Source organism: Crotalus tigris, unplaced genomic scaffold (assembly GCF_016545835.1).
Source record: "Crotalus tigris isolate CLP2741 ecotype Arizona unplaced genomic scaffold, ASM1654583v1 scf7180000024454.734221, whole genome shotgun sequence".
Taxonomy (NCBI): domain Eukaryota; kingdom Metazoa; phylum Chordata; class Lepidosauria; order Squamata; family Viperidae; genus Crotalus; species Crotalus tigris.
The window spans coordinates 8,628-152,806 of NW_024100623.1; the positions used below are offsets into that span (position 1 = coordinate 8,628).

The 144,179-nt window shown below is 38.5% G+C and overlaps 4 protein-coding genes across 14 annotated transcripts in view; 1 reads left to right on the plus strand and 3 right to left on the minus strand.

The window, feature by feature from the left end:
* Positions 1–1,002: 1,002 nt before the first annotated feature.
* On the plus strand, positions 1,003–33,938 carry CSRNP3 (cysteine and serine rich nuclear protein 3). Of its 3 annotated transcripts, none has more exons than XM_039332218.1 (5): positions 1,003–2,545; positions 4,933–5,103; positions 23,530–23,789; positions 25,608–25,904; positions 27,785–33,938. In XM_039332218.1, exons 2-5 carry the CDS (start codon positions 4,956–4,958, stop codon positions 28,877–28,879), a joined length of 1,800 nt encoding a protein of 599 aa, XP_039188152.1. In that variant the 5' UTR covers positions 1,003–2,545; positions 4,933–4,955; the 3' UTR covers positions 28,880–33,938. The 3 variants fall into 3 exon arrangements, 1 of the variants encoding a protein (XP_039188152.1); XR_005555340.1 differs by lacking the exon at positions 1,003–2,545 and having other exon boundaries at positions 4,773–5,103; positions 27,785–28,978; positions 32,993–33,938; XR_005555341.1 differs by lacking the exon at positions 1,003–2,545 and having other exon boundaries at positions 4,773–5,103; positions 27,785–28,978; positions 32,996–33,938.
* An 11,735-nt stretch (positions 33,939–45,673) lies between these two features.
* On the minus strand, positions 45,674–80,537 carry GALNT3 (polypeptide N-acetylgalactosaminyltransferase 3). Of its 2 annotated transcripts, none has more exons than XM_039332216.1 (11): positions 80,167–80,537; positions 71,265–71,849; positions 69,938–70,110; positions 67,301–67,450; positions 64,480–64,714; positions 61,264–61,381; positions 60,717–60,917; positions 54,693–54,824; positions 52,286–52,387; positions 49,503–49,655; positions 45,674–46,837 (listed from the first exon to the last, which is right to left on the minus strand). In XM_039332216.1, exons 2-11 carry the CDS (start codon positions 71,777–71,779, stop codon positions 46,715–46,717), a joined length of 1,902 nt encoding a protein of 633 aa, XP_039188150.1. In that variant the 5' UTR covers positions 71,780–71,849; positions 80,167–80,537; the 3' UTR covers positions 45,674–46,714. The 2 variants fall into 2 exon arrangements, with proteins under 2 accessions (XP_039188150.1, XP_039188151.1); XM_039332217.1 differs by having other exon boundaries at positions 80,136–80,537.
* Positions 80,538–88,317: 7,780 nt separating this feature from the next.
* TTC21B (tetratricopeptide repeat domain 21B) lies at positions 88,318–135,137 on the minus strand. Its single transcript, XM_039332215.1, has 29 exons — positions 135,117–135,137; positions 133,418–133,547; positions 131,606–131,716; positions 129,932–130,098; positions 128,374–128,496; positions 126,468–126,625; positions 124,916–125,000; positions 122,885–122,983; positions 121,447–121,639; positions 120,926–121,023; positions 116,298–116,498; positions 114,888–115,017; positions 113,123–113,280; positions 112,023–112,241; positions 108,417–108,655; positions 107,052–107,124; positions 104,591–104,701; positions 103,616–103,754; positions 103,077–103,183; positions 101,783–101,971; positions 101,564–101,674; positions 100,103–100,184; positions 98,746–98,896; positions 97,384–97,545; positions 96,432–96,627; positions 95,726–95,950; positions 93,584–93,704; positions 90,600–90,667; positions 88,318–90,415 (listed from the first exon to the last, which is right to left on the minus strand). The coding sequence occupies exons 1-29, from the start codon at positions 135,135–135,137 to the stop codon at positions 90,338–90,340; spliced, it is 3,945 nt and encodes a 1,314-aa protein (XP_039188149.1). The 3' UTR covers positions 88,318–90,337.
* A 4,200-nt stretch (positions 135,138–139,337) lies between these two features.
* Positions 139,338–144,179, minus strand: part of LOC120303067 (sodium channel protein type 1 subunit alpha) — a 103,843-nt gene continuing 99,001 nt past the window's right edge. For all 8 annotated transcript variants that reach the window (XM_039332213.1, XM_039332209.1, XM_039332206.1 and 5 more), the window contains one exon: positions 139,338–142,576. In XM_039332213.1, the coding sequence (XP_039188147.1) occupies positions 141,411–142,576 (1,166 nt within the window). In that variant the 3' untranslated portion in view covers positions 139,338–141,410. The remainder of the gene's footprint in view (positions 142,577–144,179) is intronic.

Below are 144,179 nucleotides of genomic sequence, written 5' to 3' on the forward strand. Positions count from 1 at the left end.
AGATACAATTTAAAATGCTTGAGGTTACCTTTAAAATCTATAAAAGGCAACCTATCTTGGTCAGGGGAAGGCCTTTGGCCTGATCCACTAGCATTTTGAACCTGAAAAGAATGAAAGAAAAGAAGAGGCTATCTAATGTGTGTAGTCCCAGAATTTGGAACTCTGGGTTCATCATCCAGTTTGTTTCTTTGTTACGGAGATTTTAGGGCTGGGATCCTTTAATTTTCAAGATGTTTCACCCATTCTCTACAGTTGATTGTTGTTGTTTTGGCTGTTCGGGAAGGAAAGACTTGTTTATAATCAAGGCAAAATGAATCCTTTTTTCTGGGCTTGTTCATGGACTGGCTGAATATAAAGTGAAGGATATCTCTACAGTAGGCTACCTGTCATGATGATGGCTTCTAAGGATGTTCTACTGCAGCGGTTCTCAACCTGTGGGTCGCAACCCCATTTAGGGTCGAACGACCATTTCACGGGGGTCGCCAAACAACGCAATCCGCCATTTCCCCCCCTTTTCCTTAGCTGTGCTACTCCCGTTTATTCTATTGGCTTTTGAAAGCCAATAGAATAGACTCTCTTGAATAGAATCTAATTCTATTGGTTTTCAAAAGCCAATAGGAATTGTCCAGGCTGTCTCTGCCCTGGTGAGCCCACCAAAAGTCCTATTCTGCAAACGGTGCTGCAAGTTGTCTGCAGCGAAGGTGAGCTGACTGGAAGTTTCCAACCCTCCCTGCTGAGCAACTACTAAAAATGTAAGTAAAAGAGGGCCAGGGGTGGGAGGTGGGAGGCCGGCGGGCGCAGGGAAGGTTGCTGGTGCGCATGGGGCCCAGCCGGTGCCTTACCTCCCTTGGGCTGGGCCAGCTGGTGACCCAGCCGGTAGTCGGCCTGCTCCGTCTCTGCCGCTTGCCAGTTACGCCTCGGCCGGCTCAGGGGGCAGCACCATGCATGTGCGGTGCTCCCGGGCAGGGAAAGTCCTTGACTTACAACCAGTTGGGTAGTCCTCGACTTACGACCGGTTGGGTAGTCCTCGACTTACGACCAGTTGGGGGTCACAGCATTAAAAAGGTTGAGAACCACTGTTCTACTGGGAGCTCACTAGTCCTTTCACAATTTCAAGATTCTCTACCTAAATAGCAGGCTCTCTGTAGGTATCATTAAAACAAACTACTAGCAAGCAGCTGGCCTATAGACTTATTTGGCTTCCTGAGAGCTTGTTGGCTAGCTAGTTCACAGTTTCTCTTCGCTCCTAAGTATAAAGAGGGGAGGGATGTAGGAAAAATTCACTTGGACGTAGCATAGCATTTTCTTGTAAGTTCATTTCTCCCCTGTCTACCCATAACAAATATATAGCAATTCCTGTATTCAACTCTGAAAATTAGGGAAATGCTACTATTTGCAGTTCTCACTTTTTGGAGACATGACATCTCCATGCATGCCCATTTTAAGCCACTATCATTTTATTTTAAACTAAAGAATTTAGATGTTACTTATTCTGTATGTTGTCTGTATGCTTCCTGTGCATCATCCCTAATTTACTTCTACTCTGCATGTTGCCCAGAACATTTTGATTATGAATTTTTGATGTGCAGAAAGTCTCCTGCTCTCATAACAAATGTGATCCAGTGAGCTCCAATTTTTTACTGTCTTTTCTGTGGTTTAATGCCTTTCAAATATGTATGGAATATGGGGTTTGAGGACTGATCATATCATATCAGTTGTGGTGGAATGTAGTTTTATTCCCAGGAAGGAGGGGCTGTATTCCAGACAGCGAAGAGGCAGCAAAGTTGAGATAGTTTGGCTGGAAAAAAGAGAATTAAGAGGTTCCTCTCTAACAATTCCCAGAGTATAACTATAGTTGTGCAAATAGTTGTGCAAATAGTTGCACAAATAGTTGCTTTAGCTTGGCAAGATTCTTTTCTACAGATAAGGAACAATAAAAGAAACTCCTCAGAAGTAATTCCTGATGTCTTGCTTGGCTCTTGGGGCCGGGCTGATCAACTTTCTATGTGAGTAAATGAAGAAATATCTTAGTTTTATTGGACATTATTATTTGTTCAAAATTGCAATCTTCACCATATAGCAGAGACTTTTTTCAGGAAAAATTCTACAAAGACAAGTAAAATGAAATCTGTGTGGCAGTGTATTTTTATCTGGCACGTCATCACTGCTTGTTTAAGCAACGTTCAAGCCATTTTAGATGAAGTCAAATTGCCATTGATTAAACCTAATCCAGGAAATAGACGCCTTAGCTTCCAAGTTTAGATGAGTCAAGGATGCTTCTCAGAAAAAAATTATGATTGCTTCGCTTTCATACTCACATTGTTTATAAATGGTTGAATAGAAATGGATGTCAGAATGGAAAAGCTCCTGCTTGAGAATAAATATACCCACCCAATTATGACCTGAGCCATCTTCTTGTGACATCATAATGTTGCTTGTACTGATGGGGCTCATTTTTCACTTTTGACTACAATCTTTGCGTGTGTGCAGTATAGTATTGAGCATACAGGAGCATCATGGGTAAGGCTACAATTGGACAAGCAAGGTAAGGAAATAGGGCAAGGGATTCCAAAAGCTGCCTGCTGGAAGGATTAAAAAGGGATTCATAGCAATGAAAATAAATTAATAAAGCAGAAGAGTTTTTTTATATATATAAAATGTGTTTCTATCAGAATCATCAAGGGCTGAATAAGAGGCATCCCCTTGCCAAAAATATTCATTTAATCCTATCTCAGTGTGGTTTTTTATTCCTGAAAATGGCTTGCCTTTGTACTGTAGAATTCTCTGTAACTCAAGTTTTTTCCCCAAGAGGCTATTTGATTATTTGCATTAAACGACGAGAGAGAGAGAGAGAGAGAGAGAGAGAGAGAGAGAGAGAGAGAGAGAGAGAGAGAGAGAGAGAGAGAGAGAATGTGCACTAGCCTCTGCCCTGTTCAACGTTTTGTTTTTATTGTTCCTTGCTCCCTCAGCAATTATTGAATTCAAATTTCTGCTCTGTCAGTGATTTGATTTGACCTTGGAAAACCCTGCAGTTGCCTTTTGAGACATGTTCGGTGGCTATGGCATGAACAGATTGATTTGATTCTTTCTCACTGGATTGGGGAAAAAAAGACAGTTTAATGAATATTTATAATTGTTTTACTTCTAAACATAGAGATATAACCCAACAACCTCCAGACCACAAGAACTGTAGTTTCATTCATCACAAGTAAAAGGTCAACTTCCCACAATGAACACAGTAATGTGTAAACACAGAGAAATGTGGGCTGGGGAATGTAGACCAGGGGAGCAAATTTACTGCTATAATTTTCCGCAGAGAGAGAAAAAAGGGGAGGAGAACATAGATAGAGTGCAGAAGGAGTGGAAAGGAATAAGCATTAAAATTGCCTGCCCTTTCTGATAATACATGCCTCTTCCAAAATTAAACACAAATGAAAACAAAGTCAAAACAGATGCTTAAGTAAGTGTATTTAATTTCTCTTAGAGAATATATACTGCTCAAAAAAATAAAGGGAACAAAAATGTATAGGGTCCTATACGTTTGTGTTCCCTTTATTTTTGTGAGCAGTATGTGTGTGTGTGTGTGTGTGTGTGTGTGCGCGCATACAGTCTTTTAACTACATGAGGGAAACAATTGGATCTGAATCAGTATGGGGAGGATTTTTTTTCTTTTTAAACACATTTTATTGGTTTTTTATTTCTTAGAACAAAGTGCTCGAGACACACTGTGATGCTGAGACAATCAAACATCCAACAATAAAGCCGTATATGAATAACTCAAATCAATGCATTAAATATTCCCTCTCTATTTCCCTCAAATAGCATAATATATTTAAAATAATCAATTTCTAAATTAAATTTCTATAAATTCTAAACCTGTTTTTAAGCTTTATAAATTTACACTTACCATAGTCAAATTTAACCTTAAATAAACACATTATCACTTCAGGTATCCTTTCCAGATATATTCTAGTTCTGATCTCTTAAATCCTTAATTTTATCACAAATCTTGTTTATTTCTTCTTCCACTACACACTACGTATCCTGATTAAAATAAAATATTAGTCTACCCTATACATATATAATCCATCCATCAATCAATCTCTTTAACCTAGCATGATGATATTTTGAAGTCTGAAAGAGATCTTGGAACTTAAGAGAGAAATCTGACATGACTGTTAACTACCTGGTTATGTTTCAGTTCCCAAAACTGAATCTTTCCAATATTGAGAATCTCTGAATATTTTAGAACCCTTGTGACAAAAGGTTAATTTAGCTTAACTATTAAACAGAATTAAATTAATTACCTCCCATTGTGACAGAATGTGTCTTTTTCTTTTATGCAAAACAAACCAGAGTACAAGAAGAACACGGCAGCTCTTTCTACGTTGCAATAGGCTGTTCTGATAATTCAGAAGTATTTCATTCCAGAACTCTTTGAAATAATCAATATAGCCTGTTTTGAACATGAAAAAAGATGATCTGAACTCAAAACTAGAGCATTTCAAATTTAAACTATTGGGACATACACACAAACATCAACACTGATTCAAGGATTAGTTTTGCATGAGGCTAAACCTTAGTGAACCACCATGTGACTGGCACTGGGTATTTTAATTCAGATATACAGTCTTTCTGTTTAAAATGTACCTTTTACAGGAATTATTTTAGCTGTCAGAGTTTACATTTTTTTTAATTAAAAGGAGGGGAAATTACAGCTAGTTTTCTTGGTCCAAATATCAGTGCTTGAAGCTTAGGTGTTTTAAATTAAAATAAAAGGTGGGGGGAGGGAAGCACAGTAAGTTTCCTTAGTCCACCTATTAATGCTATTGCTATTGACAATTAATTCATTGAGGATAAATCTAATGATCTTAATTGTTTAATCTGCAGCCAGACATTCCTTGGCTTCATTGTATCTGTTTCCCCTTGTAGGTACATGTGACAGTAGTGCAGCTATGAGTGGAATTTTAAAGAGGAAGTTTGAAGAAGTTGACGGCTCTTCACCCTGTTCCTCTGTGCGGGAATCAGATGATGACATCTCTAGCAGCGAAAGCGCTGAGAGTGGGGATAGTGTCAACCCTTCCACTTCAAATCATTTTACCCGTAAGTACTACAGTTACTTTGCAAGAGGCCTTTCCTCATTATAGACAATGAAAGTCCGTGCCTACGATTTCCTCTGTATTCACCAAATTTTCTACTCAATGGAAATAGAGTGTGAGTACCAGAGCTGGCGTCTCACCACTGGAGCAGTTGGGAGGTGTCCTCTGTGTGCTTCCCATCATATGAGCAGCTGGTTTGGAACCAAATGTATGAACTGGGTTTTAGATTGGAATTTTTAGATTGCAAGAGAGAGCCGTACATGTGAAGAAGTGAATTCATCAGATCATCAAGGAAGTATGATCTCTAATATCCATCACATTTGTGACAGGCAAACCTGAGCAACAGGGTTGTTTTATAATATTTAGACTGATGCATGTACCGTGTTTCCCCAAAAATAAGACCCAACCGGAAAATAAGCCCTAGCGTGATTTTTCAGGACCCCTGTAATATAAGCCCCATTCCAAAAATAAGCCCCAGTTAAGATTGTCAGCCAGATGACCGCATTTAGTATCGTATTTCCCCCAAAATAAAATCTAACCGAAAAATTAGCCTACTGCGTCTTTTGGAACAAAAATTAATATAAGACACGGTCTTATTTTCGGGAAAACACGATATTTGGAATTTTGAAACGATGTAATAGGTGCTCTTTAAATGTTTGCCATGGTGGATATAGTCAACCTCAAAACACCCATTCCCAGAAGGGAAACTGATAAGAGTGTTCCACAGAATTCATCTAACATCCTAGCATGTTTCCAAGACTTCAGCTGACTTTGCCTTTTTTCTGGGCAACTGGGCGCACCTTCAAATAAGATACAAGCCTCCATGCCTCCAACCATTTTTAGTTACGAAAAATGCTTCTAGGATCTGTGTGGCGCCAAAAGACATTGTTGGATATACAGTTTAGGTATTGAGGCTGTTGCTTTCATTTGCAACATGTTTACTTCCAATTTATTAAAAAAATAACTTGGTCAAGGATTCTGGCAGACACTAAGGAAGATGATGGCAGGCACATTGATGCCCACCGACGTCAAAACTGGTGAAACGAGGTCTAGAATATAAAGCACCCTCCAAGGGTGGTTTTTGTCAAGTTGTGTCAAAGCTTGCCTTTCAGATGATTGTTCAGCTGTTTCATTTGTCATTCAGTTGTCTGGTTCACAGAAAGCATGATCTGCAAAGAATATTGTGGGGTGCTCTTCTTAAAGGGTTATGTACGCTTTAATGTTAATCTCATGGACATTATTAGTTTAAGTCATTTGTATTTTAGGTTGTTCTGTCTCACTAGCTGATATGAATATTCTGTATAGAAAAACAGGGGCAGAATTCATGGAATTTTAAATAACTAAATAGGGTTAATAGAAGACCTTGGACCCAGATGCAGCAACCTAGCAATAATTTATCTATATTAGTTATGGTAAAGTGTTTAATTTGCTTATTCACTATTTTCATCAGTGTTTATAATTTAAATAATAACTTTAATAAGCCAGACCTATATTATTGTATAACAGTTTAATGGGAAGAGTGAGGGTGAAAGGTCTGTCCTTCTATAGCCTTTGCATTATAAATTGTAAGTAATCAAATGCTAAGCACAAAGTTTGTACAAATGAACTCGGCTCTGTAAAATCAAAGAAAGCCAACTTAGTCCAATCATCTGAATCCTATTCATGTGATCTCACCTCTGTAAATCATGTTTATGGTTTCTGTTTATGAGACTAATCAAATAATTAAAGATTGATTGAACCGGATACACTTAAGTATGAAAGTATTGAAGAACAAATATCAGTTCTGGTGGCTTCCTGGCAAGAAAAAAAAAAGATAAAATATTCTAGTGTGTGAATATAAATGAGAAAAGGATGAGAGGGAGACAATGGTAGAGCAGCTGTTTTGTGTGGAATTTCCTCTTACTTCCTGGCGAGGCAGGAATAGAGCCCTTCTGAAATTCTAGAGAGACACTACCAGTAGGGTAGAGTCTTTCTGGTCTTCCAAATAGTGTTACAATTTACATTCCATTGTCCTCTGCCATCTAATATGTTGAGTAAGGTGCTTAGGTTTGAGATACAGTGTGACTACCCCTTGCCTAAGCAGTACTGAAGAAGAGGAACCCATGGTCTGATTTGTTATATGATTGTATCCTCTGTTCTTTTTATTGGGGATAGAAAAGGAATGGCAAGAGAATAACCATCCACGTAAAGGTAGGGATAAGTGGGATATTTTTGGTAAGAAGCTGTACAGTGAAATATACTGGCAAAAACCACTGGGAAATAAGGAAGAACACAATGCGCTGCGATATACAAGGAGGAACAGAATTTATAAACATATTTAGCTATGTTCAACTATAGATTATAACATCAGTTGAACTGGGGCTGCAGGTGAGTTGTTGAGCTGAGTTGAGTTGAGCTGCAGATGAATCCTTAACTTGGCAACTACAATAGATAGCACTATTTGTAAGTTGCCACGTAAGGTTCCATTGAGATTTGTATTGAAATTACGGTATATTATAAATGGTGCCATCCCTGGTGTACATTGACAGTTGCTTGTTATCTTGCCAACTTTCCTCCTTGGGTCAGGAATAGTTCTCTCATTACCATGGTGATAAATTATGGCTGTAAAATGTTGTATCCCAGTAGCATGAAGGCCAGCTTTAAAGTGATTAATTTAATTGGCTGAAAAGTCTGTTTTATATTTTACAGTTACATGCATTGAATCTAATTGTTTTGACTCATACATAAATCGGTATTTCTCTGCCTTTCTTTCTCCCACAACACATGCAGCCAGACCTTTTTAAAAAACAAACCTTATACAATGTTCTTTCCCCCTTCCTCATGCCACAAGCATCTCATTAAGAGACCACTGTGGTAGAGTTACTAAGTTAGTTCCTAACTAATCAGGTCTAGCTGTTCATTAACCAGAAAAAAAAGACATTTTCCAAGTGGAAGTCATTTCTCTATTCTAGACTCTGCCTCATTTTCAGAGGTTAACCAATAAAGTTCCTTTTAGTCCATGCATATCTCAGTTATAGTTTACATCTCATTATAGATGTTTTTTCTTTATTATTATTGTTTTTGTCTGTCTAACAAGTAAATAAATAAGGTCGCTGATGCCCTTCAGAAGTAAAGTCCTTCATAAGTAAACCCCACTGAGTGTGACAGTTATGTGAACGTATAATTTCAGCTCTAAAAGATACGTCAGAAAGGAAGAAAGCCAAATACAGACATTTCTGCATGCTGTTATATGTAGCTAACTGTGACTGCTTTTCTAAATCTTTGTAAATATCACATGGATTTGCGAACAGCAAAAATACCGTATTTTCCGGCGTATAAGACGACTTTCTAAACCCTGAAAATCTTCTCAAAAGTCGGGGGTCATCTTATACGCCGGGTAACTGTTCTCTGAATTTAAAACCAATCTGCCCCCTAGTGGCCAGCCCTATTTTTTTTACAGAAATAAGCACTAACACAGTGTTTCTCAACCTTGACAATTTTAAGGCATGTGGACTTCAACTCCCAGAATTCCACAGCCAGCAGGACAAAACATTCAAAAATCCCATTTAAATTTTTAAATTTTTCTTTATAAATGTAAACCCAGCAAACACACTGTTTACCAACTATTAAGTGATTTATGTTTTTAAAAATCAATAAAATATATGGGGAAAAAAATACCAGCTGAGTTCAGGAAGCATTAGGGAAGCAGTGGTGGGCAACACTCGCTTTCTAGCAGCAAAGGAATGGAGCTCCTATTGTGCTCATCTATGAACAGAAATTCAATTGTACCGTATTTTCCAGCGTATAAGACGACTTTTTAAATCCTGGAAATCTTCTCAAAAGTTGGGGGTCGTCTTATATGCCCAGTCGTCTTATACACTGGAATATATATATGGTAGCTATTGATGGACATTGTGACACAGCAAATTTTTCCAGTCTGATCCCCTCTAGTAAGTGTTGAACTGTGAATGTTGTGATTCACATGGAATAAATGAAATGCTTTGTCCAAATTAATGTTGTCTCAAAAGCCACTTTACAATTTCTCAATTTTCTTCTCTGATAAAAGGAACCTTTTTTTCCTATCTTTGTTCTCCAGACAATTGAGAATTTCTTCTAATTTCTCTTGGTGATATTTTCAACATTATTGTTGAAGATGGTGGACATTGTGCCATTGGAATCTTGCTATTTTGTGACTCTGAAGCTTCCTTGACTGTCCAAACTTCTAACTCTGGGAGAAAAAAAATAAATCCAAACCAGGAGAGAATATCTTCCATTGATACTGACTTAAAATATGAGAATTTAAGAAGACAGCAGACCACTAACTATAGTCGAGGGGGAATTGGGTGCAAATAAAGAAATGTACATGTTGGTGTTAGCATACTAATGCTATGACATATGTACTTGGGTCAGGTATCTGGATGCAAGCACAGGTAGTCCTTGACTTACAACCACAATTAAGCCCAAAATGTATGTTGTTAAGTGGGACATTTATTAAGTGAGTTTTACCTCATTTTGTGACTTTTCTTGCCAGTGTTGTTAAGTGAATCGCTGCCGTTGTTAAGTTAGTAACCTGGTAGTTAAGTGAATTTGGCTTCCCCATTGACTTTTTTTGTCATAAAAAGTGATCACGTGACTCTAGGACACTGCCACTGTCATAAATATGAATCAGTTGCCAATCATTTGAATTTTGATCACTTGATCATGGGGATGCTGCAAAGCTCATAACTATGAAAAACAATCATTTTCCAGTGCTGTTGTAACTTGAAACGGTCAATAAACAAACTGTTTTATGTCAAGGACCACCGGTACTTAACTGCAGTATGTATGTGATATAGTACTGTATGTATTTTACCAGTTGAGAGTAACATATGTGTAAAATGTATCGCAGATTGCACTGCTTCTCTAGATTTTGTGTTTCTACTCATGCAACATGCTCTCATGAAGGCTTAAGCTAGGGAAAATACAGGTAATCCTTGACTTAAGACCACAAGGGAGCCCAACATTTCTGTCGCTAAATTCTTAAGTGAATTTTGCCTCCTTTCACAACCTTTCTTGTCACAGTTGTTAAGTGAAACCCCACAGTTGTTAAGTTAGTCGCAGGGCGGTTAAGTGAATCTGGCTTCCCCATTGACTCTCCTTGTCAGAAGTGGTCACTTTAAAAAAAAGTGGTAACATGAGCCCGGAACACTGTAACCGTCATAAATATGAGTCCGTTGCCAAGCATCTGAAATTTGATTACGTGACCATAGGGGTGCTGCAATGGTATATAAGTCATTTTTTTCTGTGCTTTATAACTTCAAATGGCCACTAAAGAAACTGTTGTAAGTTGAGAACTACCTGCTCCTCCTCCTTGAAAATAATGCCATATAAACTTGAGGCCAGAGATCTTTCTCACAGCAAGGTATAGTTACATAAAGGTGTGTGATGAACCCTTTTCGTCTGTCCACGGTTCTTACACAACTCTGCATCCATGCACGGGGACTCAGAGGGAACAAGAAGTGCTGGGCAGTGATATGTGCATCCAAATGGCATGACATGTTTGATGCGGCTTACATGCTTATATCAGAGAGAGAGAGAGACAGAGACAGAGACAGATAGAGAGACAGAGAGAAAGAGAGACAGATAGAGAGACAGAGAGAGAGAGAGACAGATAGAGAGACAGAGAGAGAGAGAGAGACGACAGACAGACAGAAGGGTGGGGAAAGGTGAAGTTTTATTGTTTCTTTCTCTTTCACTGGGGACAAACCAGAGGGAGAGAGGGTAGTTTGGGGAGTTTTAATTCCTTTCCCTCGTTGGAGTATGTTAGACAGAGGGAGAGTTAGGGAAGAGTTTGACATAAGTCTTTTAATGGGAGGTAGGGTTTTTTTTCTTTATAGGATCAGCTGTGGGAGATAAAAAGAGATTACATGGAGTGAGGTCAGAGAAGGGCGAAAGAGTGGACAAGGGAGACTGCTAGTGCCAGAGATTGTTTGCCATCGTTCCAGGGAAGTTGTTGTCATCAAAGACGGATTAATATTGTCCTGGGGACGTTGTTGCCACCAGAGACTGGCTGCCATTGTTTTAGGCAAGTTGCTGTCACCAGAGACTAACTGCCATCGTTCTGGGCAAGTTGTTGCTACCAGAGACTGGCTACCATTGCTTTAGGCAAGTTGCTGTCACCAGAGACTGACCGCCATTGTTCTAGGCAAGTTGCCACCTCCAGAGGCTGATTAACATCATTCTGGGCAAGTTGATGTCATTAAAGATTGACTACCATCTTCCCTGTAAGTTCTTATTGCCTGAGATCAACCACCATCATCCCATGTGAGTCACCGCAGAGAGATAGTGACCATCACTGCCCCATGTGCATGACTGCTGATTATGACTGAATACTACAATGTTACAAGCCCTGTTAGGCAGAGGCGCCAACGTGAGAGACCTCTTTGGGCTGGTGGCCCCTTGGAGGGGAAGTCGGGAGGGCCCGGACTTAAGCGGTCCCTATGGGGGTGGAGCTACGGAAGGGAGGGAGGGAAAGAACTTGGGCAATTAGGAGGCAAAATGACTACGTTAACCTCTGAATTTCACTGATTTTAAGTTTTAAATTTTCCTTCCAAATCTGATCCCTCCCAAAAAGGCTCTGTCGATTCTTTGATATCATAACACCACCAACTACATACCATGTTTCCCTGAAAATAAGACCGTATCTTATGTTACTTTTTGCTTCAAAAGACGCATTAGGTCTTATTTTCCAGTTAGGGTTTATATTTGGGGAAATACAGTACTAAATGCATCCGTCTGGCTGATGATCTTAACTGGGGCTTATTTTTGGGGTGGGGCTTATATTATAAGCATCCTGAAAAATCATGCTAGGGCTTAATTTCCGGTTAGGTCTTATTTTCAGGAAACATGGTATCCTGTAACCCTGAGATTGAACTAATTGAAATGTAACCCATTGCTACAAGTTACAAACTACTGCTCTCTGATTTACTCTGGATTTTATATGCGCAGGAATTTCTACTGTAAATTATTTATGACTAAAAGTAGCTTCTTCACCAGCCTAGGTGGATGAAGTGCATTTGCTGCCATATTTACCATCTGAGCATCTAGAACAGTGTTTCTCAACCTTGACAATTTTAAGGCATGTGGACTTCAACTCCCAGAATTCCTTGCTGGCTGTGGAATTCTGGGAGTTGAAGTCCACATGCCTTAAAATTGTCAAGGTTGAGAAACACTGATCTAGAATAAGATTTTGGTGGAATGGCAGTCTATCATGTTCGTTCAAGAGGAAACTAAATCATATTGAGATATCCCCAAACACTGAATTGCCAACTAATAAAAAGTGTCCTTTCTCTGAATGAAATTTGCCTCAAACCTCTTAGGGATTTCAGGCATCAGTTTGGGATTTATTTATTTCTTTATTTGATTTTAAGGCTGCCCATTTGTTGTCGCAGAGAAAAAGAGCTGGCTGTCATCAGAATTCTGATGCCTCTGTAGTTCAGCATTCTGAATGGCAGCTAATAATTTCATGCAGATATATAATAAGATAAGGGACAAACGCCTTCCTGTTTGAATGGATTTCCCTACACCATCAGCTGGAATCTGTCAACTAAGCAAGAATGTCACTGTTGTAAAAATTGGTCTTATATCCCTTGTCTGGATAGACAAACCTGCAGAATCCTGTAATCAGTGGTATTAGATGCCATTCAGAGAGTTGGACAGCCTTCTCCCCTTCTCTGCTTCTCCTTGATTTGCATTGCTTATTTACATAAGACCAGTACAATACGAATCCTATTTAAATCCAGTGTTGTTTATGAATCTTGCATGTTAACTGAGTCCAAAATGCACTTAATCTTAAGAAATGACCCTCTCTAGTACATGATATGAACACATTTATGGTAAGGGAATATGAAATTGATTGAGACCACAGATTATAAAGCTCACCACGGAGGAAATAATGTCTATACCAGTGGTTCTCAACCTATGGGTCGCGACCCCATTTGGGGTCGATCGACCATTTTACGGGGGTTGCGAAACAATGCGATCCGCCATCCCCCCCGGGGCCGCCGCCGCGCATGGGGGCGCCGCCATGCATGCGCACCGCACATGCGCGGCGCGGCCATGTGACGGGGTCACCGTCACACGAAGATTGAGAATCACTGGTCTATACAGAATTAAAATCAATCCAGCTAGGATTATTTTTGAGAATAAGCCTCTACGATGCCAGTACAGTTTTGAATAAAATATTAATCCTTGGGCATCCTCAGAAGCATAGATAAAGGCTACAATTGTGAAACAACTAGAATTAATTATGAGTATGGAGGCTACCACATCAGGGCTACAAAAATTAGGAGGATCTGGGTGGCAACAAATACTTTGGTCATATGCACCCTTTTTTTTCTTAATCCAATCTGTTTTGTCCTGCTCTCCTGCAAATATTTTGGGATTATGACGCTAAAACAGCGGTTCTCAACCTGTGGGTCGCGACCCCATTTGGGGTCGAACGACATTTTACGGGGGTCGCCAAACAATGCGATCTGCCATTTTGTTCCCTCAGGGGGCAGCGCCACGCATGTGCGCTGTGCATGGGGGCAGCGCTGCGCATGGGGCGGCGCTGCGCGTGTGCGCCGCGCATGTGCGGCGCGTCCTTATGACCGGGGTCGCCGTATAAAAAGGTTGAGAACCACTGTTCTAAAAATTCTTTGCTAATCTGTTGACTGGGAATTCTGAGAATTTATTATTTATTTGTGCACATGTTTAACATTTTGCTTCATTCTGAGTGGCTTGCAGATTACAAAGCTGTATAGATTAAAGTATGAAAAATTAATAACATAAACAACAACAGATAGATTCTGTTCCCAAATGCCTCTCCAGAGAACCATGTTTTTACAACATTTTGCAAATACAACATGGGATGTTCCAAATATATAAGTGTTTGCTGAAGTGGGTGTGGGGGGGGAGGTCATAATTGAGAACACTCAGTCACAAGATCCCTGTATGTGACCTTCATACAGATTTGGGACTCTTGTGGTGTCTAGTGGATGGGCGCATTCCCTATTAGTGTCTCTGGATGGGCATATTCAACTTGGAGAAAGACATCTTAGAGATATATCTAAGTCGTAAAGCATGCAGGTAGTCTTCAACTAACAAACATTTGTTTACTGACCATTTGAGATTACAATAGCATTGAAAAACGTGACTTACAACCAGTCCTCACATTTATCACATGATCACATCCCTGTGTGATCATGTGATCAAAATTCAGTTGCACGTATTTATATGGCAGTTGCAGCATCCTGGGGTCATTGCCATTTGAAACCTTCCCAGCTGGCTTCTGACTATCAAAGTCAATGGAGGAAGCTGGAATCACTTAATGGCCACAAGATTCACTTAACAACCACAGGGATTTTCTTAAAAACAGTGGCAAAAAGGTCATAAACATTCATTTAACAACCGCCTTGCTTAGTAATGGAAATTCTGATCCCAATTGTAGTCATGAGTGTATATTTCCTGTATAAGGGCTTTAAGCATAACCAGCATCTTGAATTGCACTGGAAGCTGACTGACAGCCAATGCAGCATCTGCATTAATAGTGTTATATAGACAGTTATAAGTACTCTGTAATAATTAAAAGTTAAGCCGGATGATGTATTCAAAAGATCTTCAAGGACTGGCCCATGTAGAGTTATAATAGTCTATCCAAGGGTGATAAGAGCATGTGTGACTGAAAGCAAAGCTTCCTGTTCCAGAACTGGCACACACGAAATAATGATGGAAAGCCCTTTATGGTGCAACTCTTCTGGACTGTACCAAGTTGAGGAAGTCTTGATTAAACTGTGTCATATACCTCCTATCCCAGGATCCTGGGAGTCCCTTTCATGAAATTGAGTCAAAAGAATTAATATTCATGGAATACAGGAACATATCTTTGCAAAAAGATAATGCTGCAATCAAGAGAATTTAAAATCCATTTAGATTTGAGTCTGCAGATATCAGCATAAAAGGTCTGCTGTCCACACACAGTTCAGTAATGTTGCCCTTTGTTATGCAAGCATAAAAACACACATTCAGCTCCTTGTGATTTTGAATTAGTGGTCTTGAGGGGGCCGGTTCCCCTTCCTGAGCTCTTACAGACTTCCCATCAATCATAGTTGTCTAATTGTATTAAAACATCTCTCACATAAAAAGAGCAAAACCATATTTGGAATAAGACTGAAGTCCAGGTCTGAATTTGATAGAAGTGTGCCATTGTTGGACTTGATATATACATATATGCATAAGGGTTTAAACTTTAAAGTTTAAACCCTTATGCATCTTTGAGTTAAGTTACACGAAAGACAAGATTCAATCAGTCTGGCCCTTAAGCTCTTTAATGGATCTATTTCCTCCTTGCTTGCCTTGTAGGGCAGGCAAATTAATGAGTGGAATAAAGGGGAAATTCTTTTAAGTAGCCTGAGAACACTTTCTTCGTGGAAGTTACCAAGTTTGTTTATTCGTTTATTTATCATTAGATATTTATCCCACCTTTATCACTTTATAAATAACTCAAGGCAATAAACATAGCTAATATTCCTTCCTCTTCCTATTTTTTCCCACAACAACAATCTTATGAGGTTGGGTGGGTTGAGAGAGACTAGTCAAAAGTCACCTCAGTCAAACTCACCTCCCAGGATTGTTGGGGAAAATACGAATCCGTGAGGAAAGCTTTCAAAATCTCTCCTTTTCCCAATGACCATGGTTTGAATTGTATTTTATGAGAGGGCAACTTTTTCCGACTTGAACTGAATGAAATGTCCATTTTGCACAGTTTTGTTCTTGTTCTTGGTCTTTTATTAATTTTATTGTCCCAAAGGTGGACTTCCTTGGTTTTCTTTGAAGATGTTTTGCTCATCCATGGATGAGAGGCGAAATGTCTTCAAGGAAAAGCAAAGAAAGTCCAGTCACCTACAGAAAAAGCAGCCATGACCTGGATGACTGAGAATCTCCCTAGATATTTTTTTTATGCTTTGTTTTTATTATTTTATTTGTGAATTACCTTCTTATGAGTTTGCACTTTGTGCATTAAAACAACCTAAATTATTTTAAATAGATATAAATTACAAAATACAGGTAGTCTTCGGCTTGCAACCGTTCATTTAGTGACTGTATGAAGTTAGAACAGCTCAGAAAAAAATGACTTATGACTGTTTTTCACACTTCAGATCTTCATATCTCTCTGTTCTTGTAAACATTCTTCTACCACATTCATAATTTGCTTTATGGTTGGTTATTTTTCTTTAGATTTGCCACTTCCCTCATTTTCAGAATTTCATCGAGCCATCTAAACACAATTTTCTTGGTTTTTCTCTTCACATTACAATGTATTATAGTTAGTACTCAACGTAACAACCATTTGTTCAATGACTGTCCCAAGTTACAATGACACTGAAAAAAAATGACTATTTTTCACACTTACGACCGGGGCAGCATCCCCATGGTCACTTTGCTTTGAATGGTCATTGAAGACCAATAGCACTTAGACCAGGGGTCTTCAAACTTGGCCCTTTCATGACTTGTGGACTTCAATTCCCAGAATTCCTCAGCCAGTGTGCCTGTCTGAGGAATTCTGGGAGTTGAAGTCCACAACGTGGCTCATGTTTATCACAGTTATAGTGTCCCAGGGTCATGTGATCCCCTTTTGCGACCTTCTGACAAGCAAAGGCAATGGGAAAGCCGGATTCATTTAACAACCTTATTACTAACTTAACAACTGCAGCGATTAACAGCTGTGGCAAGAAAGATCGTAAAATGGGGCAAAACTCACCTAACAATTGTCTCACTTAGCAACAGAAATTTTCGGCTCAGTTGTGGTTGTAAGTTGAGGAGTACCTGTATTCTACGTTTTCAGTCTTCTTAGCCTCAAGATTATGTTTCTTCTTAAATTGTTTTTGTGAGGGCAAATAAATGAGCTACAGTACATCGCCCTGAGGTTGAAAACCGGCCCTACTGTGTCGGGGAGCCATACCGTTTATATTTGTTATAATGTGCTTTTGACATAAAGTAAAATAGCTGGAATTGTGGAGGGAAGTGTTCACATTTTGGATCTCAGCCAGACAAACCTCAGTTTATTTATGCGTAGAAGCTCAAAAGGATTGACAGTCATTCACACTAAGATTTGCGCGAATGAGGCAATCCAGGCTTTCCCTTCCTACCACAGGTTTATTTTTAACTAGCCACACACACACACACCACATTTATTGCACCCTCCTTCCCACCCACTTTCCAGCATCCTCTCCTGACTCTGGAATTCCTTGGGCTATTTTTGAAACTCTTGATAGAATTTACCTGCTAATGGTGTATAAAGAACTTCTTTACCTAAGAGTTGCTGAAAGTCTGGCTGATTCCTGAAATGTCAAATACAACACAAGAACTACCCCTTGTGATCTTCTGAAAAGCCGTTAAGTTGGGTTTTTTCCCCAGTAAGCCTAGGGATCCCCTGTTAATGGGAAGCCCGGTGGCAGGCTGTATTATATAGGTAATCTTTGGCTTACAACAGTTCAAAGTTACAATGACACTGAAAAAAGTGATTTATGACCATTTTTCACACTTATGACCATTGCAGCATCCCCCCATGGTCACAATCAAAATTCAGGAGCTTGGCAACTGATTCATACTTACGACGGTTGCATTGTCCGGTGGTCATGCGATCCCCTTCTGCAACCCTCTGACAAGCAAAGTCAGTGGGGAAGCCAGATTTACTTAACAACCGTGTCACTAATTTAACAGTTGCAGTGATTCGCTTAACAACTCTGGCAAGAAAGGTTGTAAAATGGAGCAAAATTCACTTAACAAATGTCTTGCTTAGCAACAGATGTTTTGGGCTCAATTAAGGTTGTAAATCAAGGACTGCCTGCATGAGATTTATTTATTTTGTGGCATTTTTCAAACTTGGGAATCATGAAATTGGCTATCATATAACAGGTACAGCCCTCTCTAAGCAGTTTACAGAGTCAGCATATTGCCCCCCCCCCCAGCAATCTGGGTCCTCATTTTACCAACTTCGGAAGGATGGAAGGCTGAGTCAACCTTGAGCCGGTAAGACTCGAACTGCCAAACTGTGGGCAGCTGGGAGTCAGCAGAAGTAGCCTGCAGTGCTGCACTCTAACCTCTGCACCACCATATAAATTTGATGACTAAATAAATAACACAGTTGGATGCAGTGGACCTGCTAAAACTGCCAGGTGCTGAAACTAATCATGCATGAACCCACAAAGAAGTATTGATGGGAGACCACTGGGAGATCTCGATGAGTTCAAAATTAACATATCACGCATAAAACATATCTAGCCAGTCTCTGAGAACATGGATCGGCAATATTTTTTGAGGAGGCAAACTCTATTTTGCACTCACTCGTAGCCATTCCCTCATAAATAAATAAAAAAACTGCTAAAACAGAATCTATAAGAAAGGATAAATCTTTCATCATGTTTATACATTTGGTGCAATCTCAAAAAAATAGTCACACATCTTGCAAAATTTGTAATTTGGGGGCATTCTTAAAGTTTTTTTTTTCTTTTTGTTTAAAAAATTGAAAGCCGGTGGGCAGAGATCATCATCATATGCAGAGGCACTTCATTTTCAATGAATGAGATAGAAGTGTAGTTTCACACTTGTAAAGGGCACTTTTCATTAGCTTGCCCCCCCAAAAAAAGGAGAGGTCTAGATTTTTTTCTTGATGCAAAGCTAGGTTGTTGGCTCATCTGTGACAAATATAAAGTATGCAGTGACTTGGGAAGGAAATTTCATGAAGATCTTCATCTCTATTTTCTCCCTATATTTTTTTACCATAAACATTAACTGACCTCCATTTGCAGTCTCCATTTTCAGACTGACTCCTACATGCAATCTCTGGCTCCTTAGCTTAATGAATTGTTTCAGGGAAATTGAAAGCTGGCACATCTTTGGGTGTGTGTGTGTCTTTTTTGGCAAGTGTGCTCAGTGATGGATTTGGGTTCCATTGTCCAACTTTGCCAAGACAGAGAATGCTTCTTTTCAGTATTGTGCTTTTATGACCAAGTTTGCAAAGAGTGTTTGCAAAACAGGACAGAACTTCTGGGATTTTGATAGCTGTGTGAAAGAAGTTACAGCTGATGTTGCTTCCATGACAGGGAATATCTGTTACATTTCTTGCTGAGGCACAAATGTTAATGCTGCAGGAGTTGCATTCTCATTTGCATCTGGCTACTTGAAATTGGGACATTATTGTGATCCAACGTGTGCTATATGTCACTACGTGATTGTGTGAATCCTCTCCTTCCACCAAAGTTTTGTAATTTGCAAGAATTTCAAGCTGTGAATGTGTTTTAATACAGGGTTCCCCAACGCCTGGTCTGTGGACCAGCACCAATCAGTGGCATGACAGAAATCGGCCCACGCAAACAAGCAAAGCGCCATCCGCAGGATGCAGGCAGCATGCGAAACCATGTCCCCTCCTGTCCACGGAAAAACCTCTCTCCACGGAACCGGTCCCTGGTGCCCAAAACAGCGGTCCCTAGGGGCCACTGTTTTAGTACATACAAAGCCTTTATATTATAAAAGTCAGGGCTTGCAAAAAAAAAATAATGTTTTTTCATACTCTCATATTTCAAAGCAATGCAGATTGACATTGTATATACACAGAAGTGCACCTTTTCCCCATGACTGACCTTGCTGAATTGGGGTGAAAATGCCACACAGTGTTCAAGGTTACAGTTCAGAGCAGAAACATTGCAACAATAGTTATAAAATAATATAGAACTTCTGTGACATTGGACTGAATTATTTATGAAGCTAATAGAACGTGCTATTTGGAGATATAAATGAAGCCTATATATTGAAAACAAAAATCTATTTTCTGGAGTAGGAAAAGATTGTATTGTAAGAATTGTATGGCTTAGGAAAGTATTTTAGTTCACAAAAGACCAGAGCTTTAGCTTCAGTTAGATTAAAAAGTAATATGAGAGCTCCTTTTTCTTCACTGCTTTTCCTGTAGCAGGAAAAGATTATATTACATTAGAACGATGTCTCGGGAAAGTGTTTTGGGTTTCTTTAGAAAATTTCAGAGCTTTAGGTGCATTGAAAGTCTAAAAGTAATAGGGCAATCTCTCCTTTTTGATATTAATTTCTAGAGAATTTTCTAGATACTGTCAGCATCTTTCTTTGATCGATTTTACTGATCAAATCACTTGAAACTACTTCATCGTAGAGTCTAAACTAAGAGTAGATTCCAGGAAAAAAGTTTGCTTGGTTTTGATAGCTTAATTTCAACCTGATTAGCATGAATCTGTGGTCAAATGGATTGAAGAAGAAAAACGAATTTGTTATTTTTTCTGATTTGTAAAAAAAAACATGTTACAGATTTGTGTGCATGGTTTTGTCTCAGTCTTGATCCCTGGTGTTGCCTGGACTAGTCCCTGTAGTTTCCTTGGCATAGTTTTTAGAAGTGGTTTTCCACTGCCCTTCTTCCTTCCTTAGCTTGAGAAAGAATAACTGGGTGATGATCACCCAGCTGTGTTTTATGCTTAAGGTAGGACAAGAACGCACACTTTCCTGATTTCAAGCTTGGTACACCTAAGAGGTACACTACTGGATCTAAGAAATAGATTAATCAGCTGGGTAGTGGAAATTATGAATGCTTCTTGAAGAATGAAACCTTCACTAGAGCACAATTTGAAAAGTAATGTTGATGCATTGTTTTCTCTCATTTTTTTTAAAAAATAGAATTGGTTTCATTCTGGTTATGAAACTGTTCCTCCATTGACAATAAAGATCTAATAAGCATCTGAAACCTACCATAAGTTTAAAAGTCTTGTAGCATTCCTGATTGATGGAAGAACAGACTGCAAACCTAAAGGACTTAATTTCCTGAAGCTGTTTTAACTAGCTTCGTGCTTCTGGCTATGGTTATTAAAATATATAGCTTCATACTATAAAGGCTGCTAGCGTGTTTTACGATCCTTTTAGTTCCTCCCTCTTCACTATTACATTTTTCTCATCATACCTGTGCAACTGTCATGCCTGAATTACATAAATATGATTTATCATCTTACACCCCCAATGTTGTTTTGCCACCCCACCCCCCTGTGCATCAGGCAGAAGAGTCAAGCAGCTTTTGCAACAGCAGTTCATGTTTTTCATTATAGGCTAAATGCTGCTTATGTTTCTATGTAGATTTCTATAAGAGGCATAGCTAGGCAGTGGTATAAACAAATAAACTTTAAATGGAGATTTTTAAAAAGTAGGGGGCACTGTTTCAAAATTTATGCACATTACTTAGACTGCTTGTTAATTTCTTAAAGAAAGGAAGGACCACCCATTTGTAAGAGAAGTTTGGAAATATTGTAACCCTAACTGATTCATTTATTTCTGATATAACAATTGCACTGAATCTTCTCTTTGCAGTCTAATGAGAATGCCAAACTGTGATGCAGTAGAAAATCTAACAAGATGATTTAGTCATTCTCATATAAGATCTCGAAAGATCCAGAGATTAAATCGACAAAAACTTACAAGATTAAAGAAGTTCTGAGATTTTTGGATGAGGAGGAGGATATTAATGATTTATGCAGCCCTATCTTGAAAACGTTGCCAAATCAACAACATTATTCTTATTTCACAAATAAGCATAAAAGAGCTGGATTTGATGGTAAACATAAAAAAGTTGTTTATCCATGCCTCTGTTATAGTAACTTTATATGAAACATTGATCATGTGAAAATTTTATTAAGACCTGAGGCAACTGTGACACATTTGGTCATTCTTTTAGAAATATTTGCTTACCTAAATCAGAGTTTTTCTCAACCTTGACAATTTTAAGGCATGTGGACTTCAACTCCCAGAATTCCACAGCCAGCATTGCTGGCTGTGGAATTCTGGGAGTTGAAGTCCATATGCCTTAAAATTGTCAAGGTTGAGAAACACTGACCTAAATGGAGAAGCAGAATGACCCCGAGCAGACGAAAGAATCAAGGAGAGCAGGAACAGAGTTCCAACTTCCTGCAAGCTTCCCCCTTAATAAGGCTTGTGGGAAGGTGGCAGAGACGTTGGAAATCACTCCTCTTCCCTCAGCTGGACTGCAAAACTGTCTGCCATTTTTTTCTGAGGGGAGGGGGGGGACAAAAGGAGCTGCGGACCGAGAGGAAAACTACACCTCACCCCTCACCCCCCTCCTGACATGTCTCCATTTCACTTGATTCATTTGGTTAAGTCTGAGTATGTAAGAATACAGCAACTATTTCACCACTGTTTTAATCCGCTAACCCAGTGTTTCTCAACCTTGACAATTTTAAGGCATGTGGACTTCAACTCCCAGAATTCCACAGCCAGCATTGCTGGCTGTGGAATTCTGGGAGTTGAAGTCCACATGCCTTAAAATTGTCAAGGTTGAGAAACACTGCGCTAACCTAACCCGCTAATTGACGGACACTATCAGTAATGGTAGGTGGGAAAGATCTTGGAGAATGGACCAAGAAACTCTTAAGGGACGATCAGATAACACAGAGCATATCCCCCAGCTGGACTGCAGGCAGAGCAAGAGGCTCAGAAGGGACCCTTCCCTTGTTTCTTCAGCTGTAAAAGGGAACAGTGGCAGGTTTGTACTTTCAGGCTTGCCAGATTCTGCTTACGTAGCTTTACAATCAGGTAGAAATAAGATCATCTGGTTATGTTTCCTGTCTGGTCTACCTAGGAAGGCTGACATATTTTGACTCATAAAAATGAACACGGCATGCTGAATTAAGCTTGTATGCTGCTTTTAGGAGGAGGCACAGTAAGATAGCTGCAGCTCTGGACAAGTGGTTAAAGAAGGTAGCCATGCAAAGAGCTTCTCTGTCTGGCATTTTCCCTGAAACATTTAGACGCGCTTCCAGAGGCTTCTGGAGCAAGCCAGAGTTTCTGTGTCATGCTGTTACGACACAAGTTCCACCTCTTAAGTACTTAACATGCATGTTTGTGCCACAAGTACAAAAGGGGCAGGGTATTGTGTTGCAGTATCACTGCCCTCTTCTGTTGCACCTTCTTCCCACCCCATCCATTTTAGCCTAGGGTCATGGTGGCGGACCTAGAGCCCTCTCTGTTGGGCACGCACGCCGTCACCCCAGTCCCTAGGCCTTCAGCTGGGTTTTATAAAACCTTTTCACTTTAGGCCTCCGCCGCCGTGTGCAAAAAAAAAAAAAAGGTTCAATCAATCAATCCATCAATTTCAACTTCTCGTGGAAAAAAAAGATCTCGTAAAGTTGGAACTGATTGATTGAACTTTTTAGTCCCACCCAGTCTGCCGTTACCACTGCAGCCACGCCCACTCGGCACCCAATGATACATAAGTGGGTTTTGGGTTGCTGTCTGGGAACTCGGTCTCTAACAGGTTTACCATTACTGGCCTAGTGGATTGCAGCCTTCAGGGTTTTGCGACATGGATAAGCGTGGCTTGATTCAAACTTGTCATTTGTTTCCGTTCCAGCATCCTCAATTCTGAAGAGTGAGAAAAGGAAGAGGACAAAAAATGTTCATTTTAATTGTGTTACGGTATACTACTTTACCAGGAGGCAAGGTTTCACAAGTGTCCCCAGCCAAGGAGGCAGCACTTTGGGCATGTCCACTCGTCACAACAGTGTACGCCAATACACTCTTGGGGAGTTTGCAATGGAGCAAGAACGGCTTCATCGAGAGATGTTAAGAGAGCATCTCAGGGAGGAAAAGCTGAACTCCTTAAAACTCAAGGTAAAAAAAGAAAAAAGAAAAGGGATCCTTTCCTCCCCTCCACACACACACACACACACACACACACACACACATATGGAGCCAAAACATTAACAGTGGGATTGGCAGTTAATATCCTTGGCAAGGTTGCATCTTCACTTCTAAGATGGCTGCAGTTCAGTTGCTTCCAACAAGCTGGCATTGACCCTGTCTCTCATATTAACTCATCAGGTTTTAATAGGCTCCACCTGGGCTCTTTAAGATGATTGTTTTCTTCCTGCTATGCAGATACGATGACAATTTGTTCCACCCCATCAAAGTTCCGGCTTTGATCAGGATGCAAAATATAGTTAAGCCAGCTGCTAGGTGTGGATTGCTCTGCACAAAAGAGATTTTGAAATGATATTTGGGAAGGTGTTGTTGTTGTTTTTTTACCCCCTTTCTCTTTGAATCGTATCATGGGCTGCTGGGAAAATTACGACAGCCAACTGTGCTTACTCTGTGTGATATCCAGTTTCACAAAATGCTGAAACCCACATTTTTATACAGGAGCTTATTCTGCTTCTCTAGAAAGTAATTCTCTCTACTGAACACATCTGCCAGTGATAGGTCTGATATTGTTTACCTGGATATGTACCGTTGATTGCTGCATACAAGCTACTTGATATATTCTTCCCCCCTTTTTAAAGGATGTCCTATGCAAATAGCAACCGGGGCTGCGTAAAATATTTGTAAATATAACAAAACATATAAGAAAACATTTCTCTTTAAAGTATTAGAGCAGTGTTTCCTTGACAGCGGTGACATAGCTGCTTCCAAACTTTCCTTAGTAAGGGATGCACAAAGCTAGTTTCTCCTGGACTACCAGCAAAGAGAAATGGCTGGGCATTCACTCCCGGGCAGAGGGACATATTTCAAAGCAGCTACGTAAGCTTTGCAAAAAGGACAACTGCAAAAAGGCGTGCTTTGCCCATGCTAAGAGATTTTGCAGAGCCTCTTTCTGAACAGTTTCCTAATCCTGGAGGGTATTCCAGTGGTGCCTGCAAGGGATGGTCAAAATCAGCAAGATGGCAGGTGGAGCTTCACAGTGTAAGCTCTGAACCATTTGTACATGTACATTTAAAACATAGTGACATTCCCCAGAATAAGGTTGATGGGACACAGTAGTAGGAAGAGCACCATAAAAATAAAAGGTGATTATGTGTTATCCTAAACCAGTGTTTCTCAAACTTGGCAACTTTCAGATATGTAGATTTCAATCCGCAGAATTCCCCAGCCAGCATATTGGGCTGGGGAATTCTGAGAATTAAAGACCACATACCTTAGAAATTGCCAGGTTTGAGAAACATTGTCCTAAACCCTTGACTCAAAAGACTACTGGAAGGAAAATGCATACTTTAAGACAGAGTACTCATTCAATCCATGCCCACAGCGTTTTATACACTCTCTGCATATGTAACATAGGAATAGGATGTTACCCATATGTATTTTATGTATGTGCAATATGGCAAATAGGACTTTGCACAAACACAGGAGCATACAGTTCACAGAAAGATGTTATTCATTGCATCTGGGATCTGCAAAACAGAACTGTTACAATGAGGATTTCTTTTGGTTACCAAAGCTTGGTCTATGGTATAAGCTTATAAATGCTTCAAAGCAACTTCAGTTGTTCACTTAATAATAAGAGCCATGAAAATAAGCAGAGATATTTAAAGACAGTGTGGTCCTCATACATCAATTTCACACTCTTGCACAGGAAAGCTTATACTACTTAAATTGTTTCCTTTGAACATTCTGCTCAGTGGAGCTGTGACGCATCTTTTAATGTTACTATAGATGACTAATAATGGCACTGTGGAATCCGAGGAAGCGAACACTTTAACGCTGGATGACATTTCTGATGATGATATAGATCTGGACAACACTGAAGTAGACGAGTATTTCTTTCTACAACCTCTGCCGACAAAGAAACGAAGGGCACTCCTACGAGCCTCCGGAGTCAAGAAGATTGATGTAGAAGAAAAACATGAGCTGCGAGCCATCCGTCTTTCGAGAGAGGACTGTGGTTGCGATTGTCGGATCTTCTGTGACCCGGAAACTTGCACTTGCTGCCTTGCAGGCATAAAATGCCAGGTGAGAGGTATTTCTATACCAAAGGGAGGTTCCAAGTGTTTTATTTTCAAAAAAAGGGAAGGATATCCTGCCCATTCACATTCATTTACGTGTTCTAAAGAGAGGCACTGCCCTTCTTTCCCTGCTACAGGAAGCTTCATCTGTAGTTGAAGTATAAGGTGAGTCGTTTGCCCCTCCACATGTTGCTATAACACAGATCCCAACAGTTGCAAGCAAGCATGTTCACTTATTGAGGGATCCGAAGAGTAATTCAGCATAATCTGGAGAAATATGGATTCTGTGGGCAGCTATAAAATGCATTTCTTTAGGAGTACCGTATTTTCCGGCATATAAGATGACTTTCTAAAGCATGCAAATCGTCTCCGAAGTCGGGGGTTGTCTTATACGCCGAGTCGTCTTATACGCCGAGTCATACGCCGGAAAATACGGTACTTGGCAAAGTACAATAACGAAGATATAGCATAGCCATAAAAAACAGGTAGCCCAGGCTTTGGTTTTGGATCACCCTTCAGGGGTAGGCAACCTTGGCTCTTTTATGACTCGTGGACTTCAACTCCCAGAATTTCTGAGCCAGCCATGCTGAGGGGAAAGGGAGAGGTTTCCAAGCTGAGCCATGCTGGCTCAGGAATTCTGGGAGTCGAAGTCCACGAGTCATAAAAGAGCCAAGGTTGCCTACCCCTGCACAGCTGTTTTCTTCAACTGGGTAATCTTCTGGTATATTATGTCTAAAACTCTCAGAATTCCCGTAAGCACAGTAATGTGCCATCACAACTTAAGGGCAGCATGTTGGAGAAGGTTAACTTAAAGGTTTAGAGCCCCTTTTCTATTAGCATTAGGGTTAGGGTTTTCCTGTCATACTTTTCAGCTGTGCTGCGTCCTGGATTACCAGCGTGACTGGAAAGTGCTGTGATCACATGGGCAATCCAGGAAGTGCTGATGGAATAGTAGCTTTCTGGAGAAGAGTTCCATTATGTTTCCAGGTTTAAAAAAAGATTAAAGAGACAGCTTCCTTCCTGCCTTTATATTAATGCTAAAAAAAAAAAAGACAATGAGATTTCCTATGAGGCTGTTTATACCGCTTCAAGATCTGTTTGGAGTGGAATATTCAAATTCACCCCCGCTAATCAAATGTAAGAAAAGTGGAGAGCAGCAAGTGGTATTCCCACTTCCCTAACTTCTGGAGCGTAACCTCATCCCATCCACGAATGTATACATTTTTATACAGTTAACTGAAATGGCCCCATCAGCCTGAATATCTGGAGAAAAAAAAACCTTCTTCTGCAATTTAGCAGTCACCTGGATTAATCCTAAATATTGGCATAACTGTTAAGCCATTAAACCAGCAGAGTGAGGAGGGGGGGTAGTGAGGCTAGAGGAAAACAAAGGGACAGGAGGTCCCACGGCACATTTGTCATTCCTTAAACAGAGCAAGCTGTCATTCGTTTCACAGCCACCTTGTCTTCAGTAACTGGATTCACCGTCTGCAGGGAGCCATAATGTGGTTTGTGTGTTTTTGGCTTAGTGTGATGCGTGCAAGCCATTCTCATTTATAAATCATAATTTCTAATGGAAGTGTGAAATGTTGCGCCATTTAAAACAAAACAAACAAACCAGGGCTTAGTGCATTTTGCAAAGCCAGACAGGTCTCCCTTTCCAACATCTCTTATCTGGATTTCTTTCTGCCCGAAAGAAATTTTGCAAAAGCAGTTTTTATTTCAGGTAATTAATTTATTTCCTATACCAATCCTCAATGAGACTTCCGGGGCTATTTTCTTTGATGGAGTTTTTTGTTTGGTTAGAACAGTTTCTAGCATGTTAGCGTTGATAGCGCCCAATCAAACAGCTAATCCATCATTCTTTCTCCCCCCCCCTCCCATCAGGTGGATCGTATGTCTTTCCCGTGTGGTTGCACTAAAGAAGGATGCAGCAATACAGCTGGCAGAATTGAATTTAATCCCATCAGGGTTCGGACTCACTTTTTGCACACTATAATGAAACTTGAATTGGAGAAAAATAGAGAGCAGCAAGTCCCTGCGCTGAACGGCTGCCACGCTGAGCTAAACGCTCACAGCAGTGCGATGGGTCCCACCTCCCACCCCCTGGAATTTTCAGTCCCAGAGAACTTTGAATTAGAGGCTGAACCCAGGGCTGCAGTGATGCATTTGCAGTCGGCAGGTGACTTGGATTGCCCTGGAGAGGAAGAAGAGGAAGAGGATGAGGAAGAGGAGGAGGAGGAGGAAGACGCAAGTAGCTTTTGTAGTGGAGTTACAGATTCCAGCACACAGAGTTTAGCGCCCAGCGAAACAGATGAAGATGATGAGGAGGAGGAGGACGATGAGGAGGAGGAGGAAGAAGAGGAGGAGGAAGAAGAAGAAGAAAAATTAGATGAATGTCTGGAAGGCTTGGGTGCTCATGCTGATGCAGGTCAAGCCCTTCCTTCTGTCCTTTGCTATTCAGACAGCACTGCCATGCATGAAAATCAGCCAAAGGCACTTTCCTACTACCCAAGCTCCACTTCCTTGTATTACCAAATAGAGAATCACGGCCCTGGCACTCCTAACCAGATTCGGGAGCCTTACTCGGAAAGAGAGACTGTTAAGAACGGGAATCTTTCTCTGGTGCCTTACAACCCAACATCAGAACAGTTTGTGGAGTACGCGCGGCCCTCAGAGGAAAATTATGGCAGCTCCCTGTATCCTTCTTCAAACCCGTCGGTCATCGTTTGCTGCTCTTCATCAGAAAGCGATAACGTCGTCCCATGTAGCAGTTTATATGGGGAACATCGGCCAAGGCATCCCCAAGTGGATTTTCCTTCATACTTGAAAAGTCCTTCGCAAGATGGATTTGTATCTACTTTGAATGGTGGCACTCGCCTCCCAGAGTGTCCCACCGAGAATTCACTCGGCCTTTCAGAAAAGAGCAGACTACACGAAGAGTGTATTAAATCTCCCGTCATGGAAACAGTACCTGTTTAAATTTATTTTAGGACTGAATCGCTCTTGATTTCAAATGCATTCTATTTTAATTGGATTCCCTGGAAGCGTTCTTATTTTTTTTCTCTCTCAGCAGTGGAGGTAAGGGGGAAGACTGTGGTTAATGTTTTGATTTTTTTTTCCCCATTGGTGTTTTTCTGTAAAGCTCTCTTGGCTGTGGCCATTGCACAAAAACAGTTTGTGTAAAAAAGTAAACTTTTATAAAAAAAACAAAACAACAAAATGGTCCTTTGATAGAAAATACCCAGATTTTAAAATAATCCACACAGATATATATATATATATATCCACACCCACATGAATAAAGTACAAAGTACAAGCCCATGTCTTGATTTATGCTGGGCTCTCTAGCTTACAACTTCTTATTTTATTGTCGGGCTCGTGCAAGATAATAAAAATGTTACTTTGGGTTCTTTATATTTAGGATATTAAAATATCGCTCCTATTTGAGGGTGATGACTTTTTAAATATAAATGTGACTGCAAACAAAAAACAAACAAACCTGAATTATTCAGTAATGTATTTGTTTATTTATTGTAGCTTAGTACTCATAACTTGATAAAAATGAACTGCTTGCTCTTCGGAGCAGAACAGCACAATGAGATTTCATTAGGCAAATTGCTTTTGTGTGGGCAGTACATCTGACCACAAATCCTGTTCTCTGATCTGCACTAGGGACTATTCATATTTGCAATTTAGGAATGTAGAGAGGACATACCACTGAGTCGTTTTGTTGACACTGGTGTGGAGTTTTTCTTGCAATTGCTGCCCTGTCCCCATCTCAAGGAGAGGACAACGTATAAGACTTTTCTAAATTGCAGCTAGTGGCAGCTACATTTCTAAAAATGTGTAACGTCGGACAATCCTTAGATTTTCAGGGGTCGAGAGAAGCAGCGTTGGCATTATAAGGAAGTTGGGTTGTGTTTGTTACTCAGGTGTCTCTCTCTCTATTCTTTTCAATCCACAAACTATTCTGGATGAATGCATAATAGGGACACTATCCAGCCAGACTTCTTCAGATCTTGCCGTTATTTTTCCCACGTTCACTGGCCATTTTCCCTTCTACCAGTATACTTTTCCTTAATGGCAACCCTCACATTTGTGAAGAACTTTGCTTGTCAGAAAGTAGACAATGGTGGCTCTACAAGATGGCTTGGGCTCTCTATTAAATAAGAGCATTGCTGCAGTCTTTCCATGGTTATTTCTTCATGTAAAGTCGGAATGCTATATTTTTATTTATTAAAGTTATTGTGCCGATGTATAAAGTGCTCAGAGTGATCTTCACAATAGCTTAAGAAATAATCCAGAGTGAATGTCTGAACCAAGGTTATCTCTAGAGCTCTGTGATCAATATAGGATTCGATATGGTTTCTCCTTGTGGTATTTTCTCATCTCCTTCAAGCTCTAGAACTCACGGGCATTCTATCTCTCCACTAGCCCTGGAACCACTTCCTTTCCCCCTGTATAGAATAATAGTGTGTGAAGTGTCACAAGGGAACATTAAGCACAGTGCTAATGGAAACAATCCAGAGATATCAAAAGGAATTCCTTCAGTGGAATGTGACATTCCACTGCTTTTGGTAGGACTTCCTTGCATTTAACTTTTAATGGGCCATGTGCTTTGTGCTCACAGCCCTGGCAGCTTTTGTGTAAGTATCTTTTTGTTGTTCTAAAACTACCACACTTTTGTGTAGCAGCTATGAGAAATCTTAAAAGACACCACAGACGGTTGGTTCTTAAATGTTGCATCTTTTTAAAAAAATAATAATAATCCATGAATGAACCAGGCAAGAATTTTCAGCAACTCTCAAAAAGAACTTTACTTTGAATTTCTTTAGCCAAATAAAGTAATTAGGAAAAGAATGGCATTATGCTATTTGTGGAGAAATTCCCTGAGCTCTTAAAAAAAAAAAAAAAAGATACAGAACCCAGAATCTGTAGGGATGGAGTTTCTCATTTGAGTGCGATTTGACTCACAATAATCTCCAAATAGGAAAGGATTTAGGGTTGACTGGAATCAGTAGGTATATTTCAGCCATCGTTCTCTCTTGTTTTGGCAAATGTCTTGAGATTTGAAAGTGTGTATTCCTCCAGAGATTTTCTATCACTAGTGTATGCAATTCACAAGTGTTTCTTCATTGTAGTGAATTAGGGAACATTGTAGGCATGGGAACTCTGTGGAGCTATCAGAGTTCGGTGTTCCTGCCACCTCACCTCCTTAGACTTCTCTGAACTGGTTGTTCTAAATAGATCCAAATGGGAAATATCCACGTGTGGCTCTTTTGTAGATTTCAAGAACAATATTTATGAATGTAACCTGGATCACAAAAGCTTAGCTTCAACTTATTCAAAAGTGAATGAACTAGTAGTTATTCTTGTACCTGCCCATTCTTTAAAGTGGCAAAGTATGAGGTTTTAAATTTAGCTTTGTCCTCTGAAAATGGTGGCTTCAAGTACAGCATTCCATTTCTTCTTTGGATAATTTTGTTAAAAATAAATAAATAACTGCGGAGGAATGTGCCTTTGCATGCTTAGTTCAAGAAGATACCAACCATATCAAAATACATTTTTTAATCTCACTGCAGTCTTCAGTCAGACTTTGCCATTGATCTCGGCAGAAGTATCCTCAGCTTTATTTCTAGAAGTTTCCCATTTCTAGGAATGTTCCTAGAAAGGGCCAGCTGATTATTTATGCAAATGTGCTACATCCAAGCTACTTTGATGGGGGGGAGGGGAATAATCCTTGGTGGTTCTTTATTCTTCTGTTTCTTTACTTATTACAAAAACTAGGCTGTGTTCCATATTCCTGGCATGGGCTTACTGCAGGTGGTCCTTGGCCTTGAATGTTGATTCCTACCTTCTGTATTTTACTTTCTTGATCATATCTTTTCTCGTTATTTTTAAATATACCAGCCTGGTCAGCACTGGCTGCATTGCAACAGACAGATGACACTTGGATGTCCAAAAGGACTAGTTTTGCCGACTTCTTATCCATAAATCCTTTCCTATTTGAATCTTACTTTTGTATTCTTCCTCTTTGGCCGTACAGACTGTATAGAACAAGGGAACTGAAATAAACTACTAGTTTGGCACATTGTGCTTTAATTTTTGCAGTGGCTCTCTAAGTTTCCTCGATACTGAAAATAATTTTGAAGAATTTGCATAAGATAGTTGATGCTTGTCAGAAGCTAGTTGGAACACATCGTTTCTGCTGGAAATATGCCTTAATTCCACGTCATTGTAAATTACTTCATGGAATAAGGCTTACAAATCAGAAGGATGACAACTGAAAGCCCTGTCCTAACTAGTTAAATCTCACCTAGATGTCATGATGGGACCCAATCCAGATGATTATGATTCAAAAATAAAGCGTACTAGAATATACTATTTTTCCAGTTAATTCTCCCAGTTCAGGCCTTCCACACCAAATGTTCCAGCAAAAAGCATGCCTTTGTCACCCGCTTAATGCTGCAAGACTGTTTGGGACCCCTACAAGACCATGCTCCAGTCCTTCTCCCACCCCACCAGTGATCCAGCCTCAGGTGTTTTTTCTTTTCATCAGATAGTTCTCCAGGATAAGATCCCTACAAAATTGTGCCAGAATCCTACCAGATACACTTCCACATTGTCTGGGCAAGGCCAGTCAGAGTGGCCCCAGGTTTTAGCAGTGACCCACCTCTTCACGCTTAAGTCTGCAAAATGTGTAACTCCTTGATTTGCTTATGGCCACTCAATAGATCACAATCCACAGTCTGAGAAGCCTCACTGTGTACTATCTTGTCATGTTTATTCAGCAGGATCAGAGTCAAAGTTGAGTCAGTTCTCACGCCCTATATCATCTGCCAATTGTTTATATTTGTTTAAATGAGAAAATGCATAGATTTGTAAGTCACTGGGATATAAGAGAGTGAGTTGGATAAATGATTAGTTGGGGTACGCTTTGCTTACCTCCCAAGCATAACATCTATAAAACATCAGAGGTGGGTTGCAGTAGTTATAAATACTATTGGTGGCTTTGTTTTTAGTAACTAGGCATAGAATACAATGACTTTACTACCATAATAAATGATAAATATTTTCTGAACTCTGATCCAGTAGGACCCAGGACCTTCCACATCAGGCCCATTTACAAATGGATGAAGTGTAAGTGTGAAAACTGGGGATGGATTTGATTTTCCTCACAGTCATCCATCTGCCAGCAGGCCTCAAAATGAAAAGGAACCGTATGCAAATTGTTCTTTGTGGCTGAAACTGACTCAGTTCATCTGGAATCACACAAGGAAACTCTGCATGTTTGGAAAGTCCCACTATTTCTATTATGGGGATAAACCCATTTTGGGTGTATTTCATCACTGTGACTTTATCCACTGTTAATTTCCAAAGGAAACATTAGATGCTGAACGTGATGTAAAGAAACTACAAGCTTATTTGTAATCCGAACAGTGCTAAGGCAAAGTCTGATGGTACACAAACTTCGCTAGTGGTTTCTCACATGATTACTGCCAACACCCATATTTCATGAAGTTAAACAATATAGCTTCACTGAGTTATATTGGTACATGTCCATTACCTATATGAAGAATTAGACCAGAGTCAGGCAACATGATATACACAGGATCCACTGTACCCCCAAATACTTTCCTTGCTAACTTTGAGGCTACCGAACTGTTTTTTTATTTTCCCTGCATTGAAATAATTGTTACGTAAATGCACAGATAGCAAGATTGTATAGCACCTGTGCCTGACTTCATATTTTTTACAAAAATGTCTTTGTGTTTCATGGATGATGTAAGAGTTCTCTGGAAAACTTTGCTTTTTGATAAACAGGTTTTATGTGTCTAGTCAGGCCCACTTGTGAGTTGCTTGCCATATGATCTTAAACTTCCAGCCTAAAAAAGTTCCTGTTTTTCCGATTGGACCACACTGTGTGGGAAAAAAATAAGTGATCTTCTCAGTCTAGAGAATACTAGATTGAGGGAAGTTGCCCTTGAGGTTATAATGTTGTATAGAATCAGCTTGGTCTAATGCAGTGTTTTTCAACCTTGACAATTTTAAGGCATGTGGACTTCAACTCCCAGAATTCCACAGCCAGCATTGCTGGCTGTGGAATTCTGGGAGTTGAAGTCCACATGCCTTAAAATTGTCAAGGTTGAGAAACACTGGTCTAATGGTTAAGGCCTCGGGTTAGAAAGCGGGAGACTGTGATGAGTTCAAGTTCTGCCTTAGATATGAAAGCCAAATGGATGACTTTACCTAGTCACTTTCTCTCAGCCCAACCCACCTCGAAGGATTGTCGTTGGGAAAATAAGAGGAGGAAGGTGTGCTGGATATGTTCGCTGCCTTGAGTTAATTGTAAAAATAATAAAGGCGGAATATAGCAATAGCACTTAGACTTATATGCCATCCCATAGTGCTTTACAGCACTCTCTGAGCAGTTTATAGAGTCAACGTATTGCCCCCCCCCCCAAAAAAAATCTGTGTCCTCTTTTTACCAACCTTGAAAGGATGGAAGGCTGAGTCAACCTTGGGCTGATCAAAATCAAACTCCTGGCAGAGGGCAGAGTTGGTCACTGCACCACCAGGGTTAAAATATAAATATCAAGCAGAAAGTGCAAGGTGCAAGGTGCCAAATACAGATGTGTCCACAAGGGGCTTTTGAGAAAAGCCTTTGTTCCTGCAGCCATCTTTGAGCGAACATTTACATTTTTCTAAGATCTTTCCAAGCAGTCGCAAATTTACATTGCCATCTGTAGAAATAAGACAAATGAAGTTTCAAGAAAGTGGCAAAATATTTTCAATTTGTTGTCACGTAAACTGCTGGAGGTACCCCATGTAATTACCAAGAGTCAAGTGTGACTTAAGAGAGCCTGTTTTTTGTTTTTATATATATCCATAAAGCTTTATATATAGCACAAGGCTGGTGTCAGATAATAATTGAATAAAATAAAATAAAATTGAATAAAATAAAAGGTATGGAAAATTTTAATTACAATAGTGAAAGCAAATAGAAACTAAATTCTGAGAGATAGAATAAAAAGTGCAAAACAAGAAAAAGAAGTAAGATAATGAAAAAGGAAATTAAAGAAATGATTTCTGATCTTTATTGCAAGCATAAACAATCTTAAACAATTTTCAACCCCTAAAAATTACAAATTCTCTTCTTCCCATAATGCTTCCATATGCAAATCCTAGATCATCAATTTTTCAGTCTTAGTGTCAGCAAAAAGTCTGTAATGTTAGCAGAGCTTTATAAAAATGTCTCATTTTAACCTTGGTCAAACAAACCAACTTTATATTCCTTCCTTTTGCTTCTAAGAGTCTTGATGTTTAATTCATTCAGAGGTTTATATAGGATTTGATTTCATACCATTTTTCTTTTCTCCATCCAAAAGACTTCTTGAAGACTTTAACAAACATTTTGTAAATCTAATAAAAACTCATTATCAAGATTGTTCTCTTGATTTATCAACTGTGTTTCTACTTTAATTTTCAAAGCTTTAATACCCTTCTTTCCTATATCCAGTAAACATCTGGACCACTTTCTTGGCTCATCTTTTGTGTTTTTGCTTTAGTTACCTTTTCTGTCTTATAATCCACACTTCTAAAATTATCTAATATTTCTGGTTCTGATATTTCTACATTAGGGAAAATTTGTTCCAGTCCATCATTTCTTCATTAATAACTTTTTGATATAGTATATTCATAGAATCAGATACAATTGCTGATATTGTAGCTGCTAATTTCTGACCCCATTGTTCAAAAGTCTCATGAAGGTGTGTTATGTCATTTTGTAAATCCCCTTGCTAACAAAAAACAAAACAGGTTACCCTCCCCCCCTTTTGCTTTTCTGTCAGAGATCTGACAGAGATCTGACATCATAAATTCTCAAAAATCTCATATGACAGGATAGCCAAAACATTTTCTTCCCATGAAAGTCTATTTATTTATATAATTATTTCCAAAACTTTTGTTAAACGTTTTAACGTTCTAAATTCATCTGGATCCTTAACTCATTTATAACTTTCTTGGGTCAAAATCCTGTTTAGCTTTTTGCCATTTATTTCTAGCTCTTCAAATTCTTAAGCTTGTAGTTAATTTTTCTTTTGTTTAGGAATGACAATAAACTCACCAGGTGGCTTTTCAAGCTTGTCGTTCTGAAGCTCTAATAGCCTTAAGGTAATAAGGAAATTTCCGAAAGCTTAGTGAACCCAGTATCTTTTGAAAGGCTCTGCCACAGTTGTGAGAATGATGGCTGTTCCCTTCATTTCCTGGCACTCAAACCCATAGAAGACAACTGTCCTGTGGACTCCTCATGAGGACCAGCCATCCGGAGCACATGTGGGCAATCTCCCCTCCCCTCCTTATCTGGAGAAGTTCTATAGAACCAGTGCACTTTCCACTTTTTTCAGTCTTTTCCACAGTTGCCTCTGCTCTCTTAGGGATGGCTAGTTCACCATGCTTCTCCATAAGTCTTAACAAGAATATATCTTCATGTTCCTATCAGAGGTTATATAATTTCAGCCTCATTTCTTGTAAGCTGCTATTATTATTATTATCATCAACCATCTTTGGGTCTCAAACAGAGACATGCAGGTAGATCTTGCATAGTTCTAATAAAACAGGTCCAGTTGAATCCTCCTCTTTCCATGTTTCATCTCCTGCAGTGAAAGCTATTTACCTGGCTCTGAGCAGGCAAAGAAAACCATAGAATTGGAAAAGAAGGTCAGTGGATTTAATTTAAGAGGTTAAAACTGAACATTCTGTTTGCTTGGTTTTTTTGCAGTTCTTTCTGAAAAAAATCTTTTTCCTCCCTGCAAATCCAGCATTCTCCGCACGTAGGTTTAATCAAGTGTTTTCAGCTTTTTCTCTAAAGGCAAGTTCCTAGGCAACACAGACTTCGCTTGTTCAAAGCCACAAGTCACAGTAACATAGGAACTTCCATTTAAATCTTTTATTATTTCAGACTATTTATTTCCCAGGACTGCCACATTAATTCACCTGTGCAGAGTAATTTCAGCTACATCTTAATTCAGTAGCTTAAATCACACATGCCTCTACAGCAGGGGTTCTCAACCTTGGCAACTTTAAGACTTGTGGACTTCAACTCCCAGAATTCCTCAGCCAGCTTTGCTGGCTGAGGAATTCTGGAAGTTGAAGTCCACAAGTCTTAAAGTTGCCAAGGTTAAGAACCCCTGCTCTACAGCCTCGTACATGGCATGCAGCTTGCAAAAATGCAAGTGAAGTATTTTACATTCTTTGCAGGAATTTTTATAATAATTGATGTTTTTTTTTAAAGTTTCGTTCAAGAGCCAGAGTTCACCATTGTGAAGTCAACCCGCTCCTCTTCTGCAATTTTTTTTTTTTTTGACATTGATGGCTGTTCAAACGAAGGCATTCTTAGGAGAATGGGTGCTATTAACCCATATATGTAACTAGGCACTTTGCAAGAATGACAGCTGATGCTGAATCACTCTAGTAGTCCTCAACTTGCAACCATAATTGAGCCTAAAATTTCTGTTGCGAAGTGAGGCAATTAAATGACTTTTACCCCATTTTATGACTTTTCTTGCCACCGTTAAGTGAATCGCTGCAGTTGTTAAGTTCGTTAACACAGTTGTTAAGTGAATCTGGCTTCCCCATTGACTTGGCTTGTCAAAAGGTTACAAAAAGTGATCACATGACCCTGGGACCGTCATAAATATGAACTAACTGCCAAGCATCCGAATTTTGATCATGTGACATGGAGATGCTGCAATGATTTTAAATGTGAAAAAACGGTAGTAAGTAACTTGTTTCAGTGCCGTTGTAACTTTGATCACCAAATGAACGGTTGTAAGCCAAGGACTATCTGTATATATATATATATATATATATATATATATATATATTAGCTAAGTAAAATGTTCATCTAAATCAGTGGTTCTCAACCTTTCTAATGCCGCGACCCCATAATACAGTTCCCCATGTTGTGGTGACCCCCAACCACTTATACATCACCGAGTGCCAGGGGCGTGGCCAAAGAAAAGGGGGGAAAAATGGCGGACAGCCTTGTTTGGCGACCCCCGTGAAATGGGGTCCCGACCCACAGGTTGAGAACCACTGATCTAAATCATATTGGTAATAAAAATAACTTGATCTATTATTGGCAACCTATGATACGGATTATTTGCTTTAGGACCTTTTTCATTCAGATGCATGGCAGATAACATAGAATTCATCTCATTTGAAATGCTTTCAGTATAAAGAAAGATAGTAGCAGGTCCAATGGCACTGTGGATCTAACAGAGGTAGTCCTCATTTAGTGAGTGACTTGTTTAGCAATTGGTGATTTAAAAAAAAAAAAAAAGTAATTTTGTGACCAGGCCTTACATTTAAGATCTTTGCAGGTCTGTAAAACGAAGGAAAGCTAAAGTAAGATCATAAGCTAATTGCAGTTCCAATGAGTGTCTGCTTGTTTAATAACCAAATTGCGGGGCCCAGTTGTGGTAGTTGAGGACTATCTGTAGAACTAGTTTGTTCATTTTTTTTTCCAGGAAAGAAAAAGAATTGAAATTTTAAGACAGAGGTGCAACTTACTTGAAAATTGAAAATAAAGTTAGTAGTTTTCAATTAATAAATTTCACAGCAGATCAGAATGATTTTCAGAGCTTCACCTCCTGCCAAAGGTACCGTCCAAAATTCCTCCCCCTCCCAAAGACATGGATCGCATGACACTAAAACATGAACACAAAACGTACATACAAGCTATAATTGACGTTATAGTGCAACTCCCACAGGTCGATTTAATTTGCATTATCATTTGCAACTTCACAGATACCAAAAGGGTTAGTGTGGGTGGCAAACCCCCCTAAACTATACCTTGTGCTACAAACTTTATTTTATGCTGTATTCCTTCTGTATTTATATTTTTGGTATTTATGATGAATGATCTGTAATTTGATGTATTTATTGTGGCTTATTCTGCAATGTATATACTAAAAATAAGCATTTATAAGTCTTAAAATTAGGTTATTTTTTTTCTTAGTGGCATTCGTACTATGCTGTATTTTTATTATATATTGTACAATATATATATTTATTGTCCATTTGTTTGCAACAAAGTAAATCAGGTTTCTACGTTACATCAGCTATGTCTCTTTTGTACTAGAAGGGTGTTGTAAGCCTTTTCTAAATTTAAATTATTTATGTGTTTTGAGAGTGTGGAAAACTAGTGTTCATCTAGATATAGAGCCTTGAAATCTAGAAAATGTTTTTATCCTGACTGGAGTAGCCTCCTTTGTAAAGCTGTAAAACCATGAAAGGGAAAAGGTAGTTGGGCATTGTGTGATGTTGCATTTTTGTTTTATTAGACTGCATATAGTCTACCAATTAGTTTTAAATTTGCAAGCATGCCTAGTCAGGATCCCTGACATGTACAACATAAGTTATTGTGGTTCTGGTAAGTATTTTACTCTTAAATACATCTACATAAGATGCTCTTCGTTGGACAAATCCGTGGCCAAGTAGACCATACTGTTAGCAAGAAAGTCACAACTGTCACGGAATCATACAAGATAAGAATTGGGAAGCAACCTTAGAGTACCTCTCCTCTGTCCCAGCCTGCCCCAGGGCAGACATCTGCTACTACAGCTTCCCTGTCCTGAAAAATGACCGTCTCCAATAAAGAAGTTCACAGTCAGCCTCAGCCATTCTGTTCCATTATTGACTAGCTCTTAACCTTTCAGAAATGTTTCCTGATGTCCACCCGAAATCAATTTTCTTCTAATTTAATTCTATAATTTCATGCCCTCCTAGAACAATTCTGAACTGCTATGAAGAGAAATGAAAAAAAGCGGGCATATTTTGCCTTCAGAAAAGTCACATGAAGCCTTGACGTCTGCAAGGGAATGGAAGACGGGCAAATGACAACACTTGCAAGGTGATGTCATTCTGTCATCACACATGTGTCCCTTTCGCAGCCCTGCGGTGTGCTGTGGATGCTGCTGGACCGAGGAAAGATTGGATGGCAATCTCAAACACCTGGTCTCTTTTGCTCCAGGGGATAGGACATGGAATAATAGAGTTAAATTCCAGGAAGCGGTCAAAAAGGGAAAAATAACTTTTCTAACTAGGATCAGTTGACCAATGGAAGCAATTAACCATGGCTGAAAATGTTTAAGCCAAGGCTGGAGAGCCATTTGTCTAGAATGCTTTCATTTGGATTCTTGTAGTGAACAGGAATTTGGACTCAGTGGTCCAAATGCTCCTTTCCATCTCTGATTTTGGGACTGCTGCTTATCCTTAATGTGGGATGGCATGAATCCCTCTTTACAATTAGCTAAATACAGCTAAAAAAATTTTCTGTCGTATTAAAACTTACAGTTCATTGTCAACTGCTGGAATAATCAGGGAGCGGTCTTCCTACCATATGGGAAGGCAATGTCTTAGAGATAATTTTTAAAAGCATGTGATTATAATAAGAAAACATTAAACTATATGACCTAAAACAGTGGTGGCGAACCTATGGCACGGGTGCAAGAGCTGGCACTCAGAGCCCTCTCTGTGGGCACGCGCACCGTTGCCCCAGTCCTAGGCCTTCAGCTGGGTTTTATAAAACCTTTTTACTTTAGGCCTCTGCCGCCATGTGCAAAAAAAAAAAAGGGGGGGGGTTCAATTAGTCAATTTCAACTTCTCGCAGGACTAAAAAAGATCTTGCAAAGTTGGAATTGATTGAACTTTTTAGTCCCACCCAGTCTGCCGTTACCACTGCAGCCATGCCCACCCAATTGGCCATGCCCACCCAATTGGCCACACCCAGCCAATGGGCCACACCCATCCGGTACTCGCCGATGCGTAAGTGGGTTTGGGGTTGCAGTTTGGGCACTCAGTCTCTAAAAGGTTCGCCATCACTGACCTAAAAGGTACTCTTTCTAAAATCCATTTCTCAAAGTGAGAAAAAATATCCAAGGTGGATGGCGGAAATAAGATGAAATCGAAGGACTATAGATAAGTTCAGCAGTCCATGATTATTTTTGCCTCAAGAAGAATCAAACTACTAAATGGGTTGCAACAGGAGACAAATCAAAATAAGGAAACTCCTTCTAAAGCTCCTGAGTCTGCAGGCACCAACTATTGCGCTACATTTTCTTCCTTGGCCAGAAAATGCCTAGCTACACCTATCTATGCCTCTGAAGTGCTTTGGAAATTGCCATAGTGCCGCGGAACCTCCAACTTCATGGTTCTGAAGCAGCTTCCTGCTTTGATTTTTGAATCTTTGATGGACGTGATGCAATCAAAACTCTGTTCAGTCAAATCATCCCTTTAAAGTTTCACACATCGGCAGTTGCTTCTTCCCTCATCTCGTCTCCCTCTTTCCTTCCCGCTCCAAATTACTCACTTCTTCATTTTCTACCATCATGCTTCAAAAGACTCCCCATTACCTCAGTTGTTGAAGATGATACAAAAAAATGGTACTTGGCATTTCTTCCAGTGTTTCTCAACCTTGACCATTTTAAGGCATGTGGACTTCAACTCCCAGAATTCCACAGCCAGCAATGCTGGCTGTGGAATTCTGGGAGTTGAAGTCCACATGCCTTAAAATGGTCAAGGTTGAGAAACACTGGCCTTAAACTAATAGATATTCCAGCACTGCCTGAGAGAAACTAAAAAAGGTTCCTTGCCTCTTTTCTTTCACAAACGTCTTTGGGGAGAAGGAAGGAGATAATTGAAATGGGATAAAGGACTGACGCTTTATCTCTGCAGAACTTTTTGGCATAGAGGTAGATAGAAACTAGTTATATTTGTTTTATTGATTCTTTTTACCTCTGCAGTTTTAGGACTCAGAGAGCTTTATTATGAAGCCATGTTAGAAACAGGAAGCCTGAGTGCGTTCATTCAGGCATCCCAGGAACATGCCTTGGAAATTGAGGTTAGAAACTGTAGTACTTAGGGTATTCCAAAAATAAATTCCAGTTATTTTCCACTTTGTCTTGTTCAAACTGTGGTTCCACATTTCCATCAAGAAAGATAACTAGGGCCCATTTTACAAAAGGGGAAAACTGTTTTTGCATCAGTATAAACATCAGATCCTAATCAGAATGTTATTAGGCAACATGCATACATTAGAAGCAGTGGACAGGCACTGCTGGAAATAATTCTGCAACAGCATCCTCTGCTGGCTAATTAATTGAATAAACATTTAGAATAACTCCTTTTTAGAAAAGTAAACAGTAATCTTGCTAAGCAGCTGCTTAATACTGAATAATTTGAAAACTTTGATGCTGTCTTCCAAGAACTAGTTTATAAATTATAAACTGTAATCCGTGTTTTTCTTGCAAGTTGATTGAATTTGAAATAGTACTAACCAAAATAAAAGTTTGTGGATGAGAAACTATAATGAACAAAATGGTATATTTAATATTTAATCAGCTCATGTCTGATAGACTTTTCTCAAAATTATGCAAATGAAAGGAACATACAACTGCTAAAAGAGTTCTAGGTTTCCTTTAGTGAATTAGATATACTGTTCTATTTGAATTAAAGGAAATAATCTTTATTGAACACAGAATAACTTACTTCCCATTTGTTCAGACCATGTAGAAAGTCAGTCCATTTTGGTTTCTGGATGCTAAAAAATATCTGTGTCATGTTCAGGATAATTTTAAGAACGGGGGTCCCCAATTTCTGGGTTGCAGATCGGGAACCAGGCCACACAAGCAGCGGGTGAGTGAATGAAGCTTCATTTGCACAAGCGTGGGATCAAGGTTGTGTGCATGAAACCATCCCCCCCCCGCTGCCACTGCTGTCGGTCCATGGAGCCAGAAAGATTGGGGGTTTCTGCTTAAAGAGGGTCTCCCCAATCACCACTGAACCACTGTACCGGGAAAATCAAGGAACTTTAGTCCCAACCCATCTACTTTTCAACAGGGAGGGGAAAACTCTCCTAGAACTCTGCATGCAACAATAAATTGCTGCATGGCAAATTTAGGTAATCAGAAACATTGGTTCATCCAAGGCCTAGTCTTGATCCATAAGTATCATCCTATCTCTAACCATCCCTTCCAGGGGAAGGTTATTGAGGAAGTGGTGGGGCTGCCAGTAGAGAAGATTCTGGAGGATGCAGATTATCTAGACCAGCCTTTCTCAATTTTTCATCCTGCAGGTAAACCTAATCCTTGAAATAATTTCAGGTCTCAAGGATCCCCCCCCCACATAAATAAAATCTCACAATACAATTCACTTCTTTCCTACACAATCCACTTACATTTATTTTCCTCTTTTCAGTCATGTCTGACTCTCTGAGACTGCCTTGACATGTCCCTGCAGTTTTACTTGGCAAGGTTTTCCAGAAGTGGTTTCCCATTGCCTCCTTCTGAAGCCCGAGATAAAAGTGATTGGTCCAAGATTACCCAGCCAGCTGGCTTTGTACTTAAGGCAAGGCTAGAACTCACAACCCGTTGGTTTCTAACCTAATGCTTTAACCACTGCGTATGGATCAGAAATTGCTCTAATAAAGGACCTGTGATAGGATTTGATTGGGGGAACCATACTTGTCTTCCTAGAACAGAAAGAACAGGCTTGCAACTTTGAAGTCCACTTGGACTTATAGTTCCTGCTTGAACAGTGGGTGGAGACAGCAGCCAGGAGGGCTGGAACTGGGTGTACTGATAACGGTACCCATCACCTTGTCATCACTAGGTTAGACCACGGTAGTTTAGTCTACATGGCACTTGACTTGAAGACCACCTGGGACATTCAGGTGGCACAGAATGCAGCATTCTTAATGATCTATTGCGATATTGCCTAGTTCAGGGGTAGGCAACCCTGGCTCTTTTTTGACCTGGCTCAGGAATTCTGGGAGTTGAAGTCCACAAGTCATAAAACAGCCAAGGTTGCCTACCCCTGGCCTAATTACGTCTCTATTGCAGAAGCAGCACCACTAATCAGTAGGGTTCCAAGTATAATTCAAAATGGTTTACGGTACTTATGAAGCCCTATATAGTTCAGGGCTTGGCTGCTTTAATGACTGCCCAATAACGCCTCCCTATCCTACCCAAATAACTAAACTGCTCCTGTTAAGGCTCCCCAGGAGATACAAAAGGGTGTCTGACAGGAAGCATATTCTCCTCCTCTGAAAGAGCCTGCTGCTGGACAGGCAAGGATGGGTCTCCACTCTAATTGGCCTTCTGGAAGCAGGTAATATTTTTTAAACATCTCAACCTTTGAGAGGTAATTATAACGAGAGATGCTGTGCTCAATAAAAGTTAGCATTACCTTTGGTACAGAATTGGAAAAATCTGATTTGGATTCATTGTACAGTATTAATATATTTAGCACTGTGTTTTAATTCCTATTCCAGTGGTGGTGAACCTATGGCACGGGTGCCAGAGGCGGCACTCGGAGCCCTCTTTGTGGGCACACCTGCTGTTGCCCCAGCCTCACCTCCCCCCAGGATCCCCTCCTCTCCAGCAGCCCCCCTGAAGGAGAGTCGCCCCTGAGCATGGCCCACATGGAGCAGCGCAGCCAAGGACATGGCCAGGCAGCATAGACAAGACTCTGCCCTCACACCCCATCATACACAGTTGATGCTGCAGGGCAAGGGCAGAGGGCGTGACTGCCATAGCACTGCTGGGCTACCTGGGCGATCTGTGGTGGGCCCTGGAGGTGGTGAGTGGCCCTGCAGGCAGGTGGGGCGGGGTATGGGGGGCGGAGTGGATGTGGGGAGGGGGGGGTGGAGCGGGGGCAGGGCCAATTTTTGGGCACTTGGTCTCTAAAAGGTTCACCATCACTGTCCTATTCTATTCACAGGAGCCTCCTTGCTCCTTATCTAGGACAAGTAGTTAAATGTTTTGCCATTTGATTTTGTCTTTTCACGTTCCTTGAATGCTATATTTGGGGATGTTCTGATTAAAGACACAAATACAAGAAACCATGATTCCAAATTTAGTTGACATTCAAATTGTTTTTATTATTGTTATAAAACAGAATTACAGAAGCACAATATATTACATAGAAGTGAAAATTGTTAGGAATACAAACAAACAAAAAAAAAGAATTAACACCCTAACCTGGAACTAAATTCACTTTCAGACAGATACAAGACCACTCAGAAGGCAGGAGCGAAAGAATATGCCTGTGCTGGTTCTAGTGATTAAAAACGCCACAATGAAATACTATGAAGGCTAAGGATAGCCTCAGTTTATGGTTTTGGTTGAAAAAATCTAGAATTTCAAATATGGAAGAAGAGAAAGTAGTAGTTAACTTTCTGACTTAAACACTGAAAAAAAGAAGGAAAGTTATATAAATAGAAAACCATAAAACACACTTTTAAATAAAAATAGTCCTCTCATTTACACATCTGTCAAACTGTAAAATTTATTTCTGCAAACTACATCTCAACAGTAAATTTCTTTACTGTACTTGCAGAGTTGTAATAGCCACTTTTTGTTGAAATATACACGTATCTATTTAAAAATATAATTTTTTTAAAAAAATTTAAACTGCAAATATAACAGTGTTTTGGCTGAGATATAAACACATTATTTGCTTGCACACAAACACAAGGTTGGCAATGACCAACTATGAATCTGATTACAGGTAATTTTATGTCCATAGTGAGCATCTGTGACTCATCCTAAACAACTATTAGGACAATGAGAATGGCAGACAAAGCTGCATTTCTTGGGAAAAACATTTCTTAAGGAAAATTCCCACTTTTATAATTGGGATAGGGGCAAACTTAAAATTTATCCTTTTTTCAATACACTTTTGATATTCACAAACAAGTGTTTTTTTTAATTTTGGTATAACTCATTTGAATGATACCTTTTCTCAGCAATTTGCCTCTAACAATATAGCAGAACAATTGAGCAGCTGTATATGTTAGCTATAATTTAGCTATAATTTCCTGCATGTTGAAATAACTGTATATTGTGCGGCTCAAATAAGATAAAAAGTGCTCCATTCTTCTGATGAAAGAAACTATTTGACTTGCAATGCTCTTATATTAGCCCTTTATCATATAAAGTTAATATTTGATTCAGTATACCACAAGAGAATTAAAGAGGTAGGAATAGAAACTACAAATACAGAAACCTAATTTGTACATAATACAAAAAGAATATATTTCAATATAATTATCAAACTGGTAGTGTATAATTTCAAAAGATATGTCAGACACTTTTTTCAGCAATGCAAGCCTTTTATAATCAGTTTGAGAATCTTAAAGAGACAAAATTAACCCTTACAAACATAGTGAACAAAGACACAGTGAAATGGCAACAGAGAAGTTCAGAACTTGTTTCATTCTCACACTCCAAAAATAACTTAATCCTTTCAGAGGAAGTGATGTTTTAAACAGATATATCATAGATTGCAGATTATAGACATGCTAAATAGTTAAAGCAGTGAACAGGAAAAGTAAAAGGAAATAATCACAGTTTAAAATTATAAACAACTTCTATCAGGCACTCTTTACTAACTACTACATAAAAAAATATTTTAACCTTCATTGATAATTATGTTTAGTTACTAACAAAAAGAATCTGTGTGGCTTTTGCCATGTAAAATATATGATAGACACATTGATCATCAAAACATAAGAAATTACATTTTGAAGACAGACATTTCATTAAAATGTATACTGAAAATGCAATCTCCAGTATTCTGTAAACATATTTAACAGTTAAGAAACTAACACGTTCTTCAAATTTATGCCAGTGGGGAAAAAACCCTTGGAAATATTTTATAATTCAGTTGATTCAACATAAGGTAAATTGGTTAAGTCTTGGAAGAACTACTGTAATTCTAATTTGTTCGTTTCATTGGCACTAGGAGCACCTAGTTGTTATGGGCAAAAATCCATTTCTGAAATAAGTCTGAGGGATTGCATGATACCATACTTGGATGTTCTCTGTTTCCCGTAAGGCACATATTGAATGCTGCATTGTACAACAACTGGTCCTAGAATATAAAAACATATCAATTTTAATCTGTTTTCTCGAAAGAGATTAAAGAAGCACCGATGGTTTTTACCACAATTCACTCTTATATCAAGTAAATGTCTTGGGAAATTAAATAGTTAAATAGAAATTTGAACTTTATTGCCATTCCTATACTGGTAGTCCTGGGCTTATGACCATTAGTTCAGCAACTCTTGGAAGTTACAATGGTACTGAACTAAGAGACTTATAGCGGGTCCCCGAAGTTACATAGGTTGCACTGCCCTGCAGTCATGTGATCAAAATTCAGGCTCTTGGTAGCTCGCCTGCACTTACAACTGCGGGGGGGGGCCTTCAACACCCCCATCTATGCTCTTTTGGTCCCTCTACAGTCTGCAGCCCCTGCCCTCCCCCAGCTGACATTTGTGGACTTCTTGCTCTGGCTGCTGACCAAGCATGCTCCTGCTGCTGGCCACCTAAGGCTTTCTTCCCCAGATTGTGGATGGCAATTTCTTCATGTGACCTGGGGAAGATGGCCTCACAAAGTGTCATGCCTCGTTGGAAGGAGGAGCAAGAAGACAGTGAGTATCAGTTGGGGTAGTAGTGCATGGGGTAACGGGGGCCTCAGAGCACAGGGCGATCAGGGCGACTGTGGCAGGTACAGCTTCGAAGGATGACAAGAAGCCCTTTTGTGTTGCTGATCCAGACTGGGCCGGCCTTGTGCTGTGGCTAAGGGGCTTCTTGCAGCCCCAGAGCCACAGCAAACCGAGAAGCCCCAGAGCTGCACCCTATTCTTTCCACAGTCTCCACGGATTAGCAGACATGCACTCTCTCTCCCTGGCTTCCTTGAACAAGTACCACACTGCACCGACACCCAACTCATGTGCAGCCTGCGCCAAATTCCCCAGGGCACCTCCAACCTCCCTTCCACATCTGGGAATCCCTCCGCTTCCCGCTTAATGACCTGGGCATCTGGAGTTATGACAGCAACCGGGACCATTGTCACTATGTAGTGCATTGCAGTCACATGATGTCAGGCTTACTATTTCATTGCTTAGCGATGGAAATTCATTTCCAACAGGGACCGTAAGTTGAGGACTACCTGTAATGTGCTTCCCCGATTCTCTCTGCTCAAGGTTTTGTAGCCTTTGTGCTTGTTTGAGTGCCAAAGGACCACCAAGATTGACAAAGATAACGCCTCTCAGACTCTGAGAGCCAGTCTAGTGTAGTGGTTAAGGTTACAGGCTAGAAACCGGGAGACTGTGAATTCTAGTTCTGTCTTAGGCACAAAGGCATTTGGGTGATCTTGGGCAGTCAATCTCTCTCTGCTCTAGCAAAAAAAAATCACAACCACTTCTGAAAATGCGACCAAGAAAACTGCAGATAGTAGTCCACGCAGTTGTCAAGAGTCAATACTCACTAAAAGGCACTCCCCACACACAGACTCTAATACTGAAAGCAACTTAACGCTTATTCGTGTGATTTAGAGCCCTAGAAATTCAGTGTAGGTAACAGCCTATGTACTTGAAATAAAATGTGGCCTTATAATTTAAGAAAGCTACTGAATACCTACAAATACTTAAACATTTATACCTAAGATATCTAAAAATTTGAATTTAAAATACTGTATGTCACAACTTGCCAAAAATAAGAATAAGAAGACTTCACGTATTTCAGAATGAAAATAGTATTTATTGTGTCTGTTTTGTTTAAGACAGAGGTAGGCAACCTTGGCTCTTTTATGACTCATGGACTTCAACTCCCAGAATTCCTGAGCCACGGTGGCTCAGGAATTCTGGGAGTTGAAGTCCACGAGTCATAAAACAGCCAAGGTTGCCTACCTACCCCTGGTTTAAGACAATGAAAACAGCTGTCATTATGAAATACTCAAGACATATTTGGGCAAACTACTGTCGCATACAGTCCCAGAAGCTTCCATGCAATCTGTGAGCAACCTTTCATGGCATCACTGCTGCCTAGCTTTTTGGGAAACAGCTGAAGAGTAGACCAACTGTAGAATTCTCGGCTTGGACAAGGTTGGAGGGGGAAGGAGTACGCAAGCAAGAAGAAGAGATCCATATATATATTGTGAGTTTTTGCTTACAAGAATGAGAAAGTTAAGGATGTGAACCCTGAGGTAAAAAAGGATGCCCATCTCTGTAGTCTGTTGCGTCTGATTGCAGGGGACATACTAAAGCAGTGGTTCTCAACCTTTTTAATGCTGCGACCCCCAACCGGTTGTAAGTCGAGGACTACTCAACCGGTCGTAAGTCGAGGACTACTCAACTGGTACAGCACCGTTTGCAGAATGGGACTCTTGGTGGGCTCAGCAGGGCAGAGACAGCATGGACAATTCCTATTGGCTTTTGAAAGCCAATAGAATTAGACTCTATTCAAGAGAGTCTATTCTATTGGCTTTCAAAAGCCAATAGAATAAAAGGGAGTAGCACAGCTGAGGAAAAGGGAGGAAAAATGGCGGACTGCGTTGTTTGGCAACCCCCGTGAAATGGTCGTTTGACCCCAAATGGGGTCCCGACCCACAGGTTGAGAACCACTGGACTAAAGCAAGCCTGTACTATTTAATCCTCATTTAAATCATCTCTACATTTTGGGCAGCCACCTCGAGAATATTTTTATGAGGAAAGTTTTACATTAAATAAACATATTATTTTGTGGAAAAAAAATACCTTTCGAAGCTCCCATTTCTCTTCTTCAGGAGTCCTGCTGTTCTTTCCTTTGAAACCGCACTCATGAAGTTGTACTACTCCTTGAGAACTATGTAGGCATAGCTCCTTCTGAATATTGTGTCTAATTTCATGGTGTGCAGTATACTCAAAATACTGTATAAACAAATGTCAATCATCAGAATAGTGATACCTATTCATTGCTCTAATTACTAAAGAAATGTTAATCAAAATCCAAAAATGCATTTATGTCACCAAACAGTAATGGTAAGTAGAAAGGGTAACTGCCTATAAAACATAATCCAGCCTTTCTCAATCTTTTTACCCTGGTGGAGCCCTTGAAATAATTTTCAGGTCTCCGGGAAGCCTTGCATAAAGATTGCCAAAATACAATTTCCTTCGAAATACAATTCACTTCTAACGTCTATAATCCATGTTTCACAACTTTTATAACAAAAGGGTGGCAGACTGGCAGCTCAGTTGCTGCATGTAAAAATTTGCACCACTGTAAGCACTAGAACTGAGCATACAGTAGTGTTTAAAAATATAAGGGGTAATATTTTTCAATCTTGTGGAATCCCAGTCGAGAAAAGCTGACATCATCTATTAAAAAGATTCTGTTAATATAATTTCCTTCAAGATATGCAAAGCAGAGAACTATGGAGAAGTATGTATGTATCTATGACATATTCCCAAGAAACTAATTTGTAGAGAACAGAGTTAGCCCGAAAGCCAGTGGAATATCTAATGATTCTATAATTAACAACCTTTAAAATGATAAACTCCAGCAATTTCAGAAGGAAATATAAGATTTACTTACTGCTACTGAATTCTGAAAAAAGGACTTAGTTTTGCCCAAACCATGCTGAAAGTATCTATCAACAGCAAAGCTAGAAGAGTGTTTTTTTCCCTTTGATATTTAGCAAATGCTTTAATAGTGTAATAAGGAATATTCTCATCAGAGGTCCAGTAGTGGAACATTTCTTTCATTAGTGCAGCGTATTGATACATGCATTTTAACATATTACACTGCTTTTCAGCTTTTAACAAAGCTGGCTGTGTGTCCAGGAATGCTCATTAGACATTTACCCATCTAGAAATGCAAAATACTCAAAATAGTAGGTGGTTTTTACTACAAGGAAGAGCTCTCTGACCTCCCAGCATGAGGTTTTAAGTATGACAGGACAGATGATTCGGGCCTGGTTGCTCAATCACACAGTGGCTCTCTCCTTGACAGCAAAAAACTTCTAGAGGAAAGGAAAAAAGCAGGGAAGGAAGAGTCAAGGTTATCAGGTTTACAGGACAGGAAAGATAGAATAAATGAAGGCCAGAGAGCTGAAGCAGAGACAGAAGCACAAAAGGAACTAGTGTAACATGGTCAAAAAGAAATTTAAAGAAATCAGAATCAAAGCTATTAGGCTACAGTTATTAGAGGATATGCATTTGCTCTGGAACTGCCCTGATTTTGGCAGCTGAGGGGAGTAGTATATTATATTAGACCAAGCTCTCTTAGAGACTGCCTTCTTTCAATATTTTCTACCTGTCTAATTTGGTTTAGATGCTGTGGGTCCCATCAACCAGGGAATGTTAGCTGGGAGGACCAGGAGGCAAGCCTTGTCATCAGTAGCTCCTGCCCTTTGGAACATTTTTCCTTTGAGCTCAGGATGACACCCACCCACCCACCCCCTTTTAGTCTTTTCCAGCTATGTGCCTGAGATTGAGGTCCTGAAAGTGTTAGTGGCCCTGTTACAGTTGCAGTGTTAATTGTTTCATAATTATGAAGCTAACTTTAAGCTGCCTATATGTATAATTTGTAACTTTTGGTGTGTTTTTACAATTTTAATTATTGTTGATATAGTTTACCGCCGAGAGTCAATTGGTTTGAAATGAGCAGCTACAGAAAGTGAATGAATGAACGAACAAACAAACAAACACTTTATATGTATGTAGGCGCGTATATGTGTATCTCTTGCTACCATTGTTTGGACAGGAGGAACACACAATCTCCTGGTCAATAAAAGACTGCACCTATCATATTAATTTGTTCTGGTGTATTTAATTTCTAAGGGTGTTCAGAACTCCCCAGGCAATAAACTCCCTTAACTTCTTTGCTAATCAAGAAAGAAAGGGGTGCTTCCCATATATTTCAGTATTAAGTTTTCATCTATAGCCATTAAAGCAAAATTCCTTGATACGTGTTCTTATTTTAAACATTTTTAAAGCATTATTGCGTTATTTAATTACCACATCTAAACAATGGTTTACCCATGGTTAAGTACTGCAACACAGCTAACCCAATGTTCTGCTTCACACGGAATCAGAAACTAACTATGTGGCCTGGAGTTAATGCAATACATTAGATTAGACTAAGATGTAGATGGCGACTTGGTAAGGGATGCAAATATGCTATTATGTAGGTAAAAACTTAACTGTATACCAATTAAGCATGCAAACTAATTTGACAATAATTCCCTATCCTTAGGGAATCCTTTTTCTGTATCAACTTTTATACTGTGTTCCAAAAGAGTCTAAGGGCATTAGGTAACAGATAGCTTGAAAGATCTTCTGGACCAAATAGTCATCCGACCTGAAAAAGCACTGAAGACCAATACTAGCATGTAGTTCTGTTTCAAAAGAAAATTAATAGTACTGGAAAATACTTGTTTTATAGATCTTGTCGTAACCAGACAGTGACAAATTCAGAAAAGTACAGGAAGAGCATTAAATCGTATGCTTATCGGGACCATATCCGTGTGCACATATACATATATATAAAGTAATTTTACCTGGTTTCCTCCAAGTCCATGACAACTGTACATAATCAGCGGCTTTCCGCCTAAATTATTTTCTCCAACATCCAAACAATCTCTTCTTCCGACATTCTTTAGCTAAACAAAGTCAAAATAGAATCATATGTCTATGCCTAACTACAACACAATACCATCTTTATCTGTGGGTGGTACGTTTCAGAGTAAAAGTACAAATAACAAAATCCCGAATGTATGGAAATTGGATTTCAGAACCTATAATCATCCTTTTCTTCCCATGAAAACTTTCTTCCTCTTCCTACCATAGAAAATATTTGCATAATGTACCCATGTTTGCTTTTTCTTCTTCTTGCGTCTCGGCTCAGTCACAAGGCTCTGTATGGTTTCTGCACAACAAATGATTGTCACTTATGGCAGGGCTTTTCAACCTTTTCACCCATTGTATCACTTTTAGGATATGGCAACATCCGAGTACCATCAGTCGCCTAGCAAGGTATCAACAACTTGATGACCCCCCCCCCAAAAAAGGAAAAAAGTGATGAAGTACAGGTAGTCCTCGACTTACAACAGTTCGCTTAGTGACTGTCCGAAGTTACAATGGCACTGAAAAAAGTGCTCTCCAAGCCACAGCCGAGCAAGACACCTGCCTGTCCACATGGCGGCGCTCTTCCTCCTGTCCGAGGTTTTCATTGCTGTGAGCATTTCTGTTGAGGATTGGCAGTGGGGGTGGGGTGGGGGGTGTTTGGTTTTTATTCCCCCGTCTGCTGGTTGGTTGCAGCAGGTTTTGGTCACTTAACATGACCCTGGGACACTGTGACTGTCATAAATATGTATCAGTTGCCAAGCATCTGATTGTTAATCACAAGACCCTGGAGATGCTGCAACATTCCAGCTGATTGGCGCTTCTTCTGGGCTCAGCAGAAGTGCCAGGATCAGCACTGAACTCCAGCTGGAGCCTGGCACTGATCTTGGTGCTTCCGCTGAGCCCTGAGAGCCCTGCAGCTCCAGCCATCTCTCGCTCAGGCTTGTGCAGTGCTAATATCGGTTCGGCTCATTCCCCTCTCCCACTACTTTTCTAGGATGGTCGCGTACCACCTGCCAGGTGCCAATGTACCACAGATGGTACCCGTACTACTGGTTGAAAAGCCCTGACTTATGGAACAATTTGCTCAACCGATGACTAAGAGAGTCTTCTCACATGGTTCATGTTAGTTTTTTATATTCTACATGGCTGGTGCTGCCTATAGCCCACGCATAGCTCTGCGACATGCAGCCATTTGGAGTGAGTTTGAGCCATACAGCTGTTCCACAATCTTGGTGGAGAAGCTTCTTGATAATGCTGCTAGATCAGAGGTCTTCAAACTTGGCCCTTTTATGACCTGTGGACTTCAACTCCCAGAATTCCTCAGCCAGCGTGCCTGGCTGAGGAATTCTGGGAGTTAAAGTCCACAGGTCATAAAAGGGCCAAGTTTGAAGACCCCTGGGCTAGATGTTAATATTATCTGCAAACTACCTGTGATTCCCAGTTACACGATCAGTTTGTGCACAATTCTAGTATCCAGTGGCACAATCAAGAGGCACTTCTGTGAAGATTATGAAAGGGTTGTGAGAAGTGAAGAATCCAGCATGAGCTCTGTGGGCGAATTCTTCTATATCCAGAATGAATCATTTGAAGGTGGCCAGCTGCTGTGAGGAAGCTACATGACTAAGTTTATCCAGTGAGATTTGTGATGACAAGCCAAGGAGAGGCAAATATAGGTACTTCCTGCAAATTTATTAAAATATGTATGGATGGATGTGTGTGTGTGTGTGTGTGTATGTGTGTGTGTGTATGTGTGTGTACACATACATGTGTAGGTGTATATATGTGTATATATGCAGTGCTTTTTTTCTTTAAAAAAAAAAAAGTGCCGGAACGTCATACAACCCGCCTTGTCTACCTTACAAGGTTCCATCCCAAAAAGGTGCCGGAACTCCGTTCTGGGTGTTCTATGAGAAAAAACTCTCTCTCTCTCTCCCTCCCTCCCTCCCTCTCTCTCCCTCTCCCTCCCTCCCTCCCTTCCTCCCTCCCTTCCTCCCCAACAGAGTATCTTTAGCTCAGGGTTGAACTGTCAAATTCTTGGTGCTCTGTGAGTTGTTTGCTTGTAGACATGTCATTAACTATCATCAGTGCAAGGGAGTGATGATGTTACATTCACACTGATGTTACTTAGTTGAGGAATGAAATATCTGCAAGAAAACAACAAGCTCAGAGAGCATCAAGAACTCCACAGTTCCTGAGCTACAGATATTTTCCCTCACTCCCTCTATCGTCTCTCTCTGTCTGTCGTCTCTCTCTCACACACTCACACACACACGCACACACGCATCATTCTGTACTTTCTATATACAAAACAACAAAATATATGCATAAATAAATACTCACAAATCCATGTAACGTAGGATTCAAATCTGGTACATATGCTTCAGGGAAAACATTGCTTAGGTACCAGGTAAAATTTTTACACTGTAATTGCTGTTTTAACTCATGTCTTTTTGAGAGATTGCCAAATGATTTCTGTTGAAACAATGCTAAATAATTAGTATACAGAAAAAAATATATAATTAATTTCATTAGAAATACTCCCCCCCCCTTTTTTTTTTAAAAAAGAGATTTGTAAATTAATTTGGTTAAACAAATGTAAAAATACTTTCTAAGACCAAAATGGGAGGAAATGATATAAATGAAGAACACAACAGTCTATTACCATATTTTAAGGAAGAAGTGGTGGTCTCTACTGCCCGAGGTAAACCTGCTTTCTATGTATATCATATTTAACAACCCCGACAACAGCCAGTCATGTGAACTCCCTGAATTCTTACAATTGGCCATGCCAACTAGGGAATTCTGGGAACTGAGGTCCACATGTTGCAAGACTGGGAAACAGTCATTTCTAAAATAGACTTCATATCAATAAACCAGGGCCTTGCTCTTGCAGTTTGTTTTTTTAAAAGAATACATTTATTTGTTTGTTTCCTGCCTTTATTATTTTTTATAAATAACTCATGTCGGTGAACATACCTAATGCTGCTTCCTCTTTCTATTTTCCTGACAATAGCAACCCTTTGAGGTGAGTTGGATTGAAAGGAAGTGACTGGCACAAAGTCACCCCGTTGATAAAACTAGAACTCACGGTCTCCTGATTTCTAGCCTGGTGCCTTCACTAAAGAACATACGAGATTAAAAATCACATAGTTTAGCTGATATAAACATGTTCACAATAATAATAATACAACCATATTAGATAGGCCACATCAGAGGAGCTAGATGAAGAGTGTCTCTCCCATAAACAATGTGATGAGATGTGACTTACAGAAATCTATACCTGGGTCAACAAGGACTCCACTATGAGTTGGAGATCCCAGACATCTGGTGACAAATGGGCTACAGGACTCAGGACTTTGGCTGAGCAACAAGGGCCAGCAAGACAATTGGAAGAAAAATTGTCACAAATATATAAAGATTGAAAACAAAAAAGAGCCAGAGATAAAATTTTGGGAGGAGCTGGTCAAGTTTAAAACTGGGAAAGACATCCAGCAGATACAGGGAGGAGAGGGGAAAGGGTAAAGACCCCCCCTCCCCTGTTTCTATATACATCTGGGCAAGAAATGACGGAAAACAACATAGACACACACACACACACACCACCTCTTTGCTCATTGCTAATTGAGAAAAGGCGAGATAAACTTTTGGAACAGGGCAATGTAGCCTCATTCACTTTAAAATCAACTCTTTGATGCCTTGAGTGTCCCCAATGGGCCTTTAATTCAAATCCCTGGGTTGTGCTACTTGTGCAACAAGAGGGAGGGTGCACAGCAAGGGGTATTGGTGGGCAGGGTAAGTTGGATCAAGGAGTGGGGGAGGGAGGGAGAGACAAGGAGAGAGAAGGAGGGGAGGAGAAAAAGATTCTCTTCACTTCTGGCATTTAGTGAGTTATCCTGAGCAACTAGTTGTCCTGTGTGCTGAATCTATTTGGATGAGTTCTGCCCAAGCAAACTGCCCTTGGCAAATTGCTGGGGGGAGCAGCCAGTGAGGAGCGACTGGGGATGGTCACGGTGGGTCGGATGGGGCAGGGGTGAGGCAGCTGTGCCCAATTATATCATTCCATTCTCAGATATCCTGGACCTATGCCATAAAGTTTATCAACTAAGATAAAAGTTGTCTTATTGACATTATATTTAAAAGTTCTAGGAACTACAAAATATTAACGGCTTAGAGTTAAGATTTCAGAGGAATTTCCTTATATCAGAAAGATATTTTTGATTTACACTGAATCAGCACTAAGCCCACAGTTCCAGTAGTGGGATTTAGACGGTTCACACCACTTTGACAGAACTGGTAGCTAATTTTTTGTTGCCCAGCCCCAGAATGGACTTCCAGAAGTAGCATCCACACACATATTTGATTTCCATCACTAGTTCCCAATTTTGCTGATATCTTTTGTTTGTGGTATTGCTATTAACTATTGTAACTAATTAATAGATTTCTTTACGATAATTTATATCATTATTTGGAGAAGGGAAGTTATGGATTCATAATGAATACTAAAAATAGCTATTCCAACTTTTACAACTATCTTTTGGTTGAAGCAAACTGTTGCCTAATCACATTTTGATTAAAATCTCAAATTTACTCATTGTCTTTAGACAATCCTTACTTCTAACCTGGGGCAGAACAGAAATATGGAGGGATGGTAGTGAAATAAGATCTGAGGAAACTATAGCATCTAAAAATAACTATGCAACGAAAAGTAGCTGAGTCATGTAACATTGAAAAAAAGAAAAAAGACTACAGTGAAAAGCGTACTCTTTTCCTTACTCTCTTATATACCAAAAAAGCACTCCAATTTTGGGCTGACATTCAACTGTGACTTTTCAACCACATTTCTACTATCTAGGATTTTTATTTATTTTAGTTTTATCACTGCTGATCTCTAAACATCGTTTGTTACAACAGAAACAAAAGCACATAATGAAATTTGAAATTGAAATTTCTTTAGCAATGGGTATTTCAACAGATCCTTAAATATGAACTTTTACATAGTATCAACATCAGGAGAAATAGGCAGTGATCAATTGTCATTGAAAACAATTTGTAGCTTGAGATCAGGTCAAATGCAATTTAAAATCAACTAATGTTGCATATAGAGATAAATTTAGTTTATTTTCCCGCCAGATGGTTTGATATAAAGGCTGGGTGTAAAACAGAAAGCCAGGATGAAAGCCAAATTGTTGCTTTGCCAGGATATTTTCAGACTCCATCCAAACCACTAATCAACCGTACAGATGTCTGGCATACAACTTGCTAACTATACTCAGCAGGCTGATAGGCCTACAATTTAGAGATAAATTTTCCTCAACCTTATAAAATGTAGGGATTGTTACTGCCACTTCCCAATCTTTCAGGACACATGCAGTGCCGTCAATAAAAGAGAAAAAAGAAGCTAGAATTGAGACCCAGCATTGTTCATGTTGCTCTTGATTACTTTTGTTGTTGTGTGATTTTACTTGGTGGTTTTACCAGGCTTTAATTGCCTTACCAGCAAAACTATTTCCATACAGATTATTGTGTGTGTGTATGTCCATGTCCATAAATGGCTTCTTTGACCCTTTTGCACAGGGGCAATTTTTGGAGTGAGTGAGATACAACAACACTACAAAAGAGTGCTGAATTTTCAGATTGAGTTGCAGTAATCAGCTCTGGCTAAGCCATCTTTGTAGCTTCCCTCATTTCACCCTTGAGCAGGTTTTTGATATATAAAGTTCAGTGGAGGAAAGGACAATGGGTGATCTCTGTACATTTGATATGCATAACAGGAAGTCTCCAGTTTATGAACCTCTGGCTTATGAACAATTCCTAATTACAAACAGGCTGCTGACCAGCAATGAGATCTAACTCAAATGGTGGATGATGCTTCTGCCTTGCAAATCGAAGAGCCGCCAAACACAGTGCCTCCATGAGAATCATGAAGTAGTGAATGCATTTTTAGTGGTTCCTGAAAGCACGGTGCAGCTTCAGCAAATCTTCAGCTTGAGGCAGAACACCATCTGCTATATAAGCGAAGATTTCCCTGTATACCATTTATTTGCCTATCAACCTCCAATATCAGTGCTGAGCTGCTTTTTGCCTTTCTCACACCACTGCTTCCCATTGCAATCTTTCTCTGCCTTCTTCTATGAAATCAGTTTCTGCTATGACATTTGTTTGCAGCAGAAAATTAGATAGCAGAGGTTTTTAAAGAGCTTAGTTTTAAAATGTAAAGTAAATGTAAAGTATCTGTTCCTCTTACAGCTAAGCAGCATTGATTTAGGCCACATCTTGGGGCCATGTTGCTTGCAACACCATATTCTCACACAGCAGAGAGTAACTCTAGGATGTGAGTGGTCTCCACTCTGGGTTTCACGCTGGGTCCTCGGAAAATAGAAATATAATTTTTTTTCCTGGCTGATAGGTAAGGTGACCAACTTTTTTACAATGAAAAGGAGGACACAAATAAATTGAAGAAAAAAAATATCGTAAATAAAAGAAACATTTTATTCATTGCAACAATAATACAGACAACTTGCATGTGCAAAGTTTGCCAGCCGGGTGTTTTGGCACGCTCAGCAGCAATTCCTATTGGCTTTTGAAAGCCAATAGTGCGAGTAGCACAGCTCATGCAAAAGTTGAAAAAAAAAATCCATCAAAAAAAGGTGCCGGAACGCCGTTCTGAGCGTTCTGTGGGGGACAAAAAAGCCCTGCAGATTAGTCTTCAAATATTGAAAAGGAGGACATGAAGGAGGACACTTTTCAAGGGAGGACAGAACTTACAAAAGGAGGACTGTCCGCCCTAAAGGAGGACGGTTGGTCACCTTATGATAGGAGCTCGGAATACATAAAGCCTTTAAGTTTAAATAATTCACTTTGTGATGTTTACATTTCTTCTAAAAATTTCCTAAGTTGCTTAAGCCACAGCTTTCATAAGTAAGTACTCGAAACAATAAGATTTTTTTTTAAAAAGAAAACCTAAATAAGTTTATAGGTAGTCCTTGACTTACAACCACAATTGGGACCAGAATTAACATTGCTAAAGCAAGGCAGTTGTTAAATGAATCACCCCTGATTTTACTACCTTTTTTTGTCACGGTTGCTAGACCAATCACTACAGTTGTTAAGTGACTCATGCTGTCTTTAAGTGAATCTGGCTTCCTCCATTGACTTTGCTGATCTGAAGTCGGCTGGGAAGGTCGCTAATGGCGACCACATGATCCCGGATGCTGCAACTATCGTAAATATACTGTAAGCTGGTTGCCAAGTGTCAAAATTTTGATCACGTGACCGTGTGGATGCTGTGATGGCTGTAAATGTGAGAATTGGTTTAAGTCATTCTTTCAGTGCCTTTGTAATTTTGAACAGTCGCTAAACAAGATAGGTCGAGGACCTACCTGTATGCTAGAAAGGGCCCATAATAAATTCCTTCCAGGGAAGTAATAAATGATTGCCAACCCAATTTTATTTGTTTGAAAGATGTGATAAATTGTCAGTGCACCAATGTGTTAATGATACATTTTAAGTTTCTACAAAGTTCTTATACACAACTCAGAAGCTTGATTTCACTGGGAGAGGGACAGCAGACAGTATATTCTCCTATTGTTTGCCTTAAAACTGGATCTATCCCTTTCCACTTGACTCACTGTTGTCACATAAGTTTCCAGTAACTCAAATTAGCGATAATGCTTCCCCTTCTATAGAGTTCTCTGACAAATTCAAGCATATTTATCCTTCTTATCAAGTAAGCCAACATTCTTTATTGTACTTACCCAAAATGTTTATATACACATATACATAAACACACACACAGAGACACAGATGTGCACATGATATAAACTTAAAGGCACCGAGCTAGAAACCAGAAGACTATGAGTTCTAGTCCCATCTTAGGCATGAAAGTCAGCTGAGTGGATTTGCGCCAGCCACTCACTTGCCCATGGCATCAAGCTTGGGCGATAAGTTGATCAATTCCTGACACAACCAATGGATCAACACTCAGTTGATCCAAAAAAAAAAGCATACCTTGCACTGTGAGAAGAATGCTAGGAAGAAAAAAAAGCATAGTCCTAGAACTAGCTTTCTAATATTCATTCAATTGATTAACTCTAATTTATTTAAAGCACATTCAAGTTTTCTCAACTCTTTCATTTTAATAAAATTCTTCCAATTCTAATCTGATGAATAGACAGATGGACCTGACTCAATTACTCAAGTTCCGATATTGTAAAATATTAAATAAACTATAACTGGCTGTTATTCTATTCAATATTTTGCCAAGCAAAGCAAATCATACATAGTGCCTAAATAAATAATAATTTTTGCTCACCAAGAATTTCAATGAAGCAACTGATTTCTAATACCACCACCATCGCCACCTACTTGTTTAACAATTTTTGTTGCTTCTGTGTTTCTCCGATAAAATATATATTTATATTCATCCATCCACACTTCTGCAAGGCGAACTTGATTCCGGGTAATCACTTGAGTGCCTTTTGGAAAAGTATGGGGGCTCTTGCTGCGAAACACATGACCCACAACTGAGCAAGGTATAATTTCCAACTGCCCCCCACACTGCCACACCTGAAAAATACAGAACTGTACTCAGTAAAACCTTCAGTAGCTGCTATCAGATCAGAGTGCTACAGGAACATGCATGTACTGAAAAGATTTAAAGTATTTCATTGCCACACAGATAATACTAAAACAAAGAAGTTTTTTTTATTATGAATTAAGCATGAATTAATAAATAATGTGTTGACCAAGCCAAGGATACCACTCCTAGAATTTACACATCATTTTATTTTGTTATCATATGGTTAATTTATCTGCTCTGTCTGCAGAGTGGAGCTAAAGGTTTAAGAAGTTTTGTCCCCATGTAAATAGTCATTTTGCCAGTAAAAGATATGTGAATACTCTATTAACTTACGCGGAAAGACATTTCTAGATTTTCTCCTCCCCATATTTCCATTTCTTCATCATAGCTTCCAATTCTATAAAAATAGTCCTTTGATATTGAAAAAAGACCTCCTGCAAAAGTTGGTGTTCTGCGAGAGGGAGGGAGGAAGTTGGGGGGAGGGAGAGAAAGTAAGAGAGAGAAAGCTTTATGAAGCCAGGAACTTCTCTGTCTGACTGAAACCTATTATTGTGTTTATATATATATATATATATGACCTTAATCTTATCTTTCTTCAAATGAATCTGATCAACTGAACTAACACCACCAAGCAAATATATCCAATGTTATAAAAGTGTAAAACCCATCATACAATGAAATTTCTTACTAATTCTGTTCTTTTGCAATCATATCCCAGCTTCTTGAAGAACATTTGGAGTGTGTGTGAAAGAGCAGTTGGATTTATTCTATTCTAACAGAACAGTATGTCAGTGAAATGACATCACTAAATATAATTCTATATCAAGGACAGCGGAAGCAACACATCAACAGCAGTAGAACATACATTTATGAAAATGACTTGACTGCTGTCTGAACTTATACTGTAATCCATTTCTTTTTTTTTTAATAATTTTTTATTTTTCCAAACTCTCCTCCATACATATACCGTGATATTTATCAGATGTTAACATACATTCTTTTTACATTCATATATAAAATACTTTTAATAAAATGAAATAAATACACACACATGACTTTTGGTGTTGCTCGCCCATTTCCCCTTTCACTGTATCCACACTCCTTCTTCTCTACCTTCTTTCTCCCTTTCTTCTCTTCCCTACTTCCCTCTTCTTCCTCTCCTCTTCTCTTTCCTTCACCACTCTCCTCCCCTTTCTCCCCTTCTCCTCCAGCCTTCCTTCTTCCTTCTCCCCTCCTTTACTCTTTTCTCTCCTCTCCTTTCTTCCCTCTCATCCCTCTTCAGATATAATTCAGGGGTAATGTCTGAGCAACTCCTCTCTCCAAATTTCCCTATCTGTATTATATACAATAAGATTAATTTTCTCTTACATTAATACTTCTATTTATCTAAACTTCTCTGTATATACTTCTATAAATATTTATACAACCTCCAGTTATTCAATACTGTATCGCCTGGGTTTCCCTCCTTATCTGCTCCTTCTTCTTCCATCTAAATTGATGTTAACTATCTTTTAACCGTATTCTCTTTTCAGCCAATCATAAAAAGTTCCCTAGATTTCATAGTAGTCTGACTCTGTCTTATTTTTAATTGTCATTGTTAGTCTATTCATTTCTGCACATTCCAGTATTTTCCCAATCACCTCTCCCTCTGTGGGGGCTTTCAGTGCTTTCCAATTTTGTGCTAACACAATCCTGGCTGCCGTAATTATATGAATAATTAAATATGTTTTCTCTTTATTGTATTTCCCTGCTAGAATACCCAACAGGAATATTTCTGGTCTTAGTTCTATAAGTTGTTATATCATCTTTTCTATCCATGTTCTAATTATATTCCAATTATATTTCTATGGAGGCACTAATACACCCCAATATGTTTAACATGGGAAACATTATAAGATATAAAGACTTACTAACAGATATGGGGGAGTTGAAAACCAAATAACAATTAAAGGAACAAGGAATAAAGATGGATTGGTACATGAGAACGCAAATACAATCTAGATATGAAAAAGATGTTAAAATAGATGGTGTTAATTTGGGGACAACAGAGTTAGATGAAATACTCACAGGAACGGAAGAAAAATGGATTTAAAAAATGTACAGTTATCTACTACATATGGAGTTAGAGAAGGAACAAGTGAAAGAGACAATGATAAAATGGACAAGGAATTTTGGATACACAATTGAATTAGATAAATGGCAGCAACTATGGAAAGAAACTATAAATTGACAATGGCGACGGCGTATAAAGAAAATATGTACAAAATGTTTTACAGATGGTACATGTCTCCAGAAAGATTAGCTAAAATGTTTAAGGACAGGTCTATGAAATGTTGGAAATGTCATCAGATACCAGGTTCCTTCTACCATATGAGGTGGATGTGTGTAGAATACTGTAATCCATTTCAAAATCAGAAACAGAAAAGAGTTTTCCTGGGGTTAAAAGTGGGGGCTTTTGATATCTGAGGATAAATAATCTTATTTGATTTGACATTCTTCCAGCCTAATATAGTAATATTGCTACAGTAAAATTAAATCACTGAAAAGTCGACAAGTTCAATAACTTTTCAGAAGTCAGTCATTACGAAGAAATAAAGTAAAACCTAATGTAGATTTCAAGTGAATTATATCTAGGATCCAATCTGGGTCGGTCACTGGGACCAGAGGTTTAGTCTTCCAAGATTTTGGACTTGTGCTGGAGCACATCCTCAGGGAACTTCTCTCTCAAGAAAGAGAGAGAGAAAAGTTCCATGAGGATGGGCTCCAGCACAAGTCCGAAAGCTTGGAAGTTTAAACCTCTGGCTCCGGTGACTGACACAGATTGGATCCTGCAACCGTATCCTGGGACACATGTACTTATCTTCATTCATGAATTATATCTAGCCTGCATTCCATAATATTCTAAAAATTCTAAAATCAACTATTTCCCCATGTACAACCCATTTACACTTAATCAAACTATTGATCCTAAGTGTCAGCCTTTTGAGATAGGCCGATCTTTCAAGCAGTGTCAGGAAAGAGCTTTCCAGAGATTCCAGCATTCTATTTTATTGTTGTAGGATTTATCAATAGAAAGCCTTGTCCAAAACCTTCACCACTCCCCTTTAAAGACAAAAAGGTCATGGTGGGGCTGTTCTGAATTACTTTCTCATACTTCTTACTTTCTCAGGGCTGAATAAACATTACATCTCTGCCATCTCCTTCACAAAACCTGAGGAAAATTGCTCCACGCTTAGGAATATTAGCATGGAATTCTTTCAAAGTTTGCATTGCAGCTATTCAGTTATGTACCACTTTTAATTTATTTATTAAATTTATTTGCCACCCATCTCATTTTGATGCAACTTTTACACTGAGTGGATAGAACTTATTTTATATAAATTTTTGCACACATTAAGTGGACCAGGCTTTCTTTGGATGCAATAAATATATTTAAGAGATCAAAGCTGGATAGCCAGATACATAAAAACATAGAACTTTTTGTTCTTTTGTATTTCATTCACAAAAAAAGCATGACAAAAAGTGAATAACTCACGTTTCATTACTTACTTAATAGGATAGGTTTCATCTTTCCTTCTTCTGTTTTCATGTTCAGGAAGAGATTCCCAGCCAAAAGATAAACTCCAGTCAAAATTTCCTCTGTTGTGGTTTTGACCATAAGGAGAAGGTTTATTAAACTCAAAAGTATTGAGGTCAATAGAAGAAATATCAGGGCTTACAACACAAGTATCATTTTCAGCTATTCTGGCTAGTAAAGGTTCTAGCCATCCATAAAAACACTCACCTAAAATAAAGAAACGAGCCGTTTTTCCACCTGCACAAGAACATTTCAAATACACTTCAACTATAAATATAATTTTAGTCCCTGGAAATTATTTTTAAGAACTGTTCCACAGGACACTTTTTTATCAATTTCATAAAAACTTCTACAGTTTACAAACAATTATCATTAAATAACACTAAATATGTATTGTCAAGGTAAAATATAATTAATTTTAAATAGTTTTCTTAGTGTAATAGTTATTCAAAAGAAAAAAAAATTAAGTGTGTCTGAAGCCATATAGAAGAATATTGTAAAAAATCTTGAAAATTGTAATTAATCCTGTGAATAAGACAAATATTGTTTTATTATATTTTATATTAAATGTATTTTTCAGTTTTCAAACTTAATTCAATAGTTATTTTGGTAAATAACAGCCAACATATAAACAAAGGCACAAAGAAGGGCAAGAACAAAGATTTAAACAGATGTAGACAAATTCTAGATTCTTTTATATTGCTTTAATTTATGTAAGAAAATGCTCAACTAAATCTGTGAATAAACTTGGATGCTTCTCTGAAATCAGCGAAATCTAATTTCTTATTCAACTGCAGTTCTTTCAACAGCATATACATTCATCAATTGCAGAAAATTTTTCAGAATTTAAAAAGTTATTTCACAAAATAATTCTAAAGAAGCAGCTGCATTTTTTTAATCTTTCTTGCCTTATACATTTTATAAGTAGCTAAGTCTAAGTCCTGAGAAATGGAAATACAAAACCTCTGCTTACATAAAGGAAAGCAAAGTAATAATATTCAGTTATTAATTCTGTTTCCTCACACTCAACTCTCTTGTCAAAAGTCTAACTACTCAAAAGAAAACTTCCAAACAGGTTAGGTTTGTTTTTTATTTCTCCTGTTTACTGGAAGGAATTTTGAATTAGCTGAGAGGAACATTAAATTAAAAGTGCCTTTTCAAATATAATGTTTAAAATTTAGTGATCACACCTAGGAAAGAAGAAATAATAAAGAAAAACAGAACTTTATTCCTTTTTTGGTACTTAAGCCAATTAGGAATCAGTATTCGGCCTAGTTAAGATATCCTATTCTTTCCCACTTTTTTTAAAAAAATCAACTTAAATCTCAGTATATTCAGTATACTTCTAAGCGTGCCTTCAATTTGTTCTTTAACAAATTCTGGCAATATCACTAGTTGTTTTTGTTTAAATTCTGGCAATATTTACTTATTTTTGATACTATAACATTTTATTAGTTTAACCTTTCTTTTGAAAAGTCTAAGCTCTGCAGGTGCTTGGAAGCAAACTGTTCTTGAATTTTAAATGTGCAAGGAATTGGGAGCCTGTTGTTATTCAAGGAAATAAAAGTATTCCATGCAAGTTCAGAGATGTTTTTCTTTCCATATTTCTAGATCCTGAGACTGGAAATGTACTCCTGGTCAGAGTTCATAAAAGTTTTAGAAGACCTGATAGAACAATCACTTCTAACAAGTGAGCAGTCAGCAGCACTTGACATATTTAGGTCTTGTTAGATAAAGGGCAAAGGGTGGTTCTGAAAAAGGGCAGAGAACACTTTGCGTTTTCTAATCATGGAGATCCACAGTACCATTTACTGGGCACTGAATTTAGTTTTATTCTAATGGATAAAGACAGGGTGAAAGAAAAAATATACACATGCTCATAAGTATTTTTATCAAATCACTATTTCTATCTATTCTATCTGGCAAGAATTCACTTATTTGGAACTACTCAATTATTTCAAGTCTTGAACTGTAAGATAGGATCAATGTATGTGAATTGTTCTGGATTTTGGAGTTACTTAGAAATAATTGCTTGCCTTTACATTTAGTTCCCAATTTCGTTTGTGCTGCAACTAATTATGAATTATACTGTTATACAATAATATTCTTTTGAACACCAGACGTATCCTGCTGAGATATGCCTTCAACTCTCTTTACTAATTTTAAGAAATGTACTGTTTAAGTTCTGGACTTCTAAATAATAAGTTATGATGGCAATATCTCAATATTCTCAAGTTTGAAAAATAGCATATTAAATGATGCAGTGGGGGAATAGAATTCTAAAGCTTCTCTATTCTTTCAGTTCCTCTGTAACACTATAAAAATCCCAACCATTTTATGCATTTGCATGCCAGATTTTGTGATGTAACCCCATATATTTAAATAGCTACTTGAGAATCTATCTTTTAAGAAAAAAAACCTATTTCCTACTCTAACAAGATGAAACATGTCATCTGCAATGCTCCTATTAAATTAAAAATAATAATTCAAAAGAAAATCACACACATAGTATACATTTATTTTATTGTATTTTAGTATATTTTTCACATTATTATTCTTTTAGAGACATGCAACATGTTTTGCGGTTCAAACACCTTGACCTCAGAATATTGATTCCAATCTGGGAAAGAACTCACCAGAAGTAACCGGATCCTGAAATGAGCTACAGTAGCTTCCCTAAATCAGTGCATCCTAATTTTAGATTTGATAGAAATTCAGTGACAAAATAGGATAATATGTCTCAAGTTACTTAGTGCTCCTCTGGTGCTCAGTGAACTATCTAGACATACTTACAGTGTGCATCCAAAAAAGTCAGGGTTTCTCCGGTCGCTACTGAAGCACCTAACAACCGAGCAGTGATAAGCCCCTTTCTTTCCTTTTGTCGGACAACTTTAACTATTTGGAATTGTTTCACATACTCATCTAGTTTATCCTGCAAGTAGTCTGAAAAGAAAACAAGTTATTTTCTACACCTTCAACAAACATAATGTTAAATTTTATTTGTTAGGATCAGTTCTTCAGTGAAGAAAACCAAAAATAATGTAATTTTTCAATGATCATGGTTACAGTTCTAAAAGCTTCCTTACCATCTCATTATTAAAAGACGAACAAGTGACCAAACAAGTACCACCTTAATTCAGCAAAACTGTAATTGCTAATATCTACTAATAAAGTTAAGCTTTGGCAAATTTTTGTGCTTTTGGAAAAAGTGATCCATATATTTAGTTGGAATCAAATGAATGTTATTTTGTATCATTTAAACCAATTTGGCTTTACAATCAAGCACTTTATAACTGAATATTGTTATAGACAAGTGTTACATTTTAAAAGAAAAATTAAAGGTTAGCTCATCCTGATTTAAGAGACCGTGACCAATGCTTTAAAGAGAATAAGTTGTTGATGGAGAATATTGTTTAAAAAAATCTGTTCTCAATATGAATTACTCATATGAATTTCTTATAATGATCCAGTACCTCTGATAGGTAGCAGGAATCAGCCTTACAATCTACGTAAAAAATGTGTGTCACATTTATCATTCATCCAAGGCAATAACATTCCCAGAAGTCCTATATATACACAATCGAAAATGATAATTTTAGATCACAATGGACTACCCACGGGCACTTTTAGAATATTACTCAATTGCATGAATGGTTGTGGCAGTGTCATGCAATAGGAACAATCAGCAACAAGATGAGCTGTTCTAATCAGAATGAGGTTTTTAGAAGACAGAAGGAAAAGTTGAAAATGGACAACTGATATACTAGGAAAATACTTACTGATTAACAAGACAAAGGGGCACATTCTATGCCATATTCTACTACGTATATGATTAAGCATGTAATATCAGCTAGTTTTCCCCTTTGACAACAAAAAAGATATTGCTGGTTAGCTCAGAACCAAGATAAATAACTTGTTGCACACATATGCCCATCCTTCTCTTGTTTGTAGTACTGAGCCTCCCCACAATTGCTTGAATGGCTTCAGTTACTGGTTAGGTGAGGGTAGAAAGAATGTGTATCCTGTATTTCAACAATTTGTTAAGTCCTAAAACAGCCAGTAATGGCCACTGTAGGGGAAGAACTACCAGGATAAATTGATGCACCGTGTTCTTTTACAATGAATCTTAGTAAGTGTAGCAAGCAAAGAAAGTCCGTGACTTAATTCAGATTGATCCATCTTTAGACTTCTCAATGTAACGCTATCTACATATGATTTAGAATTCCATCTCCTTTATTTTCCATCACCAAGGAACTTCATTAGAAAAAGTGTTCCTGCTTTATAGTGTAACAACCCTTTAAGACAGCAATAGTTTGGCATTTATCAGGTTTAGCATCACATCAAGCATTGCATAAAACCAACTAGTCCAACTATACTGCTAAAATAATTTGGCACATTTCCAATTCTAGCTTGAGCAATTGAGATCTAGATGTAAAATAATCTTAACCATAATTTGACTTAGATTGAATTGAGCCAAAAAGAAAGTGCATGCAAACTAATTCAGCTTAAAAACATATATGGATGTATTTACATTGTACAGGTAGACTTCAACTTACAACCACAGTTTGGACTGGAACTTCAATCACTAAGCCAGTGGTTCTCAATCTTTTTAATGCCGCGACCCCCAACCGGTCGTAAGTCGAGGACTAAACCGGCCGTAGGTCGAGGACTAAACCGGTCATAAGTCGAGGACTACCCAACTGGTCGTAAGTCGAGGACTTTCCCTGTCCGGGAGTGCCGCACATGCGTAGTGCCGCCCCCTGCGCCGGCCGAGGCGTAGCTGGCAAGCGGCAGAGATGGAACAGGCCGACCACCGGCTGGGCCACCAGCTGGCCCAGCCCAAGGGAGGTAAGGCACCCGCCAGAAAAGGGGAAAAAAATGGCGGACAGCCTTGCTTGATGACCCCCGTGAAATGGTCGATCAATCCCAAATGGGATCGCGACCCATAGGTTGAGAACTGCTGCACTAAGCAAAGTGATCATTAAGTGAGTTCTGCCCAATTTTACCACCTCTTTTGCCAAGGTTGTTAAGTCAAAAACTACATTCATTAAGCAAATCACTAATGTTGATAAGCAAATCCCATTTCCCCCATTGACTTTGCTTATAAAAAGTTGCCTGGGAAGGTTACAAATGGTGATCATGTGACCTCAGGATCCTGCAAACCACAGGCTGCCAAGTGCTCCAATTTTGATCACATGACTGTGGGAATGCTGCAACAGTTGTGCTAAGACTAGTCTAACTCTCTTTTTTTCATCACTGTTGTAATTTCAATTAGTTGCTAAACAAATGGTCCTAAGTCAAGGACTATCTCTACTTGATTGTTGGTATAGTATATGGGAGGTGGATATTTCATCCCTTGAAACGGCTGTATATATTCATTAGTAAAAACCAAATCTGAAAGTAATCTATAGTTTAGAGACAGCATCTTACCGTCCACACTGGCATCATCTACCAAAATTATTTCCTTCAGTAATATTGCAGGGGAAGTATACATCACACTATAAACTGTTCTCAGAAGAGTTGACCATGCTTCATTGTGAAACACTATGATAACACTTGTAGTAGGCAGTGGAGGACAGCGCTTAAATTTCTGTTCAATACATCTGGAGGATAAAACCATAGTTTATAGGAAAAAATTGAATCAGAAATGTCAGATCTTGAAACTCATGGCATCGATAAAACACGATCAATGAGCTTTGCACGTATGGTAAAACTATTTAATCATTACTTTAAAAAAAACATGTAACAAAAGTAACATGGCACAGGTGTTTTCTAAGAATTTCATTTAAAACAATAAAATGATAATCTCTGTATCACATTGTGTGTAATGGTATGTGGAAATGACCTTGAGAGACTGGGCCCAGAGATGCTGTCTATGGAATACTCAGATAAGAGACAGCTTAGTCTACAGCTGAAAATTGGGTGGGATAAGAGATACAGAAGAAGCCTTTACTAATTTCTTGGGATGAGATCTATTCTTTCAGACTTGCAAGATTCTACTAATATAGGCTATAATAAAGTAGAATAAGCTCATCTGGTCAAATTTCCTATCTAATCCACTTTATAAGATTGACATTATGAGGGAATATAAAGATTTAGAATAATTGCCCACAAACCTGCATCATAATTAGCAAACTATTCAAATTTTAAATAAACAAGTTTAAAATAAAAAAAAAAAATTCTACTGCTGGAAAATTGCATTAAGAGTTTAATCCATGTATTGGAAGTGCTCCAGCCCCATATAAATTTTTCAAGATTTCTTAATATTTTTTTAGATGCATGATTTGCTATCATCAACTATTTCAAATGTAGGTATGTATCTGTATGCTATATCTACAGATGTAAGAATTAGCAATTATGTTATTTATTTATTATTAAGAAATTTGTATAGCCATCTTACTCATTCACAGTAACATCAGGCGACTTACAAAAATAAAATCCCAATACAAAATCTAATAAACCCACACCCTCCTGGCGACAACAATCAAACCAATCACTTGATGACCCCGTACCACCATGGGGGTCCCCAGGCCCACTGGCAAAATCATGTCTTCAGAAAGACGGAAGGAGTGTTAAGATGGGGGCCAATCTTATTTCCACAAGGATGATGTGGCTTGGGGGAAGCTATAATAACAGCAGTCACAGTTCACATCTTAATACAGAAATAGAAGCTCAAGATACCCCTTTTCAATATTTTACATATTTTTAATCAAAAACTAGAATATTTGTTCTTAGATCCAAATACATTTCAACGTACTCAGGAGGTCGTGTGTCTGGTCCTAGATCTCGATGTAAAGAAATCCTATCACTGGCAAATGCATTAAAACAATGCTTTTCTTCACCGTGCTCTTTCTCTTTCCGTTCATCTGGGCTTAAATTGATGATTTTGAATGCTTTACCAGAAGCCCCTGGAGTATTAGGGTCCTGAGGGGGACGCTCAAGGTAAGGAGTCAATTCAGCAGCTGTGTAATATCCTGGCAAACAGTGCTTCTGTTCAGCATTATGAGTCTGCCTAAGAGGTGCTTTAATTTGCATTTTTGGTTTTGCAGCTTTAATGTTGTTCACAGCGTTTAACACTAGATCTAATACAGTTTTCTTTTCATCATGAGATGGCACTCCAGGTTCCTCATTAAATTCTTGGACACCTACTTCTCGTTGTAACAAAACCAAAATTATTAAGAAGACAAAAATAACGAACGTAAACTTCCAAAGTTTCTTCTGGGAAAACTGTTTCATTATGAAGCGCCGTAGCATTCTCATATAAGTCATCATGGAGAGTAGACATATAGAACTGCTTCAAAAAATGTTCTTTTATACAAAGAAGTTCACAAAATGGGAAAACCTGCAAGATTTTTAAAAACATTAATCATACCAATGTATGTTTATTCATAAAAATAATTGCAACAATTTAAATTAATAATAAATTCACAAAGTCACTACCTTTCAGGGTTGCTGAAATAATGTTCATTTTCTAAACTTATTAGAGTATTTGAATCCTATAAGAACCCTCATTAGATATATCTGCCAGTTTATTTTATTGTACATAGATTATTCTTAGGTATATTCGTCGATATATTTTAGATCAGATCCTCTAAAAATTTTAATTGTAGACTAATGAATCTCAAGGAAGTTCACAATATTCTGTTATGTGTCCCTGAATTGTGCCCCTGAAATAGGCAGTTCAAACTTCGAAATGAGTCATTCTGTTTTGGAAGTGTTCCAACTTTGAAAAGGTACTTCTATTTTGTGTGCTTTGGATATGATCCAACCTTAAAATGGTCCTTTTCTGTTAATGCCCATTTTTCAGTTGATCACTTCTGGAACATTCAGATGGCCCATTTTGGGACTGAAAAGACAAAATGTTTTGCGCATCCCAAGATAAATCTCCACTTTCCCTTTCAGTATCCTATATGCATTTTCAGATATGTTTCCAAACCATTTTTACACCTTTGAATGGTTGAAGACTTTTACAACTAAGATTAGCAAAACCCATTTTTACAATCTCCCTATTGGCAGAGAATCATTTCTACTTGAAGAAACATCCGTATTAAAATAGCAGTAAAATGTATTAAAACAGCACTATCCAAATGATAAAAGTTATATTTTAATTAGAACCACTGCATTTTTCTTTTTTCAAATGAAACTTCTGGTTGTATTTTTTGATTGCCAGACAGTAAAAGAAAAACTTGTAGTTGCAGTATTAAGCAACAGATTATTTTTATCCAGTTCTATGTCATTTGAGAGGACAGAGAGGTTAAGCTGCATTATAATGTTATGCATTTATTTGACATGGTAGCCATTCTAATTTTACAGATGGATGGATACTTACCAGTATGTCTCTCACATTACTTTTGAATGTGTTGCTACCTGCTAGGCACTTTGCCTAAATCAGAATAGTATATGCTATTTATTATTTGATAAGCATCTTGCCCAGTCAGGTATTAGAGATAATCTCTCAAGTAGTACTGGAAAGAACGTTGCTCTAACCCAGGGGTAGGCAACCTTGGCTCTTTTATGACTCGTGGACTTCAATTCCCAGAATTCCTGAGTCAGCATGGCTCAGCTTAGAAACCTCTCCCTTTCCCCTCAGCATGGCTGGCTCAGGAATTCTGGGAGTTGACGTCCACGAGTCATAAAAGAGCCAAGATTGCCTACCCCTGCTATAACCAGATGTATGCTAGCCTTTCAGCCATATTGCCTTATGCAAGACTGGCAATCCTGTGTCTTAAAACTGTTTTGCATATTAGTTTTTGTACAGCAAAAAAAATCCCTCCAAACTGCACATACCATTTACTATAATCAAATTATTTGAAGAGTTTCCCAATAGGTATATGCACAAATAAAAGAAAATCTGTATCACCCTTCAGTATTACAATCCCTATTAAATCTCTTTAAAAATTATGAACATGTAGGAAAATTCTGGTTCAGAGTGGTAGAGCCATATCAGCAAAGTAAAATATTTTATATTCATTATTCAGATTTAGATTTAGATAAATTAAGACTCAGTAAGACAAACAAAGTTCCAGACTTTCTAGACCCCCTAACCACTAACCATTGGCTCAATGAAAGCCCACTGTGAATATGCTACTGCTCCTGGACAAAGAACCGCTAATGCCACCCTTATTTTTTTCTGATCCAAGAGAGAACATTGTTCCAGCCTCACTGAAGCTCTTTCAGGCTCAGCTTCTTTATGGGACTCTTTTGCATCTAATTCCGTAGGCTCGTGTTTCACCTCTCTAGAAAGGGTACAATCCAAATTCATAAGAGCAGCTCTCCAGATACCATGCTGTATCTCAAATGCACATCTACGAGTGGAGATACGTATGATAAAACTTGAGTCAACAGTGTGTCTAGGCTTCTATAACCCTTTCCTTAAAACTCAACTTCTATCCTCAAGGCTTAGCACCATTAATTCTTGAAGACAGTTTTCAGTCCCCCTGGATCAAGGCTGTTGAATCTAATCTTTGAAATCCAGGCTACTCTCCCCTTACAATTCTTAACATGGCTAATGATCAGACGAAACAAACCCTGAAGCAAAGATTAAAGGATGCAGAGAGGCAAGCAGATCTAGGGAAGGCTCCAACCTTCCTGTCACCAGTACGCAACAGATATACTGTCACCACTGCCAGCTATCTTACATAGTTAGAAACCATCAGAAAGCTTACACAGTTACCCAGCCACCAGAAAGTTTCTCAATTGATCAACAGCAAGTGTGATTACCTCTATAAAAGCTGAAGTTTTAGGACTTCACTGGTCTCCAGCATTGAGGTATATGTTAACACAGCATATACTATTCTGATTTAGGCAATGTCAAAGACACCAGCAATGATCTTAGAGAAGCAACTGTTGCTGCCCATCATTCTGGGAAGGGCTATAAGGCCATTTCCAAATAATTTAAAGTCCTTCATTCTACAGTGAGGAAGATTATTCACAAGTGGAAAACATTCAAGACAATTGCCAATCCTCCCTGCACTATATGTCTCAGCAAATTCACCCCACGGTCAGACCATGCAATGCTCAGAGAAACTATAAAAAATCCAAAGGATACATCTCAGACTCTACAGGTCTCGGTTAGCATATTAAATGTTGAACGTCTTAAATTTTATTTATTATTTATACTGGTCTATGACTGCAATAAACTGAACATTGATTAGATTGGAATGATGAAGTTTGGGAATTTGATTAAAGATAGAAAAAGAGATATAAACATAAAAGGAAGGGATTTAATCACTTTAATCAAGTTAAAAAAAGAATATATTGTTATTTCTGGTAACCATTACTGGACTTTTGCTAATTAGGATGGCTGATATTTTAAAGATTTACAGAGAATGTGATGAGATGCAGGATGAAGAGATTATTATACTTTAAGAGATGGTAATAAGTTGTTAAAGTTGTTTATACTTTATAAGGGGACATTATTTTGATTCTTTCTCTTTTTACTTCATTTTTTCTTTGCATGTTTATCTTTTCTTTTTTCCTTTTTATAGTTTGTATTAGTTTTATCCCTATAATGTAATTTTTAATATTTTTTTAAAAAAATATCAGTGTATAAATTCGGACTAAGAGAGACTGAGATAATCCATCTCAGCTAGGATACTCTATAGCCGGAACACAACTATCATTGCAACAACTTATTCAAAAGTAGCAGGTTGGAGACTGGCTAACAGTTCCCCAAGATGGATAGGTCAAAGATAAATTTTTAAGGGACATTTAACTACCTCCTTCAAGGCCATGTCTTTCCTCCAAAGACATATTTATTACCTCTTTGATCTTTGCCCTTTTGTGTCCTCTATGGCTGCTTGTATTATCCAAGAAGAGCAAGGCTCTAACTTGCAGGTAGCTGAGCTACAGAGGATACTGTCAACTTCCTCAGGTGTCATAGGCTTGAAAAGTCTCAAATTACTTGGCAAGACATTATTTCTATCATCTCATCAGTATCTACCCATCTACCATCCAACTCAGATCCAGTATAAGAGTATAGAGAAGGATGCAGATGATCTTGAAGAAAATATACTATATTATAAAAACATCAGCTTAGCCCAGTAAGATAGGAAAGGGCAAGGAAGAAATTCAGACTGATCCAGAGTATAAAAGGGAGAGAGAAAAGCTATCAAGCTTTCACAATTTAATATCAAGAGAATTCTAATATTTACTGGGTGGTCCCAGCTTAGTTTACTTCAAGAGATAATATCTTCAAAATGCTTAGCAAATTGCTCAGGCAGAAGTTCCTAAAGCCTCCAAAGGTCTCAGTCATGTAATTAATGCTGCTAGATGGTCCTCTGAGAATGTAGTAACCATGGAAAAGTACTAATATTTCACTGCTCTTAGTGTCACAGAATAGGCGCAAATGTGGGCTCATGCCTACGTCTGATCCTATTTTAGTCATCTTCTCTTCCAGTGCTCTCCCACATAAAGACCCCCGGTATTTGGAAAAGACCCTCTTGGATCAGCAACAGAGTCAGGCCACTTCAGAGCAACCCCATTAAAAGCCTTGCCTATCTTGATCCTCCAAAGTTCAGCCAATCTATCCAAGAGTTATCTGCATGGTTGCTGGGAAATTCCCTAAGTACCCATTGGAAATAAAGTGGAAAGTGCTTAAAGCAGACCAATCCCCCTATGGAGAGTGGTGCTGATTGTGAATTCCAGCAAATGAACCATGACAATAGACTGATATTGATGTCCTTTATCCTCAGATCATGAATTCCTCCAAGGTGAATACTAGTATCATGGCCCCACCACAGTAGTTTGTGTCATGGTAGCTTGAGACAAGTCCTTGATTGCCATGGATGTCACAAATTCCTGACAACTTCCCGTCTCCCATTCATGGAAGATGACATTTCCCAGTACATAAACTGCTAGGGAGCCAGCCACCAATGATTTTCAAATAGTTGCTCTTACTTACATTTAAAGTTGGAAAAAATATATGGTTGCTATTTTACTTAATAGAGGTGTTATTCTCACATGCATTATGCGGCATGCAGTGGTATCTTGCTTTTTGTTTTTCTGCTTAAAATGTGCTTAAGACTGAAATAAATTACATAACACCATTAAAATCTGCTTCATCAAAAGTCAGTCTAAATTTCAAGGCTTGTCTAATTAAATACATTAGCTTCTAGCAAAAAGATAACATATATGAAACTAGCGTGATCTTCCTAACAGGGACTTCTAAAACTTAGAGCAGATACCAAGAAGGCCATTCTCATAATTCTGCCAATAGTATGTTTCACAGTGGCTGAATAGAGAGAGCAACACCTCTCAAAGACCTTAAGACATGAATTTTATAAAGCTAACCAATTCAGTTAAACAAATCCTTGTGATTACATTACATTACACTAAGCTTGGTTAATTTCAATTATAGCTTTTTAATAGCCTACGATTTCATGCAAACATTAGTGCAATTGGTCAGTATGTGATTCAATGTATTGTGTGAACCAGGAAAATGGGATAAATGCAGTAGTAAACTGATTTGTTTTTAATAAGAACTTAACTGCTCAGTGATCCCAGAATACTGGATATTAAAAAGCAGGGAAATGTGTGGACAAAGCATAGATTAGCCATAATTCTGAGCACAGTATTCAATTTTGCAAATGTTATGTTGCAGGTTCTATTTTTATATTACCATATTAATAACCACAATTCTTAAATTGCTTGTTCTCTTTTAGTCAAACAGCACTTTACTATGCACACAAAAGAGGACACAAGAGACTTAAAGAAATCCCAAATTATAAAATTTCTTCAAAACAAAACAATAAAAACACAAAGCTGAAAGACTTCTAGATAGAAAGTCAGATGGGAGGAAGAATGTAATAGCACTGTGGAATGAAGTGTGACTGACTGGCTGGAGCTATGGACAGAAAACTTCAATAATTTGTTGAAAGCCTCATTTAACTTTTTAGAAAAGAGGATCTGTTCTGTATGAATGAAGATGTTCATTATTTGCATATTTTAAGGAGCTTGTTGTATAGCAGTGTTTCCCAAACTTGACAGTTTTAAGGCATGAGGACTTCAACTCCCAGAATTCCACAGCCAGCAACACTGGCTGTGGAATTCTGGGAGTTGAAGTCCTCATGCCTTAAAATTGTCAAGTTTGGGAAACACTGTTATATAGTGATAACTATACATCTTGATTTCTTATGATATCTCCTGTTAATACCATTATATTTACAATTAGAAGAACAATTTGTTAAAAACTTTACATTAAAAATGTCCGGGATCTTATGAGAGAACAGAAATCTTTCAAGAGTAGCTATGTTTAATTTTTTAAAATTAATTTGATGTAAATGGATGCCATCTACTGGCACAACACATGCCATAGCCTGCTGGTGTAGTATTACAATACCAATCCTCAGGATACAAATTAACAAAAATTCTTAATGCAATGAGCAGAAATACCAAATTACCTCAAACTCTGGATGTTTTGGAAGAAAGCATTTATATATTTATTTCAATGTAGGATATAGATATCCTATTGTTTGTAAATAAGCCAAAAATGGGGGACAAATTACTATGAATTCTAATGTCAATCTCATTTGTATAAACAGTAAATATAGTTGTCAAGGCAGGTGGCAAGCCCATATAAATGGTTGAGCAAGGAGCGTTGGTAAACACAATAAAAGTTTACATGCAGAGATCCTATATGTTGGCTATGAAACATTCATAGTTCTCTCAATTCAAAGCTGTTGTATTACCTCATACTGATATAATTTGTATCATGCAATAAGTAGCACTATTCTAAAAATTTAGGAAAAACTTTCTCCAATCACACTTCTGGTTAAATTTGGGAAAGAGAAGTGAGCGTTTTCAGTATAAGAATTACATGAAGTATAGCTTAAAACTGCTTTTCCAAGAAAAGCCTTCATTTACATTAGAAAACAAAAACATCATTTATTGTTTGAGTTCAACAGATGGCCAGAGAATCTTGTTAAGCCTGGTAGAGCATTCTCCAGTTAGCACAAAAAGAAAGAAAAGAAAAAAAAAAAAAGAAAAATAGAGCATCAAACCTATCTACATGGTAATATAGGTTATAGAATACTGATAGTTATATGCCATCATGTAACTCTTAGTGACCAAACAGATTTATGAATTCTGAGTGTTGCTCTAACACAGGGTAAACAATCTTCCAAAGGGCCATATGAGGGACGGTGGAGAGTTGCTGCCCCCACCGCCACCGCCACCCCCACCATGGACCAAACAGGGACGGAAGTGGCCGAGTTCTCTGACATTCAATTTAATGAAAGCAACAATAACCTAATTAGAATGATTTTAATAATTAATGATATATTATTTAGGATTTAAAATGGTCAGATTAGGATCCATACACATGGCAAAATATTTCAAATTATATGGTTTGGGATCTGGATCCATTCAGGTTAATTATGGACTGACAAGTACACTAGAAATGGTTTTCCAATGCTACTAGATATGTAGCAGTTCCTGTCAGAATTTTTCTTTAATAGCAAAACTGCCTTTACAGACTATGTATGGTACAAAAAATTGTGTTACTTATATACTTCCTGATTTCTGACAGAAGTATAGATAGCATAACACATATACATACTGTTCTCTGCATCTAATAACTCCTAACAATTATCAAAACCTCAATATATTTATTGATTATATACAAGGGAGACTTACTTTTCTGTGATTTATGAAATTAAATAGTTTCTTCTGAGTAAGCATTACCATGTATGTCAGAAAGATAGTTTTAGTTAGGCAACAAAAGGAAATATTTATAATAGTTTAATGCTAGCATCAAAAGTTTTCTTTATCACATCCCATACCCAGAATAGCTCAAGCCTGCTTCAGATTACATCCCACATATTCTTAAAATGTTCTTGCAAACTAAATCTAACAATTGCACCTCAGACTTAAGGGTTCTACTAAGTCACAGTGATCCCACGTACAATCTCACGCTACTCCTCTCTTTTAAGTCAGCATCTTCTGTTGGAAAATTACAACCTTCTACATCACTACCGGAAGCAGTTCCTGGAAATAAAATGCAGATTAGATCTGCCCCTGGCAACTTTTAATTTGCCTTAACTCAAAACCCAAACTTGCAGGGCAGCTCCAGACCACACGGGTTTTTCATATTAAAGATCCCCCCCATCCTTCTGTGCCCCCCCGTTTCTTTTATCATTCTAAAATCTATACAGTTCTATGATGGGGTTTTGACAGACAGTGCCCAAATTGTTCCTTAGGAAACAGCTATACCCACATTTTACCTCACAACCCAGGGCTACCATTAGCAGTAGCCCGAACTAACCGAATACACTTTCGCACTTTTTAAAAATAGTTTGGATGGCATGAAGAGATCGTTCTGACAGGATAGACAAGCGTCAAGGCACGACGCCCATCCAAACTCCCGTCCCTCAAAGCCTTGCATATAATGCAGCACCGCTATCAAATATTAACGACTAAATACTGCCCAATCGCTAGATGTAAAGCGGGGGGGGGGAGTCTTGCGAGGATGGGCGCCCGCTTGCTCTCCCTCCGGTCCTCCTTCTCAATAGAGGCGCCGCCGACGAAAACCACGAAAGGCTTTTTGACTTCGGGAGCGTTGCGGGAAGCGGGCGAGAGAGAGGAGGGGGAATACGCCGTTCTTCCGAAGACAGACCCTGCAGAGCCCTACCTTCTTTCCCCGGTTCAGATCCCTCGCCTACCTGTGGCCTCGACCAGCCAGCGGGAGAGGAAAGCAACCTTGGCCGCTCGCGCCTAGCTGTGTGGCTTTTTTTTCTCTCTCTCCCCTTTTCGTTTCCCCGCCTCCCGCGCGAGATCGGCGGTCAAGGAAAATTGTGATTGGCTAACAATGTGTCGCCCGCGGCGCCCAGGTGAGCGCTCAAGCCGAACGCGATTGCGCTCGGCTGGGTTTCTCTGGAAGCTCAGGTGAGGCGAGAGCTCCTCCTTCCGTTCTTTTAACGGAAGGCAAGAAGGCCACGTGCCACGGGAGTGGCGGTTGGGGAGAGAGAGAGAAAAGAGCGAGGAGCTTAAGAAAAAGTGGGAGCGCGCGCGCACCGGCGATGTTTTGCCGCCTCTGCAGCCCTTCGTTTCTGAATCAACAGAAGCCGGCCAACTAGATGAGGCTTGCTGTAGCAGCGTGTTTTTAATACTCTCCAATCGCAAGTGCACCCTTTAGGGTTTTTTTTTTCCTTCCAGCCGTGCAAAAAAAAAAAAAAAAAAGGCCTTGTTTGGTGCAATCTTTCGCTCCTACGGAGTTCTAGATTCCCCTGCAGGTTTGATTTTGGAAATTAGCCCAATTGGCCGTTTCGGTTAGTTTGCTCAATTCCCATCGAGGTAGGATCCCTCCAATTCAAAAGTGAAACCTATTGCTAAAGATGCCTTCAAAAAGGCTTGTTGGCTTGGAAAAAGTCAGGTATAAAATACCGGGGGTGTCATCAGTGCTTAATGGGAGATCGGGTTCTTTAATTAAAAAAAGGAAAAAGTGGTTGCTAGATGCTACATTTATATGCCAACCTACTCCTAGCGACTTTAGGGACTGTGTCAGTATAAAGATGTGAAAATCAGGTAAATTAAAGAACTCAGGCACATGTCTCCAAATTGTGGAGTCAAATCCAATTGTGGTCTCCAATTGTGGAGTCGAAAATGACTTGACGGTACATAATCAAAAATTAAACATCTTTAAACGGAAGTTGACATTTGGCACAAATTGTAATTGACAAATCGGCCTTATGTGTCCTACTGATCCTTATTGCCAGACAGAAAATAGGTATAACTGCATGCATTATCATGTGTGTGGGAAAAGTCTCTCTTATAGAAAGTGATCCAACATGCTGGTGACTCTGTCTTATCTTTTAAACCCACTGGTTACAAGCTGTCCACAGGCAGCTTGGCTAGGACTTAATTTTCTTGCACTTTCATCTTGCATCTGATAAAAATAGTGCTGCATTACCTTGTGGACATGCTGTATTGGGGAGTAGGGGTGCAATTTTCCTTGCTGTCCATGATTTTCTTTGTTCTCTCTCACCTCAGAAAAGTGGCAGATAGTTCTTTGAGACAGCCAAGGAGGAGAAAGAATAATTTCCAATGCTTGAAAGTCACTCCTGCTCCCACCCTTTGCCCACCTGTAATCATTCTGTTTTTCTGTTTAAGTAAGGAATTATTGAAAGTATGATCCAACAGGTTAAGGGTTGTCTAGTACTCTTTAACATTTGTGGGTTTGACTCCAGATGTACATGTTGTAGACATCTGCCTAAGTTCTTTAATTGACCTGATTTACAGATCTTTATACTGACCTAGCCCCCAGAGTTGAAGGAGTAGAGTGGCATATAAATTTAATATATACTAATAATCTTAAGCATCACTGGCTAGCATTTTTCTTTCAGGTGTTCTATTGATATAAGAGACACATTAAAATTAATTTACTTTTGCAATCATTTCTTGGATTTGCTTATTGAAGATTTTAATTTGCTGGAATTCTCTTTAATTTTCCTCATTTGAGTAGATTGGACAAGATTGTCCTGTTCTCCATTTTGTATCCTGATTATTTCCAATACACCAAATACCAAATTTAGTAAAAACTTATAGCATGGTTTTTTTCATTAGTCCCCATTCTATGATACTTTTTCTAAACCTCATCATTTGTTTAGTTATCATTTTTCTGCTGAAATTGACAGTTGAATGAGCCATTAGAATATTAATTTAATTTAATTTACATTCGAAGGAATGTAAAACATATTTCCCCATGATAAATTCTTACTAGTTTCAAATTACATACTCTTAACGATGTGAACAGGTTTGAAGCCTTTGCTATTACTAACTGAATTGTGACTATAGTGTCTGTGATTTCCTTAGTGTATTGTAAATACTGAAAATCAAAACACTGAAAAATAACAATAATATCAGTATAAATTTAAGGATTCCATGGTGCTCTCTAAGCTTCTTGCAGATGTTTCATTACCCAGACTAGGTAACATCATCAGTGCTAGACTACCAAGCTCAGAGAGCATCAAGGATCCTCATTTCAACCCTGAGCTACAAAAATTTATTAGTATAAATTTCCATGGTTTCTTGAATAAATTATTCCCTGGTTTCTTGAATAAATTATTTTACTGCAGTGTCAGTTCCTTGCCTTATAAGGAGTTTTTCCTTGGTATACAATATATGTGTACAGATTTATCATTTTAAAATGTCTTTATGTTTCTTAAGAACTCTGAAATCCATTCATTTGAATTCCAGACAGTAATTAAATTCAACAGTTTAATTGGGGTATAATTAGTTATAAATGTGAACGTTATTTCTCATACTGTTAAAAGTAATACTGTTATCAAAACAATAAACAGAAGCAGATTGTCCAGCTTTCACCAAAATAAAAGCCCACAAACCAGTATGCTCAAAGTGTTCCAAAATGTACAGGATTTACAACTTTAGATTGCCTATATATTGCTTTATCGTTTGAAAGTAAAATACTTGCTGGAATTTGTATAAGCTTGAATTTCTTTTAAATTAGTAATATTATTCAGAGCTCTTAGGTTTCTACTTGCTTGGGTTAACTTCTCAGAGGCTATGGAAGCTACTTGATGAAACAACAATGACAGATATGGATGGAGTCACACTAATTATGAAAAAAGTTCTTGGAATGATAAAGTGAAAGACTCAGAGGTGAAAAAGTCATGTGAGACAATGATTGCTGCAAACAATGGGACAAATCTATTTTATTATAGAGATATAGAGAAAAAGATAGTTGCAAAGAATGTCAAAGGCAGCAAGGGATTTAAGGTTGGACACAACAAGGAAAATGTAGAGTGATAATGATAAAAATAAAAATCTATTTTGGAAGCAGGTGAAGAGAGTCGAACAAGAAGCTTCCAACAGAGTGAGTATTATTACACAATGTATTTGTGTAAGGGAAATTTGTAATGACATTACAGGTGAATTGATTTAAAATGTGAGTATGCATGTTTGTACATAGTGAAGTTTTACTGAATAAAAGCCAAATGATTTTGCAGTAATATTAACTAGATTTATATGCAATTGACAAAAACCTATGTAAGTACTATAGCGGATCTTATGTATCTTAATGCAAGGTTTGTTACAAATAGGAAAATGGATAAAGAAATTTTAATATGTGGAAATCCTGATAGAAACTTAATAGGTACTATATTGTCTGTTGCAAGAAATCCTGTTGCAAGAAACCAAATGGCTGTGTGTAAGAGCATGTTTCTGCCCAATTTTTTGTTATACCGAAGCATGTGTATGTTAGGTGAAATGTTGAAGGTTGAATGCAATGGAATGGGGTAATTATATGCATATGGTAATACAAGAGATAGACTGAGAACAAATGAGAACTGAATATTTATTGAATACAAAAATGAGCAATCAATAAAGTAATATGGGTAGTCCTTATTTACGACCACAATTCAGCCCAAAATTTCTGTTGCTAAGTGAGGCAGTTAAGTGAGTTTTGCCCCATTTTACAACCTTTCTTGCCACAGTTGTTAAGTGAATCACTGCAGTTGTTAAGTAAGTGGCATGGTTGTAAAATGATCTGGCTTCTCCATTGACTTTCCTTGTCAGAAGTTTGCAAAAGATGATCACATGACCCCAGAACACTGCAACCATCATAAATGTGAGCCAGTGTCCAAATTTTGATCGCGTGGCCATGGGGATGTGGCAATATTTGTAAGCTGAAAAATGGTCATAAGTCCCTTTTTCTCAGTGCACTGTAACTTCAAACAATCACTAAACGAAAGATTGTAAGTCGAGGATTACCTGTGTAATATGTTGAAATGTGAAGGAAAAAACCCAAGAAAATTTATGAAATTCTCAAAATGAGGGAAGCGATAGACAAGTTTTAAAGAAAAATAACCAATCATAAAGCAAGTTATGAATGTGTTAAATGTTTGCAAGAACAGAACAATATGGAGACAGTGAACCGTGTTGATATGAATTAGTTTTCCTTATGTTTCCTTTACTTTTTGTTATCTCCTTTTAATTTCTACTCGTTTGCATCCAGATCACAGCTTATTAGTGAAATGTTTTTAAATTGAGTTTCTTATTTGAATAAAGTATATATTCAGTAAGCATCCATATTGTGGCACTTAATTAGCTGCTAACAATCTGATTTTTCTTTTTTGATGATGAAATGGAACACTTCAAGGATTTTTTTCTTGAAAATACAAAGCAGTGAGAGCACCATAGCTTTCCCAAAAAAAATATTGCCAGCATCCAAAGTATTAAAAAAATGGAAAGGCGTGTCCCTTGTTTTATGCTACTAGAGGTATGAAGAACTTAAATATTCTATGAAAACTGAGTGAAGGAATAGGAAATGGAAAACTGACTCCGCTCCCTACTCCAAAAACAGAGTAGAAGGTGAGTTGCTAGGCAACCCCATATGGAACACTGGTCTTTTTCATGAAGATAACTACACTTACCTCTCTGCCTCTCTCATGGGAGTTAATTCAAAGGCCATGTTTTAAAAAGAAGGCTTAGGATATGAAATACTATTAAAATATTGATAAAAGCTCTAATAGAGTCTTTCCACTTCACTGGGCAGAGAGTAAAATCAAGGAAGGAAGAAAGAGATCCACTGTTCCCTCATGGAGGCAGAATGGCTTAAAATGGCTTATCTGAATCCAACCACCAGGTGGAAATGTGGCTGAGAGGCAGGATATTAAAAGCTTGATTGGAATCAAAATTAGTGGCACAACAGTATCTTCCATAAATTTTCATGCAAATTGACACACTGATGAGTGGGATAAAGTGTGTAACGGGGTGCCCCAGGGTTCTGTTCTGGGCCCAGTGCTCTTCAACATCTTCATCAACGATTTGGACGAGGGGATAGATGGGGAAATCATCAAACTTGCAGAAGTAGCTGGCAGGAATAGTCAACACTCCAGAAGACAGGCTTAAGATACAGGAGGACCTGGACAGACTTGAATACTGAGCGCTATCTAACAAAATGAAATTCAATGATGAAAAAAGTAAGGTTCTACATTTAGGCAAGAAAAACCAAATGTACAGGTATAGTATAGGGGGTATCTTGCTCAATAGTAGTAACTGTGAGAGGGATCTCAGAGTCCTAGTGGACAATCACTTAAATATGAGCCAGCAGTGTGCTGCAGCTGCCAAAAAAGCCAACTCAGTGCTGGGCTGCATTAACAGAGGGATAGAATCAAGATCACGTGAAGTATTAATACCACTTTACAATGCCTTGGTAAGGCCACACTTGGAATACTGTATCCAGTTTTGGTCACCACGATGTAAAAAAGATGCTGAGACTCTGGAAAGAGTACAGAGAAGAGCAACAAAGATAATTAGGGGACTGGAGGCTAAAACATATAAGGAACAGTTGCTGGAATTGGGTATGTCTAGTTTAACGAAGAGAAGGACGAGGGGGGCCCTGATAGCAGTGTTCCAATATCTCAGGGGCTGCCACAAAGAAGAGGGAGTCAAACTATTCTCCAAGGCACCTGAGGGCAGGACAAGAAGCAACAGATGGAAACTAATCAAGGAGAGAAGCAACCTAGAACTAAGGAGAAACTTCCTGACAGTTAGAACAATTAACCAGTGGAACAACTTGCCTCCAGAAGCGTTGAATGCTCCAACACTGGAAGTTTTTAAGAAGAGACTGGACAGCCATCTGTCCGAAATGGTGTAGGGTTTCCTGCCTGAGCAGGGGGTTGGACTCGATGACCTCCAAGGTCTCTTCCAACTTATTATTATTATTATCGATCATCGCACAGTCAGCCAGATGTTCAGACTGGATTTGGCATTTTGTCTACCTATCGAGTCCTTACCCAGGACCTGGGATAGGCAGATGTGGATGTTTGATGGTATTACAGATATCGTCGCAGGATGGAAGCAGTTCCTAGTAAGGCCGCCTTTTGCAATTGACTAATAGCGAATTTGTCAATGCCAATGGTGTTCAAGTGGTGCTCCAGTTGTTTTGGGATTGCACCCAAGGAGCCTATGACTATTGGTACTACCCTTGCTTGCTTTTGCCACAGTCTTTCTATTTCTATTTGTAGGTCTTTGTATTTTGTTATCTTCTCCAGTTCTTTCTCTTCTATTCTGCTATCTCCAGGCACTGCCACATCCACTATCCAGACTTTTTTGGTCTTTCTTATCGACAATTGTTAAGTCTGGGGTGTTATGTTGCAGGTGCTTGTCTGTTTGAATTCTGAAGTCCCAGAGCAGTTTAATTTTATCATTTTCTATGACTTTCTCTATTTTATGATCCCACCAGTTTTTGCTTACAGGCAAATGATATTTTTTGCAGATCTTCCAATGCACCATTGTTGCTACTTTGTCATGCCGCTGCTTGTAATCAGTTTGTGCAATCTTCTTGCAACAGCTTACCAAGTGGTCCACTGTTTCTTCAGCTTCTTTGCATAGGCGGCACTTACTGTCTGTTGCTGTCTTCTCAATTTTGACTTTGTATGCATTTGTCCTTAAGGTTTGGTCTTGTGCAGCCAGAATTAGTCCCTCGGTCTCTTTCTTCAATTTTCGTGCTCTTAGCCATTGCCAGGTTTTATTATTATCTGCTTTCCCAGCTATTTTTTTCATGTATTGGCCATGTAGTGCTTTGTCTTCCCATGCCTCTATTCTGTTCTTCATTTGGTCTTTCTTGTAGGCCAGTTTGGTCTCTCCAGTAGTTAGTAAGCCTTCCTGATATACTAATTTCAGTGCATCTTCATCATTGTTCTTCAGATATTCTTCCAGAGCCATTTTTTCTTCTTCAACCATCTGATGTACTTGTAGCATTCCATGCCCACCTATTTGCCATGGTAGATAAAGTCTATCAATGTCACTGCATTATTATTATTATTATTATTATTATTATTATTATTATTATTATTATTATTATTATTATTATCATCCTTGGCTTTATTAGCTGTTAAACTGTTCTTCCTTCCTGTTTACATTTAGAGTGGCCGAAGAAAAGGATAGGAGCTGAATAATAGAGGAACTGAGAAGCCAGCCATGCTGCAATTTAGATCATTGTGAAACCTACAGGAAATGTTGGTATCCTCATGGAAATCTAACCATTCTATCTACTTTTATGATTATAAACCAATGTTACTTTTATCCAGTGCAATATCAGAAGACCAAAATTTTATTAGCAATATTATTGTACAGGTCTAGAATATTGTCCCTACTTTTCTTTCTGAAAACAGTCCACCCCTTTTTAGTGGTATTTGGATTATTTGCTATAGGAATAAGAAGGATCCCACCTAATAACTAGAATAAGCTTAGACTATTTTTATTTAGCAATTTATTCTTTAGTAGTTTTATTGTGCGATATCCCCTTAAACTCTTCTATAGGAAGTTTCTGGCAATTACAAATTTCAATCCACAAAAAAATAAAAAATGCCTATTGTAATAGTAGTGAGCAAAATATTGTACAGAACTGGCTATGCCGTAAATAACCAGACTTCAGTTCACTGGCAACTGAAGCAAAATTAAATGCCTAAAATAAGCGTGTATAAATGATTATGGTTACAAATCTTATCCTGTAGTGGTTACAGATAACATTCTAAAAAAAATTGAGAGAGAGTTTAAACTTCAACTAAAAATTCACTTCCTTTCCTGCTAAAATCCATTATGTATAGTTTGCATAAAGAGTTTTTGAAAAAGCAAAACCAGTAAAACTAAATAAAGACTGTTGGTGTACTGTAGCAACAATTGGTGCAGCAACAGGATGTGGATATGACACACACACACAAAATAGAACCAACACTCAACCACAAGGACGAAACCTTAACATCAGTCTTTGAAAATTGAAATTGGATTTAAGGATGCCAGGAAGTTGCAGGACCTAATCGCAGAATCCACACTGCTATAATAAGCAAAAATAGATTTGAGAATCTGTTTTTATATAATATACAGTAAACATTCACTCACTTTTCCAAAATAATATAACAACCTGTAACACGGATAGTTTTCCAGCTTCATAGATACCAAGGAGGTGATTATATAAAAAATATTTTACACAGGGCCTGAGAATTGGACGATGCAGATATAGGTACAGAGCTTTACATGGCATACAGTTTTAATTCTGCTGTTTCTCTTGTATTAATACCATACAAGATCGGCTTAAATCAAACCATTAAGGAAGTAACAGTGGAATTTTCTGCTTTGCCCTTCCCCTCCCAACTTCAGGTTGCCTCACCTACATACCTCCTTATATAGAACCACAGGCAGAACTGACAAGTAATAACTATGTCAGGCCTAGTGCTCACCTCCCCTGGAACAACATTTAAAATTCCAGCTATCACGCTCAAGTTCTAAAATGTTGAATCTAGGAAACTAATAGATGCCCTCAGCTGGCTCTTCCTGTGTTGGGGCAACAGGAAAACTAAACAGTGCTGGCTATAAAAACTGTTTGGTTTTAATATGTAAGTCTTTTAAAAAAATCCAAATGTGGTAAAAGGAAACACTGCAGTGTATACTACTTTTTTAAAAAAAGCAATCTTGCCCCACCCAAATTTTCCACAAAAAAGTAATAAAAACACTAGAAAAAATGCCTGGTGAAGGGGACTATCCCTTCCCTTTAACAAATTCTCCAGCTCCAACTGACTTAGCAAGTGGTTGGAAGAGAGCAGATTATGTGAACATCTTTTTGAGACAGAATAACAAAAGTGGTTATATGGTGCATACATCCATTTAGATTATAGTCAATTCAAGATAGCGTAGGCATTCATTGGATCACTAAAACCAAAGTTTCTCAGAAGTAGTCTTGTCTGGAAATTCTAAATAAATCACTCAATAGTTCTTTGCCACAATAACCCAAAGAATCAATTAAGAGCAAGTATGACAGACAATTGCATCTTTATCAGAAATGATAATAAAAAGATAGTATTACAGGGACCCAGAGATACAGGTAACAATTTGATTTTTAATTCTTGATTTAAATTTGAGCTTTAATGTAGGCAACGGAGGTTCAAATATCTCCTTAAATTTAAGAAGTCCATGGTAATCTTAGGAAAAGGCTTCATCTCTTAGTTCAGGGGTGTTAAACTGCCGGAGGCCGCGCCCATCCCAACTCAGACAATGTGAAAAAAGTCACAATATGTCACAACATGTCACGTGATGCGGCGAGTCTGACAGCCGTGTCTTAGTTTGATCCACTTGCAAAAGATACAGAGATTGAATATTGTGGATGGACAACAGAAAAGAATACAGCTGTTAACATGGAAAAAAGTTTTCAGGAAAACCCTGGAGCAGAGATCTTTCATTCTATATCATATTCTTCATACTGTTGCATATTTATATGCAATATTGCACACAAACATTATGCAATATGCAATAATGAGGTATTTATTGCTAGAGTAAAATAAATTTAAATAAGAATTAGGTTATTGCTTAAGGTTTCCAGCAAAGAAGAATATCTTACAAAAACAAAATAGTTAAAACTAGAGAGATACAAATATAACATTGTAGTATAGTACTTTCTTTTCCCCTTTCTTGGTATTCCTGGGGATTCAAAGTAGACCCTGTTTCAAAACATTGATTACACTCCAAATAAATCACCTCTACAATGTAGAAAGCGCAATGGACACAGCTGGAAGTTCTCTCTACAGAATTCTCTGCCACAGAGCAATCTTCAAAAGAAACTTCCAACTGTGCCTGTTGTTTCTTTTACTCAGTTTATTTGGATCACAGCCAGTATCTTCAAGAGGAAAGTTAGACACCAATGATCTTTTGTTTTTACTGAACCCTAAATACTAAAGCAGCATGTTTTTAAAATAAATCTACAAGTAGTCTCTGCTGTTTTTCACTGGGAACTAGTTGGATGTGCAGCATCTTCAATTTTACAGATGACTTTAAAGCTCCTTTTATCTTCCAAATCAACACAAATGCCTTCATCAATGCTCAAGTCCTTAAAGATGCACGTGCTTTATCAAGTATTTCTTTTCTTATCTTGGGGTAATTTGGATGTGCTTCTAAAACCTGTTGAATGAACAAAAAACTTGCACTGAGACTGCTTTTCAAGCTACAAGTTAACTTTAAAAGAGATGTAAATGTATTGTCTATATTTACTCCACCATAAGGTTATATATTTGCTTTATTCTGATTCTGATTCCTAATATGCAAAAAACTCCCCATTCATTATCAGATAATCAGTGGAGCTTACCTTATGACAAATAGTGATAGCATCAATATGTCTCTTGGCTTTCAGATAATTAAAAGCTAGCTTGAAACCTGAAAAAGCAGAATGATACAGATTTTGCTTTGGAGTTTTTTAAGAAAATAAAAACAAAGAACTAGGATGATATGTGCATGTTTGTCTCTCCAGTTTAAATTATGGTACAAATGGAAGATTTTAAAATAAGATAAGCTGCTGGTCTGTTATACATAATTTTCATATCAGTCAAAATTACTCTCAAGTTCAAAATCTTTTACAACAACAAAACAGGAAAAGAAAGGACAAACCATAGAGAAGTTTTTCCTTTAATTTCCCATCACACATCTCCTTTCATTCACATTTTCTGACTGGAAAAAGTTAATTTCGTAGTTGCTTACTACAACACTTTCCTTTCAGCTGGTTTGAAAAGAACATCCCAATCAATTTCCCAGCCTCTTCTGCATGAAATATCAAATCAAATATCTTTATTATGGTCTTTGACCAGCCTTTTACATAATAATAATAATAATAATAATAATAATAATAATAATAATAATAATAATAATAATAATACAGCGAAAGAAGGAACAGTTTAATACAACAATTAGTTAGGAAAGGGAAAAAATAATGGGACAATAAAACAGCATGTTTAATTTAAAAAAATGCACAGTTGTGGGACTTGGTTAAAAAAAATGGCCATCTGATGTGTAAGTGTAGGGTTAGTGTCCCTTAAAAGATAATGAACATAAAATTTATCTGCATGGCCCTTGTATTTGGAAATGATTGGTGAAATCAAAGCATGTCTTGGGGCATTGTAGACGGGGCATCTTATTCACAGAGACGTTGCCCCTGTGGTTCTAGGGAGGTAGAAACCCTCACCCAAGTTCTCATACCATGCATGAAATAATCCTCAACGGGTTCTATGGAACTGAGGAAATTTGAATTTAGCACAATTAGGTGTATTTATATTAACTTTGTTCAGCTTAGAAAGTGCTGAGCTATATTGTAAGTGATAACAAGCCAGCTTGTTATGGAGCTTGGGCTGGGACAATCTCAGTGTAGATTCTTTTTACGGAGTTCACTCTGGAATCGATTACATTTCAGTATTAGGTATACAGCATTCCTCAGTGGCTTCATGGAATGAAGAATGCATTGTAACAACATGGATTTGAGCTCCAAGGCCAAGCAGAAGAAAAGGGCTTGTGGATTTAAGAATTGAATACAGAAACCTACACTCATCTCCCAAATGCAAGTGAATTTACTCCTTTTCAGGTCCTACAAATACCAAAGAGGACTAGAGTAAACAAAAGGGGAGGGAGCTGAACCCCACCAAATTCTACAAATGTTGAAGCTGGTAGCATTTTTCTCCTCTCAAAATTTAAGAACTTTGGAAGGAATAAATGAGAGGATAGCTTGATTTCCTTGAAAGCAAGCTTGTTTCTGTCCACAAGGAAATTAAGTAACTTCCTTTCAACTAAATTCTACCTCAGCCAACCTGACAGTTCTTAGAACCACACTGCTCTCTGCTGCCAACAATCTCCAATAGCACAAAATCAGCTGTCATACATAGTACTTCACCTCATCAATTTGAAAAATGGAGGGGTCTTCTCCAGAAATCCAAGTGATGATGTATCCAAATATGTACTTTTTCCATCTGGATGCATGATGCCTGTTTATGAATGCCTATTATAAATTGTGTGTGTGTGTGCGCGCGTGCATGTGTGTGTGTGTGTATGCACGCATGCACAAAAAGCTCTTCTGAAAAGTATGCTATTCCAGGATGAAAACATGTACTCTCCATTAATTGCATTACTGGCTTTCCAAATATTTTTAAAAGAGACAGGTACCAATTTTAGAAAAAAACTAACAATTTTTCTATTACATAATGTTATTTCAATATGATTTACACTGCAATAAATACATGCATCATACTTATAAAAAGGAGGAATGGCCTTTTATGTTTTCTGAATTGCTATTTTTTTTTGTTCTGTTATGCTAATTTAACAGAGGACTGCTTCTTGATAAAATCAACCACAATTTGTTAGCCTGCAGCACAGTGCCTTATATACCTGCTCAAAAGTAGATTGCCAAGCAAACATATGTAGCATCAAGTTAGATGACAGCTGTGGGGTTGTTAATACATTTGGCTAATTTTAGATACATTCAAATAGATTTCTACTATTTGAAAGAACATATTTTCCAATTAAAAGTACTAAACTGAACACAGATCTTGACATCAAGGCTAAAATAGAAATGTTTAAAGAACAAATCATGCACATTTTATTGAAGCACTGGCAGTGGCTATCTCTCTCTTCAATATTTTGCTTTCAGTAGGCTGAGACCACAATTTACAATAGGTGTTCTAATACCAATTCCCTAATATTCTAATGCTAGGTATCATATTGACCCAGACTTAGGGGACAGTAGCAATTGTGAATACGTGCAGATGGCCCCACTATTTCTGACCACTTGCAGAACCATGAATGCAAGGTCATAACAGGACAGCAAAGGAAACACCCAATATCCTAACCCACCCGGGAACATATGGTGTCTTAGGGAAACACCCAAGCCACCCAAAAAGGAACATTTCTAGCTACTTCTGCTTTCTTTCTTCTTATTAGTCTTTATCTTATGTGTGTCAGCTTTGCTGGGTGAATTGCTTATGTAATCAAAGTAGGTATAAAAATAAGGTTTTTCTGATATTTGAGGCTTTTTCTCTCTTTTAGAGAAGCCCGTCTTTGTTCAGCTGAATAAAAACGTAAATCTTGGAGGCAACTTCTGGTTTCCTGTATTTTTTATCAAGCAAAATGAACCTGCATATCAATCAGAGCAGATGAAAAATGATCTGATAAAGAATAGGAGAACATATAATCTGACCTGATGATAAGTGCATGTTTCCCCTTTCCAAACTCTGCAAGATTCATAAATGATTTGTCTTGGCTGGTAATAATTATTGGAAAACCACAAAAAGCAAATGCCAAGAATAGACCTACCAATGGCTGGATTGGTTTGGTTCCCATATTTCCAGGCCATCTCATAGTTTATAGCTGCATCTCTGTAAGCTTGCTCTTTTTCCATAATGTATCCCATATATTCATAAGCTTTGCAACAGGACTAAAACAAAACAAAACAAGGATGTTATTTCTAAAGTTAGAATCCTGTTATTAAAATAATAAGCTAGTTCGGGGCTTTTTCTAAAAAGTATTGTGAGGATGTTAGACTAAACCAGAACTTTCCCTTTGTTTGCTAATACAGGTAGTCCTCGATTCACGACCTCAAATGAGCCCAACATTTCTGTTGGTAAGTGAGACATTTGGTAAGTGAGTTTTACCCCAGTTCACAATCTTTTTTCTTTTGCCACAGTTGTTAAATAAATCACTGCAATTGTTAAATTAGTAACATTTTTTGTTAAGTGTATCTGGCTACCCCATTGACTTTGCTTGTCAGGTGGTCACAAAAGGTGATCACATGACCTCGGGACATTGCAACCGTCATGAGTCAGTTGTTAAGCATCTGGATTCTGATCACATGACCATGGGAATGCTGCAATGGTTGTAAATGTGAAAAATGGTCATCAAGTCACTTTTTCCAATGACATAACTTTAAAAGGTCACCAAATGAACTGTTGTAAGTCAAGGACTACCTCTAAAGGAAATAACATGGAAGAATTCCTTGAACAGCCTGTTGTGATCCGTGCCAGCCAGTGGAGCCAGCAGCTGAGTCCGGGGATTCGGAGGAGGAGGAGGAGGGGCCTGGAGAGCCATCAGAGTAGGAGGAAGGCTCTGATGAGCTCCAGGACTTACAATCTGATGAACAGCCTGGCCCGTCCACTCGTGCTCAGGCTGAGACCCAGCTGTGCTGGGAAGCTGAGTCAGACTCTGAGGACTCACAGTTGGAAGACATAGACCAGTGGTGGCGAACCTATGGCACACGTGCCAGAGGCAGCACTCAGAGCCCTCTGTGGGCACACACGCCGTTGCCTCAGCAGAGTTCACCAGAGTAGCGAGCACATGGCGTTTGGAAGCGACGGAGCAGGAAGTGAATGAGCAAGCGGCGTTGGCTCCCCGGGGATGCTCTGGAGATGGTGAGGGACTGGCCCCGGCCACACTCACTCAGTCTGCCGTGACCACTGCAGCCATGCCCATCCAGTGGGCCATGCCCCCCACCCTCCCTGAGGGCACCACAGTGCTGATGCAGCCCTGGCACTTTGCGATAAATAAGTGGGTTTTGGGTTGCAGTTTGGACACTCGGTCTCTAAAAGGTTTGCCATCACTGTCATAGACAGTCACAAATGCAGACAGGCAACAAGAGCAGGACAGAGGGACACAATGGGGCGACTCCAAGGGAGGAGGAGATAGTATTGAGAAGCCACGCCTTGGGGCTGCATAATAAAAAGGGAAGGTGTGGGCGGTGCTGGTTGCTGAAGGCAACTATTTGCAAAGGACTTAAGTTTCATGGAATCATGTTCTGTTTGTCTTGCCTGTGAACAATTCTGTTTGAATCATGTTGTTTGCCTTGGGACAATTCTCCATTTGCATCGTGTTTTGTTTGCCTTTGCTTTTGGAACATTTTGCAGATCTGTACTTAATTGATAAAAGGGGTTTATTTTTCCTGCATTTCCAGTCTATTTGTTTTTTTTTTTATTAAGAATTTTTGAAAAGTTTTTACAAAAAACAAAAAGAACAACAACAAAACAATAAAACAACCCTCAACCCCTCCCAAACCACCCCCTCCATCCTCCCCGAGCTTCCCAAAGCTGAATATAGGCTTAACTACAATTATAAAAATCCTAAGAAAAATTAAACAACTTATAAGCTAATTAACAATAAAATATATATAACAAAAGAAACATAAACATTAAAAAGAAAAGATACTTGAAAAAGAAGAGGAAAAAAAAGGAGAAAAGAAATAAAAAAGAAGAAGAAAAGAGTCTATTTGTTAAAAGAGGGGTTTGCCCTTGTGCGTTAACAAGGACTCACATAGGCTGGGACAGAACACAGCCAAGGACGGCAAGGAAACCTATGATGAGCTATAACTGTAGCCATAAGCCTCTTCCTCTTAAGTGCTCCTTACAAATTTCAAGAGATAGATTAACCAATTAATAGTTTTAAAATGGTTTCTAGTTTATTAATTACCCTGTTGTGACGAAGGCACCGCTTTAGTAATTCGCTCGCCATGTCATATTTGGAAGACTGAATGTAAATATCTGCAAGCAAAAGCCAACTTTTTTCAAACTCTTCGGCATCAATGGGATTCCAGTTCATTTTTGAAATTCTCTTCAATTGGTTTCTGGCTCTTGGGGTTTGCTTTAAAATCATGTACGCTGTAGCCATTCCCAAAAGCGCCGGGACATGATCCTTCTGCAACAATAGATGGAACAGAGAAGATAAACTGAGAATGATGGTGAACCTTTTAGACACCGAGTGCCCCAAAACTGCCCCGCCTCGCCCGCTCCGCCTGCTCCTGCATTCCCCTCACCCGCAGGGCCACCTACCACCTCCACGGCCCACCGCAGATCGCCCAGGCAGCCCTGCAGTGCCATGGTGGCTATGCCCTCTGCCCATGCCCCACAGCATCACCTGCGCGCGACAGGGTGCAAGGGCGGAGTCTTGTCTCTGCTGCCCAGCTGCCATATCCTTGGCTGCGCTGCTTCATACGGGCCACGCCCGGGGGTAACACTCCAGGCGTCTGCTGGTGAGGGGGCTGCAGCGGGAGGCGGGGCTAGGGTGATGGTGCGTGTGCCCACAGAGATGGCTCTGAGTGTCACCTCTGGCACGCATGCTATAGGTTCGCCATCACTGCTCTAGATGTTCAACTGAACAAATGTTTTCAACAACTTACCTCATTAGTAACAATTTCTGTAAAGGCATGTAGTGCTCGCTCAACATTTGATTTTTGTTTAGTTGCCATTAAACAGTAATTTTCCATTATGCCAAGCTGAACATGACCTTGAGCAGTCTGAGGTTTCAATTCTTTTAGGAGTTTTTCTGCTGTTCTCACAGCCAGCTGGACTGATTCTTGCTTTTCTGTAGAACTGCTAGATATAAGAAAAAAACATTAAGGCTTTATTTTAGAATGCATTAGCAGCAGGTGGAAAAGAGACATTCTTTCATGTATTCAAGATAGAAATGCAAAAAGTATTTAACAGCACTTTTCAGTTTAATGCACAGAGAGAAGTGGTGCTTCTTCAATGCACCATAATGCTCATATTGTATCAGTCGCTTGGCTTAAGCCCTCTTTTGAAGGTTTATTGAAAATTGGCTTTGGAAGTAGAATTTGGTTTTATGATGTTAATGTCAATGCTTCATCAGCTATGAATCCATTTATAAGGCAAATCCATTCTGTAAAAAAGGGCAAGCCTACAACATGCCTCTTTCCTTTTGTTCTCTGAATGTTTGAAGATGGATTTCAGTCTTTCTTGTTGAGGGCGGAAAAGGAAAAAAAATGTTGACAAAAGAAGTAAACAACTGTACAGTTAGAGAAGTTGTTTTCCTGTTTTATTGAATTAGCTAGATAAGATTTGAAGGCTTTTACATGTCTTCAATGTAAGGTTGGGCTGAAATAGAAATCACCCTTTGAAAATTTAAACCACCAAACAAGTTTTTTTTTTTAAGCATCAGGTGCTTCTTAACACTGTTATCTAATAATGCACAGGATGAATTGACACAAATTTACTGCTTCATCCTATGCTGTTTGCACCCAAAAACAAATTGGAGGGGTTCTTCCAAACATGATTGACTGCATTCATTGAACAGGATACCATGTTAAAGTAGTAGGAGTCGTCATCACTTACTCTGTGTCACCATCCAGATGTTCAAATACCTCACCTCCAATCGTTTCATTGTCAGGGTTTAAGCAAATTTCAATCATATTATACACTGCATTTTGTCCCCAATCATTATCCTTTCTTGCTTTGTTAAAATGTCGAAGGGCATCATTTGGTTCACCAGTGTACCTAGCAAAAAAATTAAACTTAACGTCTTGTGCGAAAGGATTTTTTTTAAAAAAACAACCCTTTAGATTTACTGTAGTTACTGCGTTTACATATTACAACTTCAGACTTTAGTAAACATGAAGTTCTCAATTTATTGTGATTTCATAGAGGGAATGTAGGCCATAGGATCATACTAATAAAAGCTACTAGAGGAAATGAAATGCTAAAGAACAAAAAATGTTTCATTTCGTTCCCAGAAATTAAAAAGTAGCATGTTCAAACATAAGACAAGAATATAGTTGTAGCTAAGTGAAAAGTAGTCTTAGGGCATCAGACTAACAAAGCGTAATGCAGTAAGATTACAGTTGCTACTAAGGGAGATATCTTGACACACAGACTCAAGTCAGCTTTACACCAGGTTTATTTTTTAAATCACATTTAGCAAATTAACTAGCTTCTCTGTGTAAAACATGTGGCATCAAATCTCTCTGTCAAATATGATAATAGAATAAAAGTGCTAATTCTAAGATTGACAGGTAATCCTTTATAGGAGAAACATAATCTGTTCTACATCACGTCATTACAACCAAGAATCATCATCAAATAAAAATTCAATGTATGGGTCAACCATTCACTGTACATTTACACACTTATCTTCTATTAAAGTATATATCCAATTAGCATTTGATTACAGCACATCACCATTCGTCATTACCTTGATCTGCAGAACCGTGCAATATTTTTAACCTGTTGTACTAGCCTAATACGAGTAGAGGATGTGTACCTCTATATATTATATTATATTATATTATATTATATTAATTATATTTTATTATATTATATTATATTATTAATTATTGTACTGTAGAGGGACGCATCCTGCCACTGTATGTCTAAACTCAAAGTGGCTGAGTTTATACAATACATTAAGCTTAAACTAAAAGAGCCACACAAACACTTAGTGAAATGTATGAATCTATCTACAGAGACAAGAGGTTAAGGAGGAATAGCATCTTGTGGCTCAAGGATGTTGGGAGGGGGGAAAGAGGAAAATGCAGAAAAAAGCATATTTTTCTAGCATCAGGAATCAGTCGTGGTGCATGTATGATACAGATACACTAACTGAACTTGCTTGGCTAATATTTCATAAAGGCAAATAAAAAAGACTTGTTTTTCCAGCTTTCTTTTTTTTTTTCTTAGTACTCTTCTAGCTATACCTACCACAAATACAATCCTTTGCAATAATGAAAACCTGAATCAACTTTTGTCCTTGGGGAATGTTTCTCAGCCATTGCAAGGAATCTTGGAACTTCCTCTAATTTTCCAGCTCTTCTTAACAGATCAATTAAACGAGAGAGTGTAGTATAATTGTCTAAGCACATGATAATGAAGAGTAATTATGTGTTAATATATGTTCAGATCACATAAAGCAACTGTCTTTTTTTTAAAAGCATACATATGTAAACACACACATACACACCCAGAACAAACATGAACACCAAAGAAAATAAGAAAGCCAACCCTCCCAAGTCATACGTTCTTCACTCTGTAAAGAGACAAGCCTACAAGCATAGCCCTGGCCTCCTCCATCACACTCACACACCTTTACTTTTGCTGCAGGGGAAGGGCAGGTAGGGAGAGAAGATGAGACAATAGCTAAGCCTGGCCTGTGCAGCTAAGAACTCTGATACCGTAGCTGAAAACAAAAGAATTATAGGCACCATGTTATTCTTCCTTACTCTGTTCCTTTGTATTACAGGAACACCTAAGTAAAGCTCAAAATGTTTGGAGAATGCTCCTCTTGTTATACAATAATCACATCATCACTTCCAATCGACAAATATTAAATGTATCTCTTTTTGTTTTTTAGAACATGAACATTCTTATTTTTTAAAAAACAAATTCTCAGAACACTCCTTTTAGCTTTTTATCCCAATCACATTAAGGACTTCAAGAATTCATGGAAGACCAGATTGGTACAACCAATGCAGAAAGATAATTTATTTCCTTAAAAAAGTTACATAATATATTCTCTTTTCTTCCGTCTTCTTGTCCCCTGCCCCTGGAAACTCTTTACTGGGAGCACCCTTAACACCCTCGATTCAGCCAAATAGCTGACACTTCTCATCCGGACTGTGAAAGCTATTGCTACAAATAATTCTGTCAGCTTGCAAAGTGTCTAAATGTTCTTTGTTAAATTGACCTTAATATTTGAGTAGTACATAGCCTACTTCCTATTCTGACTGGAATTCTGTTTTCCTGTGGTAAAGCAAATACAGGTGCTTTAAACAATAAAGCCCATGGAGGCAAGACAAAACAGAATTATTGTATAATGGGCTCTGCAAATTATGTAAATATATTCTCCTTTCATCTACTTTTTTTAAAAGGCCATTATGGTTTAGAAAACTTTTTCTCATCTGATCTTGAACACAGCGGATTGTCCTGTCACACTTCTGGGTAATATTTCATTTCTAATCATTTGTGGGGGAAAATTGGTTCCTTTCAGCCCTTTCTCATGATTTGTTTGATTTTGAATGAGGCTTGTAAGAAAAGAACAACAAAAGGCTTCAATGCTCACCGGGATGGCGGTCCAAAAGCTGCTGGAAATGAAACACAGCCTGCTCATAGTCCTGTTTCTTGAACACGAGGTCAGCCATCATCTACAAGAATTAAAGCAGCCAGGCTCACTGATCAGAGGAAAGCGCACAGCCTGCTCTGCACTGAGGTAATCTTGCAAACATCGGCCTCTGGCAACACTGAATAAAAATTCAGTTGGGGGAAGACTTCTGAAGTCCTTTCCAGCTGTATAATTCTATAGGTTTGTTCTATATGGGCCAAATATTTCACCTAGCCAATGCTAGCGGTGTACCATAAATGTTTAAGGGAAAACAAATTACTCACTTTGATGGAGGATCGAATTTAAATGAGGCCAATGCTGCATTTTCTGTATTTTACTACACGCCAGAGGGAAGAAGCTTAGCATTCTTTTCCCATCAACGAATCCCATTAAAAATGACCTCCAGCGATGATATAAATGAAAGAGATTTGAAAATCTCAAAGCAATGGAAGGAATTTTCTTCTATTATTTATTTATTTATTATTTTATTTTTTATTTTTTTTCATTTCTATAGCTAGTCCATCTCAATAAATTGCTCTGGAGCCTACATCATAAAACAATTAAAACAACACAGAATAAATATATATGGTTGCTGAGTAAAACTACTGCCATAGCTGTTAAGATAGCCAAGAAATGGGGTCCTTAGCACACTCAGTGTCCCTGACCTAGGCGCCTAACCAGGTCTTCATGGACTTACAAAATACCAGAAGGGTCAGGGTCCTTCTTATCTCTGAAAGGAAAATATAGACAAGACAGAATATTCTTGTACAGACAGCATTCTGCATACCTCACGTTCCATGTTTTCAATTCCATTGACCAAATGACAAATTCCAACTTTCTTTTGGCCAGAAATGCTGGCAAATTCAAAACGCCATGCCCCTCGACACTCGCATTGTTAAATGAAGAGAAATTGCGGCCACTGATAGGTCACTCCTCTGTCCTAAACAACTGCATTGTTTTCAAGCCCCGAAGATAATTTACTATCCGGTGTGAATTATGATAATATTGTTGTGGGAATACTTCTGGACAAAACAGGCCTATTGTAACCTCCTTTCCAAATCACCCAAAGGACTAAGTTATGATCAGTGGTTGTATTTTTGATGTATAATTGTAAAAGAAATTAGAAGTAGATTGGGGATATACATAGGTTTATTAATACCCCTGAAAGTCTTTTTAGCATTTATTTTTCACTTAATTGCTACAGAGTTTTTTGGGGGAGAGGCGGCGGGGGGGAAGAGAGTGGCATTACATTTTAAAATGATTTTAAAACTCTTAATTTAGATTCCATTTTGACTACTATTTGTATCAGTGGTCGTCATTTTTGAGTATGTCTGAACGCAGGTTTGTTGCTGCGTTGGTAACAATGCAACAAACGTTTACACATTCCTTAAAAAAAAGAAAACAAGAATCATCCTAACTCACCATAGTGGCCGCTGCATTGTCTTGATCATTTTTTAGCAAGGCAGCACACTGGTGCTGGCATGCCTCCACTTCATCCAATGCAAGGTATAAACGGGAAAGTTCCAACATCACCTGAGAATCAAAGACAGGATCCTTACTGTTTTTCCAAATATGGCCACCTCCAAGCCTTTCCAAACAAACCTGAGGAAAAAAATTGGCTCAGCTTGGAGCTCAGCTGACCTTGTTGTCTGTCTCACAGTGCACAAGCGCTTCTTTGTAAAAAGTAATGGCTTTCTCATAGTTCCGCTGAGTTGCTGAATGCTTTGCTATCTCTGCACAAATTTCAGCTGCCAGTTGCTTCTGCAAAGGAACAGCATCCGGCTGCTCAATCTGAGTCCGCTTCAATACTTTGGCTTGCATCTCGCGAGCCTGATGAAAAAAAACAAACAACAAAAAAAAAAAAACCCAGCTTTTTTGGAAGTTTTTAAGAAGAGATTGGACAATCTTTTGTCTGAAATAGTCTAGGTGGGTTTTCTGCCTGAGCAGGGAGTTGAACTAGAAGACCTCCAAGGTCTCTTCCAATTATTCTATTCCATTCCATTCCATTCCATCCATTTCAGTAGGAGATTACAGGCAAGGAGATTGAGAGACAATTCTGAAGATGACTGAAGGTTTCTAAGACTCACAACTGTGCTCATTCTTGTTTTGATATGTTTCAGAGTAGGGGTTGTGTTGAACCAAGTTAGGCCAATGCTGTCTGTGGCTCTGTACTGCCTGCCGAAGGACACTCAAAGGTTGCAAGAAGGAGCCTTTCTATCCTCCATATGTCAGGGAGGGATTTTAGAACCTCAGGCACCCAGAGGACATTTGCTGCTTAGCTCTCACACGAGGACAAAGTGGCCAGATTGACTTTTGCTCTTAACTGGTGGAGAGATGCAGTAGAACGGTCCATCAGGGTGCTGTAGTGTGTCAACACTGAACATGGCACTTGGGGGACTCGGATTCTAGTCACCATCAGCCAAGTCCATCAAGCATTTCTCTCCTGACGCTCATTCCCCACCCCCAAAAAGGCTAAAGAGACAATATTGCATTGATTGACACCTTCTACATACAATCTGCATTTCCATCTTCTAATCACCTCAAGATTCTTCCCAAATCGCGACTTAACTGGAACTGCGATATATTGAAAAATGAGTGATCCAATTTTTCATTCAATTTTGGTGGAACATTAAACCATTACACTAAAACCACTGAGAGTCTTCACACATTTATAAACGCCTCTTTTTTTTTTACTGTATTATAAAAGTAAAAATCCTTCTTAAGACTGCTCCATAAAAGAGGTACTGTAGAGGAGAAAGAGAGTGAACATTCATCCTCTCCGGAGACATCATTATGGGCATCCTCAAAACACAGAACATATTACAGTTTGAAACAGAAAGAAAGAAAGACCTCGGATCATCATTAGAAGAAAAAAAAAACAAAACCCAAGGTCATTTCAATTATATATGCTTTAGCTGATTTAGGGTTTCTTTACTTGTTGCAAGGAAATAACAGCATCCACAGTTCTCTCCATTTTGCTGTAAACCTTTGCAAGAAGAACCAGGTACTGGATATCTTCCATCAGAGAAGACAAATCATTGCCTGTCGGAATACAAGGAGATGGAATTGGGAAACATGCATTACTACAGAGGGGGGCATTCAATGAAAATAAGGGCACTAAGGAAATTGAAGCAAGAGTTAGGAAAGAAATATAACCCCAAATAGCTCAATTAATTTGATCTGATTGAAAATGGGGCAACTGAGGTGGCATGGCAGAGAAAATTGCCAACATTCCCTCAGTATTTCTGTGAAACAGAAGGCTCTGTTCCATGAACAGTCCTTCCGGAGGCTCCCAGCACCCAAAAGTGTTTTTTTTTTAAATCTACTTAGCCTGTAACTATAAAGTGCTTGCATAAAATATGCAATTGAAGCAAGCTGACTAGTCAAATTTAAAATGCTTAAATAAGTTCTGGAAGTGTTTGCCTATTCCATGTATACAAACTTGGGAAATCTGAAACAAATGGGAGGTCTTACCAGGTTCATGATCTAAGACTTGCCGAAGAACCTTTTCTGCTTTGTCATGCTGGCTCAATTTTAGCAGTAGCTCAGCCAAGTCATAACAGAGGAAATTCTGCTGTCCAGTTTTCAGAGCAGCTTCATAGTAACTGATTGCCTAAAAACCAAAGATTCCTTCTGAAAATATGTTAAATGAAATTTCAAATGCATTTTTATAGGCTGATGCCTTTTCAAAACCTCTTAGATACTTAAGGAATAATGTTATCCAAAGACCCACATACAATCTACTTTTCAATGTATTCATATTTTGTTCCAGTTATAATTCCAGGCAATATGCATACAATAATTATGAAAAAAATAATATGCATATACAGAAAGCAAGGGCCTGCAACAAGAAACAAAAGTTTTGCTGTGAATTAGATCAGAGCTGGGAATGTCAGGCCCTTTCAGTATTGCAAAAGTACAACTACCAGCATTGTTTACTAATGGCTGGCTGGCTGGCTGGGTTTCTGGGAATGGCAATTCCCCTGGATGAGGAAAGCAAATGGCATTATGAACATCACCATGATTACAATCTTAAACTCCCCAACTAAGGATTTAAATTTTTGGATGCACTGTTCATCAATCTTGATGAATGCAGCTGGGGAAAAGGATATGTGCTTGATAGCATCCTAGTTTCTCCCACTTTTATATGTTAGGGAATCTGCTTACTTTGCAACTCTAAAAGTCCCTGGTGCTTGTGAAGACTATGCAAGTTACTATTTCTGTATGTTCTTCATACTATATTTTTTCTTTTCCCTTGCTTCGGGCTGGAGTTGGGATGACTGAGTGAATCTGAGCATTTACTGGCTGGATGCCCTTCCTGACGCCTATGCGGAGTTCACAGCAGATATTTTCTCTTTGTGCCCTCTTAGAAAAACATCTGCCTTTTGAGTGGGAGGCGAGCCTCTTCACCTCTAGGCCACCACGCCCCTCTTGTTTTTCATACTATACCTTTGAATAATTGTGAGTCTTGACTAGAGCATTCCCAATTTTACGAGCCAAGGCTCCATCTCTAGGATTTTTCTTTAAAGACTGTTCATAAGCCTCTATGGCTTTTTCAGGCTAGAATTGCAACAGATAAAAGTGAAGATTATATAGGACTGGACTTAAAATGCAATCCAGCACAACCCAACCCAACACAATGCAGTTTCACAAAATTGCTGTCGAACTCATCAGCCCACTCATTCCTAAAATAATTTTTCAAGAGAATCAAAAGCTCACGATCAACACATAATTAAAAGTTTCATTAATACAGGGCAGATGTAACTCTCCAAATATTGATGAGAACTGCACGCTGAGATCTTTCACTTTTGGCTTTGCTGTCTGTGTTGCTGGGGGCTGAAGCAACATCAGTTCAGTCATAGTTTTGCCTATCTCAGCGGTGGTAAACCTATGGCAAAGGTGCCAGAGGCGGCACTCAGAGCCCTATCTGTGGGCAAGCGTGCCGTTGCCCCAGTCCTAGGCCTTCAGCTGGGTTTTATAAAACCTCTTCGCTTTAGGCCTCCACCGTCGTGTGCAAAAAAAAAAAAAGTTCAATCAATCAGTCAATTTCAACTTCTTGTGGAAAAAAAAATCTTGCAAAGTTGGAATTGATTGATTGAACTTTTTAGTCCCACCCAGTCTGCTGTTACCATCGCAGCCATGCCCAGCCAATGTGCCATACCCACCCAATGGGCCACGCCCACCAGGCACCCGACTATGCATAAGTGGGTTTTGGGTTGCAGTTTGGGTACTCGGTCTCTAAAAGGTTCGCCATCACTGGCCTATCTCATGCTTGGAAAACTCTTAAGACAAGTAAGTAAGCAAAAAGCTCCCAAAGTCCACATTGACATTCTGGCAAAAATCCTTTGATCCTGACCAGCTCAAGGTTGACACAGCCTTCCATCCTTCCGAGTTGGTAAAATGAGGACCCAGATTGTTGGGGGCAATATGCTGACTCTGTAAACCGCTGAGAGAGGGTGATAAAGCACTGTGAAGCAATATATAAGTCTAAGTGCTATTGTCATTGCTAAAAAGGAGAGCAAATGCACAGGTCCTTTGAGAACATTTTTTAGGAACAATGCAACTCAGAAAGCCAGGAATGACAAAACAGCTCCACTTCACAGTAATACCCATTCATATACCTGTTTTTACTTTGATTAAAAAACAGACAACTCAGACTTTAGATCATACACCATTTTAGTGCATGCATAGAATCTACATATGAAGAGATACAATAACCAATCTAAACCACTTTTCTTGCTAGCCATTATGAACTCTATACTTGCCCCCCTTGCAAAAATTAGCATTTTTTTTTACCATTCTGGAGGCGTTTTGAGTTCTTACGTATAAGATTTTGACCTTAAACATGTTTCTAAAAAATTTCAAAATATCCAATATGGGGCTTAAAGTAAATGTCTCAACCTTCAAAGAGATGCCTTCAGTACTGTGCCTCCACAAGATTCAGAAGACATATATGTATCACCTGTATTCTTCATTTTACCTCCTAAAGCAGTGGTTCTCAACCTTTTTAATGCTGCGACCCCCAACCAGTCGTAAGTCGAGGACTACCCAGCCGGTCATAAGTCGAGGACTACCCAACTGGTCGTAAGTCGAGGACTTTCCCTGCCCGGGAGCACCGCGCATGCGTGGTGCCACCCCCTGCGCCGGCCGGGGTGTAGCTGGCAAGCGGCAGAGACGGCGCAGGCCGACCACCGGCTGGGCCACCAGCTGGCCCAGCCCAAGAGAGATAAGGCACCCGCCGGGCCCCACGCGCGCCAGCAACCCTCCCTGCGCCCGCCGGCCTCCCACCTCCCACCCCTGGCCCTCTTTTACTTAAATTTTTAGTAGTTGCTCAGCAGGGAGGGGTGGAAACTTCCAGACAGCTCGCCTTCGCTGCAGACAACTTGCAGCACCATTTGCAGAATGGGACTTTTGGCGGGCTCAGCAGGGCAGAGACAGCCTGGACAATTCCTATTGGCTTTTGAAAGCCAATAGAATTAGACTCTATTCAAGAGAGTCTATTCTATTGGCTTTCAAAAGCCAATAGAATAAAAGGGAGTAGCACAGCTAAGGAAAAGGGGGAAAAAATGGCGGACTACATTGTTTGGCGACCCCTGTGAAATGGTCATTCGACCCCAAATGGGGTCCCGACCCACAGGTTGAGAACCGCTGTCCTAAAGGGAGTGACTTTGTTTGGGAACAGGAAGCTTGAGTGAGAATAGTGGAGGAACTAAGGTCAACTCTTGTGTCCGTGCTGACGAGGAGAACAAGAATCTCTTCAACTTCATGCAGATATTTAGTGCAGTGGTATTGTGATAGAGTAGATGAACTTTTCACTTTCAGATTACAACTTTATCCTCCCCTCCTTTTTGTAAATGCCCAATATCTAGTTTCATTCTTGTATTCTTAGCGTAAAATTGGAGAAACCTACCTCCTGGATATTCATGTATGCATCACCAAGGAGAAGAAAGGTGTGGGGACTTGGCATTTTTTCCACCAGGTCTCTACAAAGAACAGTAAGAAACCTTATCGTAAATAAACACTGTGAGAAACAGAAGCTTTTACTGGCAGTTCAAATAAGATAGGTTTTCAAGAATCAAAAACGTCAGGGGCTGATCTTTAATAGTAAATATTAAATATCTGCTTCTTCCTTGGAAACGTCAGTTTAATAGGAATATAGAATACTTGTGTTCTAGAGAAAAACAACTGAAATCAGTTGATCTCCTGGAGACCTTAGCTTTAATTAGCATGCATGAATCTGTGGGCAAGTATTTTTCTGAGATTACAGTAATTCGGTGGAACACATTGAAATGGGATGAAAGGAACTCCAAATCATAATTCAGCCAGTGAAGATGAAGAGCAGTTTGGAAGTGTTCATCCCCAGTTTTGGTTAACCATGTTAACCATTCTTAAACTGAATTAAGCAAAATCAAACCATGTTTTAGACTCATTACTTTGAAGCGGGTCTCTTTTCACAAACCGTATAATTAGTTTAGGATAAAGTGCAAGTAATCTAAACTGAAATATGTAGAGGAAGGTAGTGGATGGGAACATGTGAAGCATAATTTTCATAACACTACTAGCTGTGGAGGCTTCCCCAGCTAACAATTTGACCCCTGAATTTTGAATCAGCAGGAGTTTCTAAGTTGTTTTTAAAGGCAAGTCTATGTAGAGTACACTGCAGTCATTCAATTGCACGGCGATCAAGGCATAACTTACACAAGATTCCTGGATGAATCCTAGCTAGGCAAAGACCCCCTGACCATGGCTTCCATGTGCTATTTCAGTAGGTACTGTAACTCCAGAACGAACCCCAAGTAATTGACCATCTTCTTCAAAGAGAAGCTGAAGCAACCAGCATGACTGATGTTTTTGGACAGGCCAGATTTTTTTTTTTGCACCTTCTTGGGAGGATTTAGTCTAAGCTTATTTTCCAAATCTAGTCCCTAACAGCCTCAAAACACAAGTTCAAGACATTCACAGCCAAAGGTTGTTGATATACTATAGAACTGGGTGTCAACAGCAGATTGATAATATCTCATTGGTGATCACATGCAGCAGTTTTGTATGGATCTTTGATAAAATAGATGCCAGGGGCTCAAACATTCATATCCCATGACTAATGCTTGGAATTACCCACTCAGATGGGCATGTAAAACAGTGCCCATGACTATGACTATGGTATCAGCAAAAAGCAGAGAATCGATATGTCAAAGTGGTTTCTTGGATATAAATTTACAATGCAATTTATTTTTTGTGTGGGGGGGGAAAGGATGTGTGCAATATAAGGTCTTACCTATAACAGCTTGCATACAGCTTCTTGTCTCTCCTGTACTTCAGGTAGATCTCTGCCATCTTTTCTTTGGCTTGAACAAAATAAGTCTGCTCTGGTGTTATATTTCTGAACATAGTTAAAGCTGCTTCAACATCTCCTTGCATAAGAACTAAGTCTGCATTAGTAATCATGACCCGCAGTTCTTCAGTTGTACCAGAAAATTCATTGATAGCATCTTGGAGGATTTTAACAGCTTCATGCTACAAACAAACAAATATTTTGTCAAAATGCCAGCCATCACATTCATGCAAAACTTCAGCTCTCAGATTAAACTCTTTCAGTTTGTCTGACAAATTAGTTAGTTGCTAACTAGTTAATTAGTTAGTTACTTAGAGCCATGGTGGTGCAGTAGTTACAATGCAGTACTGCAGGCTACTTCTGCTGACTGCCAGCTGCCAGTAGTTTGATTCTCACTGGCTCAAAGTTGACTCAGCCTTCCATCCTTCCAAGGTTGGTAAAATGAGGACCCAAACTGTTGGGGGCAATATGCTGACTCTGTAAACCGCTTAGAGAGAGCTGTAAAGCACTGTGAAGCAGTATATAAGTCTAAGTGCTACTGCTATTGCTAGTTCATTGGTACACTCCTTCCTTCCTTCCTTATGGCTGCCCATCTCACACAGAGATTCTGGGCAGCTTATAAAAGTTTCTGTCTGAATCTTGTACAGGATATTGTGGGAGGATTTTTAAGGTGCATAATTGGTTCACACAACAAATTAGTCAAAAGGTAATTTATCTCAATTTATACATGTATAATTTGAATCATATTGGTCATAATTATTAATTACTGTATACTAATTCAATTTTAATATTGACTTAGTTAATTATTAAATTTCTACACTGCCCATCTCATTTAAGTGACTGGATGGCTTACAACTCTGACTTGCTTTATACTGATTTTCACTGTTAAAACGTTTAAGATTTTCAGATTTAAATAACTGTTATTTTGAAATTTTATAACAAATTTTATGATGCTAGTAAATCTTTCTCTTTTTTTACCTTTTTTCTTTTTTTCCTTTTCTTTGACTGTATTTTTAAAATTAATATATTATAATAAAAAATAGAAAAACGGTTGAACTCACAGGGACCGCCAGCCAGATCTATTGGTCTTTCTAGTCCCCCCAAAGTTCTACGTTGCTACAAATATAGGAGTAAGCAAACCTACTAGCCCTAATGAGATTGTGATAGGAAAAACACATTATTCTGTTCCCCTCCTCTTTTTACTTTCCCAGTCACTCTCTGCAAACTATAGGGAGATTTTTTTTTCAAAATTTTATTTATAATACAATTAAAAAAACATTGAATATAACGTGACATTCCAGTATATACATTCTTATCAAATTATTCCTCATTTTACAATCGGTTCTTCATCTCTGAATATACATCTAAATTTTATATACAATACTTATTCTAAAATTACATATATTTCTATCTTAACACTAGCCTATAATCTCAACCGTCCTCCTCGAATCCTTCCAACGGTAAAATTTATCCCAGGTTTCGAAATAAACTGATCTACATTTGTCTTTCAATACCATTGTGAGCCTGTCCATTTCCGCACATTGTAATATTTTATATAGTGTCCCTTCCTCTATGGGAATTTCTTTGCTCTTCCATTCTTGCGCGAACGCAAGCCTAGCTGTAGTCAGGACATGTAACAGCAAATAGATTGTTCCCTTATTGTATTTCTCCGTGGTTATTCCCAACAGGAAAAGTTCAGGTTTTAACTCTAAGTCCAACATTAATATATCTTTCAGCCATCTTCATATCCTATTCCAATACTCACAAGCCTTTGGGCATTCCCACCACATATGGTAATATGATACTATAGGGCAGTGGTTCTCAACCTGTGGGTCGGGACCCCATTTGGGGTCGAATGACCATTTCACGGGGGTCGCCAAACAACGCAGTCCGCCATTTTTTTCCCCTTTTCCTTAGCTGTGCTACTCCCTTTTATTCTATTGGCTTTTGAAAGCCAATAGAATAGACTCTCTTGAATAGAGTCTAATTCTATTGGCTTTCAAAAGCCAATAGGAATTGTCCAGGCTGTCTCTGTCCTGCTGAGCCCGCCAAAAGTCCTATTCTGCAAACGATGCTGCACCAGTTGAGTAGTCCTCGACTTATGACCGGTTGGGGGTCGCGGCATTAAAAAGGTTGAGAACCACTGCTATAGGGAGATATTTTGAAGCAGGTTATCTTCCCCACTTGAGTTGCCTCCCTGTGCAATTTCTTCATCAGGTTCTAAATTAGAGGTGTTAGAGCTTTCAGAAGTAGAAAAGACCAGTCTTCTAACTCATAGAGGGTAATCTTGCTTTTCCCCCTTTATATATTTCAGGAATGTCAAATCAAAACTTGCAAAGAACCCTTTAGGATTCTTCTGAATGCAAGCTGAAGAGCGTTGTGCCATATAACTTGGCAGTATCTCTAGCATCCCAGGAGAGAATCAGAATCAATCTGTTGCCATATTTTATTCAAAATTCCTGAAAATGCACCTTTCGTTCTAAGGTAGATCCTGACTTGATTAGTTTTTCAGACCATTCCACAACATCTGCTGACAAAAAGTTTGCTATTATGTGGAAGGCAGTTTGAAAAGCTTCCAAATAACCTTCTTTATTCCAAATGAAGAGAAGGGGAAAATTTCTTTTAAATGGATGCAGTCATGGGCAATTCAAGAGGTAAATGTAGTCTATAGAGGTTTCTTAGCTGGGTGGCAATTTTTTTTTTTATTTCTACTCATGGCCTTTCAAATTCAAACTTTTTCCTACCACAACATTCTAAAAAGCACCTTTTGATTGCTGACTTTACTTTCTTGTTAGCTATAAAGCTTCTGACTACATGGAGAAAACTCAGACGTTCTTATTTCAGAAAAGAATGAGGAACTATCACTCCCAGCCTTTGCTTGGATTGGCTTGAACATTCTTTGCTCAAATTTTGCAGATCCTGCTGACTATTATGTGCATTGGGTTTTAAAGAAACTGCTTTCAAACTATAGTTTATGAAATTGACATCTTTGAAATTAGCCATGTTTTGTCAGAGTTAATTTTGCTTAAGCATGAATTCCCTCCTCCATGTGAGAAGGCAACAGACAAGCCTCTAAGAAAGCTAGGCTCATTCATGTTTCATCAAACCCCATTCAGGGCAGTGTCCATATGCATTCTGTTGGTCACTGCTATCATGGTATTGCAAATACTTTAAAGATTTTAAACTGTAAATGTAATAACGTCTCTCTGAAGTTCATAAACTGTGCTAAAGTGTTGAGTGCACTTATGCCAGCTCTCCCGGATAAATCAGATAGGAAACATAATAGATGAGCTAAATCTACTTTATTGCAAGGTTACATTAACAGAAGCTGGCAAATCTGAAGGTACAAACTTCCTGCCGCCATTTTAACCATCTGATCAATTAAGCTTCTTTCTCTGACTGTTAAATTCTTGGGGGCTTCTTCCCGTTGTCTGATTGTTTCCTGATTGTTTCCTGATTGCATCTCTTTCCCTCGTCCCCCAAGGTCATTCATTACAATTCATTAACACTGCCATATCATTTGATATAACAATAAATAAAAATAAGTACCTGTTCACCATTCAAACGATGAGCCTCTACCAGTTCCAGGTAGAGAGAGAGACGATCGCGCCCATCGATTTCAATTGCTTTTGATTTAGAGGACGGTGTACTTGTTCTCATCCCTGGCAAATTCATTGCCATCTGCAAGGTTTTAATGGCTTCTGCTATCTCACCCATCTTTATCTGGGCTTGAGCTTTTATTAAGTGGTACACAGGATGGTCCCTAATCTGGTGAAAAGTAATTTGATCAAATAATTGGTATCTGCATTCTCTACTGTCTTCCACAAAAAAAATATTTAAAAAGCATTGAAAATCAACTGTATATTATTCAGATATTTAAGAACGTTTTTGAGCAGTTATTGTACTCTATAGTTGCTAAGCTTTATCAAAGATCCCCAGAAGGAGTTCATACATACAAGGGGTAGTGGAATGTTTGATTATTTTGAAAATCGAGAGTACAGAGTACATTGAAAAGGAAAAATTCTATTAGTACAAAACAAAAATCAGGGTGACTTCTAAATGGTAGGCCAGTTATTAGGCCCACTGCTGGAAAATAAAGATGTATAGAACAAACTATGGCCTTCAAATATCTAGGAATTACATTACAATCCCCTGTAAGGCAACAAGTAACGACCAACACAGTTCTGCTATAAACTTCTGATGATCCTCCTGTGATCACCATTGCAGGCCTGTGTTTATCAAAACTTAAAATTTCCTGAAGTTTTTTGATCCAAACTTGTTACATCTATACTATGAGCTCCTCTGTGTGTACATCTGGTGCTTCGCTATACCTACAATCTGGGCTGGCTTCTCTTGTGTCCAAAATGAAGTTTTGTCAAATGTTGAACTGAACTGATCTCTAATTAGGACAGTTGGATAGTTGTAAATCAGCAAGAAGAAGGAAACTGAATTAGATCTTAGAAGTCTATCGGTCCTGTAGGCAAGGCAAGCAAGGAAACTACTTTAGGGCATTAAAGGGCTAATTAACAATTCTGACAATCTGCAATCACCTCAGCACTCTCAAATAATAAACATCAATATTAAAAATTCAGGGACCCAGTCAAGTATGCAATGAAAGTAGAGTTTTAGTACAAACTCATTCAACTTGCCTGAAAGTTGTAACTTAGACAGAGCTCCAGAGACTGGGCACAGAGTTGGAAGTTGTTTTGCAACAAATGAACTTGAGCCATGAGGAGATGAGCCTCTGCGTAGGAAGGATTCTGCTCCAGACAGTGTTGTAAGATCCTTTCAGAGGCTTCATAGTTGCCTGAGCAGATGAAATAAATGAAACACAGGAAAATAAACCCCTCCATCTTCAAAAGTTGTTTTATAGAAGCATCTGTAAAATAATGTCGCCCCTGACTCTATACAGTATGTTTCTTTGACCCCCTCATCCCCTACTGGCCAATAAAGGAATGTTTCAATTTAATTTAAGAATATTATCTTTGTTTTCAAAATTACAGAAGTAATAAAGTAATAAAATATGAGAAAGAGTTTGATACAAGCCACCTGTGTTGTTTCTTGGCTTATACATTCACAATCTGGCAACTACATTTTTTAATTTTATTTTTAAAATACCATGGGCTGCAATCGGCAGAGCAATAGGGAGAACTGGATAAAACTAGGTTACATTAATGGATAGGGCTAGGATATTTCCTGCAAAGAAGCTTCTTTTTCATTCAGAATAACAAAATAACAGAGTTGGAAGGGATCTTGGAGTTCTGGCAGGAAACCCTATATCATTTCAGACAAATGAGTGACCAGTCTCTACTTAAAAGCCTCCAGTGTTGGAGCACTCAAAACTTCTGGAGGCAAGTCGTTCCATTGATTTAATTGCTCTGTCAGGAAATTTCTCCTTAGTTCTAGGTTGCTTCTCTCTTTGGTTAGTTTCCATCCATTGCTTCTTGTCCTGCCTTCAGGACAATAAAGAATAGCTTGACTCCCTCTTCTTTGTGGCAACCCCTGAGATATTGGAACACTGCTATCATGTCACCCCTCATCCTTCTCTTCATTAAACTAGACATATCCAATTCCAGCAACCGTTCTTTATATGTTTTAGTCTCCAGTCCCCTGATCATCTTTGTTGCTCTTCTCTGCACTGTTTCTAGAGTCTCAACATCTTTTTTACATTGTGGTGACCCAAACTGGATGCATATTCCAATAGTAATCTTACGAAGGCATTATAAAGTGGTATTAACTATATATATATATATATTCTAATCAACAGAATATTGAAAAGAAACTGCATAAAGGAAATGAAGCCGCTGTCAGTAAAGAAACTTTCTGAGATTGGAACAGAGCAGAGCAGTTTGGTGAGTGTATGGGGAGCGAAGCCAGGAAAAAAAAAGACCAAGCTTGAAAGGGATTAAGATCTGGTGGGAAAGGTAGGGGTAGGTGGCTGCTGAGAAAAAAAAATCTGGAAAAATATTCTCTAGCAAGTTGGACAGTAGTCTGTACAGCCTAATTATAAATTTACACACACACTCTCAGAGCCAACACGTATGCACACATCCTAAATAATCTCTGAAAAGATAATGCATGCAATACACACACAAATGCAAACATTATTTTGTTGCACAAGAAAATGCCAACTTCTCCTTTGGCCCTTTTTGTTAACAGGGATGGAGAGAATCTCAGAAATCATATTCTTCATCCTTTCCTTACCTTGTTTCTTCTCCAGATGATTAAATATTCCAGGTCTACAGCAAAGTAGGTCTCCAGGTCTCATTTATACTGAATTTTAGCAATACATTCCTCAGAAAGTCTGTCTGTAGGGCAATGTAGCCTGCACTTTACCCGCTTCTCTGAAGCTACTTTCTGAAGCTGAGTGTATAATTTAAAAAAACAAAAATGTATCCTTAAAGAAATTATTACCTGATAAATATTTCACTTTTGCAACCAAGTAGGCAGCTTGTAAAAGACCAGGGACTGTTTTCATCACAGTTTCAAGGACTGATGCGCAAGGCCTCAGAAGTGGTGAAGGAGGCTGTCCTGCGCCTGCTGGCTAAAAGTTAACACAGACCTCATTAAACATTACTGTATTCCAACTATACAACAGAGACAGTTCAATACGATGAACACATTTATTTTAGTGAGAAGCAGTGGTGGGATTCAGCCGGTTCACACCACTTCGGCAGAACCGGTAGCTAATTTTTTGTTGCCCAGGCCCAGAATGGACTTCCGGAAGCGGCATCCACACACAGAGAACCAGTTGTTCACATATTTGAATCCCACCACTGGTGAGAAGTAAAATCTAATGTGCATTTTGCCCTGCCTTGTTCTCTGGATCTCTCAATGCATAACCTTGGCTGTGGATTAAAATAAGGGGTCCTTAGTGCTCTCTGTGCTTGTTTGTTTTCTTTTAGACATTTCATTATCCAACTAGGTAACATCATCGGTGCTCATCGTATTAACCAAAATAGTTAATTTTGGATAATGAAACGTCTGCAAGAAAACAAGCAAGCTCAGAGAGCACCAAGGATCCCTTATTTCAATCCTCAGCTACAAATATTCTCCTTTATTAGTTGGCATTTCTGAATCCATCTGTTTCTGATGTCCAGCTGTTGGGTACTAAGACAAAAAGGTAACACATGGACAGATCAGCTTCGTCATCCTAATTGCCTCCAAAGGAAGCACTCCACAGACAGAATCTTCCAAAGACAGTCTGACTCAAAACTTTAGTAAATAAATCTTCATGAATTAGGTTAGGATTAGGTTTCTTGCAAAATTGTTTTTTTTTATCTTATTTAATTGGCATCATTTAGGCTACACCAGCTTTCCCTCACCTCTAAATATGTTGGGATTATTGCTCTCAAGAATTACTAGGCAATAATGTTGCAAACAACTAATCTAAACTTCTGGTAAGAACTATAGAGGAAAGGGATATCAGAAAGAGGATTTCACAAAATAGAAAATAGGTGATCTATCTTACTTTTGCTTTGGTCCCAAGCAGAATAAATATGCTATCCATAGAATTTTATAACTAATTTGGGTCATAACAATTTCCTCATTTACATTTTTAATGAAGAGGGAGTTAAAAACCGTAAAAGTATTCTCCCAACTGAGCTTATATCTTGTTATTTTCATGATAACATAAAAGTATTAGCATTATCTTTTTGCCCTTTCAGAGATTAGTCCACTATAAATCAGTGTACTTCCCATACATGGCAGGCATATTGTAATAATTGTTCTTTCCATTGTAATAAATTTTTTTAAAGATGGAGTGAAAAACAAAACATTATGTATTTTGATTACTTTTAAAAGATAAGAATTTTAGTACCTTACCTGACTTGGGCAAAAATTAAGATATTCCTTAATAATTTCTATCAAAAAATCAGGATTTAATTTTTCAAAATATTCTATACCAAGAGGTAAACCCTGGAGAGAAGAAAAATGGGCATCGAGGACATCATTCAACAAAGTAATAACTTCTTCTTGTCTTTTATTTTTCTTCATAGCCAAAACCGCACGTAGATAAGACAGCTCCTACAAAACATTTTTTTAAAAAATGCATAAAAATGTTTTCTATTCCATCAGGTGTTAGGCATTGATACTGACTGTTGTAGCTAAAAAAAAAAAACCTGTTAAGGAATTCAAATTTGTAGAGCATTCTTCCATATCTGCCTAAGTCTTAAATTAAACAAATAAAAACTGAGCGTTCCATTCCAATTATCTACATACATACAGGTAGTTCAGGGGTAGGCAGCCTTGGCTCTTTTATGACTCGCGGACTTCAACTCCCAGAATTCCTAGAGCCAAGGTTGCCCACCCCTGAGGTAGTCCTTGACTTATGACCACAATTGAGATTAGAATTTTTGTTGCTAAGCAAGGCGGTTGTTAAGTTAGTTTTGTCCCATTTTACAAGCTTTATTGCCTTGTTTAAGTGAAGTAACTAAGAGGGGCGGATGCTCCCCTCACACTTAGGAGGTTGAGAGTTCAGTCCTAGGCAGCAGGAGATGTTTCTCTATCAGGTTGCAAAGAGAAAATATCTGCTGCAAACTTCACGTAGCGTCAGGAAGGGCATCCGGCCAGTAAACACTCAGCTCCATTTAGTTACCCTGACTCCACCCTAAAGCAAGGGATTATGGGGTTGTAAAAAGAAAACAAAATGCCATGGTTAAGTGAATCACTGCAGTTGTTTTTTTATTATTAAAGTTTTATTAATTTTTAAGAATTACAGTCCTTAGTGCTTAGTAAACAACATGTTATCTGGGTTCAAATATTTAACATTAGCTTTTTCAATATAAATCTGTTCAATACTACACAATCCAGTGTTTTTTCCCTGATCCTCCTTTCTTCTCCGTTTTTTTTCCATTTTCCCTTCATTACACCATTACAATTTTTGGTACTGTTAATGTATACAAAGCTAGATATAAGCATCTTCATCATATTTTACTAATATCATACAAATAATATCAATTCATAAATCAATAAAGTCATTCATTCATATTCATTCATCAATATCCTGTTTTTCCTATTCTTGTTAAAGTTTGATTTCCCATCAGTATTTGAAATATCTTTATCAGTTATGATTTCCTCAATATTAAGCATTTATATAGCTGAAAATTTTATTCAAATCAATCCTCTTATCTTTATATTTCCCATATCAAAAGAAGAAGAAAAAAATACTATCTTAATTCTAAATCTTATCTTTCATTACAAAAGTCTAATTTACAATCACAAATCTCCTGGATCACCAAACTAACAAATTTTGTAAGAAGCTGTGGTCTTCCTGTCTCTTGTGTAACAGGAGAATTCAAAAAAAGAGCTGCCCAAAAAATTAAGGGTATAAAAACACAAATGATATAGCGATCCTTAGTAAGGTAGGTAACTTGAAATGGCTGAGTAAATATAAGCGTACTTTTCAACTAGACAGCTATTTGAAGTTACAACTGCCAAAACACCTTAGGGAGATATTTACACGAGCGAGATTCGAACAGCTTGACACAATGGTCAGGTATGGGAGATTCCATTCTATACCTTACAATGAGCGTCTCTGCATTTGCGGAGCGACAGAGGTAGAAGACCCGGCTCACATACTATTTGATTGTTGCCTATACAAGAGGGTGAAAGACAGGTACCTCGGTCGATATACCAAACGAATGACTCATTGGGATCCCCATATCAAAACAACTTACTTTATGTGTGGCCAGAACTTGAAAATAATATTTAATGCAGCACAGTATTTAAACAAAATGGTTTGGTTGAGATCTGCATATGTGGGACTGATTGGGGTAGATTGCAAGGGTGACTCCCAGATATAATTTTATCATATTTTATCTATATTTTAAATTACTGTACTCTATTTTAATTTCATTTTGGACTGTATTTTATTCCAATTTCATTTTAAGTCGTATTTTACTGTAATTCCATTTTAAACTGTATTTTATCAAATTTCATTTTAAATTGCTTTTATCAAACTTTAGTAATAATTTGTTGCTGGAACTTTGCACTTTGATATGGCCTAAGGGCTAATCAATAAAGATTTATTATTAAAAGTCTAATTATATCTAAAAGTCTTCCGTTCTTTTAATCTTATTCAAATAAATATATAAACTTATAATGCCCCCTCTAAAAGGTCAAATCTTCTGTTTTTTAAATCTGACTCTCACTTTCTTTCTTTGCCAAGTCGCTTTCACTGCAGTTGTTAAGTGAATCATACAGTCATTAAGTGAATCCAGCTTCCCCCACTGACTTAGTTTGTTGGAAACCAGCTGCAACCATTATAAATTATTTGCTGATTGCCAAGCACCCAAACTTTGATCACATGACTGTGGGAATGCTGTGGCGGTCATAAGTGTGAGCCCTAATCTTAAGTCACTTTTTTCAGCGCAGTTGCAATTTTGAACAGTTGCTAAATAAATGGTTATAAGTCAAGGACTTCCTGTACGGAACTCCCATAATTTATAAATTCAATCCTTCTTTTCCAGAAGCTTTTTCAGCAGAAGATTAAATTTAATCCAGAAGATTAAACTTCAATGGATGTTTTACGTCTTCTTTATAGAAAGAAGGGAAAGCCCTCAGGGTGAGAGCTGTAGCAATGGCAGGATCCAAATGTTGAAAGTTATGAATCTGCAAAACTTTAAGTGATCTCATTTTCCCAACGATGTGTCCAGTGGTGGGATTCAAATATGTGAACAATCGGTTCTCTGTGTGGAGGCCGCTTCCGGAAGTCTGTCCTGAGCCTGGGCAACAAAAAATTAGCTACCGGTTCTGTCAAAGTGGTGCGAACCGGCTGAATCACATCACCGAATGTGTCCTATGTTATAGGAATTCTCAAGCTTGTTTAAAAAGCTTCCTCACTAGCGCTATCCGTAGGAAGTGTCAGGCTTCTCCCAACAAGCTGGATTAGAAACACTTACACAGCCATTTACGGTAGGAATGTGAGAACTTCTGATAGGTAGTTTTACTGCAGAAAAGCTAAAGAAACCATTGTGAAATAATTCCAGTGACTGCTGTATATAGGATGCAAGATCTATTTATCGCAATTCAAATTCTTATACCTCTTTCTCCCACACATGCAATGTAACACTCTGGAAACCTGCTTCTTTTAAATAGTAGAAGGATTTCCACCTGCCTTTTCTTTAGGATCACTCTACCTGGATAACTGTTTGAAAACTGGCTCCCACCTGAGAGGAGGTTAAATAACAAAGATATAAGTAAAGTTTGCTTTTTCTCCCCCCCCCCCGGCCACAGAAAGGCAACTGGGCCATGGATATGGCAGAGCAACTGCCAGAGAACTGTCACCTCAATACAACCACTAAATTTATTCAGAAGCCACAATTTCTCTGCTTTCATGAGAGCAACCATAACAACTCCTCTCCTTGTACAGTAGATATTTTAAAATATAAGAGCAATAATAATTATTGCTTCAGAATTAATCAAATAATTAATAATTGAACTGGGAAATGTATTGGGTTTTTTTTACATTTCTTTTTCATAAGATTCAACTCTATTCCAATTTGTTGTCATTAAACTATGTTTGAAATAATTAAACTCTCCCTGCAGAGTTTTGTTATGGAGGTTGGAATCCATAATCCATAATCTCCTAATCCTCTTACTACCAAATTTGCTGCTACCAATTGGTGGCAAACTTTTATCTTTCAAAAATTACCAATACTTACAAAAGGTTTTTATTTAAGACTTTGAAAGGGTTTTGGGGTGAAGACTTATATTAGTTTTGCCCTGGTTCTTCTCATTTGTGGTCCTGGTTCAACCAGCCTTTTATAATATCTTCTTCTTGCATGCCATCCCCAAATCAAATACAGCTTGAGACTTAGCAAAAGTCACTCAACTGTGACTCACATTAACAAGGTTGTTGTCAATGCTGCTAACATCGGATGTTTTTGCATTGACAACAGATGGAAATGTAGCCATCTTTTACCTTTTGCTTTTAGAGTTAGATGATGCTGGGAGGGGGGATATGAACAAGAGTCCAGCTAGGCATAACAACACTAAACCTAGTGTGAGAAACAAGGTTATTGTAAGAAATCGGCTGGCTGGAGAACGGGAAAGGAGGCCTGTGCTTCAAGTTAATTGGGGAATGTGATTTATGACTGTTAATTGGAGGAGGGAATTGTGCTTTGATACTATATGATCAGGGGAGGGAAATTTAGTTTTGGGCTTCCATTGTGCACTGCCGATGTTATGCTACTCAAAATAAAGATTCTTTAAGGTAAACAATGCCTCAAAGTTCTTTGAAGAGTTTCATCTGTTGGAGTCATGACAGTTGTCTTCCTTCTCAACGTTATATGCTCACTACTATCACTGTCTTCATCCTCTTTCATGAAATCCAAGAACTGGACATTGTAAGAACATGAAGGATAGAACTATGACATAGAGGTCCTCAGATCCACATTAAGAACATGGATTAGTATCAAATCATTTTTGGAAAAACATTATTCTCCACTTACTGCTGATACTCCAATAGACTGTTGAACTTCATTCAGGAACTCCAATTGCTGCTCTACATCATCTAACTTCCCTTCCATTAACTGGCTTCGGATAATTCCTGTAATGCAAAGATGTTTCTCTTCAGCTTTATTCTACGAAATGTCTTCGGGGCACAAATCAAATTTCATCATTACAGAAAGGGTCAATGAATCTTTTCTATCAAGAACTGCAGGCTAATAGGACCTAGGTCTGAAGTTAGCAATGAAAAGGGCATCACCTCTATTGCCAACTACATTGGGCTCTGGGGGAGAAGTGGTCATTCCTGGCAAAGCCCTGGAATTTGCAATAGGCAAATTCAGCCAAAGGTAACCTGAAGCTATGAAAATATAATAGTGACTCAAAAACAAACTGATAAAGATCAACTCCTCCCTCCCTCTCCCTCCCTCTCTCTCCATATCTCTCTCCCTCCCTCTCTATGTCTCTTTCTCTCTCTCCCCCTCCCTCCCTCCTCTATCAATTACTCGTAAAAAAATCCCCAAACCTGTTAGTGCAGGAACACTTGTTTCATCAAGAGCCATAGCAGTTTTGTAGCATTTCATAGCTTCCTTTATTTTTCCTTGAAAAAGCATCTGATAGCCCAGCTCTGTAGCAATGTCTGCATTCTGAGGAGCTAAGCTGAAAGCTCTGTCTACCAACATCTGGGTCAGCTGCAGGATGTGTGGATTGCGGCCACACTACAGTTAAAACAAACATCCCCCCCCAAAAAAATTCTATTATGAATGGCTTTAGTTTTGAAAAACTCTATCGGACATAATCACAATATTAACTAAAAATGACCATCTTTACATCAAATAATGGTGTTATAATTTAATTGTATCCATCATCGCATGCATCTATGACCTGGTCGAAGAAACTCTCTGCAAGAGAGCTGTCCACAATTTTACTAAATCCTTTTACTAACCCCCTATTCTAAGAGTAACATTTTAGAAAGAGAAAATGGTTCTAGCATGCTTATTTAGGCCATGCTCTTTGCTAGCAAGCAGTCCCCAACAAATTTCTCCTAAGAAAATGTATTCTTTGACAGAACAAGACTGCCCAATTTATAAAAGTCATCTGGAAAATATTCCTTGCATTAGTCAATGTGACCGAAAATCGGATTTTTCTAATTCTGCTACCAATAATCCAGAATCAAGGCCAGTAAAAGCATCAATGAAGTCCATGAATTGCTCTGCCCCAACCGCCTCCATCTTTGACTGCTGTTTGTTTTGGGCAAATGTCCTCAGCTTTCACTTTTACACCACGGCACATCTCACATCTTGCTCAGAATCAGTAGTAAGCGAAGTCTTTTGCCACAGATAGCTAACCAACACAAATAAAGAGAGAGGGGGAAGTGACTATAGCACGGGTAGGCAACCTTGGCTCTTTTATGACTCGTAAATTTCAACTCCCAGAATTCCTGAGCCAGCCATGCTGAGGGGAAAGGGAGAGGTTTCCAAGCTGAGCCATGCTGGCTCAGGAATTCTGGGAGTTGAAGTCCATGAGTCATAAAAGAGCCAAGGTTGCCTACCCCTGCACTATAGGAAGCCAAGAGAAAGAAAGCTGTTCACTATTCTTCATGGTTGCAATCAAGACAGAGATGCTGAACAAATGTCACAGCTATCCCTTAATTTTGTATGGCGAACAATGCTTTTCCAATTACAATAATTTAGCATTTCCTGAAGCATACCTGGGCTTTAATTCCAGTAGTCCTCAACTTACAACTGTTGGTATGAAATGGTAACTAAATGAATGGTTGTAAATTAAGATCTATCTATAATAATATTCATTCTTAGCCTTATCTTCAAAAGGCATGACCAGGACATAAATCAGTGTTTCCCATGAAAGACAAAGTTAGCATTACGTACATAGGGAGCATACCTGCTTATATAAGAGAGTCATTCAATCAGTCATTATTGGCAATTAAAAAAAAATCTACTTACCGTTCTGCTAAAAACTAAGGCTATCTTACAGAAAAGTTGAGGATTCTGTGGTTCCAACTGATTCAAAGCACTAATCAGATCTTTCAGCCTGGATGAAGCCTAGGACAAACAAAATATACTGGTCTTATTATTTCGGGGACGGAGGATAAGAAGGAGGGAACAAGCACTGGCATTTAGGAAACCTGGATACAGAGGCATCTGGAATGCAAAACGTGTACCAGCAGCCAGTATTTATATGAACCTAGTCTGAAACTATTTTATTAATGCAAGCCAATTTAAGTATCTCCTTATAGAAGTATTTCTGAGGGAACAGTACTAGAACACTTATATATGTTTTAAATAAAATGCCCCACAGCCATTCATCTACACCAGGAGTCTTCAAAACCGGCCCTTTTATGACTCATGGACTTCAACTCCCTGGCTGAGGAATTCTGGGAGTTGAAGTCCATGAGTCATAAAAGGGCCGAGTTTGAAGACCCCTGATCTACACAGACTTTGAATGCAGGCTAAGCTACGAACGGCTAGGCGTTGAAAGCATGGATTTCTGTGTGAGATTTTTGAGATCTATCAACCAAATTCTATCACGGGCCTGGAAAGTGGCCATAAGCAGACTGTGTTCAAGTCCTCTTTTCTCCAACCCAATGTCCATGAAATACAGAACACAGAGGTTTTGCACATAGCTCTTCATGTAAAGTCTTGGGGACACGTTATTCTTAACTAAAAAGTCATTGGCTTTCAACATCAGTTTAAGCCTGTGAGGGTCTCCCCACTTTGGGAAAGGTAAGTAGCCTGCAAGGAACACCATCTACCATTGCTCTCTTTGGGCAGCCAGAAAAGAGGTTCAACTATGAAAGGTTAAAAATTCTGCATCTGGAAGAATTGTCTATCATTAAAATGGTTTCCTGGGAAACACACTTTAAGCCCTATGTAGCCTACAGCAAGCTAAATGCAAATATAGGTTATAGAAATTAGCAGCAGAAGCAAAAATAGCAGTGGACAGAACTAGTGCTTAACTAGTTCAGGCAATAAAAGAAGCCAGATTTATGCTTAGCACTAGTTTATTCTACCCTACATTTTTATAATGCGATAAAAAACTCATTGAAAAATATTAGAGTTATAATTAAGAATCCCATTTCCAATATTAAGCTCCCCCATTCCTAACAACTATATTTTGGTTTAAATCTTAATGGAAATTAAGGAAATACTTTGCAACATGCATAAATTGCTTAAGTTTCATATCAAAAACAAAGCTGATTCACTCAAAATACTTATATAACCGTTCTATTTTCTTTTAAATTGATCTAGCATCTTGAATGAATCCAACACATCTTGGTTTTTAAACCATGGTTGCTGACATAGGTGTGCAAATCCAGCCAACAGTTTCATTGATAGCCCTTCATTAAACATTCTCTGCAAAGTGTAAAATCAATGTATCTTTGGAACAATCTAGAGTAGACCTTGACAATTTTTGTTATGGTATTCATCACAGACTAAGGAGCCTATAGACAAAAATATCATAGACTCTTGGGGAAAAAAAAGCTTTTTCCATTGCACCCAATTGCTACCTCCCACCAACAAAACACACCTTACTGACAGCTCATATTCTTCTTGCAGCTTCTTATGTGATGCCTGTATTTGCTCCATCCTGGCCTATCTCCAAATAAGATTTAGGCAGTGTGCATTGTAAAGGTGATCTCTTGTTCCACCAATGGCTGTTTGATAATGTGATACTAGTAGTTTAAATTAGATCCATCCTTTTACTTCATGTAATTCTAAAATACCTGTGTCAGGACTGTAATTCTCAAAAGATATTTACACCTAAAATTTTCCATCTGCTGATCTTGGAGGTAAATTCAGTGGAACCTAGTTCTATATATACATGGATTGCATTATTAAAACCATTGTCATCATTCTCTTCACTAGCAATTAGAAGACCCATTATTTTATACGGAGAAAAATTCTGAATAATTGTTTCCCGTGCCTCTCTATAAAATGCACCCAACAATGTGGAATTAAAAACTGAAGACTCACCTCAGGTATGTTTCCTGCCCTGCACAAATAGTGAACAGCCTCCATTTTTAAAGCATCTAGGTTGAGAGCATCTTTCTGCAACAACCTAAAGGAAAATAAATTTAAAAAAACACACCAAAACACTTATATTTTTAGGCGTTTTCAAGGAAAACTGCCGAATTACAGAAGCCACAAACAGAATGGCTAATAGCTGAGCTCCATTTGGACAACTTTCCTGTTTCTGCTTTAGGGCAAACAACTATTTATTTTTGGGGAATTAGTCTCTGGGGTACTACTGGCAATTAATTGCTTCTGCGGACAAATGTCAGATTAATTGGGAATTTTATGTGCTTAGTACACCCTCTTGAAAATGTAACATTTGCTTGGCATCTTTATGTCCCCCTCATCTCCTACTTTCAGGGCAACTTGGAGAAATAGAAACAAGGCTACAATGTTCACTTTGGCAGCACATTTATTAAACTTGGAACAATACCAAAAAAAGAGATTTGCATGGGCACGCAAAGCTACAGAGCTTTACTAGAGGAGTAATTCGCCCTTCCTTCTTCAGTTTCATATCATTCTCTACCCTCATTATATGAAATTTCAAATTAACAAAAAAAAAAAATCAGTGGGAAGAGCTGATGCAGGCACCATTTCCCTCCACTGTGTGTGTGTTTGTCTGCACAGAAGTTGCTTCAGCCAGAATAGAAAATGTTATCAGCCTTCACATCTTTGGTTGCCCACTATCAATCATGTACAATTCAATAATACTGAAGCAATGACTGAAAAAATGAGTTTCATAGAGTTTCATAGTACTAACCAGATAGATCAAGATTGGAAAACAAATAAGTGAAAAACTGTATTAAGAGCCGTGGTTAGAATGCAATACTGCAGGCTAACTCACTGCTCACTCCAGGAGTTCAAGTCTGAGCAGCTCAAGGTTGACTCAGTCTTGCATCCTTCTGAGGTCAGTAAAATGAGGACCCAGATTGTTGGGGGACAATATGCAGACTCTGTAAACCACTTAGAGAGAGCTGTAAAAGCACTGTAAAGCAATACATAAATCTAAGTGCTATTGCTGCTATTGCTATTCTTTGTTTAGACAATTTCCCATTAGCACCTTAGTCTGCTGTTACAGAATCACTCAGCCATTGTTAATAGCCATAGCACTTAGACTTATATACCGCTTCACAGTGCTTTATAGCCCTATCTAAGCAGTTTACAGAGTCCCAACAATCTGGGTCCTCTGTTTACCGACCTCAGAAAAATGGAAGGTGGAGTCAACCCTGAGCTGAGAATCGAACTGCCAAACTGCAGGCAGCCAAGAGTCAGCAGAAGTAGCCTGCAGTGCTGCATTCTAACCACTGTGCCACCGGAGCTCATTTTATAATGAGATATAAAATTTGTCTCCCTTTTTGTCATTTTGGCACCACAAGGTTGGAGGACTCTACAAGATGATCTAAGTCACCAGGGGAGAAATCACCTTTGATCATTTGCCTTCTGCAAAAACACTGCAGCTGAGAGGATACAGCATTTTGAATTGATCTAGACAAGAACAATTTAGTGTACTCACCTCTGGGCAGTCTCAGCTGCCTGCTCCCAATCCTGCAAAGCCAGCTGAAGCATCATCTTTTTTATAAATGCCGGAAGAAAGTGTGGGAAATTTGCAATTATTTGATTCACAGTTTCCAAAGCTCCTGAATAATTCTGACGCACTTCAAAATACTGGGCCTAGTGAAAATGAAATGATCACTTGGTCACTTTTATCTTGCTTTTTTTAAAAAAACAAACAAACAAACTTTCCAACTAGAAAAAAGTGTTTCTTAGACAATTCCCTGGCTGGTGTACACTGGTGGAAAAGCAGTCTGTTGTGACTGCTTATCTAGAACCTGTTTCCCGATATATATATAAAGCTTTTAGAAGCCATATCAGATAGTCCTTGATTTATGACTTGTTGCTTAGTGACTGTTTGAAGTTACAACGGACCTCCCTGGGGGTACTTATGATCCTGTTCCAAAGTTATAATGGGCCAGCCCTCTGGCTATCAAGTGAGTGCATGTCAGGCACTCAGCAATTGCATTTATAGCACTTTGCTGCATCCCATGGCCATGGGATCACATTTTACCACACTTTTGTTGAAAACCAGTATTTACTTCTGGTTTTCAGCAAAACTGACCCACAATGAATCATTGGTTTGCTTAATGAACACAGCGTTATGGAGCATGATGGCGGCTCACATGGTTAGGACACTGGGCTGAGGTTAGCAAGTCCATGTTTGAAACCCAAATGGTGCTGCGTGAGCTCCTGTCACTTGCTCCAGCTCTTTGACGGTGACATGAAAGGAGCCCCCATGGGCGTCCCCTGGGCAACAGTGATCTCACTAACTAATCCTTTCAAGCCAGAAGTGCCTTAAACAATGCCTTCATCACAAACAATACCGGGGGGGGGGGAACCACAGTATTTGCTCAACAACTGCTACAAAAAAGTTCATAAAGTCATACCTGCCAGGTGGGTGACCTTTCTTACAGTTATCACAACTTATGAGCATGATAGACAGACTCCATTATGGTCACAAGTCGAGGACTATCTATATGTACTTATAGGATATCTTCCACTGAAGGCCATCGGTTTTAATGCTTTTGTATAAAATAAAGCTTTATGATAAAAATAGCAATATTCCTACAATATGCTAAGTACAATGCGGCTCCTTTGGTCTCCATTTAGTGTGTTTTGTGAATCTAGCCAAATGATGTTTATTCAATAACTATGTTTAAACTGACCCATGTTTAGCAGAGTGCCTGAACCAGTGAGTTTATAACCAGGATTATAAAGACTTAGAAAGCAAAACTATTCAAAGCAGTAAATATGCAAAATGCAAGCTTTACCATGAATTTAAAAAAAAAATCATGGCAAAGTGCTTGTAAACCTACTGATTCAAAATGCAATTTATAGTAAGATTTTTAAAACAGAATACATTTTAGCACACGTAATATTTAAAAAGACCTACAAAAGCCTCTTTTTAAGAAGAAACAAAAAGAACTATTTCTTCTCCACAGTTGCAAGTGGTAAAACCCTTCAAAGCGTCTCTTTGATTCCCAGACTTTATGCACACTGCTCTTCAATTGTTTCAATTCTAAGAGTAGAAGTGACTCCAAATGCATCTTTTGTTTTTCATAAAAGAAAAGCATATGTCAAAGCAAATAAAAATAATTGATGATATGATGGCTAAAAGATTTAATCCTGTGAATCAAAGAACGAATATTGACTTCAATCAGATTCTTAGAACCCACATTACATAAAATGAGAAATTAAGAGGAGAGAAAGAACAAATAGCATCCTAAATACAAAATAAGGTTGCTTTGATCTGCTCCTTCATCCATTCCTCCACTCTTATGCACTAATCTGTGCTGGATCAGTCTGCATCAGCTGCTATGTTTGTTACTAATTAGGTGCATTTAAAAACTTTTTTATACACTTACTTTACCCATCAGGCCAAAAATATCATTCCCATTTTGGAGCCCTTCATCAAAACATTTTCCAGCTTTTTTCATGCTTGTCTCTTTCCCACTAGTCACATCAAGCCATCCTTTTAGAATCCACCCCTGTAAGAACAAAGTAAAACGTTAAATGATGCAACACTATGCTGCTGTCACTGGATACAGTGTTTTTTTTTAAAAAAAATCATATAAAGTTCTACTGAACATAAATGCAATAATTTATGTAATGCAGAAGACTGATATATGTTCCATGGTTTCACTCCTGCTGTTACAGCAATAGCACTTAGACTTATCTACTGCTTCACAGTGCTTTACAGCCCTTTCTAAGCAGTTTACAGAGTCAGCATATTGTCCCCCAAAATCTGGGTCCTCATTTTTCTGACCTCAGAAGGATGGAAGGCTGAGTCAACCTTGAGTCGGTCTAACTACTGGGCCATTATAGAATGGGATGGATTTAGTACTTAAAGCATTATGATGTTTCCTATTTATCCATCCCCAGTAAAAGGCCCACTCCAGATAGGCAGAAAGACAACTCTTAGCACTCTACAGCATTGGCACACTGATGAACTGCTCTAAAAGCTACTGTGAAAGCTAGAAGGACCAAACTCATGAGACCGGAGAGGTGTCACAATGACAATCCACAGATGTTAACCACTCCTTCCATTAAGAAGTAACCCACCTTCAGCCCATCTAGACACATAGGCAGGAGGAAGAGATGTGACGTTTGAACCTCAAGATGTATATAAATAAATGTAAGGCTTGAAGGCTTCTTGTTACCACTGGCAATTTTTCTGTTTTAATTAGGTCTTTCCTAGTGTAATAAAACTAGGTTATCGAATAGCTGAATCCTTGATTCTCACCCTTAGAGTCCAAGTTCATAATCCAGATGAAGCCCACGTCTTTTCAAAAGCATATGGAATATCAGCATAACAAAAGTTAGTAATGAAGAAAACTAGTTGGTAAGAAAGCATTTAGGATTTCAGTAATTCAGGATTCTTCCCTTTAAAAAGGTTTTAAAAAATCATTTATAGCCCCCAAGTGATCCAAGATCTATTCCTGAGTGGGTTTTTTTTTTTGACAAAATTTTATTAAATTTATATAGGTGAGGAAAAGTAGGAAAAATACAGGTATGGTAAAGGGAGGGGTAAAAGGAAAGGGGGAGGGGAGGGAAATAAGGCTCCTAAAAAATGGAGTACAATATGCTATAATAGAGAGGCAAAGCAACTTGGGAAAATCAGCAAATACATAGGGTGCTTCAATTTGTGTAAATAGAAGACAAGGTAACCCCTAGTTACAATACATTCCACTTAAAGAAACTGGCCTCCCAAACATTAAACTAAACGAAAACTATCAAGCTTATTTTGTAACAGTACCGGTATTATCAGTTTTTTTGTAACGTTTTGTACTTCTCGAGTGTTAAGGAGCTTAGTGATAATCCATTCCGATATGAAAGATGATGGAGAGCATCATGAGGCAAACCTGGGAGTGATCAAACCTTGTTTTCAGCAGGTACCACCCACAACTATAAGGAACGGGTTACCTCTTTACTGCCGTTTGAGATCTTGATCATTCTGTCAATGTATTCACGGGCTTTCTCATAGCGGCCAATATGCCACAAAAACAGTCCTGCAAAATATAAAGCCTCCTGTCCTGCTGTCTTACGATGCTCCTTCAGCTTGGCATCAAGTTCCACGATAACTTCCTGATCTAAAAACAAGGGAGAAGAATGTAACAATCACATAGTTTGAAGGACTATCACTGAATGACAATTTTCATCAGATTAGAGACTTACTACAAGATATTACATAATAGCAACCAAACCCTACTAAAAACAACAAAGTAGATGTGTTATAGAGTCAAAGAGGAGAAGAACAGCAAATTATATCTAGTCCAGCCAAGGCGGAAAATTCACCAGTCTGGGGTCCTAGCAGACAAACATCTACTCTTTGAAAAGCTCACCAATTTTTTCACTAGAATCTGTTTTACTGTTGAACAGCTGAGAAATGTATTTTAGCCATTTTTGAACGTGGCTTTTCATATATTCTTTTCATAGTCTCTAGGACCCACTCCTTCTTTCTTCTCTGGACCTTTTCAATTTGCAATATTCTTAAATGGCATCATCCAGTATAGAACATAGTATTCTGTGTTCATATTGGATGATGCCAGTATGCCTGATAAAGGCATTAAGACACAAATCAATTTTGACTATGATGCTAGTGCTATTAATCAAGCTTACACTTCCAGTAACTAGTTTGGCTGTCACACTATTATTAGTAATCCAGTTTATGGAGAGAACTGGATCTCTACAGACTAAAGAAGACTTTTGACCTGCCACTGTCCACAAGGGGATTTGGAAAAAGCATGACAGAAATTAAATTTGAGCCTTTATCTATCCAGTGTACTACAGACATCTCAAACTACAATTTCCATGCTTGGAATCAATGGATGTAAATTTTATTTCTTGGAAATTATGAGGGATGTAACATAGAGGGCATCATCTGAATCAAAAATCAGGTAATTTAGTTAAACACACCATTAAACTGGTAAACCAGTGGTTTATAAATTGGAAATTATGAGATGAGGACTATTCATCATTACCCAAAACATCCATGTTAGGACCAACTGAAATGAAGTCATCTCCCAAGAGGATTTGGAACCTTATTCCTGCTAATAATTGATAATTTTACAGAAAGCTAAGTTCTAATTAGCTGATTGTACAAAGCTTACTTCATATAAACTCATGCGTGAAATATAAGCTTTGCTCCTATACTGTGTGAGTCTGGACTTCATAAAGAAAAGATCCATTTTTCTTCAAGTTTGCAAAGACAACTGGAAGCTATTGGAGGTCAGAGAGACTTAGTTTCTAAGATGCAGGGTTGCAAAGACATTTGCTATATTGATTGGAAAATCATGTTTACAAGAGATCATAAAAGAATGGCAAAAATGGTGAGGCAACTAATCAGCACTCCTGAACTTTGTGATAACTGAAAAAGATAAAATAATAATGGCGTGGGAGAGGTCAGGGAAGGAGTGCCTTGATAGAAGAATGCATGGTTGGTGGCTGCAAGAATCGCATCGGGACAGGGAGGTGTAAACATCTCTTTTGTAGCCGAGTTCCATCTGTACCTTCATATGAAAATGGAGAAATAATGTTATTACAATTCACCATGTACAAGTATAAAACTTTTCTGGGTAAAAATAAATGAGACACTACCTGGGTTTGGACTTTTTTTATGGGCATAGATCATTGCCATCACTGTGCACAAGGAAACCTCTTGTTTGGTTTTAATGGATTCAAGACTGAGAAGAGCTTCCTGGGTGTGCCCTAGGAGAACAAAATCAGTAAGGGTAAGTTGCATTCATTTGTGTAGCAGCATTTTGGCTTCCCCACTATGCCTCCTTCAATGTAATGCTGTAGTGAGCATTCATGAACATGTTAGCGTGTGTGTGCAAAGTGCCTCTTAAAGCTTACTTTGTTGATTATGTAAACAATTTATGTATTTACAAAAATGATCACTTAATACCAAAAACATAAAAAGGAGATACAAAAAGACCACACAGGTAGTCCTCGCTCAATGACTGGATGCTTAATGACTGTTCAAAGTTACGACAAGCTCAAAAAAAGTTACTTACGACCCATCCTCAAAGTTCTGTCTATCTCACAAAGATTCTGCAGACATGTGATCACATTTCTGGTGCTTGGCAACTGGCTCATATTTGTGACTGGTTGTAACATAATTTCCAAAATGCTCATTCAAGAGAATGGATTCATTTAATGACCATGGGATTCACTTCATGATTGTGGTGACTCACATTATGAAATAAGAATGGTCATAAAATTGAGTCAAGTCATACAGTAACCCATTTAATGACCACAACAACCTATGGCCAAAATTTCAGTCCCAACTGTGGTTGTTAAATGAGCATTATCTGTATACCAGTAGTCACAGAAAAATATGCAGTGCTTTATGTATACACAAGACAATTATGTGAAGAGGAGATTACAAAAAAAAAAAAAATCTGATCGCATATATTTCTCATCTTACAAGTAACTTCATATAATTTCTTGAATAGCATCAACATTATATAATATTGCATTTGCAATTGGCATCCATTCATAAATTTATGAAACACTAATTTTCACACAAAGACACAAATTAATTAATTGGACTAAATATTGGGTTTGGAGATTTAAAACAAAACCCACAAATTAATTAATTGGACTAAATATTGGGTTTGGAGATTTAAAACAAAACCCTCACATTCAACCTTTCAAACACCCAAGGTAACTCTCTTGGTTGCCTAGAAAACCATGAATTGCCCAAATGACCCTAAAAGAGTTTATTTAAAGAAACAAATTACAAGGGTAACAAATCAATAATTCTTTTCCTTTGCAACAGAAATTGCAGGGCGGACCATATGGGACTTCAAATGTTGAGTTCCAACTTTTGTCTGCCTAGGACTACCAGGTTTGAGCTGCAAAAATTAAACATCCACAAGAGATTACAGCTAGCTGGATTTTTCTGTGATTCTTTTCTGACATCTGTTAGTGTTCCCAAATTTTTCTGCCCAAATCTGCTAGTGCTACCTTTACCCATCCAGCATTACCAAGGGCTGAGGTTCTGCAGCAGCCAGGACCCAATCCAGTGTTGGGATTCAAGCAGTTCACACCAGTTCGGCAGAACCGGTAGCTAATTTTTTTTGCCCAGGCCCAGAATGGACTTCTGGAAGCAGCATCCACACACACAGAACCGGTTGTTCACATATTTGAATCCCACCACTGACCCAGCTCTCCCTAAACTGTTTACCAGGCAGAAATAGAGGCATGCATGTTTGACTGTAGACCCAAAAGATTTACTTACAGAAACTTTTAATATATAGAAGTAAATGAGATGATTTATGACTGCAATCCTATATGCCCCTTCCTGAAAGGAAGGCCCATGAAATACAATGACATTTACTTCTTAGTAAGCCTTCATTATCAGATGAATAAGCAAGTGTGAAAGTATATAAAGTAAAGAATTACCTTCCATCAAAATGCCATAAGAACGGTAGAAAATAAACACTGGGTCATTGCCAAATGTCTTCAAGCCTTCATTGGCAATAGTCTGAACATGACGAAAATAGCCTTCCTGACAGTAGTAATTAATTAAAGCCTGAAAGGAAATCAAGACTTGGATTTACACAAGCAAGCAGGGGAATCACTATTTGTAAAACAGAGAAAGGATTTAGGAGAGTTACTTCCAAAATCTGACAATCTCTTTTGCAGGGTTTTTTTTTTTTTTTTGGTAGTTTTTTTCCCCAAGCTGGTGCGCTTCCCCAAGATGCTGCAACAGCAGAATCCTCAAGCAAAGAAAGAATTTATCCAGATGGTGCCTCGTCTTCTGGTTTCCTGCAGGATTCAAGTATTTAATGATTCCTGTAAAATTTATCTGAGTGGCTGGTTGATTTAGTGTTATCATGTATTTTTTAAAGGTTGAGAATCTTGAGTAGGGATTTGAACCTGCATCTCTCCAGTCCCAGTCCAATACCTTGAAACACTGGGAGTTGGGAGTTGTGTTATTTCAGCACATTTGAAGGACAGCTTACAAAAGGATGGTGTAAGGGAGAAGCGAGTCTTGACTGATTGCCATTTGTTTCTCTGGCATTTCACATCATCTGCATTATAAATACCCATCACAGTTTGTATTTTGCACATGCATTCTTCGCAAAAGCGAAGCATTCACACAATTCTATACCTTATGACTGCTCTAGGAAAGATGCCTTTTCCCAAGAAAAACACATGAAACGACCAATAAGTATGTCGGCATCAGCTTCCAAAAACAGTTCAGACGCAAGCAGAAGCAATGCGGATTTTTTTTTTTTTTCATGTTCAGCTGCCTTCAAATTCACACACATACACACACACACACCCCAAATTGCAATTGCTGCTTCTTGAGCCCAGCCGATTTCGCTCTTCGGATGTACTGGCATGACAACTTTCAGAATTTTAGCCAGGAATTCTGGGAGTCGTAGTTCCAAGGTAGCTGAGAGGGAAGGAGTGCTCTAGTCCAGGGGTAGGCAAGCTTGGCTCTTTTACGACTCGTAGACTTCAACTCCCAGAATTCCTGAGCCAGCTATGTCCACGAGACATAAAAGAGCCAAGGTTGCCTACCCCTGCGTCTAGTCAGTGTTTAAAGAAGATGCCTATGCTCGTGTCGAAGGGGCTGGGCTCACGTTTACACTCAGCTTTCTTACAAAAATCAGAGCTGTCCAAACCTGATCAGGAGGCAAACGTGATTTTAAGGCAGAATAGCGAAGGGGGGGGGGGAGAGAAACAATTTCAAAGGCTCTGGAGAAAAAGAGCAAAGCTCTTCTGTTTGTTGTCCGAAACGGGAGCCGAGGCCAACCCTGCGGGAAGCGGTTCCGCTCCTCTACGCAAAACCGCAAGGGCTTTGCAGAAACACCGGGGAAGGGGAGCCCGGCCTTCTTCGCCCAGCTCCAGCCGGCGTAGTTTTCCCGGAACTTAGCCTCCTTCCACACGAAGGAGGAACACAGAAGGAGGAGGAGGAGAAGCGCTAGAAAACGGGGCTGCCATTTCCAGAACGGAGAAAGGAGACGCGGGGCGAGAAAGTGAGGACCAGCGATCGCTGCGCGGTGGAAGGAAGGAAGGAAGGAAGGAAGGAAGGAAGGAAGGAAAGGAAAGGAAAGGAAAGGAGAAGGAAGGAGCAGCGTTTCCAACAAACCTGCAGGAAGGAAGAATCCATGGCTGCTGAAACCAAGCGGTAGCAACACCCGTTGCCAGTGCAACAGGATGGCCCCAAAACGTCAGTGAAAGGTGGAGCTTAAAGCTGGGAGCGACGCTTCGCCTTTGAATCGCGGGAGAGGCGGGTGGCTGCAACTCCTCCCCTCCTCTCGAAGTTCCGCCGCCCTGCGGCGCCTTTCAGCGGACTGGAGTTCGGTGCCTCCCACGGTTTTTGCAGCCCGCAGCCCAAAGGCGTGGGAACGAGGGGACTGAAGAAAGGCGAGCTCCCTCTACAGAGGTTTAATGGGTTGGCGCTGTCCCTGCACGGAGATCGGCTGCCTCGAAGCCGTGAAAAGCCCTCCGAGCCCATTCGGTACGAACCAGATTCGCTCAATCGCGCCCCCCGATAATGCGCAGCGAAACAGAACGGAGTGGAGTCTTCCTCACAGCCCTTCCCAGGGTTCTCGACCTCTTGCGCTGGATCCTAACCCTCGCCTGGTGGAGCTTATTCCGTTGGGTGCGTGTGCCCAAAGAAGACGCTTTTTAAAAAGTGCTAACCTAGTGACCTTGGTTGATTTCTTGGGCGTTTTCCAAAGTACTGTTTTTAAAGCCAAAATATGTAAGAATTGCAGGATGTCCTACCCTTTTCTTGCCTAAGAGGGGGCGCTGCATCCAAGTTGATTGATTATGCTCCCTCAAGTCGTTGTCGATTCTTAGCAGCCACACAGCTTTTCTCCCTGACGATTTATCCCTAGATGACATCAAATTGTAGAAGGCTGGTGTGAACAGGAAGGTCCTGAGTTATGAGCAGATGTCCTCTCCTGCACTGGAGCAGGTGTCTTTCTCCTCCCCCCTCCACCCCAAAGCATATAACATATTCTTCAAATTTGCCTCACAGTGTTGACCAACATACACTGTAATTTTATAATAAACATAGGAGCTGTAATGGGGAAATTACTCTGTTTAATTTAATTAATGGACATAATTCTGGCTCATGACAATGTGTTCCTTAGCAGAGAAAAACAAGAACCATGGACATAGAAAATAAAAATGACTCCCCTCCCCGAAACCTTATTTTCAATTGAGAGACATCTATTTTTTGGGCAGAACAGAACTCCTGCTGCATGAGGTCCAGAACTAGACTTTCCACCCTGAAAAGAAACCATCATCAAGGAATGAAACTGTTCTAATTTATACTTAGTGCAGTATTTTCCTTTTTTTTCCCCTGAATCATTATGGAAATATTTTTGTTTGCTCAAGAAAATCTTTAAAAAGGGATAATTCCTCAGATGTATCTGATTAAACAAAAATTATATTTAATTTGCAATTTTTTACCCATTCTTTACAGCAGGGGTGTCAAACTGCCGGCCTGTGGGCTGGACGCATCATTGGGAAACCACGCCCACCCTATTGCCAACAATGGCGAAAAAGCTCCAATATGTTGTGCGACGTCATGAGTTTGACATGTCCGCTTTACAGCATTTTTTTAAAAGTCCTAACTTAATCATTGTGATTTCCACAGTTCTAGGATAGGTAGTCCTCAACCTATGACCACAGTTGAATCCAAACTTTTCATTGTTAAGCAAAGTAGGGATTAAATAGGTTGTGCCCCACTTTAGCTTTTTTGCCATAGTTGTTGAGTGAATCACTGTAATTGTTAAGTGAATCATACAATTGTTAAGTAAATCTACTTCTTTCATTGACTTTGCTTATCAGCAGCTAGCTGGGAAGGTCGCAAATGGTGATCATATAACCTCTGAAAATAGCATGAGGTACACTAATACCTTGGTTCCTTGCTCAACAGTAGTAACTGTGACAGGGATCTCGGAGTCCTAGTAAGTAGACAATCACTTAAATATGAGCCAGCAGTGTGCTCCAGCTGCCAAAAAAGCCAACACAGTGCTAGGCTGCATTAACAGAGGGCTAGAATCAAGATCATGTGAAGTTTTAATACCACTTTACAATCCCTTGATAAGGCCACACTTGGAATACTGCATCCAGTTTTGGTCACCACAATGTAAAAAATATGTTGAGACTTTAGAAAGAGTACAGAGAAGAGAAACAAAGATGATTAGGGGACAGGAGGCTAAAGCATATAAGGAACGGTTGCTGGAATTGGGTATGTCTCGTTTAATGAAGAGAAGGACGAGGGGGGACAAGATAGCAGTGTTCCAATATCTCAGGGGCTGCCACGAAGAAGAGGGAGTCAAGCTATTTTCCAAAGCACCTGAAGGCAGGACAAGAAGCAATGGATGGAAACTAATCAAGAAGAGAAGCAACTTAGAACTAAGGAGAAACTTCCTGACAGTTAGAACAATTAACCAGTGGAACAACCTGCCTCCAGAAGTGGTAAATGCTCCAACGCTGGAAGTTTTTAAGAAGAGACTGGACAGCCATTTGTCTGAAATGGTATAGGGTTTCCTCCTGAACAGGGGGTTGGACTAGATGACCTCCAAGGTCCCTTCCAACTTTATTATTATTATTATTATTATTACTACTACCTTCACATTGGATTTTTATAAATATATGACAAATGGGTCCTTCAAAGATTTGAAAGAGTGGGAATTGGGAACCCTGTTTTCTTGTTTCCTTTGGAAGCCTTAGTCACCAATGACAACATTTAGATCATATGATAGCAACAAAAACTTACATTGCTGTTCATTTGTAAACCTACTTTTGCAATTATCATAAATCAGTGGTTCTCAACCTGTGGGTCGGGACCCCATTTGGGGTTGAATGACCATTTCACGGGGGTCGCCAAACAACGCAGTCCACCATTTTTCCCCCCTTTCCTTAGCTGTGCTACTCCCTTTTATTCTATTGGCTTTCAAAAGCCAATAGGAATTGTCCAGGCTGTCTCTGCCCTGCTGAGCCCGCCAAAAGTCCCATTCTGCAAACGGTGCTGCACCAGTTGAGTAGTCCTCGACTTACGACCAGTTGGGGGTCGCGGCATTAAAAAGGTTGAGAACCACCGTCATAAATACATGCCAGTTGCCAAGTGTCCGAATTTTGATCATATGACCATGGGGATGCTACAACAGTTGTATGAAAGCCAGTCATTAAGTCTTTTTTCAGTCCTGTTGTAACTTTGAACAGTCACTAAATGAATGGGTATAAGTTGAGGACTATCTGTACAGTATGCTGAATAATATCAATATATGATATATATAAAATACCAATATATGGAATCACTACCTTCAGGCGGCCATAAAGTAGCTGTTCATATTTTGGCAAATAAACTGAACTAGCTTCCAATGCATACATATAATTTCCAGCTGTCCGACAGCAATTGTGGTTTTCAAACCAAATTACCATTTTTCTAAAAATCACTTTCCTATATTGCACATGAATTACACATTTCCGTTATGTATTTAATTAAGTGTGGCCAAGTAAAATAACAGATAATTCAACGGAACAGGTACAAAATATATGATGGCAAGAAAGACATTTACTAAACTAATACATTGGCCTTAGATATAATGCACCGTTACATTCATTCTAATACATTTTGACACATTAGTCCCAATTCTCCAAATGTACATTGCAAGATCCATACTCAAGTTGATATAATTTTTTTGTGTTTTTGGCTGATGGCTCAAAACCACAGCTCATGATGTTCAAGGATACATGGATTTTTCAGAAGATAAAAGTGGTGGCCCTTCTCACTACATCATATGCTTTTAATTCTTGTCTGAATTTACTTATTCCTGGGAAGAAAGTAGGATTACTTCTAAATTGTGCACATATGCAAGCACCTTCCGCCTTTATTTTCAAAGATATTTTTGAGATCAGCTTTCCATTTATAAGAGCATTTAAAACTGAAAGATTAGGTGGGGCAGACAGCTTGGTGGATGCCAAGAAGTCCCTTGGATAGGCTGGTATCCACAGGCACAAATAGAGGACCTTGGGGATGCCCAGTGATGATATAGCTTTCCATCTTGGAGCAAGTAAGTGATGGCCTGGGACTGTTTCATGCTTGAAATGATGATCATGATCTGTGAAAACTGAATACATCCTCTCTAGAGTTGGATTGAGAGAACCACATCCATGACACCAAATGCTGCCATGCAATTTCTATGTTCTCCTCTTTCATAGCAAACTTTATAATATCGATGGAACTTTCTTCCCTATAAGTATGCTTATTAACATTTTAGTTACATTCTTATTTAGGACAGAGATTGAATTCCATTTTATTTTTAGAGATGAAAAATAACCAAGGAAATTACAATAAAAAAGTAATCTTTATTATTTTTGCACATTGGTAATTATGTATAACATTACTGAGAATATTAGTAGCATTTCCTGCATGCAATTCAACAATACAATAAGTTGATAGTTTATTAAAAGAAAGCATCTATATTTAACATATATAAGAAACATAAAATTTCCAGATGTATTTGGTTATATAATTTTGATATTCTTTTCTGTGAAAAAATACCGATATATTAGCAATGATTCTAAAGCATGGAATCAAATAAATATACAGTTAGCATTAAATAATTCCAGGAAAAACATTGTGTTTCTGAGAAAAAAATGCTACATTTTCTGATGCAGGCACAGCTAAAAAATTAAACCAAATCTTATATCCTTTTCTTACAGCAAAGAATAGCTGTTTGGAAGCTAGCAAAATTGGGATATTTCTTTCACAAATCATTGAATTATTGCATCTTGAAAATATTAGCAAATACAATTTAAAAAGCAGAAAGCTACAATTACCCGTCTCTTCTTCATTTCTTGTTTTCTGATATTCTTTCATGAAAAAAGTGCTATGGAAAGAATCTAACTTAAAAGGCTGCAATATCAACCTGAAGATAAAATTCTTTCTTATTTTATGTACATAATGCTCAAAAATAACACAACTTGATCTTTACAATATTTATATTTCCTTATAAAATTCTACCCACATTATTTTCAATAGGTTTAGGCATTTGCAGTATACTCTGTACAGTTTGGCTATACATTGGGTTTGTTTACTTAAAATGTTAAAATGTCAAACAAAAGAAAAAAAAATCTCTCCAATATTGCTTAATGATAGGAGGGAATGAGGTCTTGTTGAACTCTTTTTTTCACTTTACCGCTGACATTCGGCTCCCTGTATTTAAGATTCTGGCCAGTCTAAAGAAGAGAAGCGTAGGCAATATAAACATGCATTGATTGAATCCAAACTACCTATAATGGTACAGAATACATCGTTTTACCTGCTGAAAGCTTGCACACTAAACTTATTGTGGTACGTACATAATGTGCTCGGATCATTATTCATTTGCTCAAACGTGCACCACAAGTAAAGGACTATTTACACAACAGAGGGCTCTTCATTAGACACACATGTTGGCAACCCTGCTGAGAGCTGAAGATGGCTAAACAATATTGCAGGAGAAAAACAAGTAAACATATTATAATGGAATTGGGGGTCTGTTCAGGACTGGTGGGGAAGAGAGGATGGTTGGAGGTCACACTGATTTAAGTGACGCCACACAAAATAAGACAAACAACCAAGACATAAAACCAGTAATTTCCAACTCCAGTTCTTGTGAGATTTAATTGTCTGTGCAAAAATAATCCATTTGGTTTATTGTTGGTTAAGCACCTCAACATGGAACATTCCTTCAGGGTTAACAGAGTTGTCAAAGACCTGTTGCTTTTCCTAACCAAATGCTTTTCCCACCATGCATGATTGAGAAGTGCAGCATGCCTCCATGCAAATCATTTTGGTGTGCATATAAGAGAGTCATAACATAGAACACCTGGGCCTCATACTGGTAATTTACTACTTACCCCCTTTCCCAACATAAACCCCATTTACAAAAATAGTCACAATGTGTGAATAGAAACAAAGAAAAGGGTGAATCCACCAACCCAGATTTTGTAAAAAGATGACAAATATGGCAGTTGAAATGCAAACAGTAGATTACATTGACTGTACTAAGAGTTGTATGCTTAAACACACACACACACACACACACATTCATACACACACATACACATCAAAGAAAAGTTAAGTTTTTTTTCCCCTCAACTCCTTTTACTGGTCCCTACAGTCTAATCAGCCATTTCTCTCTCCTCTTCAGCACTGTCAGCTGGTAATAAAAACAGTAACCTCCTGTCATTCTTTCTACATTTTACAGTTGTATTTTGATAAGGGGTTGCTGTCGTGTTAGAGGCACTGACCTTAGGAATACAGTACATTTGTAAAAACTGTCTGTTTGGCATAGACCACCTGGAGGAGTTCTGTTGACACAACTACATTACTCACACAGGCTGTAAACAATTAGTCACCCAATCAAAGAGATTTTTATTTTTTCTTTTGTACATCTTTGCCTTCTTTTTCATGTTTTTCTTCAACTGGCTTGGTTACACGATCATAGGATGGTGGACAGATAGCTGTTGACATGGTCATATCTGTGTAAGAGTTTTCATTTATTTTGTCAACGAGGAATTCGTCTTTAATACGTTGGCTAGCCCCTCCTTCGATTTTATTTTTATTATATAAAAATGAAGCTTGCTTTATTGTTTGTGTCAGACGATAACGTCTGTAAGCTCGTTGGATGATGACAGCCGATAGCTCCTCTTGTTTCCTTTTTAAGGTAGTTGTGATGGGCTCATAGGAGGCTTTGGATGGATTTGACTGCATGAAGCGGTCTTCCATCTGAATGCGGAGAGCATCCATCTCTCCGCTTTCCCCCAGAACACGTTTGGTGAAAGCAAACAATATATCGAGGCAGTGAATTCTGTCACCATTTACCATGGGCAGGTCCATTGCAATAAGTTGAACCTTGTTTGGTTTAGGTAAGTGAAGAGGAGGCTCCAGAGCAGCTGCAAACTCTGAAAGTTTCTCAAATTCCATAAACTGTGTAGCATCTGGGTCAAACTTTTCCCAGACCTCATAAAACATCTCAAAATCATCCTCGCTCAAAGGCTCAGCACTTTCTTCAGTTGCCACACCAAAGTTCTCCAAAATGACAGCAATATACATGTTTACTACAACTAAAAATGAGATGATAATGTAACTGACAAAGAAGAAAATCCCAACCGAAGGATTGCCACAGTCTCCTTTGACAGAACTTCCTGGGTGATCTTTTTTAGGGTCGCAGTCTGGAGGCCCGCTGTTCAGGATGGGTGCTAGCAGGCCATCCCAGCCAGCAGAGGTGGTGATCATAAAGAGGCAGATCATGCTGTTGCCAAAAGTTTCAAAGTTGAACATGTCATCAATGCCAACTTCTCTCTTTACATAGGCAAAGTTGGACATTCCAAATATAGCATAGATGAACATGACCAGGAAAAGGAGGAGACCAATGTTGAACAAGGCAGGGAGAGACATCATCAAGGCAAAGAGCAGAGTGCGGATTCCCTTTGCCCCCTTGATTAGACGCAGGATTCGACCTATTCTGGCAAGTCGAATTACTCGGAACAAGGTGGGGGACACAAAATATTTCTCAATGATCTCTGCCAAAAACATACCTGTTAAAAATTAAACAAAATAGTTAGGATTTTGTTTATCAACATCAAAACCTTACCTTCTCTTATTGGAAACTCCTTGCAAAAGATGACTTAAATTTACAAAAAGTTTGGATTCCAGTTTGGTTTGGGGATAGAAGCAAGCCTTGATAACTGCCCTGGTGGAAAAATGGGTAAGTAATTGTGCCCCTTAGTCCTGGATAATCTCAGAGATATTTGAGACTATCGACCATGGCATTCTTCTAGATTATGCTGGAAGTTGGAGTTTGGAAGACTCTAACTTATGACAATGTAAATCCAGTATTAAAAATAATGACTTCTGCTCTCCTGATAGCATTTGGTCTGCAGGCTATTACTGCGCCAAGCTCCATCTTATCTTTTATGCTACGTTATTCAACATGTACATGAAAATACTAGATGTTCATATTTATTAAAAACTGGTCAAAAGTGTAATTCACCTACACACAAATGTACTCGCTCAATAGTTCAATAAATTAATATGTTGGGTACATTAACATTTTATTTACAAAGTAGTTTTGTAATTTGGTTATTTAGTTTTAAATAGTTAGATTTGTCAATATTTTATTTTTTTGTTTTTATATTGTTCAATAGCTAGACTATTAACATCTATTAATTATCTAGATGATGTTTATGCATTTTAATTTAAGCCTTGTAAACTCTCCCAAAAGTGTATAAAATGTTTGTGATAAAGATACTAACATAAAATTATATTTTTAGAATTCAGTCCTCAAGGATCATGAGACTGTAAAATTCATCTTATGATGAACAGTAAGGCTGGGTGAATAGAATTTAGTTACCCTTTTCACTATTATCTATGAAGTGTCTTGGAAGAGAAGAAGAATAAGGCATTTGTTTTGCTGTGCCTCATTGTTATATGAGGCATAATTAAATCTATGTGGCAATTTAAATAAAAGGGGCAACAAAGACTTTTAGTGATTTAATTTCCTCCAAGGCAGACCATCTTACACAGAGGCAGCACTGAATCTCCCTTTCAAAAGAGCCAAAGATTAAGACTATGAGGTTAGCTAATGTAAAAACTCTTATGTGTAATGGGAACAAAATACTGGTAGTTGGCCAATATGAAGGGTCTTCTTCTTATGCTTTAGTCATAATTTTTGAAGTAAAGTTTAGGCCTCACATCCCTCTGAATTGGCTTGGAAAGCCTCATGGAATAGTAGTATAAGAGCTAAAAGGACCAAGATTAGATGGAAAGAGCTTGAGGCCAATAGATCCTTGACAGGAATTATGCAGATCTGTCAACCACTTTTCGCCCTGAGAAATGAACTGCTTTCAGTCCATTAGGACACATAGGAGGGGAAAAGATGTAAGATTTGAACCTAGGATTCAGTCAGCAGTTCCTGGTTTTTCAATTCTATTATGTCTCCTTCTATTATCTATAAAAATTATCTTATCCTGTGTTCCTGAATCTCTGCATCTTACATTTTTGAGTTTGATTAATGGTCTGACAAACAAACACTTCTTGAAGAAAGCGGATTTGTATTCTCAAGATTGCGACTTTTCACGCAGTTAGTGTGCTACCAGATTTAGCTAGGTTGGCAGCTAGTTGGTTAAGCACATTGAGGAA

What these genes read in the sequence shown, in the direction of transcription:
- CSRNP3 (XM_039332218.1), top strand. Translation starts at nt 4,956, where the DNA reads ATGAGTGGAATTTTAAAGAGGAAGTTTGAAGAAGTTGACGGCTCTTCA. An exon ending in CACTTCAAATCATTTTACCC is followed by an intron (nt 5,104 to 23,529) that starts GTAAGTACTACA and finishes TTTCCGTTCCAG; the next exon opens with CATCCTCAATTCTGAAGAGT. An exon ending in TTGCAGGCATAAAATGCCAG is followed by an intron (nt 25,905 to 27,784) that starts GTGAGAGGTATT and finishes CCCTCCCATCAG; the next exon opens with GTGGATCGTATGTCTTTCCC.
- GALNT3 (XM_039332216.1), bottom strand. Translation starts at nt 71,779, where the DNA reads ATGATGACTTATATGAGAATGCTACGGCGCTTCATAATGAAACAGTTT. An exon ending in GATGAAACCTATCCTATTAA is followed by an intron (nt 61,382 to 64,479) that starts GTAAGTAATGAA and finishes TCCCTCTCGCAG; the next exon opens with AACACCAACTTTTGCAGGAG. An exon ending in CAACAAAAATTGTTAAACAA is followed by an intron (nt 54,825 to 60,716) that starts GTAGGTGGCGAT and finishes TTGTTTCAACAG; the next exon opens with AAATCATTTGGCAATCTCTC.
- TTC21B (XM_039332215.1), bottom strand. Translation starts at nt 135,137, where the DNA reads ATGGATTCTTCCTTCCTGCAG. An exon ending in TTATGGCATTTTGATGGAAG is followed by an intron (nt 131,717 to 133,417) that starts GTAATTCTTTAC and finishes TTGTTCTCCTAG; the next exon opens with GGCACACCCAGGAAGCTCTT. An exon ending in GCTTTTGGACCGCCATCCCG is followed by an intron (nt 98,897 to 100,102) that starts GTGAGCATTGAA and finishes TCATGTGCTTAG; the next exon opens with ACAATTATACTACACTCTCT.